General features: G+C 36.1%; 4 protein-coding genes and 1 pseudogene across 5 annotated transcripts; 2 read left to right on the top strand and 3 right to left on the bottom strand.

Annotated features, from left to right (window-relative positions):
• Window positions 1-65472: 65472 nt before the first annotated feature.
• Window positions 65473-69151, bottom strand: LOC113316021 (protein HEADING DATE 3A-like). The gene is made up of 4 exons (XM_026564255.1): window positions 68654-69151; window positions 68351-68412; window positions 67643-67683; window positions 65473-66203 (listed from the first exon to the last, which is right to left on the bottom strand). Exons 1-4 carry the CDS (start codon window positions 68849-68851, stop codon window positions 65980-65982), a joined length of 525 nt encoding a protein of 174 aa, XP_026420040.1. The 5' UTR covers window positions 68852-69151; the 3' UTR covers window positions 65473-65979.
• A 5810-nt stretch (window positions 69152-74961) lies between these two features.
• On the bottom strand, window positions 74962-79924 carry LOC113316014 (2-isopropylmalate synthase A-like). The gene is made up of 12 exons (XM_026564251.1): window positions 79174-79924; window positions 78380-78593; window positions 78203-78283; window positions 77887-77979; window positions 77658-77744; window positions 77429-77529; window positions 77081-77114; window positions 76836-76910; window positions 76204-76287; window positions 75963-76100; window positions 75599-75744; window positions 74962-75385 (listed from the first exon to the last, which is right to left on the bottom strand). The coding sequence occupies exons 1-12, from the start codon at window positions 79872-79874 to the stop codon at window positions 75256-75258; spliced, it is 1884 nt and encodes a 627-aa protein (XP_026420036.1). The 5' UTR covers window positions 79875-79924; the 3' UTR covers window positions 74962-75255.
• Window positions 79925-91691: 11767 nt separating this feature from the next.
• On the top strand, window positions 91692-93095 carry LOC113360280 (bromodomain-containing protein DDB_G0278469-like). The gene is made up of 5 exons (XM_026603805.1): window positions 91692-91748; window positions 91833-91940; window positions 92014-92166; window positions 92239-92785; window positions 92926-93095. The coding sequence occupies exons 1-5, from the start codon at window positions 91692-91694 to the stop codon at window positions 93093-93095; spliced, it is 1035 nt and encodes a 344-aa protein (XP_026459590.1).
• Window positions 93096-120028: 26933 nt separating this feature from the next.
• On the top strand, window positions 120029-124463 carry LOC113337001 (solute carrier family 35 member F1-like). 2 transcript variants are annotated; one of them, XM_026582703.1, is made up of 12 exons: window positions 120029-120044; window positions 120168-120335; window positions 120461-120555; window positions 121395-121452; window positions 122368-122562; window positions 122720-122796; window positions 123057-123139; window positions 123252-123303; window positions 123529-123597; window positions 123690-123776; window positions 123870-123931; window positions 124129-124441. In XM_026582703.1, the coding sequence occupies exons 2-12, from the start codon at window positions 120218-120220 to the stop codon at window positions 124244-124246; spliced, it is 1014 nt and encodes a 337-aa protein (XP_026438488.1). In that variant the 5' UTR covers window positions 120029-120044; window positions 120168-120217; the 3' UTR covers window positions 124247-124441. The 2 variants fall into 2 exon arrangements, with proteins under 2 accessions (XP_026438488.1, XP_026438494.1); XM_026582709.1 differs by lacking the exon at window positions 120029-120044 and having other exon boundaries at window positions 120096-120335; window positions 124129-124463.
• Window positions 124464-125242: 779 nt separating this feature from the next.
• On the bottom strand, window positions 125243-134300 carry LOC113360275 (annotated as a pseudogene).
• Between the last annotated feature and the right edge of the window lie 4202 nt (window positions 134301-138502).

Raw genomic sequence — 138502 nt, 5'->3', positions numbered from 1 at the left:
GTTCTAAACTCTCATTTAATCATTGAAACATTCTTAGAAGACAACAATGGTAATCTTACACATACCACTACCTTCAAGCAATTTTCAAGTGATTAATAGATCAATACGAAACTTCCCAAGTTAACATCAAATGAATATCTCATACAAATCATGTAAGATGTTCAGGGTAATTTTCACATAATCATCTTTGACTTAATATTTAGTTTCCAACAAATAAATTGTTTCCAATTAAACTCGTGAAGTATACGATGAACTTATCTAAAGCTAAAAGATTCCAACACATATTTTGAGAAATAGATAAGCGAGATAAACTCGTCTCGAAATATCAAATGTGTATAATGTGAAATTCTATATAGCTATACGACTTAGTCTCTTTAGAAGATAAAATATAATAGATTTCTGAGTGATAGATAAGTTTTAGTCTCCACATACCTTTTGTTGATGAAGTTCCTCCAAGCTCTTCAGTAGATCTTCTTCTTCAACTGGTGAACGCCGTGAAGTCTAAAGCTCAACTACACAGACATAGCTATAAGTAGACTAGAAATCAAGTATATAGTTTTGATCAACTAAACTTGAGAAACAAGCTTGAGATAGCAACACTTGCGAGTTCGACCGAGCAGTGCTCTAACAATCTCCTCCTTTGTAAATTTTAGTGACAAAACTATCAATACATATGGATTACAAAATAAAAAAAACTTTGTAGCTTCTGATCCATCATGCTTGATTTCCTTGGCTCTTCAACTCCCTTGAATTCTTCGTTACTTCAAGTTCTCCATCGATTCTGAATGTGTTCAACTCAGCATCACCATAACAAGATGAAAATGAAAGTTCTCAAACGTTGTTATATAGTGTCATTGTATTATTATATAGAATCAAAGTCCAATCGCATCACAACTTTGAAATAATACTATGGTGATATGTATCACTCCCCCTTAGTTGATACTTCCATCTTATAATGAAAACCACTCCCCCTTACATGATGATCCGTAAACCATATATATGTATGTAGTGTGAACAATTAAATAATTTTCCCTCTTTTTGTAAATATAATTTGGCAAAGGTACGAAAATTATGGGATCATAATGAAATTCTCAAAAGATAATTCATGATTAAAAGAGAACATATCAACTTTCTTTCGATGATTTCACATAGTCGAAACTTAGTGTATTCATCAAGGAGTTTATTAAGATACAAGTTAACTCGTACAAAAGTCCCCAACCGCTCTCCCCACAAAGATATGGCAATTAAGCACAAGTTCATTTAAGAACTCTCCCCCATTTGATGTCATTACCAAGAGAACAACATGAGCAACCTTACTTTTACGAGAAAAATAGGATTTCTTTGGACGCGATTTGTTAATGTCCAAAATATCATCGATTAAACTAATCACAAGAAAACCTTTATGATTAATTTGACCAGAAATCACCCAACAGAAGAAAACTTACGGAGTCAATACAGTACTTTCACATAAAAGTGGATCATGGAAAGATCACTACTGCGGAATTTCCTGAAAAAGTTCATTCTATCTTTTATCAATATTTGCATAAAGACATAATGGACTTAACTTTTGAGCATATATGAGATAAGCACAGTTGACGAACGTAAACACATATATATCTCATAAGACATTTGCAATATATAAAACCAATAAGATTAAATACTGCAAGATCATCTTCCAAATAACTTAGAATTTAAATAATTAAATCTAAAAACATTGCAAGATGAAAGATGTTGGAAATAGCTATGTGTAATCACAATATTTTCTATACCAAACCCTAGTTATCCTTCTTAAACATAAGAATAAATTCTCGTAAGAAGTTTCCTAGAAATTAAGATTCTTGAAAAAAAAATTATCGTCCTTGAACTCCTTGTCGTCAACAGACGTTGGAACATAAGGTTCGTGAAGAAAGGAGTCAATTCCAACAAACCTTCTTGACTGTTTTCGAATCAGGGCCTTCTGAATTTCAATAGATCTTAGAAAAATAGATTTTATTTGATGCATCTCCATCCTTGTTTCTTTTAACTCTTCAAGAACAACAGAAAACTTTTGAAGATTTGAGGTGTTAGCCCTAGGCTTCTTCATATTCTTCCTTTTTCTCTTCAAAGTTGTAGAGGAATGGGATTTGTCTTGGAATGGGATTTATCTTTTTCCTTCATGACTGGTGGCTTAATAATCATATTAAAATCTTTTCCATCCGAAGGGATAATGCTTGGAGTCTCCATAATGTGAATATGGGTTTGTGAAAAGAATCACAAGAAAAACAGCTCCACAAGAAATCTTTTGATGAAAAGAGTTTTAGAGAAGAAAAAAGGGTATGTAAGGTAACAGAACCTATATACAGGGTATGTAAGGTTCACGTACAATCAGCGCGAAAAACCCTAAAAGGGTTGAAATGTCGATTTTAACCTTTTTATTCAAATAGGGTGAAATCTTTTCAATACCATTATTTGAAAAAAGAAATTCAATTAACAATATTCAAGATACAAACTAGATTAGTTCCTGATCCTGAAACCCGATTGTGCACAATTCTTGTCTCTTTTCTAAATTCGGGCACATGAGACAAGAAGCACTTTCAACAAAATTATATTGTGTTTGGTGAATAATAATTTGCTCACCACAGGATTCCTACACGGAATTATCAACATCCCTTTTCATAAATCGTTTAGACCTAATTATTTTCTGTAGTGTTCTAACCTTTCCCTTAGAAATAAACTTCTTAAGATATGAGTTAAATTTACATATCTCAGGTAGATTTGAATTTAGAACAAGTTTGAGCTTGTTTTCTAATCGACTGGCTCTCCGTTACAGTTTGTTGACATACCTTACTTTATGTTTGTACTTGAAAAAATTTGAGAGCTCGTGACCCTTAATGGTACAATAAGGACATGTCAGTGTGGAGGATGATTTAGGCACCATAGCCGAACATGCTGCTAAAAAAAGTGAAGTATCTAAATCATAAAAGATAGAGTTTTCGTTAGACGGGGAAAAATCCATTTCATCCTCCAAAGCGGTCGATGATGTTTCTCCAGGAAAAATGTCAAGGTTGATATGAGTATTGCTACAATTATCAAAATTGATGTTTTCACCAAGGAGTGCTACACTTGATTTTTCATCTTCAGTTGAATCATAGTGATCAGATGTTTCATCAAGAGTTGCAGCAAGACCTTTGTTCCCAGTGTATTTTCTACGATTTGGGCACTCATTAGCAAAAGGACCAAAGCCTTTACACTTGAAGCACTGTGGCATATCCTCGTCATCACTGTCGATAATATCCCTATTTTTAGGAGGAACACGATCATGAGGATTAACTGATGATCTAGGTTTATCTCTTGTGAACCGTTTACTTCCCTTCAAAAGAAGATCTATAAACTGTCTTGTGATCATGGAAACTGAATTGTCAAGATATTCATCTGATGATTCAGTTTCAATGGGATCATCCACAAAGTTGCAAACTTTTACTTTTATCAAGTAGTTTAGTGTTCTTTTATGCTTTGAACGCAATATCCTTTCCAATTTTGGATAGATGTTCATGATCAAAGATATTTAACTTTCCAAAAAGAGTATTTCTGGAAAGAGTTTCAAGGTTGTTCCTTCAACGATCGTATGCTTCTTAGAATCGTATCTAGCTGGTAAAGACCTGAGATTTTCATCACAATGTCCTTTCCAGGAATAATCTTACCCAATGCAAATGATGCATTAACAATTTCAAACACTTTGTGATTAAACTCATCAAATGACTCTTTATCATCCATATGAAGGTTTTTCCAATCAGAATTTAGGTTTTGAAGCCTATCTTCTTTATCATAGGTATTCCCTTCAAATACGGTTTCTAAGATATCCCAAACATCTTTAGACTTAGTGCAAATAGTCACATGGTGCTGAAGATCTGGGGTAATGGCATGGATGATAACATTTAATCCGTCAGAATTTTGCTTTGCAGTACTAAGCTCGACTTCATTAAATCTACCAATATCCTTTGCAACAGTTACACGGTCTACTATAACCATTAGGGGATCATATCCATTACCAACACGAACCCATGATTGAAAATCACGCACTTGTAGAAAGGCACACATAACAATTTTCCACCATAAGTAATTCAAGCCATCGAAAAATGCCAGTACGTTTATAGAGATAGCACTTCTGTCCATAGACTCAGATTGCTACAAACACTGACTTATGAGGTCTTAGCGTGTTTGCCTGCTATAATACCAATTGAAAACACAGGGGGTATAACACCACACCCAATATTTCGTTCGGAAATCTATATGGACTAAAATCTAATATAATTCCGAGAGCACCAACTTAAAAGTGAGACTCAATCAAGAAAGATATCAAAGAGCTTTATCTCTTTCTCAATAAAATCAGTAAATCAACTAGATAGAAATCTGTGAGACATATTGATATGAGAATAACTCGGATGGTACCAAATACCAATGACTGAGTGCCAATCAAGTTCTATCCAACAATCAAGGTCGGATTTATCAACTGATTGAACTACGCACAACCTGTGATATTTCAATTATATAAGCAAATATAATGAGGAAAAGAAATAACACAGACACCAGAAATTTTGTTAATGAGGAAACCGCAAATGCAGAAAAATCCCGGGACCTAGTCCATATTTTAACACCACACTGTATTAAGCCGCTACAAACTCTATCCTACTACAAGTTAACTTTGGACTGGAATGTAGTTGAGCCCTAACCAAGTATCACACCGATTAAGGTACAGTCGCATTCCTTATGCCTCATGAATCCCAGCAAGACTATGCGCACTAGATTCCCTTAGCTGATCTCACCCACAACTAAGAGTTGCTACGACCCAAAGTCGAAGACTTATAAACAAATTTGTCTCCCAAAAATATGTTTATCCCTTGTTATTTTTGTTCCGTCTTTTGATACAAAGATCAAAGTAAACAGGAACCAACTAATAATCTGGTCTTATACTCCTGAAGAGCATCCTAGAAATATTAGTCACCTCACAATAACCTAACTGATTAACAGAAGAAGCTATTGCGGAATCACAAAAGTCTGAGACGAAAAATTGTTGTGATTACTTTTTATATGTTACCTATCGAAGTTAATTCTCGAGTAAATCTTAGAGAAGATAAAACTCAATAAGATAGAACAAGTAAGATCAGAATACGCAACTACAGAGAAAATAGTTGGATCTGGCTTCACGAATCCCAAATGAAGTCTTCAAGTCATTAACCTAATAATGGTTTTGTAAAAACCTAGGTTAAAGGAGAATCGACTCTAGTTTACAATTAGGACACACGAGCGTGTGGGGATTAGGTTTTCCAGCTGCTAGAGTTCTCCCTTATATTGTCTTTCAAATCAGGGTTGCTTACAATCAAAGCTAAGAAAGCTTAGTAACAAAGAAATTGATATTCACTGTTAGATGAACTCCTGATTTAAGATTCAAGCTAAGTCTCCTTAGGAACTAAGCAATTATTCCACTGTTAGATGGTATTAGCTTGATATACAAAAATGAAATATACCTATATTTAGATATGGATGAACCATACCCAAACATGTATACCTTGTTGGCTCAATAATAGTTAGCCGAAGTTAACCATTTTAACACTTATAACTTACCATATTCATCTAACACTTCTAGATCAAATATGATGATCAATCAATCATGATAGATAATCAATTGAATCTAAATGTGTTTCAATAGAATTGTTCAAATGTTCATCATCTCATAGAAACATATATGAACCATTTGAAAAAAAATCGGTTTGGTTTGTAATTATACAAGGTACTTCTACAAGAACCAATTCATGAACATAATGCCACGGTTTGTAAAACTAGTTCATATACCTTAATCAATAAAGTTCCAGGGACTTTAGTTCGTAAACTGAGTTCGCAAACGAACCCGAGTTAATGAGTATGAAAATCACACTTTACCGATTTTAAAACTTGACCACTGTGTTCGCGAATTGAGTATGCAAACAACTGGTCCGGGCTTTGGATTTTAGCAGCCGTTCGCAAACATGGTATGCCGAATAACAGTTCCGGACCTTTTCATAATAGTTCTGTACCTGAACTTGACTTCCACAGTACACATATAAAGTATACATATTGTGATATATCCAGGCATTAGTAGTCGTTATAAACTCTCATTTAATCATTGAAACATTCTTAGAAGACAACAATGGTAATCTTACAAATACCACTAGCTTCAAGCAATTTTCAAGTGATTAATTGATCAATACGAAACTTTCCAAGTTAACATCAAATGACTGTCTCACACAAATCATGTAGGATATTCAAGGTAATTTTCACATGATCATCTTTGACTTAATATTTAGTTTCTAACAAATAAATTGTTTCCATCTAAACTCGTCAAGTATACGATGAACTCGGCTCGAAATATAAAATGTGTATAATGTAAAAGTTTATATAGATATACGACTTAGTCTCTTTGTAAGATATAATATAATAGACTTCAAACTGATAGATAAGTTTTAGTCTCCACATACCTTTTGTTGATGAAGTTCCTCCAAGCTCTTCAGTAGATCTTATTCTTCAATTGGTGAACGTCGTGAAGTCTAAATCTCAACTACATACTTCTATCCTAATCCGAGACATAGCTATAAGTAGACTAGAAATCAAGTATATAGTTTTGATCAACTAAAATTGACAAACAAGCTTGAGATAGCAACGCTTGCGAGTTCGACCGAGCAGTGCTCTAACAGTTATGTTAAGGGTAATTTTGGGGTTCTTGAAAGCAATCGTTCATCCCTAGTCGTACTGATAGGGGCATAATCTATATTTTTTTAGTGCCAATCTCATACTTGTTTTACGTAGATTTCTTATAGTCTACTTTTGTATTGCTCTTGTTTCCTATTTTGTTTCTTATGTTAGGAAGAATCAACCAAAGGAGCAAAAATGGCTACAAAAATGAAGAAGAATCAAATACTTTATGTATCTTGTTTAAATCCATAAATATCCACCTTTATCTTGAAGATAATTGAATGAAGGATCGCATGGAAAAAAAATCAGGTTATTTCGACATCGAATGAATAAGTTATGGGGAAAACAAGCTTGAAAGACTTGATACATGAAGAATATTTCGGCTGGTAATTGTTCTCTTTGACCTAGAAAAACTTAGTTAGACTCTCAAAATCAAGTTTTTAGAAGATTCCATAGAGATATGTTTGTATGGAAATTGTTTCCTTCGACCTAGCTAAACATAAAGCCAGAAAATCAAGTTTTTAGTAGATCAGTTTTCATGAGAATGTTCGGCTAGGAAATATGTGAATGGTTCTATCTGAACCAAGTTTTGCTTGTCATGTTTGCCATGAAAGGTTTGCAAGGTTCTGGGAGAACCTGTAGACGCTAGATTGGGACAATTTTGGATGCAAAATTGACGTCTAACTCAAGGTAAAATGGTCCCCGAAGGATGATCTAAAGTCAGGTTTTGAGAGCACTATATAAAAATAATTCCTAGATAATCTCCGAGGATACATCTTACCTCTTTTAATATCTCATAACGTCTACAACATATGAATCAAAGAGGTTTGAAGCAGATTAGGGTTTTGCCCCTTTCGGGGGAAACCATGACACCTTGTTTTTGTTATTTCTTTTATTTTGTATATCTTTCATGAGTTTTTAGAAAATCATGAATAGATAATCATTCTATTGGTCGGGGTGTGATATGAAGTCATATACATGAAAACTAATTTTCCTGGTTAGTTCTATATCCTTTATTGCTTATGATCTATTATTATCGTCATGTTTGACTGAAGACTTGCTTGTTAAGTTGCAACCTAAAGGATTTTATTCCCATGTCTAAATATAAATAGACTAAAGTTTGAGATCTATATCGAATTAACGAAGAGCTCTAATCTCAGTTAATACAAAATAATTGTTAACGATGGGATGTTACCGATAGATGCATTTATGTGTCTATTTTGATTTTGATTCTCTATATTGTTTGTGCTCATTTTTGTACTTATTATGGTATTTTCTTGTAGGTGTTTTTGGAGAAATAAACTTTTGCGGAAAAATTGGCTCAAAAAGTAGTGTTTGAACCTCCATAGAAAATTACTAAAAGCACCCCAGAATTGTGTTAAAGGCACCCGAATGAGTTGATAAAGGCATCCCCAACATTACTATTTGCACCCTAGGTCAAGTGCTAAAGGGACCCCTGCAGCGGATAGGGGGTCACTAGCTTTCTTCTCAAATTTGAATTTAGATTTTGGTGGGGAAAATGGCAGCAGCGAAACATATTTTGAGTTCGAGTTTTGGGCGATTTTTAGGGAGATTTAATCAGATATTTTGATTGGACTGGACCTGTTTGTGCTAAACATGCTTGGTATGGTGGTTGATTCGATAGAATTGGGCTGGATAATCGGGTAGATTGAATCACTAAAATTGGTTAATGGTGGAATCCTTTGTCTCAGTTTCTTTACAATCTTGAAACTTAAATCTAAAAATCAAATTTTCATAAGTCTTGAGACGAACTTTATTTTACCACTTTCAAAACATCATCAATTTTTAGCGTCGCCGACGCGAACTTGTTTTTAGGTTTAGGGTTTTAGATTTATTTATTTATTTATTTTGTTTCTTTTTTTTTAGATTTTTATTTCTTTTTTTCTATTTTATGTTTTTGGATAGTTGTCTATTTGTTATCGGATTTGAATCAAAAAGAAATTGGAGATTAAAGGTGTGAGGGATTAAAACTAGAGACAAAGCGAGAAGACAAAGAATTTTATTTTTAGTTAGAATTTAATTTTTAGGGTTTTGTTTGTTTTTCTTGTTTAGAAAACGGTATTAGGGTTTATTATTATTATTGTATATTTTTTTTCTTTTTGGACATTTTGGATTTTCGGACATTTTTTTAAACCATACGAAAGGGTAATTTAATATTAAACTGCACAGGGAAGGACAATAGTTACGATACTTTCTCGGCCCCTCAGGTTCGTATACTGGCATAGGATTCGGTGGCCCGAGTCGACTTCAGCGATTCATCCCCCGTCTGGAGTGGGAAGTAATGATTCTAAACACCCATAAATCCCCTGTCAGCGGGTTCACTGGATGCTTTTGTATGCATATATGTTGAGGCTTTGAATACAGACTTTTAATTTCTAGTAAAGGGCAAGACCTGACCATACAAGATAAGGGTTCGGATTTCATCATCGTTCTCTTCTTCCCCGCCTTAGGAAAATTTCCCTACGCGACCTAAACTTAAAATATTGAGTATAACGAGACCGATAAAGTAACAAGCTTATTGGAAAGTCGTTCAAAAGGACTATATTGAGTATTTTGTTAGCCTAACTCGAAGTTCAGGATGATTATTGTAAGTTGATCACCCCGTCTTATAACCCGAGGAAACATTGCAAAATAGGTGGGGGTATTGAAGCTCATCTGAGCTTCTCCTGCTTCTAATTGACTTACTTTAATTCAGATCGTTCTAGAGAGCTTTGCTAAAACTATACCTAGTTGCCTTTCGAAAGATTATAAGTTGATCTAGAAACAATCTTAGTGGATCCATCATGTTTTTTGTTTGCTAGAAATTAGTAGGTTTGATTAGTTGAGTCTACCTTATTTGTGGTTGCTTGGATTTCCCTTCCAATTTAGGATTTAATCCAAGTGTATGCCAGCACGTAAAAGAGACGCTCTAGGTCTGTTTATTAGAGAAAAACCTAGTAGTTTTATAATAGGAAAAAAGTACCTCAAATAGCTTAATCTAGAGAGCGTTGTTTTTGGAAAATTCAGTTTTGAGAAAAGTATCCCTAGTACTCTGATAGTGCCATATATGGCAACTCTAAGAACTTTGTTGAAATCTACTAGGAATAGTCGTCCATCAGCTATCAGATTAGCTGACACTGAAGGAAACTATGAACTTAAGCGTAGAACCATACATATGATCCTAGTATTTTGCGGGAAGGAAAATGAAAACCCATATTTCCATGTTAGGGATTTTTAGGAAATATGTAGCACGATCAGAATCAAAGACCTAGGTGTCGAAGCATTGAAACATAGGATATTTCCTTTTCCTGGAGAGACAAATCCAAATCTTGGTTATATAGTTTGACTTCTGAGTCAATTTCAATATATGAATAACTTACATCTGCCTTTTTCAATAAGTTTTTCCCTAGGCACAAAACATCATCTATTAGGACGTAAATCTGCACATTTTCTCAACTAGAAGGAGAATTTTTGTATAGGTATGTGGAATTATTTATTGGTACAATATCCTCATGACTTCCTTGAAAAGGTAAGGATAGTTCAGATCCTTTATGAGGGTTTAGATTATCCAACAACAACCATGGTTGAGTCTTTGTGTACTGGTGGGTTTGAAAACAAAACTGTTGATGCGGCGATGACATTTTCGAACGACATCGTCGAAAAAAACCATCAATGGGAAAATAGTAGGGGAACCCAGAAAACAATTCTTCTAGACAGAGGAAACATCAATACTGTAGAAGGATACTTTGAATCTGATGCCAAAATTGCAGCTATAGCAAAAAGGTTAGAATCTTTATAATTGAGTCAAACTAGTGGTAGAGTAGATCCTTTTTGGGAAGGCCATACTATTGAAGAGCAATCTAATTCTCTTTATAATAACACTAGATTCGAAAACTGTTAGAGCACTGCTCGTTCGAACTCGCAAGCGTTACTATCTCAATCTTGTTTGTCAAGTTTAGGTGATCAAAACTATAAGTCTTGATTTCTAGTCTACTTATAGCTATGTCTCGGACTAGGAAAGAATGTGTAGTTGAGCTTTAGACTTCACGGCGTTCATCGACTGAAGACGAAGATCTACTGAGGAGAGCATGGAGGAACTTCATCAACAAAAGGTATGTGGGGACTAAAACTTATCTTTTACTCAGAAGTCTATTCTATCTCCTATTTTGAGACTAAGTCGTATAGCTATATAGACTTTCACATTATACACATTTTAAATTTCGAATGAGTTTAATTCACTTATATCTTTCTCTAAATATGTGTTGGAATCTTTTTTCTTTAGCTACGTTCATCATTATTCTTGATGAGTTTAGTTGGGAAAACAATTTATTTATTGGAAACTAAATAATGAGTCAAAATATGATCATGTGAAAATTTCCTTGAAACATCTTACATGATTTGTGTGAGACAGTCATTTGATGTCGACTCGGAATGTTTCGTATTGATCATTCGATCACTTGAAAATTGCTTATAAGCTAATGGTTTGTGTGAGACAACCATTGTCGTCTTCTAAGAATGTTTCAATGATTGAAATGGGAGTTTAGGACAAAACCCATGTATGGAAAACATCACAGTACGCGTACTTAGTGTACAAACTGTGTTGGTATGATTCAGGTACCGAAACCAAGTTTGCAAACCAGTATGCGAACGGTTTTAACTGTTAAAGTCCGGGAACCAAGTTCGCATACCAGTATGCGAACAGTTCTACCTGAGTTAGGTGTGGGACGACAGTTTGCGTACCCGTTTGCAAACTGAGTTGGTTTAAGTTCTAAAATCGTTTAAGTATGATTTCATACTCATGAAAAAATATATTTATAAATTAGGGAACGCAATCTTCGCAAAACGTGGCTTAATGTTCATGAATTGATTCTCTTGAATCAAATCCGATTTTGTTTCAATTGTGTCTTGTATACTTCTACGAGAATATAAACAATTGAACAGCTCTATGAGTAATACAATTAGATTCGTTTGATAATCATTTGATCTAGAAGTGTTAGATGAATGTGCTTAATACAACAGTGTTCATATGGCTAACTTCGGTTAACTATTGTTGAGCCAACTCAATATACACGTTTAGGTAAGGTTACCCATATCTAAATGAAGGTATATTTCATTTGTGTGTAACAAGATAAGACCATCTAATGGTGGAGAGATATTTCTTTTGTTTTAAGCAAACTTAGCTTGAATCTTAAATTAGGATTTCATTTAACAGTGAATATTGACTGCTTTGTTTCAAATCTATCAAACCCTGACTTGATGACTATATAAGGGAGAACTCTAGCAACTGGAAAACCTAATCCCCACACCTCCTATGTGATACTAGTTGCGTACTAGAGTCGATTCTCCTTTAACCTAGGTTTTTCCTAAAACCATTATAGATTAACGAATTGAAGACTTCATTGGGATTCTGAAGCCAGACCCAACTATTTTCTCTGTAGTTGCATGTTCTTATCTTACTGGTTCTATCGTATTCAGTACTATCTTCTTTAAGATTGGCTTGAGATTTATCTCTGATAGGTAAGATATAAAAAGTAATCACAAATCTCTTCGTCTCATTCTTTGTGATTCCACAATAACTTCTTCTACTATCATATAGTTAAGTTATTGTGAGGTGATTGATATTTCTAGGTTGTTCGTCGGGAATATAAGAACGCATTATCAATTGGTTCCTGTTCACCTTGATTTATCAAAAGACGGAACAAAAACTTCGTAGGTATTTCTGTGGGAGACAGATTTATCTATCAGAATTGACTTTTCTGTGTGAGACATATTTGTTTGTAAAGTCTTCGACTTTGGGTCGTAGCAACTCTTAGTTGTGGGTGAGATCAGCTAAGGGAATCAAGTGCGTAGAGTCCTGCTGGGATTCAGAGGCATAAGGAACACGACTGTACCTTAATCGGTGTCAGACTCAGTTAGGGATCAATTACATTCCAGTCAGAAGTTAACTTGTAGTAGGCTAGTGTCTGTAGAGGCTTAATACAATGTGGTGTTCAAATCTGGACTAGGTCCTGGGGTTTTTCTGCATTTGCGGTTTCCTCGTTAACAAAATTTATGGTGTCTGTGTTATTTCTTTTCCGCATTATATTTTTATATAACGGAAATATCACAGGTTGTGCGTAGGTCAATTAATTGGTAAATCCAACCTTTGGTTGTTGATTAAAATTGATTGACACTTGAACATTGGTTTTTGATACCGTTCAAGTTATTTCTTATATCAATCGGGCTCACAGATTTCTATCTGTTCGATTGCAGATTGTCCTGAGAAATTGAGAAATAACTCTTGGATATATTTCCTTGATAGAGTCTTACTATGTATTTGATTCTCTTGGAATTATATTAGAGTTAGTCCATACAGATTGTCGAACGAAATATTGGGTGTGGTTGTTAGACCCCCGCTTTTTCAATAACTCTCAGAAGTTTGATCCATATTAAAAAACCTATAATCCTTGTTGGAGAAATCATATGAACCTTTCGTGGTCTAAGGGACGGAGTCAAGGTCAGTTTAGTAATTCTAATGCTCCCCCAGGTTTTAGCTATACTAAGAATCCTCCAGGTTAAGTACAGTTTCAGAACCCTTCATATAACAAGATCACCAGTTTATAGGAATCTCTACCCTTGTTAACCCAACAAACTGCAATATTTCAACAATCAATTGCACAATGGTTAGAAGAAAATAAAAAGATGGTCCACGCAAACTCTCAGGATATTTCCGAGTTAAAAATACAGGTTAGTCCGATAAATGAGTCTTTAAGAGAAAAAGGTAAGTTCCTTAGTCAACCAGTACCCAATCCTAGAGGAGTTCATGAAATATCTTTTAAGAAAACATCAAACCATGTGAATTCGATAATGACCCTTAGAAGCGGTAAAACGGTACACAATAAGGTAACCATGCCCGACAGTGAACATATTGTAGTTAACCCTCAGGAACACTAGTATCTTAGGAAACTAATAAAGCCTCTGATGATGTCAATTTGGTTCCTGATAAGCCCGAATTTATGCCTAGAGACTCATTCCCATAGCTACTAGTACCAACAAAGAAGAAATCCAACTTTAATGAAATATTGGAGGTTTTTGAGACAGTTACCATAAACCTTCTGATAGACGCATTTATGTGTCTATTTTGATCTCGGTTTTCTATATTGTTAGTTCCCATTTTTGTACTTATAGATATTGAATGACGTGTTCTGGGAGCTTAAAAGGGTATTAAAATCTAGGTGAAAACAAAACAGAGAAGGGGAGTTTCATGGGTTTTTTGAATTTATTTTGGAAGTTGCTAGGAAATATATCTATGTATATTTGGTAGTATCCTGGTAGAGAGGATGAAATTATCAGGAATACGCGAAAAGAAGACAAAGAAAAGGAAAAAAATCAATCCCAAAGGGTGAAGAGAAGAAAAAAATATTGGAAGATATCTTGATGAATAGGTTAACATGTGATGTATAAATAGCTTGCTTGAGTTCCGGTTTTAATTGAAACAGCCCTTCAGCGACAGAGCTCGATCTTTAGCCCCTGACTCTCTGTAACACTCAATCTGCAACGCTTATAAATGTTGCAATTAAGCTGTTTTATTTTTTTCCACATATTTTCATCATTGTAAACACCTTTTAAGCTATGGAAAAATATTTTGAGCGTGTTTACGACATGAGAAGTTAAACTCGTTGTAGGATCAAAATCTCGCAACGACAATATTTCAGCGAAATTATCAACAACACAATACAACAGCGTCGCAAAACAATTTCTCGAAGAATATAATAAATAACGTCAGCTAAGATCACGAGAAAGATGTGATAGTCCTGCGAAAATTAAAGGGCTTGCGAAATTAATATTTGTAAGGTTGCGAGAATGTCACAAATCATACCCGAAAATAAAAGACAGATTAGTTGTCATCCACTATGTATTTTCCCTATAAATAGTCGTTCAAGTTGTAAAGAAAGAGAGAGATCTTTTTTGAGTAAGAAATAAGTAAATAGGAGAGAGAAAATCTAGAGCAGAGATCATTCTTGATTTCTTTATCTATCCTTGTAAGAATATTCAAAGACTGATCAATAAAATTAAGAGTGTAAACCTAAAATGAGTTGATTAATAATGAAATCATATGAGGGGTGTAGTGTAGGATTTCCTGCAACTACATAATGGAGCTAGAAACAGGGACATTGAAGATTGAAAGTTGAAGATTGTTGTTGAGAATATTCAAATCAAGAAAGTGATTAAATAAATCAGTGAACCAGTTAAAAGAAAGATGAATAGAATTAATGAAGATGACAAAAGATTGGAGTGTAATATAATAACAAAAATGATGGTTAATGAATTCCATGAAAACATCAAAGGAAGAATACATAAACGAAATTTTGAAGGAAGAAAAGTTATGGCGGTAGAAAAGACATCACCCTTGAAAGATTGGGAAAACCAAAAAATTACATTCATGGCGGCAGAAATACCAAAAGAAAATTTGAACCACAGATCTCCATTGGTTATCACAGTGCCTATTACGCGAAAAGAGAAGGAGACAACGACAAAATCCACAGGAGAATGGATATTGAACAGAACTTTAATCGATACAGGAAGTTCAGTAGATATAATATTTTATCACGCATTCCGGGGAGTGGGATTTAAAGATGAAGAAATGTCAAGTTCAACATATTTTGTTCACGGCTTTGGAAAATCCACAACAAAACCTAAAGGAGAGATAGTGGTACGAATTCCACTTGGAGAAATCGAAACACATGTAACGCTGTGCGTAGTGGATATGGAATCGCCATATAATATGTTATTAGGAAGACCATGGATACATGCGATAAAAGTTGTAGTATCAACGTTTCATCAATGTATTAAATTCCCCACACCAAATGGAGTAGGTGAAATCAGAGGAGATGTTGACAATGCGAAATTATGCCATCAAATTGAAGTAAAGCATTATGAAGGACAAGTAAAAAAGAAACAATTTCGCAGAAAGTTGGCAAAGGAATCAAAGAAAGAAGAAGAATTTAGAGTACATATGATAAGGGCAAAAGAAGGCAAAGGAATACCCAGCGAAATTTCGGAAGAAGGAGAAGGACCTATGAAAACAATAAAAGAACCAACACCAATGGGAGAAGCTAAACCGAGTTACACTGCCGCAGAACCAACAAAAGAAATAAACGTTGGAACTATAGAAGAACCTTTAATATTGAGAATTGGAACCAAAATGGATGTGGAAGAAGAAGAACGAACTGTTAACTTGTTGCGAGAATATAAAGATTTTCGCAGGAAGCATGGATGAGATACCGGGAATAGATCCATCAATTGCATGCCACAAGTTGGAGATTAAAAAATGTGAGACCATTTAAACAGAGAATAAGAAAAATTGCAACAACTTACCATTCCCAAATAGAAGAAGAACTACAGAAAATGCTTGATGCGGGAATCATAAGAGAAGCTAAATACCCAGAATGGATAGCGAATATGGTCATTGTCCCAAAGAAAAACAAAGGAATCAGGATTTGCATAGATTTCACTGATTTAAACAAAGCTTGCCCCAAAGATAGTTTTCCGTTACCAGATATTCCTCAAATGGTGGAATCCGCAGCGGGAAATGATAGTATCGTCTTTAGATGGGTACAAAGGGTATAACCAAATCCCTCTCGCTGAAGAAGATCAAGAACATACTGCTTTCTTTCCCCTAGAGGTTTATATTGTTACACGAAAATGCCATTTGGTTTGCGAAATGCGGGAGCGACATACCAAAGAATGGTAGAGAAGGTGTTCGCAAAATGGATACACAAAACATTAGAAGTATACGTGGATGACATGTTAGTAAAGAGTAAAGAAGCTAAAGACCATGTACAAGACCTGAGGGAGATTTTTGAACAAATGCGGCAGTATAACATTAAATTGAATCCTGAGAAGTGTACTATTGGAGTTGCATCGGGAAAATTTTTAGGCTACATTGTATCAAAGGAAGGAATACAGGTTGATCCAGAAAAAGTGCAAGCAGTTCGTGACATGCCAACACCAGCAACAATAAAAGATGTACAGAAGTTGAATGGGCTTCTAGCTTCGCTGGGGAGATTCATTTCGCGATCATCAGACAAATGCAAATATTTTTTCGATATACTCAAGAAGGGTGCGAAATTTAAATGGACTGATGAATGTGAAAAAGCTTTTCAAGGATCAAAGAACATCTTATGAATACAACTATTTTACAAAAAGCAGAATCAGGAGAAGAATTATTGATCTATCTTGCGACGACGTCGCATGCATTAAGTGTTGTGTTATTGCGAGTAGACGCAGGAGTGGAGAAACCCATTTATTACATTAGCAAAACTTTTAATACTGCCGAGAAGAATTACTCAAAGATTGAAGTTAATCTTAGCATTAGTTTATGCATCATTTAAGCTCCGCATATACTTTCAAGCGCACAAGATAAAGGTATTAACAAAAGTACCAATTGAATCAGTGATGAAGAATTCTAAAAGATCAGGAAGAGTGGAGAGATGGAATGCACAAGTAGGCCACTTTGATATTAAATATGAAATTTTGTCTTCACCAAAATCACAAGTTGTTGCAGATTTCTTGGCAGAATTTCCTTTAGAAGAAGATGAAGCAGTAGAAGAAATGATGGATGTAGAAGAAGACATGGAGATCCAAAAGATTTATTAACAAAAATAGATGGGAGATATTGGTAGATGGATCATCAAATGGAGAAGGAAATGGAGTTGGAATTGTTTTAATTTCGCCAGAAGGAATAAAGATGGCTTTTTCATTCAGATTGGAATTTGCATCCACTAATAATGAAACAGAATATGAAGCTGTGATACATGCCTTAAAATTCGCAATAGAAATGAAACTAGAAAATGCCAGGATCACTAGTGATTCGCAGCTAGTTATTCGCCAAATAAAGGGAGAGTATACTACAAATGAACCATCCTTGAAGAAATACAAGAAGCTGGTTGAAGAATTGTCAGCGAAAATCCCAAAAATAAAATGGAGGCACATTTCAAGAAAGGATAACAGACTCGCAGACGCTTTTGCTTTCATCTCAAGCATGATGACAGATCCAACTGCGAGATGCATAAAAATACAAACACTTCTGTCACCATCAATCAATAAAGAAAAGAAGACGTGGACGGATGTGATGATAATAGACAATGAAGAAGAAGAACAAATGAACAATATCGCAGACTGGAGAATGGAACTTCATGCATATTTGGCGAAAGGAGAAACACCAAGAAATAGATTGGAAACACACAAGTTAAAAAGCCGTGCAACGAATTATGAATTAAGAGATGGGTTGCTATACCGAAAATCCTTTAATGGACCATCACTCAGATGTTTGACACGAGAGGAAGGAGAAAAAGTGCTAAAAATGTTACATAGTGGGGATGCTGGCAATCATAGCGGAGGAAGATCTTTGGCACATAGAGCAAAAATGCAAGGTTATTACTGGCCATACATGCACGAAGATGCAAAACAATATCAAGACGTTGCGAAGATTGTCAGCGGCATGGAAAGAAAATACATGCACCTGGAGCACCATTGTCATCTTCAACCAGTGTGTGGCCTTTTGGAAAGTGGGGCTTAGATATTGTGGGGCCATTTTTACCAGGTTCTGGACAAAGAAGATACTTAATAGTCGCAACAGATTATTTCACAAAATGGACAGAAGTGAAGGCAGTACACATATTCGCGACAAAGATATCTTTACATTCATATTCGAAAATATCATTTGCAGATTCGGAATTCCTGCACAGTTGGTATCTGATAATGGGAAACAATTTGAAGGACAGAATATAGAAATGCTACTTAATGCATTCAAGATAAAATGTGGAAAGTCTACTCCTTTGTATCCACAAGCTAATGGGCAGTAGAAGCAACAAACAAAACAATTGCAGATATATTAAAGAAGAAATTGGAAGGACATCACAGAGCATGGTGCGAACAAGTACATAATGCAGTATGGGCTTATAATACAACTAGAAGAGAAGCTACTGGAATGTCACCTTTTTGTTTAACATACGGAGTTGAAGCGGTGTTACCAACAGAAGTTGTTATTCCGACAACAAAAAGAGAAGCTTGGGAGAAAAATCTTAGTGCGGGCTTGATTTAAATAAACTTGATGAATTAGAAGAAAGAAGAGAAAAAGCTTTACAACATATGGAGAATTATCAGCGAAGATTAGCCCGAGAATATAATAAACGTGTCAAATACGCGAATTTCAACCAGGAGATTTAGTTCTGCGAGAAACACCAATATATCAGCGAGAAAATGGTGGAAAATTAGCGAAAAAATGGGATGGACCTTACATCATTAAGGATAGTTGGAACAGGAGCTTATAGATTAATGGATCCAGAAGGAAGAGATGTTGGTCATAGATTAGACAGACCATGGAACAGGTTGTACTTAAAAAGATATTATCCGTAAGAAGCTTTGAGAAGTTATGGATTCTGAAAGAATAATTGCAAGATTACTCATATCAAAACAAGATCATGATGTGCGAAATTTTCGCAGAGATAATCACAGAACAATGACATAAAAGAAAGGGGCGAACCTTTATGGCGTACACCCTAGTTCGCGAATAAAATTTCGCAAGAGGCAAATGTAAGACCTAAAGTACGTCATATTAGGGGGTACCTGTTGCATGGCTCAGGGAAAGGCTACACCGCCACCGGAACCTGAGTCATGGAGATTTGGGGTCAATAAAGCCCATCCGGGAGAGGCACCTTGGATTCTCAGCTTAAGCATATGACTTGGGTTGGGCGACTAAGGTAATAAGGACTCTCCCAAGGAGTGCAGATCTGATCAAGGCGCCGAGGTACACGGTTGAGTCAAGAGTGCCAGGGACGTTTGAAGCGTACCTTGCCATTCTTGACAAGTCTTGGCTTATACTGCACTCGGCCTGAAAAAACCCCACTTAGGGTGCAGTCTCGTAACCATAACCCTATAGGTAAAAGGGATAAGAGGCTGCGAAAAAACTGGTTGTTGTTAAGACTGGATGGGAGGAGCTAACCTTGTATGGTAGAAGTACGCCTCCTTGAAGGGGCAACCAGGGGGAGATAAGGGCGGCACCCTCCATTAGGGAGCTGATAAGTGTCTTAAGACGCAAATGTCATGAGGCTTTTATTCGCAAGATATTAAGGCTTGTCATATTTGTGCAACAATCCTGAAGAGGCAATAATACAAAAGAAAAAGATAAGACGAGATCAATGGGTTTTCGCATGAAAGTGCGAAGACGTCCTGCGATTTCGTCGCAAGACGCAATGTCATGGGGCTTTATTTTCGCAAGAATATTTAGGCCTGTCATATTGTCGCAACATTCCTGAAGAGGCCATAATACAAAAGAAAAAGTTAAGGCAAGATCAATGGGTTTTTGCATGAAAGTGCAAGGACGTCCTGCGATTTTGTCGCAATGACAAGAGGTGGCATAATAAGACCTTTAATTAGGAAGGAAAATAAGACCACATGATAAAACAAATATTTATAAGTATTCGTAACAGATTATTTTTTGCAAGAAAGATAATGAGAGGCAAGTATGGGAATCAATACACAAGAAGCATTATCTTTCTCATCAACAAAATATTAAAAGGAAAAGTTGATTCCAAAGTTGGTTGAAAAATGTAACTCGCAAAAGTGAAAAATAAGACAGTTCAAGAAGACAAAGCTAGATAAGAAGCTCAAGCTTCAGTATTAATTTCAGTAAGGAGATAACAGAAATTCTTCGCCAATATTCTCGCAAGCCTCTCCTTCATTTCGGTTTTGATCTTCGCCTTGACTAGCATCTTGATTATCGCCAGCAATTACTTCTTCAGGAGAAATTTCTTTCTCATTTTGATTAACACCAGCAGATGCTTCTTTAGAAGGAATCTTCTTCATCTTCCAAGAAATTATCCTCTGCACCAGCTTTCGTAATCATAATCACTATCAGCAGGACGAGGAACTTCATCATCATCTACTTCTAAAGGATCAATTGATGTAGGAGGAAGAGTTTGGACAATAAAATTCATTTACAAGGACTTCAGCCCGGAGATGAACTTGACGAAGAAGTGCTCTCTGATGATTCCTATCTTGAATATCCTTAAAATAAGCAAGATAATCAAGTCTTCTTTCTGCTCGGTCGCGAGAACCAGTAAGGGAGAGACGAGCAATGCATTTTCTTTGCGAATTTTGGCATATTTAGCCTCCAAAACAGAAATGGAAGAATGAAGATTCTTCTCAGACTCTGCGAAAGATAGAATACAAAATTTCATTAAAATGAAGAATTCAGAAAGATATGACAAAGAAAAGATAATTAAGGCAGTCAAACTATTATGACTACCTTCCTTTTGCGAAATAAGGTGTTGAATCAAGGACAGACAACTATTCTCCCAACGGTCCATTGCGTCATCAAATTTATCTCCAACTAAACCTTTAAGTCGAGACTGAAGATTTTTCTCTTTAGAAATAAGAAAGGCATTTTTCTTCGCAAGAGAAGAATAAGATTCTTCTAATTTGGAATATTGTTCTTTAAACTGATTCGCCTTTACACTTAAAGATATTCTACCTTGAATGAGTGTATCTCTTTCATTGATAGATGACTCTGTTACTTCTTTAAGTTCATTTCTCAAAGAGCGAAGAGATTGCTCTTGGTCATCACATACTTTTTGAAGAATACTACGTTGTTGCGAAGATATCGCCATCTTGTTTAAATAAGTTCGCTTCTCTTGAGATAAGGTTTTATTCTCATCTGTTAAAGTTTCCATCCCTAAATTAGCTTTACTTAAAGAATAAGAAAGACGAGATACTTCATTACTTAATAAATCTTGTCTTTGAACTAATTGGGTATTTTCATTGGTAAGATTATTTATATGATCAAGAGAATATGAATAGAGGTTATCTAATTGGTTATATTGATCCATCAAGATTTCTTTATCAACACGGGATTCTTCAACAGCAGATTCAAATTGATATCTCTCCATTATTCGTTTCTGGTTTAGAGCTTAACATGCGAAAAAGGAATTTCAAGGATAATTAAATATGGGAAGGATAAAACCATTAAAAAGGCAAATTAAAGACACAGATAAGAAAATCATACCTCTCAATTCATCATTTTTCTTGCGAAGATTTTCACGATCCAGCAAAACATTCTGAAGCTTCTGATTTTCGAGACGAAGAGCATTACATTCTTTTTCCAAAGCTGTCTGCGAAGCAGCTCTATCAGAACCCAAATGCTTGCTCAGAATTTCGCAAATATTAGACTTGATAGGTTCAATAGAATACTTCTTAACATCATCCAGAACTTCAGATAGAACTTTGAAGGCAATATCTATACCTTCCACAGTTTCTTTCGAAAGAGGAAGAGACTTAGGTAGAGAACTGGTAGAGATAGAAGGTTGAGAAACATTCTCAATGGGAAAAGAAGAGGTTTCATTCACAGAAGGATCAACAAGGGGGGTTTCAATCATCGAAAGGCCAGCTGAAGAAATGAAGTCTGAGGCAGCTTTTTCGCGAATTGGAGATAAAGGTTTGTCTTGCGAAGATGTCGCAGGAGATTTAGAAGAGATGAGTAAGTGGAAGGGAACATAAGTTGGAACAGTTTTAAGATGACGAGATTTCTTGAGAGGTTTATTAACATCTTTATCACCCTGCGAATTACAATCCAGATAAGAAACATAAGAAACAATATTGTTATTAGAAAAGGAAAGTGTTTCTTACTATCTTCTCATTCGCAGACTTTCTTTTATGCGCAACAACCTTATGTTGCGATTTGGGAATGTTAGGGTTCTGAAATGTAAATCTAGTGTTGGAGGCGCTTTTGCTGAAATAACAAGAGTAAACAACATCAAATAAGGTAATAAACAAGATCAATTTCAGCAAAACTCATAAAGAAGAAAAAAGAAAACTAACCTTGATGAATCCATGGAAAGCAATAGCAGGGAGATTGTTTTGAAGAAAATTACGAATTATGAAGATCTGCAGAAGAAATAGTATGAAGATGAAGAAGAACTTAAAAAGATTGAAGAAGAAAGAAGAAAAGTTGCAATAATGGAATTTGCAGAAGAACGATGAAGTTGCAGAGAAAATAAAAAAAAAAGAGTGAGAAGGAATATATATAGAGGGAATTTTTCCTCGAGAAAATAAACACGATTAATACGGAAAGATATAAGCGGTTAAAAAGCAACAGTTACAAAAGACGTGTCGAGAAATAGATGGAAGAAAGAATACGTGTGATAAATGCAGAATATGAAGAGGAGAATAGCTGCGGCATTTCTCACATCATTCTCTACTTCGCAGAAAAGATATGAGAAGAGGCAAGATGTAGGATCAGAATCTCGCAACGACAATATTTCAGCGAAATTATCAACAACACAATACAACAGCGTCGCAGAACAATTTCAGGAAGAATATAATAAATGACGTCAGCTAAGATCACGAGAAAGATGTGATAGTCCTGCGAAAATTAAAGGGCTTGCGAAATTAATATTTGTAAGGTTGCGAGAATGTCGCAAATGATCAAATCATACCCGAAAATAAAAGACAGATTAGCTGTCATCCACTATGTATTTTCCCTATAAATAGTCGTTCAAGTTGTAAAGAAAGAGAGAGATCTTTTTTGAGTAAGAAATAAGTAAATAGGAGAGAGAAAATCTAGAGCAGAGATCATTCTTGATTTGTTTATCTTTTCTTGTAAGAATATTCAAAGATTGATCAATAAAATTAAGAGTATAAACCTAAAATGAGTTGATTAATAATTAAATCATATGAGGGGTGTAGTGTAGGATTTCCTGCAACTACACTCGTGGAATAGTAAGTTGAACTCGTGTCGTGTGCCTTATGGAAGTTACCAGCTGGACTTGTATATATTGTTTGTTAATTTTTAGTATTTTATATATTATAAATAAAAAACTCGTGCACACACCAATTGCATCGTCAGACTACCGAGTTTAGTAAAACTCGTGGAATAATATGTTGAACCCGTGTCACGGGCCTTATGGGAGTTACCAGCTGAAATTCCACAAATCTGAGCCTTGTACCTTTGACCAGTCTTTGACTCTAGGTATATTTTGGTGTGGTAAACTGAGCTTACCCATTTAAGTCAACCTTGCATTTTCACGTGCACAATAAAATTTCGAACTGGTATTACAATAGCCAATACAACGAATATCCGACTGAGCAACATAGACATTATTCGTTTTATGATCATAGTGTGAATAGTGGCTAGGTACGCCAACCGTTTGATGGTTATGGATCATACTACGGTGAGCCTAATTATTATCCACACGCTCATTATATTTCTCCTCTACAACAGAACAGCAGGGAGTTAGTTGACTCGACACGTAAGTTACTGGGGATAAATAACTTAGATATGGACGAAAGAACTGCAACCATGAGTAAACCTTCTTTACAAGATACCATCAGAAGGTCAGTTGAGTCGATTCAGAGGCTTTTGTTAGAGACGCAGAAAAGAATTGCTCGAAATAATCTTAATAATGTTTCCAGTATTGCCCTTGAGAATGAAGATAGTTATTCACCTAATCAAGATGACGAGGTTAGAATTGGTAACACTATTTTAGATGAGGTTCAACCATTTTCATATTATTATAATGATGATTATGATGAGGATAATGTTGATGAAGAATCTGAAATATGCAGGCATAGTGATCAGGAATTTGTTACTCCAATTGGGCTTTATAATGATAATGACCCTCAGGAGTTCAAATACAAATAATTTTAATGATTACTCACTTATTCAAAAGGATGAGGATTTGGCTAGAGATACCACTATTTTAGAAGGTGTACTATTTTATTTTGGTTGCGAAGTCAATGATGGTTTAGAGGGACGAGTTTATTATGAGAAGACCGTTTTAGAGTCTAGCGATTTAGAAACAATAGTCTAAGACAAAGAAGATGAACTCGTAGTGATGAGTGAGGATGTACCTGATTATATCTTAGAAGAATCAATTGACCATTTCAGGAATCTGATGACCTAGAAATTAGCGAAGTTGTCACTAGTCTTTCCAGAGACACCGAAAACTCTTAGTTTGGGGGTGATTATCATTCCAGATGTGCTTTAACTCTTATAAACTATCCCTCACTTTGAATTTTACATATGTGCCTCAACCATTTGAAAAGATTATCTTCATACACATTTTCCTGAACCTAATGATGTCCATAAAGAAGTTCAGTTGTTAGAAACCCATCCTCTGGTTGATGTGGTTTATCCAGGATATGATACCAAGTTTGACTATGTTTTCCCACCAAAAGATTTTCTTCCAATTGTGAGAACATATGAGTTTCAAATGTGTCAGTTATTAAGTTTTGAAGCTAAGCCTAATTACTTTAGGATATAATCGACATATTTTCTTATGAATGATCACCACTCCCATTGTGGTCAACTGTATAAGTCAAATATGATTGACTTTGAGGATCCTCAATTATACAGGTTATTATTATGTGCTTCTAAGTTTTACCAACTCTACAACCTAATAATTCAGATCTTACCTATGAGGAATGCAAGCCCAGAGATATTTATTTAGACATTTATAGAACCTAAACCACAACTAGATGTAGTTGTCTTAAATAGGAAACTAGGCAAGGGTGTGCTATGTTTGTTCATTTTATTGGCATGTTGTAGTTTTATTTTATTTGTGATAACATTATTTGATGCATATGACCCACGGTTATTCCAGATATTGCTTTATGATTCTACGAAGTGATTAATCCTTCTAATGTCTGGCTGAAGACTTTAAACTTAACATTTCTTGGGAGGTAAGGGGTGTAAATAATACCCAAAAATACTCGGCCTGCCTATACTCGCCCGAGCTTGCCTGTACCCGTATGATCCCAAAGCCTGGTACATCCCGTCACGGGCCGTCTGGCCTGGCCCGATTAGTTTAAATGAGCGGTACCGAGTGTTCCCTAAAATTTAATAGCCTGGTTTGGTACCTTCCCGAACAGCCCGGTCTAGTACCCGTTTAAAAATTTCAGGGTTTTTGCTATACGTTAGAGCAAATTGTTACGTTTACTGGTTATAATTTATTTCTATTTTACATTTAGAAGATTAATTATTTAAGGTTATTTTAACATATAGTTCATTTAATCTCCAAATCAGTTACACAGAATATTGAAAATACAATGAACCCGAAGCCCGTTTGGCCTGCCTGGCATGACCTGCTTAATAGAATAGGATTTGCGCAGGCTTTGGGCCTCAAAATAAGTGTTTTTACCTGGCCTGGCTCTTTGGGTAGCTGATTATGAGGCATGTCTGGCATGTCCTGGAGTAGTAAATGGGTCGGGCTGGCCGGCCTGGCCCGATTTACACCATAGGTAACCCATGCTCCTGCAACATGATAGTATTCTTCCTTATTTCTTTTTTTTCAAGTGGTAATACTTTCTACTTTTCCATGCTTTTAATTTCATCTTTAGGACATTGAGGACAATGTTATATTACGTTTGGGGGTATGGGAGAATTTTTTAGTTGTATTATTAAACTCAAGAGCCTAAAAATTTGTGCCAATTAAGGACTGCACTAACCAATCTAAGTGGATGGAAGCAACTTGGTTGTAGGAGTGGATGAACCCAAAAATAGAGTTTATTCACAAAACCACGGAGCTCAAGTGTTAGAAATAACATGGTAGTTTCACCCATATCTCGGATTTATCTTATTACTTTCTGTTCTTATTTTTGCAAAATTATAGGTTTCTCTAAGTGATTTGATGGGGGCACCAGCATCGAATTGTTGTCGCCGCTGGGATGAAGTAGAGTGGCTGAGTTATTAAAAAATAAATGATGAATTAAAAAAAAAACAAAAAAAAAATAAGAAGAAAGATACATGAGCATTCAGACCAATCTGAATTAAAAAAATTATTATTATTGTCCAATTAATAAATCGATCGCTGGATCCCTTGTATATACCAGCTGATTTGATCTAGAATTTGGATTATCGACCACTGGTTCCCTTGTATATGCCTGTTGTGTTGATACTAGAGTCCAGACCAGTATCTCAATCCATTAGGATAAGATTCATCCTGGCAGTGACCTTCAGACAGATATGGGAAACACAATTCACCTTAGTCAATATCGCAAACCATTTATCTCTATTTCCATCTTCTTAATCTATTCCAATGATTTGTTTGATTCTGGATATTGATGTCCATAGCGCAACTATCTGAGTAGAGCTCTGTCATTTATATATCAATTGGACTTCCTCCTGTAAAGGAGATTGAGAATATGCTAACTAAGGAGATTGTTTAGTAGCGTTCCAAGGTTCTACATAGGTATCTAGGGTTTGTACTAAAGGTTTTGTGGGTAAACCTCTTGTAAACCATCCCGAGACTACAAATCGGCCACTAGAGCCACCTAGGGTTTAAAGGCTTGTTGCATACGTTAAGTGCAATCGTGATTCCTACAACAGTGAGTTAGGATTTTATTTTGATTAGATTTGCTCGGGACTAGCAAATAATAAGTTTGGGGGTATTTGATAGATGCGTTTATGTGTCTATTTTGGTCTCGATTTTTTATATTTTTCGTACCCATTTTTGTACTTATTTTGGTATTTTATGTGTTTTGTAGGTGTTTTTGGAGAAATAAGTTTTTGCAGAGAAATTGGCTCGAAAAGTGGTGTTTGCACCACGGGAGAAAGTGTTAAAGGCACCCTAAAATGTGTTATTGCACCCGGGAGAGTTTTTAAAGGGACCTGAAAATTATTATTTATGCCCTAGAATTACTATTTCCACCCCAACTGCTATTGGCACTCGCTACTTATATGGACGAAGCTGGAAAACGCGGAAAGAAGAGAAAGAAAAGGAAAGAAATCAATCCCGAAGGATTATTTCCCCTGAAGAGAAGAAGAGAATATTGGAAGATTTCTTGAAGAATAGGTTAACTTGTGATGTATAAATAGCATGCTCGAGTCCTAAGAGGGTTTATCGAGAGTTAGGGGGTGAAGACAGAGGAGTTGGGAAGCGGCAGAGAGCGGAGGTTAAATAAAAGAAAGTACAGAGTCGTTTTCTGAACTTTTAAGGAAGAAAGGAAGAAGAAGAAGAAGAACAATATACGCCTTAAGACAGTTGCAGAGAAATGTTGTTGATTGAACAGTTCCAGTTTTAATTGCAATAGTCCTTCAGCGACAGAGCTCGATCTTTAGCCATTGATTCTCTGTAACGCTCAATCTGCAATGCTTATAAACGTTGCGATTGAGCTGTCATATTCTTTTTCATATATTTTCATCATTTTAAACACCTTTTGAGTTGTGGGGATACTCAAGTTATCAAGATAAAAGATAACTTGACCTGGCTTCACGAATCCCACTAAAGTCTTCGATAGGGTTTCTGGAGAGGACGACTCTAGATACAACTAGGACACACCAAAAAGTAGTGTCAGGATTCAAAGATCCCAGTTGCCAAGAGTTACCCATATATAGACATCAAAGCATAGGTTGTTTTAGGTTTAAGCTAAGATAGCTTTGGAACCTGTAATTGCAGGAAATCCTACACTACACCCCTCACAAGATTTCATCAACATTCAACTCATTTTAGATTAACAATCTTAAGTTTATTGATCAATCTTTGAACAATCTTACAAGAAAAAATAAAGGAATCAAGAATAATCACTGCTCTAGATTTTCTCTCTCCTATTTACTTGTTTCTTACTCAGAAAAAGATCTCTCTCTTTCCTTTACAATTGAGCGGCTATTTATACGGAATTACATAGTGGATGACAGCTAATATTTCCTTTATTTTAGGATATGGCTTGCGACATTCTCGCGACCTTACAAATGTTAATCTCGCAAATTCTCTAATTTTCGCAGGACCGTCACATTTTTCTCATGATTTAGTTGACGTCGTTTATTATGTCATTTCTGAAATTGTTCTGCAACGCTGTTGTGTTGTGTTGCTGATAATTTCGCTAAGGCATTATTGCTGCGAGATTCTGATCCTACATCTTGCCTCTTCTCATATCTTCTCTGCGAAGTAGAGAACGATGTGAGAAATGCCGCAGCTGTCCATCTCTTCATATTCTGCATTTATCACACATATCTTTTCTTCCATCTATTTGTTGACACGTCTTCTGTAACCGCTGATTTTCAACCGCTCATGTTTTTTCGTATTAATGGTGTTTATTTCTTCTCTATATATTCTTCTTACTCTTCTTTCCATTTTCTTTTTACTTTCTCTTCTCTTTTTATTTTCTCATCTCTGCAACTCTATTGTTCTTCCATAAATTCTGTCATTGCAATTTTTTCTTCTTTCTTCTTCTTTTAATCTTTTTAATTTCTTCTTCATCTCCATACTGTTCCCTCTGTAGACCTTCATTGTTCGTAACTTTCTTCCTTTTTAATTTTTATGAATTAATCTTCCTGCTGGTGTTCTCCATGGATTCATCGAGGTTAGTTTTCTTTTTTCTTTCTTATGGGTTTTGCTGAAATATCTCGCCTCTCTTATTCTTTAACTAAAGCTAATCTAGGGATGGAATCTTTATCAGATGAGAATAAAACTTTATCTCAAGAGAAGAAAATTTGTTTAAATAAGATGGCGACATCTTCGCAACAACTTAGCATCCTTCAGAAAGTATGTGATGACCAAGAACAATCTCTTCGTTCTTTGAGAAATGAACTTAAAGAAGTAACAGAGTCATCTATCGCTGAAAGAGATACACTTATTCAAGGTATAATAGATTTAAGTGTAAAGGCGAATCAACTTAAAGAAAAATATTCCAAATTAAAAGAATCTTATTCTTCTCTTGCGAAGAAAAATGCCTTTCTTATTTCTAAATAGAAAAATCTTCAGTCTCGACTTAAAGGTTTAGTTGGAGATAAATTTGATGATGCAATGGACCGTTGGGAGAATAGTTGTCTGACCTTGATTCAACACCTTATTTCGCAAAAGGAAGGTAGTCATAATAGTTTGACTGCCTTAACTATCTTTTCTTTGTCATATCTTTTTGAGTTCTTCATCTTACTGAAATTTTGTATTCTTATTTTCGCAGAGTCTGAGAAAAATCTTCATTCCTCCATTTCTGTTTTGGAGGCTAAATATGCCAAAATTCGCAAAGAAAATGCAATACTCGTCTCTGTCCTTACTGGTTCTCGCGACCGAGCAGAAAGAAGACTTGATTATCTTGCTTACTTTAAGGATATTCAAGATAAGAATCATCAGAGAGCACTTCTTCGTCAAGTTCATCTCCAGGATGAAGTCCTTGTAAATGATATTCTATTGTCCAAATCTCTTCCTCCTGTATCAATCGAACATTTGGAAGTAGATTATGATGAAATTCCTCGTCCTGCTGACAGTGATTATGATTATGAAAGTGGTGGAGAGAATAGTCTTCTGGAAGATGGACAAGAGATCCCTTCTAAGGAAGCAACTCCAGGTGCTAATCAAGATGAAAACGAGAAAGAAATCTCTTCTAAAGAAGTAATTTCTGGCGATAATCAAGGTGGCAGTGAAAAAGAAGTCCCTTTCGAAGGAATTATTGTTGGTGAAGATCAAAATCGAAATGACGAGAGATTGGCGATAATGAGAACATTGGCGAAGAGCGTCCATTATCCTCTTATACTGGAATTAATACTGAAGCATGAGCTTCTTATCTAGTTCAATCTTCTTGAATTGTTTCACCTTTATTATTTCTTGCGAATAATATTCTTCAACCAACTTTGGAATTAATTTTCTCTTTTAGTATTTTGCTGGCGAGAAAGATAATGCCTCTTGTTTACTGATTCCCATACTTTCCTCTCATTATTTTTCTTGCGAGAAATGATCTGTTATGAATACTTATAAATATTTTGTTTTGTCATGTGGTCTTATTTTGCCTTCCTAATTAAAGGTCTTATTATGCCACCTCTTGTCATTGCGACAAAATCGCAGGACGTCCTTGCACTTTCATGAAAAAACCCATTGATCTTGCCTTCACTTTTTCTTTTGTATTATTGCCTCTTCAGGAATGTTGCGACAATATGATAGGCCTAAATTTTCTTGCGAAAATAAATCCCCATTACATTGTCGTCTTGCGACGAAATCGGAGGAAGTCTTCACACTTTCATGCTAAAACCCATTGATCTCGTATTATCTTTTTCTCTAGTATTATTGCCTCTTCAGGATTGTTCCACAAATATGACAAGCCTTAATACCGTTGCGAGTAAAAGCCTCATGACATTTGCGTCTTAAGACACTTATCAGCTCCCTAATGGAGGGTGCCTCCCTTATCTCTCCCCTGGTTTCCCCTTCAAGGAGGCGTACTTCTACCATACAAGGTTAGCTCCTCCCATCCAGTCTTAACAACAACCAGTTTTTTCGCAGCCTCTTATCCCTTTTACCTATAGGGTTTATGGTTACGAGACTGCACCCTAAGTGGGGTTTTCTTCCGGGCCGAGTGCAGTATAAGCCAAGACTTGTCAAGAATGGAAGGTACGCTCCAGACGCCCCTGGCACTCTTGACTCAACCGTGTACCTCGGCGCTTGATCAGATTCTGCACTCCTTGGGAGAGTCCTTATTACCTTAGTCGCCCAACCTAAGTCATATGCTTAAGCTGAGAATCCAAGGTGCCTCTCCCGGATGGGCTTTATTGACCCCAAATCTCCATGACTCAGGTTCCGGTGGCGGTGTAGCCTTTCCCTGAGCCATGCAACAGGTACCCCCTTATATGACGTACTTTAGGTCTTACATTTGCCTCTTGCGAAATTTTATTCGCGAACTAGGGTGTACGCCATAAAGGTTCGCCCCTTTCTTTTATGTCATTGTTCTATGATTATCTCTGCGAAAGTTTCGCACATCATGATCTTGTTTTGATATGAATAATCTCGCAATTATTCTTTCAGAATCCATAACTTCTCAAAGCTTCTTACGGATAATATCTTTTTAAGTACAATCTGTTCCATGGTCTGTCAAGTCTATGACCAACATCTCTACCTTCTGGATCCATTAATTTATAAGCTCCTGTTCCAACTATCTCCTTTGATGTAATTCCACATTTTTTTCTTCCACTCTCGCTGATATATTGGTGTCTCTCGCAGAACTAAATCTCCTGGTTGGAATTCGCGTACTTTGACACGTTTATTATATTCTCGGGCTAATCTTCGCTGATAATTCTCCATATGTTGTAAAGCTCTTTCTCTTTTTTCTTCTAATTCATCAAGTTTTTTAAGATCAAACCCGCACTAAGATTTTTCTCCCAAGCTTCTCTCTTTGTTGTCGGAATAACAACTTCTGTTGGTAACACCTTCAACTCCGTATGTTAAACAAAAAGGTGACATTCCAGTAGCTTCTATTCTAGTTGTATTATAAGCCCATACTGCATTATGTACTTGTTCGCACCATGCTCTATGATGTCCTTCTAATTTCTTCTTTAATATATCTGCAATTTTTTTGTTTGTTGCTTCTACCTCCCATTAGCTTGTGGATGCAAAGGAGTAGACTTTCCACATTTTATCTTAAATGCATTAAGTAACATTTCTATGTTCTGTCCTTCAAACTGTTTCCCATTATCAGATACCAACTGCGCAGGGATTCTGAATCTGCAAATGATATTTTCGAATATGAATGTAAAGATATCTTTGTCGCGGATATGCTGTACTGCCTTCACTTCTATCCATTTTTTGAAATAATCTGTTGCGACTATTAAGTATCTTCTTTTTCCAGATCCTGGTAAAAATGTCCCCACAGTATCTAAGCCCCACTTTCCAAAAGGCCACGCACTGGTTGAAGATGACAAGGGTGCTCCTGGTGCATGTATTTTCTTTCCATGCCACTGACAATCTTCGAAACATTTTGATATTTGTTTTGCATCTTCGTGCATGTATGGCAAGTAATAACCTTGCATTTTTGCTCTATGTGCCAAAGATCTCCCCCCACTATGATTGCCAGCGTCCCCACTGTGTAACATTTTTAGCACATTTTCTCCTTCTTCTCGTGTCAAACATCTGAGTGATGGTCCATTAAAGGATTTTCGGTATAGGAGCCCATCTCTTAATTCATAATTTGTTGCGCGGATTTTTAACTTGTGTGCTTCCAATCTATTTCTTGGTGTTTCTCCTTTCGCCAAATATGCATGAAGTTCTGTTCTCCAATCTGCGATATTGTTCGTTTGTTCTTCTTCTCCACCATCTATTATCATCACGTCCATTTCTACTTCTTCTTTATTGATTGATGGTGACAGTAGTGTCTGTATTTTTATGCATCTCGCAGTTGGATCTGTCATCATGCTTGAGATGAAAGCAAAAGCGTCTACGAGTCTGTTATCCTTCCTTGAAATGTGCCTCCATTTTATTTTTGGGATTTTCGCTGACAATTCTTCAACGAGCTTCTTGTATTTCTTTAAGGATGGTTCGTTTGTAGTGTACTCTCCCTTTATTTGGCGAATAACTAGCTGCGAATCACTAGTGATCCTGGCATTTTCTAGTTTCATTTCTATTGCGAACTTTAAGGCATGTATCACAGCTTCATATTCCGTTTCGTTATTAGTGGATGCGAATTCCAATCTGAATGAAAAATCCATTTTCGCTCCTTCTGGAGAAATTAAAATAATTCCAACTCCATTGCCTTCTCCATTTGATGATCCATATACCAATATCTCCCATCTATTTGGTTCTGTTAATAAATCTTTTGAATCTTCGTGTTCTTCATCTATATCCATCATTTCTTCTACCGCCTCATCTTCTTCTAAAGGAAATTCTGCCAAGAAGTCTGCAACAACTTGTGATTTTGATGAAGACAAAATTTCATATTTAATATCAAAGTGGCCTACTTGTGCATTCCATCTCTCCACGCTTCCTGATCTTTTTGAATTCTTCATCACTGATTCAATTGGTACTTTTGTTAATACCTTTATTTTGTGCGCTTGAAAATATATGCGGAGATTAAATGATGCATAAACTAATGCTAAGATTAGCTTCTCAATCTTTGAGTAATTCTTCTCGGCAGTACTAAAAGTTTTGCTAATGTAATAGATGGGTTTCTCCACTCCTGCGTCTATTCGCAATAACACGGCATTTAATGCATGCAACGTCGTCGCAAGATAGATTAATAACTCTTCTCCTGATTCTGCTTTTTGTAAAATAGATGTATTCATAAGATGTTCTTTGATCCCTTGAAAAGCTTTTTCGCATTCATCAGTCCATTTGAATTTCGCACCCTTCTTGAGTATATCGAAAAAATACTTGCATTTGTCTGATGATTGCGAAATGAATCTCCCTAGTGAAGCTAAAAGTCCATTCAACTTCTGTACATCTTTTATTGTTGCTGGTGTTGGCATGTCACGAATTGCTTGAACTTTTTCTGGATCAACCTGTATTCCTTCCTTTGATACAATGTAGCCTAAAAATTTTCCCGATGCAACTCCAATGGTACACTTCTCAGGATTCAGTTTAATGTCATACTGCCGCATTTATTCAAAAATATCCCTCAGGTCCTGTACATGGTCTTTGGCTTCTTTACTCTTTACTAACATGTCGTCCACATATACTTCTAATGTTTTGTGTATCCATTTCGCGAACACCTTCTCTACCATTCTTTGGTATGTTGCTCCCGCATTTCGCAAACCAAATGGCATTTTCGTGTAACAATATAAACCTCTAGGGGCGAAAAAAGCAGTATGCTCTTGATCTTCTTCAGCGAGAGGGATTTGGTTATATCCTTTGTACCCATCTAAAGATGATACCCTATCATTTCCCGCTGCTGATTCCACCATTTGAGGAATATCTAGTAACGGAAAGATATCTTTGGGGCAGGCTTTGTTTAAATCAGTGAAATCTATGCAAATCATTATTCCTTTGTTTTTCTTTGGAACAATGACCATGTTCGCTATCCACTCTGGGTATTTAGCTTCTCTTATAATTCCTGCATCAAGCATTTTCTGTAATTCTTCTTCTATTTGGGAATGGTAGGCTGTTGCGATTTTTCTTATTCTTTGTTTAAATGGTATCACATTCTTGTTAATCTCCAGCTTGTGACATGAAATTGATGGATCTATTCCAGGTATCTCATCCATGCTCCCTGCGAAAATGTCTTTATATTCTCGCAAAAGGTTAATAGTTCTTTCTTCTTCTTCTACATCCATCTTGGTTCCAATTCTCAATATTAGAGGTTCTTCTATAGTCCCAATGTTTACTTCTTTTGTTGGTTCTACGGCAGTGTAACTGTACTTGGGTTTTCCCATTGGTGTTGGTTCTTTTATTGATTTCACAGGTCCTTCTCCTTCTTCCGAAATTTCGCTGGGTATTCCCCTGCCTTCTTTTCCCCTTATCGTGTACACTCTAAATTCTTCTTCTTTCTTTGCCTCCTTTGCCAATTTTCTGCGAAATTATTTCCTTTTTGCTCGTCCTTCATAATGCTTTACTTCAATTTGATGACATAATTTCGCATTGTCAACATCTCCTCTGATTTCACATATTCTATTTGGTATGGGGAATTTAATACATTGATGCAACGTTGATACTACAGCTTTTATCGCATGTATACATGGTCTTCCTAGCAACATATTATATGGCGATTTCATATCCACCACGCATAGTGTCACGCGTGTTTCGATCTCTCCTAGTGGAATTCGTACCACTATTTCTCCATTAGGTTTTGTTGTGGATTTTCCAAAGCCATGAACAAAATAGGTTGAACTGGAAATTTCTTCATCTTTAAATCCCATTCCCTTGAATGCATGATAAAATATTATATCCACTGAACTTCCTGTATCGACTAAAGTTCTGTTCAATATCCATTCTTCCGTGGATTTTGTTGTTGTCCCCTTCTCTTTTCGCGTAATGGGCATTGTAGTAACCAATGGAGATGTGTGGTTCAAATTTTCTTTTGGTATTTCTGCCGCCATGAATGTGATTTTTTGCTTTTCCCAATCTTTCAAGGGTGATGTCTTTTCTACCGCCATAACCTTCCTTCCTTCAAAATCCCATTTATGTATCCTTCCTTTGATGTTTTCATGGAATCCATTAACCATTGTTTTTGTTATCATATTACACTCCAATCTTTTGTCATCTTCATTGAATCTAATCATTTTTCTTTTAACTGGTTCACTGATTTGTTTAATCACTTTCTTGATTTGAACAATCTCAACAACAATCTTCAATTTTCAATCTTCAGCCTCCCTGTTTCGCTAAGGCATTATTGCTGCGAGATTCTGATCTTACAGAACCAAGCAAACAATATTCGTCGTTAGATGAAAACTTTGAATCCTATTCACATAAACAATATATACACTCTGGTTAGGTAAACCTTAACCGAACTGTGTACAAAAACTATGTCCAACATGGTTAGCCGAAACTAGTCGGTTTGAACTTAAAAGCTTAACACTCATTTTCATGAACACAAAGACGTTGATCTTGAGTCACAATCATGTGATCAAATAAGTCTAGTGTTTTTATATAATTGATGAAATGCAAATTATCTTATAGAAATAATTTAATCGTAATTGATCAATCATAATCGACGTAGTTGGTAAATGCACAAATTACAAATACATGAGTCATTCGTGAATCAGCTGAGTCATAGTAAGCGGACCGGTATGTGAACTTATGAGCAAAACCGAGTTCCGGATTTGACAGAACTTTTTCAGTCCGTGTACCGGTTTGCGAACTTAGGTGCAAAACTGAGTTCCGGAGTTGACAGAACTTTTCAGTTTGCGAACCGATTTGGAAACCTTAAGACTTTACCGGTTCCGGAGTTCGCAGAACCTTTTCAGTTTGCGTACCGGTTTGGGTACTAAAATGGTTCGGGAACATAAAACTGTATTTCTTCGCATACCGGTTTGGATACTTAAACCCGGTTCCCTTACCACAGTTCCAAAATGGTTCGCATACAAATATGCATACCTATCCGGATAACGAAACAAACAGATTTTCCCATGATGTGCATATGAATATGCGTGTCACACAAATCTGTAAGTTGATATATAACTACTCCACTACATTTACGATTACATGTAATACAGTTTCAGACTTATAATAGTTATCTCATTTTCTAAGACTGATAACACTGTCTTGTATTCCGAATATAGTAGTTCTATATTTTTCTCTAGATCAATTCGAAACATTCCCGAATAACATCAATGACACATATCACTGTTCCAAGCTATTTTCGAATGGTAAACTTGAATCATGATTTGGTTCCGAACATTTAGTTTTTCTCCATCGAAATTGATCAAGTATGAACAAATGTTCATTAAGCTTAGTCATTATATTTCGAGAAATTCGTAAACTAAATAATTAGTTCTCGACTTGAAGTTCTTGTGTCTGCAGGCTAGTCTAATTAGTTGCGCGACAAACGTCTCAAGGATAGAAAAGTGAATATAACTTAAGAAATAGGTGGTTCAGTCTTCACTTACCTTTTGTTGATGAAGTTCTCCAAAAGCTTCGGTTGATCTTCGCCTTCAAACGGTAGAACGCAAATGATGACTGGTTCGTCTCTCAACTACCTCTATCCTATACCGAGACTTAACTAATTGTATACTAGAAATCAAGATACAGTTTTGAAAAATAAATTTGACAACAAGCTTGAGATAGCAACACTTGTGAGTTCGACCAAGCAATTCTATAACACAAATAAGACTTTGTGAATTGAAACCTACTAGGATAACACTCCAGTTAGTTGATAGGTCTATGAAAATTTATCGAGGCGTTATAGAGGATGTTCTCATTGAGGTCGACAAGTTTATTTATCCAGTGATTTTTTTGTGCTAGATACCCAACATGTCCCTGGCCGAGAGAATCAGATACATGTGACTCTAGGTCACGCATTTTTATCTACGTCTAATGCGATCATTAACTGTCGAAATGGTATTATGAATCTATCCTTTGGTAATATGACTTTCCTTTGGTAATATGACTATTGAGCTGAATATTTTTGATGTTAGTAATCTAGATGACATGTGCATTGAAGAAGTGAACATGATAGAAACTTTAGTTCAGGAGTCATTACCAAACATCTTAACCGAAGATCCATTAGAGAGTTGTTTATACTATAATAGCCTGGACTTTTAGATGATAGCAACATTGAACAAGTAAATGCTCTATTGGATTCTATCCATGTGTTAGATACTGATATATGGAAGGCTAGCTTTGAACAATTACCAGCTTATGAGTATATATACCTTAATTCCTTCTTTAGAAAAGCATCCTAAGTTGGACCCTAAATATGCGTTTTTTGGCACGTCTGAAACTTTGCATGTGATTATAGCCTCCAATTTGGATAGTGATGAGGAGAGTAGGCTAGTGACTGTGCTTCAAGACAATAAGAAAATTTTAGGGTGGACCATAGCGGATATTAAGGACACAATTCATACAGTTTGTATGCATCAGATTAATTTATAGAATGAGCCACCATATTATAACCTACAAGAAGCAATTGACCTTTTTTAGGAACCTGATGGTCTAGAAATAAAGAATATTGTGACTAGTCTATCTATAGACACCCAAAATCCTAAGTTTGGGGTGGAATTGAAATATATGCCTCTACCCTTTCACAAAAGTATCTTTAGAGAAAAGTTCAGTTTTTAGAAACCCATCTTCTGATTGATGTGGTTTATCCAAGTTACGATAAGATTGACTTTTTTGTCCCACCAAAAACTTTTCTTCCAATTGTGGAAACATATGAGTTTCAAATGTGTTAGTTATTAAGTTTTGAGACTAAGTCTAACTACTTTAGGACGTTAGAATCGACACATTTGCTTAAGAATGATCACCACTTTCATTGTGGTCAACTGGTTGAATCAAATCTGATTGACTTTGAGGATCCCCAATTATTCAGGTTATTATTATGTGCTTCTAAATTCTTAATTGAGTTTTTCCAGACTCTACAACCTAAACTGTCAGGTCCTGCCTATGAGGAAATGCAACCCATGAAAATATTTTATCCATTCCCATTTATAGAGCATGAACCTGAACCAAGGCTAGATGTAGTTTTCTTCAAAACACTAGATAAGGTTGTGCTCGGTTTGTTCGTTCTCTTGGCATGTTGCAGATTCCTTTTATATGTGATAGCTCTATTTGGCTTTGATGGCCCATAGTTATTCCGGATATTACTATATGATTCTATGAGGTGACTAATCATTTCTTAGTCTGGATGAAGACTTTAAAGTTAGCACTTCTTTGGAGGTTTCCCATGCTCATGCGAAACAGTATATCATTAACTCATTTTCTTCAGTGGTAACAGGTTTATCCTTATTTGTGCTTTTAATTTCACCTTTAGAACATTGAGGAAAATGTTAGATTTAAGTTTGAGGGTATAAGAGAAACTTTTTAGTTGTATTATTAAACTCTAGAGCTTAGAAATTTGTGTCAATTCAGGATAACACTAACCAATCTAAGTGGATGGAAACATCTTGGTTGTAGGAGTTGAGGGACCCAAACAAAGAGTCTATTCACAAAAGGAAAGAGTTCAGTTTTAGAAAATAACATGGTAGTTTCACCGTATCTCGGAGTCGTCATATCACTTTCTGTTTTTATTTTTGCAAACTTATTATTTCTCTAAGTAATTTTTTCGGGCACCAGTATCGAATTTTTATAGCCTTTAGGATGAAGTAGAGTAATTGAGTTATTATTATTATTGTTCAATTAATAAATTGACCACTGGGACCCTTATGTATACAAGCTGAGTTGATCTAGAATTAGGATTATCGACCTCTAGGACCCTTGTATATACCAGATATGTTGATATTAGAGTTCAGGACAGTATCTCAATGCATTAGGATTCATAGGATTCATCCTGGCAGTAACCTTCATACAAATATGGGAAACACGGTTCACCTTAGTCAATATCGCAAACCATCTATCCTCATATCTGTTTTCTTAATCTATTCATGTGATTTGTTTGATTCCTCATATTGATGTCCATAGTGCGACAATCTGAGTAGAGCTCTGTCGCTTATATACGAATTTTAGTACGCTTGAGTGCAAACTCGTGTACACCAGTTGGATTCGCATTAGGGTAATTTCTCATGTAGTCAATGAAAGTGTGCCAACTAAAGATATTGTTTAGTGTCGTTCCTAGATTCTTCAAAGGTATCTAGGGTTTGGAGTAAAGGTTTCAGTTAAGCGTGCTCGGGCGGGAGTAGTCTAGGGATGTATGACCTCCTGGGAAGTTGTTGATGCATAACCGCAGAGAGGCCCGTTGAAAACCCCACACTGCCGGATAACCACAGTGGCTAAGTGGGGACAATATCGGTGGAGGGACGGGCCATTACAAATGGTATCAGAAACGACGATAAGTCACCTGTCGAGGGTGGGAAGGTACGCTGGACGGGGGTGGCCCAGGTGATTCTCATGAGGGGTGGGGAACATCGATGATCTGGGCTTGCGAATATATTTTGGAGCCGAGGACAACTCCAATTTAAGGTGGTGGTATTGTAATACCCTGATATTCGGCAGTGGTTGGCCGAATGGAATATAAGTAACGATTTTTCCTTTCCTAACACCGAGGCCTGATGGGTTCACTTGACTGAGTTGTGGGAAAAAACTTCTCAGTTAAGCGTGCTCGACCGGGAGTAGTCACGGGATGGGTGACCTATCGGGAAGTTGTTGTTGGATATCCGCGGTAGTGTCGTTAATTAAAAATCTCATATTGCTGGATAACCGCAGTGGGTAAGTGGGAACAATATCGGTGTTAGTTGGGATACAACTAGGGACGGGTCGCTTGTGCTCGAGTGGGAGAGTATGCTGGGCTGTTGTGTCAGATACTGGTTTCACAAGAGGCAAGGAACATCTACATTATACTGAGGCCTTTTCAGCATATTTGGTTCCAGAGTTGGCTGAAAACTCTGCAGTTGACGTGCTCAGGCGGAAGTAATCCAGGGATGGGTGACCTCATATGAAGTTGCTGTCGGATCACTGCAGCGATGTCCGATTAAAAAAACCTCACACTGCCAGATAACCGCAGTGGATAAGTGGGGGCAGTATCGATGGAAGGAAGGGTCATTACGTTACACCTCCTTAAAACCTCCCAGATTATAACTCGGCCACTAGGGCCACCTAGGGGTTCAAAAGCTTGTTGCACATGCTAAGTGCAATCGTGGCTCCTGCTACAATGAGTTAGAATTTTATTTTCTAAATTAGATTTTCTTGAGGACCAGCAAATAATAAGTTTGTAACAATTTGATAGACGCATTTATGTGTCCATTTTGGAGAAATAAATTTTTGTGGAAAAATTGGCTCAAAAAGTGGTGTTTGAACCTCTAGAGAAAATTATTAAAAGCACCCAAGAATTGTGTTAAAGTCACCCAGAGAAGTAGATATAGGCACCCCCCCCCCCCTAAGGTTTTTGTAGTTGCAGGAAATCCTACACTACACCCCTCATATGATTTCATTAACATTTAACTCATTTTAGATTAACAATCTTAATTTTATTGATGAATCTTTGAACAATCTTACAAGAAAAGATAAAGGAATCACGAATAACCACTGCTCTAGATTTTCTCTCTCTTATTTACTTGCTTCTCACCCAGAAAAAGATCTCTCCCTTTCCTTTACAACTGAACGACTATTTATAGGGAAGTACATAGTGGATGACAGCTAATCTGTCCTTTATTTTCGGATATGGCTTGTGACATTCTCGCAACCTTACAAATGTTAATCTCGCGAACTCTGTTATTTTCGCAGAACCATCAAATTTTTTTGATGATTTTAGCTGACGTCGTTTATTATGTCATTTCTTAAATTGTTCTGCGACGCTGTTGTGTTGTATTGTTGATAATTTCGTTGAGGCATTATTGTTGCGAGATTCTGATCCTACATCTTACCTCTTCTCATATCTTCTCTGCGAAGTAGAGAATGATGTGAGAAACGCCGCACGTCCATCTCTTCATATTCTGCATTTATCACACGTATCCTTTCTTCCATTTATTTCTTGACACGTCTTCTGTAACCGCTGCTTTTCAACCGCTCACGTCTTTTCGCCTTAATGGTGTTTATTTCTTCGAGTAAAAAAAAATCTTCTTTATATACTCTTCTTTCCATTTTCTTTTTACTTTCTCTTTTCTTTTTATTCTCTCATCTCTGCAACTCTATTGTTCTTCCGTAAGTTATACTAATGTAATTCTTCCCTCTTCTATCTTCTTACTTTTTATCCATTCCCATACTCTATATTCAGATATGCCTCCAAGTGGCCACAAACATGAGAAAAACTTAAAAGATGTCCAAAAAGATCTTGCTGAGAAAGGTTTCACACTTTCTACCATTCCTGGTGAAAGTTCCAAGTCAATTCTTTCTATCAAACCTTTCTCTGATTAACATTGTGATGATCAATCAATCATAATTTCACTAGGTCAAATTCTCGCAGGTCTCCCCATTCCTCTTTATGACCCAGATATTCCTCTGTTCTATGAAATTCTCGCTCACTCGGGATTTTCGCGAGCTATCTTCCAATTGAGTGGGGATTGCATCTGTCTGATGCTAGAATTCGCTAACTGTGGTGCTGGTAAAGGATCTCTTTACTCCAAATAACTTAGGGATCCTAAATTCGCGGACTTGGAGATAATTGCTGAAAAATACACAGTAGCGAGTCTCTTTGAAAATTATGAATTGATCTCCATGAAGAAAGAGAATACTCGCTGGGGAATTCGCTTGAAAGGGAAAGATAATATTGATGAAGCTAAAATACTCATGCAAGACATTGATTGGCTTTCTGGTAAGAACACAACTCCTCGCCAATCCAAAGATGATAAATGGTGTGTTTTTCCCTTAATGCTAAAAGGACCTTACATTGCTGGGTCAAATGTTCTTCCTGAGAATCTCGCTACTTATAAACCTTGGGTATTCTCTTGGCCCGAGAAGGAGAAAGAGGTATGTTTCTTCCATTTTTGCTCATTTTACATTTTTTTATTTGTCTTTATTCTTTCGTTCGCTGACTCTTGCGACATTCTACAGATCCACAAACTGAAAGATAGCTATCATAGGACTAGGAAGGCTAGTACCTTGTTAGCTCTTCGCTCATACACAGATGAGGTAAGAAATATTCCCTTATGATTTTAAACAATATATTGTTGCTTCTATTTCTTATTTCTATCTGTGTGTGAAGACTATTGCTTAAATAGAAGAACCTGACAATGTTGGGATGACTGGTGATAAAGGCAAAGGTGCTCTTCGCAAGGAAAAACCAACTGCTCCTCCTTCAAAGAAGAGAAAAACCCGTTCTTCCTCTCCTTCAAATATTCCTTCTCAAGAAAACTACGAGAGTGATGAGGATGATGAGGATAATGATGACCTTGCTACAAATGAAGATTCTCCATCTGAATCTTCTATGGCTAAGCTCTCTGGCCTCTTTTCTGATTCTTGGAAAGGAATGGGAGATAATCAATTCGCTAATACCTGCAAAGCTCTCGCTATAATTTGCGATGTTCCTTTAATGGATGGTGATAATTCTCTTCGCGGAGTTTCTAGATCAGTTACACCCAACTTCCTGCATTCTCTTAATAGTCTGGTATGCTTTCGTCTTTTTATTTCTTCATTACAGTAACTCAAAATCTCTTTCTATTTTAATACTTTTTACATTTTCTCGCAGGCTGGAAAGGCTTCTTTCGCTGTTGCCTCAGATCTGGAGAGGAGACGCGAAATTCTTGAAAAGAAAAATTTTCAATTTCGTGCAAAGAATGAGGAACTGGAAATTGAAGTCAAAGATCTTCGCGAGAAGAACAAACAACTGGAAATTGATTCTTCTTCATACAAGAATAAAATCTCTAGTCTTCAGCAAGCTAATAATCAACTCTATGGTATGTTTATTTTCCTCCTTTCCCTTCATTCATTCATCCTGTTGTTTTATATTATTTGATTAATCCTTTTTGCAGACATTTATGGTCTTTCTGATGAAGCTATTATTCTTCGTTCATTTCCTAATGCCTTGGATAATGATACCCTTCTTGAGAGCCTTAATAAATCTTTAAATAGTTTCTCAAATGATAAAATTTCATCTCTTTCTATGAATGAACTGAGATCCAAATTTCGCCTCTTAGAGATTGACCATATATCTAGTTTAGGCTTAGCCAACCGATTTAGGCGTCTCTTTCTTAATTCTAAAGATAAAATCAATGAGATAAGAATCAAAATTAGCAGTCTCAAAGATGATGAGGATCGCATCTCTGATCAAGGTGCTAAGGCTTTGGCGAAATTCCAAGAGACCCTTCTTGAAGTTCAACTTGAACGAGATGAAGCTAACCGCAAGAATACCGAGCTCTGCGAAAGAGAAAACCAAATTCGTTCTCGTCTCCTTATAAATAATGAGGATGAATTCGCTTGGGCTGAGAAAATCTTAGATGATGCCAGAAAATATTTAGGTGTAAATGTTAGTCTCCAAGTTGAGCATACATCCTTGATTAGAGATATGATTTCTGACAGAGAAGGTTATTAACTGTTCTTCTTCACTAATCTTTTGTTTCTTATGAATTTTCATCAAGTTAATAATTGATTGTCTTTTGCTCGCAGATTCTGAAAGTAGATATCGTGAAAAGATTGAGGAACTCGAAGATGAAAAGGAGGAACTCGCAAAGAATCTTTCTTCTCGCAACGACAAGTATTCAAGATTAAAGAATCAAATCAAGATCAGTGTTGCGAATTTTAAGAATGATGTTATGCATTTTCTCAATCAAACTATCCAAATGGTTTGTGACGATCATAATATCCCACATTCTGATTATCCTTGTCTCTTGGAAGAAATCCCACAGAATACACCCAGTTTGATTATCTCTGATAGCGAAGCTGATGATGAAGAATCTGATGGTGATGAAGGTTCTGATAGTGATGAAAGTTCTGATGCAGACGAAGAAGGGAAAAATTCTGATAAAGATGATGAAGGATCAACTAAGAAGTAGTCTTTGTTTCTTTATTTGATCTTCTGTAATATTTGTACATTTATTCCTTATTTCTGTACATTTGCGAATTCTTTTGATTCCCATATTCCTTAAAATATGAGTTTCTTTCATTTTGACCTGCATTCATTAAAAAAATTCTTCCTTAAAATACAGTTAATCAATATAATCATTAAATTTTGAATTTTTGCGTAAATCCATCATATGGAAACAAATAACATTTTCTAATTTCATTCATTCCCATACTTTCCTCTGTTATTTGTATCCAAATGAGATATTTTGCAGATTTTTCTTATTTTGTGCCTCAACTTCGCAGTTGTTTATGTATAATTTCGCAATCTTGTGTGAATTGAATTTTGATTCTTTTCAAAATCTCATTCCTGTGTGGTCTTATTATGCCACGTCTTGTCATTGCGACAAAATCGCAGAACGTTCTTGCACTTTCATGCAAAAACCCATTGATCTTGCCTTAACTTTTTCTTTTGTATTATGGCCTCTTCATGAATGTTGCGACAATATGACAGGCCTAAATATTCTTGCGAAAATAAATCCCCATGAAATTGTCGTCTTGCGACCAAATAGCAGGATGTCTTCGCACTTTCATGCGAAAACCCATTGATCTCGTCTTATCTTTTTCTTTTGTATTATTTCCTCTTCAGGATTGTCGCACAAATATGACAAGCCTTAATACTCTTGCGAGTAAAAAGCCTCATGACATTTGCGTCTTAAGGCACTTATCAGCTCCCTAATGAACGGTGCCTCCCTTATCTTCCCCCTGGTTGCCCCTTCAAGGAGACGTACCTCTACCATACAAGGTTGGCTCCTCCCATCCGGTCTTAACAACAACCAGTTGTTTTCGCAACCTCTTATCCCTTTTACCTACAGGGTTTATGGTTATGAGACTGCACCCTAAGTGGGGTTTTCTTCGGGCCGAGTGCAGTATAATCCAAGACTTGTCAAGAATGGCAAGGTACGCTTCAAACGCACCTGGAACTCTTGACTCAACCGTGTACCTCGGTGCCTTGATCAGATTCTGCACCCCTTGGGAGAGTCCTTATTACCTTAGTCTCCCAACCTAAGTCATATGCTTAAGATGAGAATCCAAGGTGCCTTTCTCGGATGGGATTTATTGACCCCAAATCTCCATGACTCAGGTTCCGGTGGCGGTGTATCCTTTCCCTGAGACACGCAACAGGTACCCCCTTATATGACGTACTTTAGGTCTTACATTTGCCTCTTGCGAAATTGTATTCGCGAACTAGGGTGTACGCCTTCGCCCCTTTCTCTTTTGTCATTGTTTTCTGATTGTCTTCTGTAAAATTCATTATCTCTGTGAGATTCTCGCACCTCATCATATCATATTTTCATTTTTCAATCTCAATTTTGTCATTCAATAAAATGGATTTTTGAGAATTTTACTTATTACGAGAGTGTCGCAACAAGTTAATCATTCATACATTTCTTACTTTTATTACCTTTGCCATCCTCTGCTTCTTTGTTATCTTCTGCTACTGCTTCCTTGGTAGTGGTATGTTCATCATTTTGTATTCTGAGCTAGCATTAGTTTCGCAACATCTCTTCTTCTTTTCGTTCGATTGCATCCACCATCAATTTCTCACTTCTTTGTGTCTCTTTGATTTTTTGTCGCCAATTTGCCTTCTTGTTTTCTCTTCCTTCGCAAGATTCCACCTCAGTTTCGTAACACCTTTTTCCTTCAAACCAATCTCCCTTTATGATTCCTACACCGCTGGGGTGAGGAAATTTGATGCACTGGTGCAAAGTTGAATCTACACCTAGAATTCCATGTATCCAAGGTCGACCAATCAATGCATTGTAGGGTGATTCTACATCAATGACACATAATAGGATTTCAGAAGATATTCCCTTCAATGGAATTCGCATATTAACCTCCCCTTTAGGCTTGTTGGCAGTACCATTAAAACCATATATCTTATATGTTGATGGTATAAGATCATCATCTCTTCCTCCCATAGTTTTATAAGTGTGATAAAATAAGATGTTCACAGAGCTTCTAGTATCAATTAGAATCCTATTAATTTCCCATGAATCTTCAGCTTCATCATCCTCATCTTCTTTCGGTTTTGGATTAATTTCTAATTTTACTACCAATGGATTATCATGTACCTCTTCACCTTCGGGGATTTCTTCTGCGGTAAAAGAAATAATCTGTTTCTGTCATTCCTCTAGTGGTGAGATTTTCGCAATATTCATAATTTCTCTTCGATCATAATCTCTTGCGAACACTCTAATCAAAACATTGTCATGAAAATCTTCAATTGTCTTGTATGAATGTACGATAGAGTGACGGAATAGAGTCTTTGCTTTTGCACAGACTTCTATGAAGAATGTTTCCTTCTTTTTCATCGTGTTTACTTTGTGATGCTATGGTGGTGGTGGAAATGGTTGAGATTGTGGGTGCCCTACCAAAAAGTGGTTTACTTTTCCTTGATCTATCATTCTCAAAATAATTCTTTTTACATTTCTGCAATCATTTGTTGTATGCCCATGAAAATGATGATAAGAACAAAACTTATGGATTCTATGGTTTGGAGGTGGTTCCGTTCCCATGTTCCATGGTGTTGGTATATTCTCCATCAAAATTATAGCTTCCCATATTTTTTCCACACTTGAATTTAGAGGTGGCATCTTGATTTCTTCCCATACTACCTTGTGACCTCCTTGTCCTCTATTATAGTTTTGTCTTTGACCTCCATAAGTTTCTTGTGGCTGATCGAGTCTTTGAATCTTGTTATTTCCACCACGATTATAAAAATTTCTTTCTCTTTCATACTCCTCTTGATCTCGTCTTCCCATAGCCACCAGTTTCTGTTGATTGTTACCCGTCACCTTCTCTTGTTGTACTTGCGAAGTGTTCGCCACTGTGTTTATTAGTTTGGGTAATAAGCTTGCATTCGCTGTTTGTGAACTGGTGTTCGCAACTGGGTATGATTCCATTCTCTCAATTCAGTCATTGTGATCGTATTCTTGACTCTGAAAATTTGGATATACAATAGGTTGGTTGCAAACATAGCATTGATAAATGATAAGATAAGATATTTCTCATCCACACGGCCATCCATTTTGCTACACATAGTCCTTCATCTTTTAGTTAGGTGCTTCAAACTTTCGCCAATTCTTTGTTTTAATCCAAACACATCTTCAATACCAGGTCGCGAAGAATTATTACTTATATATGCCCCCCGGAATGTAGTCTGCAAATGATTAAAGGATTTTATTGTATTCTTTGGTAGACCTTCGAACCATTTTAACGCCTCCCCTGTTAAGCTGGATGCAAAATACTTGCATAATACAGCATCATGATTTTCCCGTTGGAACATACATCTCACATAGGCTTTAATGTGTTGAATTGCGCAAGTTGTTCCATCAAAAATGCTGGTTAATGCGGGCAAATTTCATTTCGGAGGTATTCCTCCTAGTTGTACTCCCTTGTAAATGGAGTTTTCGCAGCTTCTTCTATAGCCTCATCTAATTGTCTTCTGCCTACCTCTCCTCTATTATTTAGCATTCCTCTCATTTCTTCTAACTCTTTCAAGATTTGTTTATTTACACCTGAATTTTGATCCATTGGTCTTTTTAATTTCGTCTCCCTTCTTCTTCGTTCATGTCGTTCTTCTCTCACGAAATTTTGCATCTCTTCTTCATTATCCTCATCTCGTATTCTTCTGCGATTCTCTTCTTCATCTCTATCTTGAATTCGCATATGATGATGTCTCTCATTTTCCCCTTCATGATTTTGTTCATTTCTTATTAATTACATTCGCAGTCTTTCAGTCATCCTCTGTACTCTATTATACTCTTCATTGATATTAACGTTATTCCGGTTTTGTGTACACCTCCTTTCTCGATTGTCGTGATTGTTCTAGCGAATTGTCTCCTGAAGCTATTGTTCTTCCATTTCCGCTCTCAATCTTTCACGTTCGCAAATTAAACGTGCTTGTTCAGCATAATGTCTTTCAATTTCTTCTTCAATCGTTTGTTGATTTCTTTGATTTTCTCTATCACGTATAATTCTCCTTCCTTCCTCTCGATTCCATTCGCCATCTTGATCATTTCGTCCCTGAAGTTGTCCATTCTCTTGATTTCTACCATTTTGCCTATCATCAAAAGTTTCATTTTGTGGAACGTAACGATCATCAGTCCTTTCTCTATTTTCGCGATGTTCTTCATCAGGATTTGATATTTCTTCTTGAATGTTATTTCTGGCATTAATTTTGGGTGAGTTTCGCCTTATCTCTCTTCTAGTCGATCTTGAATATGATTTTGTAATACTTCTCGATCTTCTACTCTGTAGTCTCATATTTTCCATCTTCAATTCGTGATTTTGCCTTGTTAGATTTGCACGTTCTTCTGCCCCGGCTCTTCTTTCTTCATGTATTCTTCGTCTCAACGTTTCTAACGCTCCAATTTCCTCATCTCCATGAATTATTCCTTCATCTGCTTCTTGATTTCTCTCTACCTGTCTATGGTTTCTGGTTTGCTGCTCTTCTTCTACTTCTTCTGCGGAATTTGATTGCCAAGTGTGTATACTCACCCTATCATAATCTATATTCCTTCCTTGTACTAGTGTTTGTTGAACTCGTGGTTGAATTTGATTTTCTCCATTATTTCTCATTCTAGTAGATTCTCCCATTTCACTTCTTTATCTTCCAGCAATTCTCTTGCTTCTTCTAACAGTAGTTGGTTGTACTGATATATTTCTTCTTCTAGCCATTTCTTCAATGTTAACGAATTGCAAGAAATTATGTAAAATTCTTAATCAATCACTCCAAATCTTCACAAATCTCAATATTAATCTTCAATTTTTTCTAAAATATTCTTCAATGTTCCTTGTTTCTAGCGCCATTATGTAGTTGCAGGAAATCCTACACTACACCCCTCATATGATTTCATTAACATTTAACTCATTTTAGATTAACAATCTTAATTTTATTGATGAATCTTTGAACAATCTTACAAGAAAAGATAAAGGAATCAAGAATAATCACTGCTCTAGATTTTCTCTCTCATATTTACTTGCTTCTCACCCAGAAAAAGATATCTCCCTTTCCTTTACAATTGAACGACTATTTATAGGGAAGTACATAGTGGATGACAGCTAATCTGTCCTTTATTTTCGAATATGGATTGAGACATTCTCGCAACCTTACAAATGTTAATCTCGCAAACTCTCTTATTTTCGCAGAACCATCACATTTTTCTCATGATTTTAGCTGACGTCGTTTATTATGTCATTTCTGAAATTGTTCTGCGACGCTGTTGTGTTGTTGATAATTTCGCTGAGGCATTATTGTTGCGATATTCTGATCCTACAATTTTTACTATTCCCACCCAAAAAAAAATATTATTTGGACCCCGGGGTAAGTGCTAAAGGGACCCCAGCAGCGAATAGGGGCACAACAGCTTTCTTCTCAAATTTGAATTCAGATTTTAGCGAGGAAAATGGCAGCAGCGAATTAGATTTTGAGTTCGAGTTTTTGGGCGATTTCTAGGGAGATTCAATCAGAGATTTTGGTTGGATTGGATATGTTTATGCTAAACAGGATTGGTATGGTGGTTTGATTCGATAGAATTGGCCGGATAATCGGGTAGAAGGAAAACAGAGTGTGGAGTTTTCACAGGTTTCTATGTGAGTTGATTTTTGGTAATTCAGTGAGACTAAAGGCCATCCAAGATTATTTCTTAATATTCCTATCAACCTAATAGAGAGTTTCGATCGATTAGGACAACTCATAAAATGCGTAAACAGATTAGGAAAAAAGATTATTGCCTTGACTTGCACGGAGAGAAAAATTGAGATTAAATCGGCTTTTCTAGGGTTGTTGGGGTGTATAAAAAGATTGCTCGGGTCCAAGAGGAGCCTAGACAAGTTTAAAGAGGGTTTATAGGAGTTTAGAAGTGCATAGAAGGAGAAATCGAGAGTTGCAGCAATTGTTTTATGTTGCTGCCTTACTGAAGAACACGAAGAACAAACACCATCTAAGACAATTATTTATTAATCATCAACTTTACCTTTGAAAATTGGCGTCTGTGATACTTCTTTTATATCGTTTTCTTCTGTAACAGTAAGTTTGCAGCACTTATATCCGTTGAGAACTTCTGTGTTAGCACTTTTTCTCTCTTTTAATACACTTTTGAGTTGTAAACCACTATTTTGAGCAAGTGATTAATATGAGGAGCAAAACCCCATTGCTGAGGCGACGAAGGAAGTCATTTTTCCAATTATTATATGGTAATTTCTATTTAAATTAATTGTTTTAATTTTTTATGATTATTTCAATTAAACTAATTATTTTTTTAATTGATTATATGATTTTGATTAACTAGTTGTATTTTCTCTTGATAGTGCATGCTTAGCCTAGGGTTTTTGATGTTTCATACTTGCGATTAACAACTATCTTTTGAAAATCTACTTGTCTAGGAAATATTTGAATCAAATTGAAAGTCTTGAGTTGCATAATTCTTGGTTAAACTGAAACACTGAAATTGGTTAATGGTGGAACCCTTTGTCTCAGTTTCTCTACAATCTTGAAATCAACTTTAATTTAATTTGTTGTTTTAGGGTTAGAATTTAAATCTAAAAATCTTATCTTCACAAGTTTTGAAAAAAACTTTATTTTACCACTTTCAAAACAACATCCGTTACCATGCGATTATGTGTACTAAAAGCTTAACCTTATAAAAATCTGTGTGGCTCTTGCCCTAGGTTGCTAGAATAACCTGAATCTACAAAGATTAATGCTCTCACTAGTTTAAACTTGATTGGATCTTGGCCAGGTTGTTTAGTGAGAAGGATTTAGTTTTGGCTCTTGCACTAGCTCTTGATAATGTAAAAAGGAATTTTTCCGGAGTGAGCATGCAATGGGATGCTCTAGGGTTAATGGTATGAGAATGATTTGATTCAATGTTGGCTCTAATTAATTGATGAACATGTTTGGTAATAGAAGATGAAACCTCTAACCAGTATTTTCTCTTTCTGGTCACAACCTTTATTTACTTTATCAACTAAAAAAATAAAATAAATATATTTTATCAAGAAAAAGGATTTTTAATAGGGTCACATTACAAGAACAACTAATAATCTTGATGACATACTTTACAAAAATTAAATTAGATGTTTAGGTTCTTTTACACATTTGTGTATTCGAATAATACCATCAATTTGCAGATCATTACTGAATTGTAGTTTACCATTCACAATTAACGCAAAACTAATTTTTGTAGAGTTGTTTCGTCTTCGTACCTATCCAAAAAGTTAATGGATCATCAAATTCTTTTTACCTTGATATTCAGTGTTAAATATTTTTTGGAAGCCTTTGATCCCCACATGCTTGCTGATCGTACAAAAATAACAAAAAATCTGGAATAAGCATCGTCCATGCATGGACAAAGTCATACTTCATGCATCAAACTTGGTCAATATTTTACCTATCCACTTTGATTAAAAAAAAGGGTCACTAAAAAGTAGCATTCAAAATCCTTTATCCATTATTTTTTCATAATGGCTAAATTGCCCTTGATTAGTTAGTGTCAGTTAGTTGCTAAGATTAATTTTATTAATTTTATTGGTTATATAGTTATATATCTTTAGATTATGGACCTAGACCCAAATGTAAAAGAATTCCATAACTTTGAAATTTTCAAAAAAATTGAAGTCGTATAATCGGCAGAAAGGATGATACTTATCTACTGATTATACTGATTTTTGGGTGCAGAAACCTGACTACTATTATGTTAAAATCGGTAATGTTTGGATCTTGGTTTGCTACAGAGTAAAAGTCAATAAGTATGTAAAAACTCAAACCTCCGGTTGTGGTAGTTTTTTTTCCAGGGAACTTGTTTAGTTTGCAGATTATAATCGGTTGTTTATGGTTTTTTAGTTATCTACCGATTATAGTACAATCAGCAGATAGCTACCTATTATATTAGGCTAACGTGTTGTTATTTTATGCAGATCATTACAGCGGTTGATCCAGTTTTACATGTGGGAACTGATACTTCCCTCTACTATATAACGATTCATCATGTTGTCTACGCACTCTTGTCTTGTTAAGAATTTATTTTACTTTCTTAGTATTATTAGTTTTGTCATATGTGCATTTATACATTTAAAACTAAGGTGGGGGCAAAGGAGCGATTTGTCAACAAGACAAAAGAGAAGATGTACGTAATAGTTCTAGACAACCAAGTAAAGCCTCAATGGTTTGAAATGGTTTGCGAGAGAAGTGACAAGCATGAGAGTCACTCAACAAAGGGTTGTAAGTACCTAAAAACGGGATGAACGAAAAGGTTAATTCCAAGAAGTTTGGATGCCCATTCAAGATTATATTCCATATGCACGACGCTAAAGTGTGTAAAATGTTTAGAGTTACTAATGGTCGTCGTAACTATCAGGATTCGAAAATTCTTGTTGGGCACGTAATGGTTGCCAAGTTAAAACCACATGAATAAAGACAATCAAAGTCTATGAAGTTTAAATAAAGTAAGTGTGATCCTAAATAAGATAAAGGTAGACAACCCCTACAACATGTCTTCGTTGTATATAATTAACATGGCATTAACTTCGATCGAAAGGACAGAATGGAAAGGTAGATTGGTTATGCAACAATTGGAGTGGTTATAGCGAGCAACACAACTATACGTTGAGAACCGAAGAAGGCGATGGTAAAGTAATTCGTGTTTTTTTTTGGCACATACGAAGATGATCCAATTGGCTCAATGATTCTATCAAACTTTGATGATAGATTGTACTTAAAACAAGTACAACATGTCGTTGTTGAAAATTGCATTCTGTTAGAGCATTGCTTGGGTCAAACTCACAAGGTATGGCATATCAAGCTTGTTGTCATATTTAGATAATCAAAATTATATCTTGATGGATAGTCTACTAGAGTCAGTCTCGGAATTGGAATAGAGCATGGCAGTTGAGTATCAAAATTCACCAATCGACCTTGAAGATTGAAGACTGAAGAACATCGGCGTCAACGGAAACTTCATCAAAAAGCTATGTGAAGACTAACTATCTTGTTTACTCAATTATCTATCGTCTTATCTACTGAGACATGTCATATGATTCTAGTACTATTGTAGGATCAGAATCTCGCAACGATAATGTCTCAGCGAAATTATCAACTACACAACACAACAGCGTCGCAGAACAATTTCAGAAATGATACGATAAACGACGTCAGCTAGAATCACGAGAAAGATGTGATAGTTCTGCGAAAATTAGAAAGTTTGCGAAATTAAAATTTGTAAGGGTGCGAGAATGTCGCAAACCATACCCGAAAATAAAGGACATATTAGCTGTCATCCACTATGTATTCCCCTATAAATAGTCGTTCAAGTTGTGAAGAAAATGGAGAGATCTTTTTGAGTAAGAAACAAGTAAATAGGAGAGAGAAAGTCTATAGCAGAGGTCATTCTTGATTCCTTTATCTTTTCTTGTAAGAACATCCAAAGATTGTTCAATAAAATTAAGAGTGTAAACCTAAAAATGAGTTGAGTAATAATGAAATCATATGAGGGGTGTAGTGTAGGATTTCCTGCAACTACATAATGGAAACAGGGAGGTATTGAAGATTATTCTAGAAAAAGATGAAAATTAATATTGAGATTTGTGAAGATTTAGAGTGATTGATTAAGAATTTTCCATAATTTCTTGCAATATTGTTAACATTGAAGAAATGGCTAGAAGAAGAAATACATCCGAACAACCGACTACTGTTAGAAGAAGCAAGAGAATTGCTGGGAGAGAAAGAAGTGAAATGGGAGAATCTACTAGAATGAGAAGTAATAGAGAAAATCAAATTCAACCACCAATTCAACAAACACTAGTACAAGGGAGGAATACAGATTATGATAGGGTGAGTATACACACTTGACAATCAAATTCGGCAGAAGAAGTAGAAGAAGAGCAACAAAAGAAACCATAGACAGGTAGAGAGAAATCAAGAAGCATATGAAGGAATAATTCATGGAGATGAGGAAATTGGAGCGTTAAAAACGTTAAGACGAAGAATACATGAAGAAAGAAGAGTTGAGGCAGAAGAACGTGCAAATCTAACAAGGAAAAATCACGAATTAAGGATGGAGAATAGAAGACTACAGAATAGAAGATCGAGAAGTATTACAAAATCATATTCAAGATCAACTAGAAGAGAAATGAGGCGAAACTCACCCACAATCAATGCTGGAAACAATATTCAAGAAGAAATATCAAATCCTAATGAAGAATATTGCGAAAATAGAGAAAGAGCTGATGATCGTTATGTTCCACAAAATGAAACTTTTGATGATGGGAAAAATGGTAGAAATCAAGAGAATGGACAACATCAGGGACGAAATGACCAAGATGGCGAAGGAAATCGAGAGGAAGGAAGAAGAATTTTACATGAAAGAGAAACTCAAAGAAATCAACAAACGATTGAAGAAGAAATTGAAAGACATTATGCTGAACAAGCACGTTTAATCTGCGAACGTGAAAGATTGAGAGCGGAAATGGAAGAACAAGAGCTTCAGGAGACAATTCTCCAGAATAATCACGACAATCGAGAAATAAGGCGTACACAAAACCGGAATAACGGTAATCTCAATGAATAGTATGATAGAGTACAGAGGATGGCTGAAAGACGGCGAATGGAATTGATAAAAATGAACAAAATCATGAAGGGGGAAATGAGAGACATAATTATTTGCTAATTCAAGATAGGGGTGAATAAGAAACTCGCAGAAGAAGACGAGATGAAGATAATGAAGAATAAATGCAAAATTTCGCGAGAGAAGAAAGACATGAACGCAAAAGAAGAGAGGAGAAATTAAAAAGACTAATGGATCAAAATTCAGGTGTAAATGAACAAATCTTGAAAGAATTAGAAGAAATGAGAGGAATGCTAAATAATAGAGGAGAAGTAGGCAGAAGACAATTGGATGAAGCAATAGAAGAAGTTGCGAAAACTCCATTTACAAGGGAAGTACAATTAGGAGGAATACCACCGAAATGCAATTTTCCCGCATTAACCAGCATTTTTGATGGAACAACTTGTGCAATTCAACACATTAAAGCCTATGTGAGGTGCATGTTACAATGGGAAAATCATGATGCCGTATCGTGCAAATATTTCGCATCCATCTTAACAGGAGAGGCGTTAAAATGGTTTGAAGGTCTACTAAATAATACAATAACATCCTTCAATCATTTGCAGACTACATTCACAGGGGCATATATAAGTAATAATTCTTCGCGAACTGGTATAGAAGATGTGTTTGGATTAAAACAGAGGATTGGCGAAAGTTTCAAACACCTGACTAAAATATGGAGAACTATGTGTAGAGAAATGGCTGGCCGTGTAGATGAGAGATATCTTATATTATCATTTATCAATGCTATGTTTGCAACAAACCTATTGTATGTCCAAATTTTCAGAGTCAATAATATGATCACAATGACTGAATTAAGAGAACTTCAAGAAGAATACATTGCTCTAGAGGAAAGACAAAATGAAATGGAATCATATCCAGTTGCGAACACCAACTCATAAACAGCGAATGCAAGCTTATTACCCAAGCTAATAAATACAGTAGTGAATACATCGCAAGTACAACAAGAGAAGGTGACGGGTAACAATCAACAGAAACTAGTGGCTATGGGAAGCCGAGATCAAGAGGAGTATGAAAGAGAAAGAAATTTTTACAATCGTTGTGGAAATAACAAGATTCAAAGACTCGATCAACCACAAGAAACTTATGGAGGTCAAAGACAAAAGTATAATAGAGGACAAGGAGGTCACAAGGTAGTATGGGAAAAAATCAAGATGCCACCTCTAAATGCAAGTGTGGAGAAAATATGGGAAGCTATAATTTTGATGGATAATATACCAACACCATGGAACATGGGAACGGAACCACCTCCAAACCATAGAAGCCATAAGTTTTGTTCTTATCATCATTTTCATGGGCATACAACAAATGATTGCAGAAATGTAAAAAGAATTATTTTGAGAATGATAGATCAAGGAAAACTAAACCACTTTTTGGTAGGGCACCCACAATCTCAACCATTGAAAAGAAGGAAACATTCTTCATAAAAGTTGGTGCAAAAGCAAAAAACCTATTCTGTCACTCTATCGTACATTCATATAAGACAATTGAAGATTTTCATGATAATGTTTTGAGTAGAGTGTTCGCAAGAGATAACGATGGAAGAGAAATTATGAATATTGTGATAATCTCGCCACTAGAGGAATGGCAGAAACAGATTATTTCTTTTATCGCAGAAGAGATTCCCGAAGGTGAAGAGGTGCACGATAATCCGTTGGTAGTAAAATTAGAAATTAATCCAAAGCCGAAAGAATATGAGGATGATGAAGCTGAAGATTCATGGGAAATTAATAGAATTCTAATCGATACCGGAAGCTCTGTGAACATCTTATTTTATCATACTTATAAAACTATGTGAGGAAGAGATGATGATCTTATACCATCAACATCTAGGATATATGGTTTTAATGGTACTGCTAACAAGCCTAAATGGGAGGTTACTATGTGAATTCCATTGAAAGGAATATCTTCCGAAATCTTATTCTGTATCGTTGATGTAGAATCACCCTACAATGCGTTAATTGGTAGACCTTGGCTACATGGGATTCTAGGTGTAGCTTCAACTTTCCACCAGTACATCAAATTCCCTCACCCCAGTGGTGTAGGAATCATAAAGGGATATTGGGTTGAAGGAAAGAGGTGTTACGAAACTGAGATAGAATCTTGCGAAGAAAGAGAAAACAAGAAGGAAAATTGGCGGCACAAAATCAAAGATACACAGAGAAGTGAGAGGTTGATGGTGGATGCAATCGAAAGAAAAGAAGAAGAGGTGTTGCGAAGCTAATGCTAGCTCAGAATAAAAATAATGAACATACCACTACCAAGGAAGCAGTAGTAGAAAGTAATAAAGAAGCAGAGGATGGCAAAGGTAATAAAAACAGGAAATATATGAATGATTAAGTTGTTGCGACACTCTCGCAATAAGTAAAATTCTCAAGCATACATTTTATTGAATGACAAAATTCAGATTGCGAAATGCAAATACAATATGATGATATACGAGACTCTCGCAGAGATAATGAATTTTACAGAAGATAATCAGAGAAAAATGACAAAAGACAAAGAGGCGAACCTTTATGGCGTACACCCTAGTTCGCGAATACAATTTCGCAAGAGGCAAATGTAAGACCTAAAGTACGTCATATAAGGGGGTACCTGTTGCATGGCTCAGGGAAAGGCTACACCGCCACCGGAACCTGAGTCATGGAGATTTGGGGTCAATAAAGCCCATCCGGGAGAGGCACCTTGGATTCTCAGCTTAAGCATATGACTTAGGTTGGGCGACTAAGGTAATAAGGACTCTCCCAAGGAGTGCAGATCTGATCAAGGCGCCGAGGTACACGGTTGAGTCAAGAGTGCCAGGGACGTTTGAAGCGTACTTTGCCATTCTTGACAAGTCTTGGCTTATACTGCACTCGGCCTGAAGAAAACCCCACTTAGGGTGCAGTCTCGTAACCATAAGCCCTATAGGTAAAAGGGATAAGAGGCTGCGAAAACAACTGGTTGTTGTTAAGACTGGATGGGAGGAGCTAACCTTGTATGGTAGAAGTACGCCTCCTTGAAGGGGCAACCAGGGGGAGATAAGGGCGGCACCCTCCATTAGGGAGCTGATAAGTGTCTTAAGACGCAAATGTCATGAGGCTTTTTATTCGCAAGGGTATTAAGGCTTGTCATATTTGTGCAACAATCCTGAAGAGGCAATAATACAAAAAAAAAGATAAGACGAGATCAATGGGTTTTCGCATGAAAGTGCGAAGACGTCCTGCGATTTCGTCGCAAGACGGCAATGTCATGGGGCTTTATTTTCGCAAGAATATTTAGGCCTGTCATATTGTCGCAACATTCCTGAAGAGGCCAATACAAAAGAAAAAGTTAAGGCAAGATCAATGGGTTTTTGCATGAAAGTGCAAGGACGTCCTGCGATTTTGTCGCAATGACAAGAGGTGGCATAATAAGACCTTTAATTAGGAAGGCAAAATAAGACCACACAGGAATGAGATTTTGAAAAGAATCAAAATTCACTTCGCATAAGATAGCGAAATTATACATAATTAACTGCGAAATTGAGGCATAAAATAAGAAAAATTTATAAAATCTCATTTGGATACAAATAACAGAGGCAAGTATGGGAATGAATGAAATTAGAAAATGTTATTTGTCTCCATATGATAGATTTACTGAAAGATTCAAAAATTAATGATTATATTGATTAACTGTATTGCAAGGAAGAATTGTTTTAATAAATGCAGGTCAAAATGAAAGAAACACAAATATACAGAAAGAATGAATGAATAAATGTACAAGTATTACAGAGAATCAAAGAAAGAAATAAAGACTACTTCTTAGTTGATCCTTCATTATCTTCATCAGACTTGTTCCCTTCTTTGTCTGCGTCAGAATCTTCATCACCATCAGAACCTTCATCACCATCAGATTCTTCATCATCAGCTTCACTATCAGAGATAATCAAACTGGGTGTATTCTGTGGGATTTCTTCCAAGAGACAAGGATAATCAAAAGGTGGGATATTATGATCGTCACAAACCATTTGGATAGTTTGATTGTGAAAATGCATAGCATCATTCTTAAAATTCGCAACAGTGATCTTGATTTGATTCTTTAATCTTGAATACTTGTCGTTGCGAGAAGAAAGATTCTTTGCGAGTTCCTCCTTTTCAGCTTCGAGTTCCTCAATCTTTTCACGATATCTACTTTCAGAATCTGCGAGAAAAAGACAATCAATTATTAACTTGATGAAAATTCATAAGAAACAAAAGACTAGTAAAGAAGAGCAGTTAGTAACCTTCTCTGTCAGAAATCATATCTCTAATCAAGGCTGTATGCTCAACTTGGAGACTAACATTTACACCTAAATCTTTTCTGGCATCATCTAAGATTTTCGCAGCCCAAACAAATTCATCCTCATTACTTATAAGAAGACGAGAACGAATTTGTTTTTCCCTTTCGCAGAGTTCAATGTTCTTACGGCTAGCTTCATCTCGTTCAAGTTGAACTTCAAGAAGAGTCTCTTGGAATTTCGCCAAAGCCTTAGCACCTTGATCAGAGATGCGATCCTTGTCATCTATGAGACCGCTAATTTTAGTTCTTAACTCATTGGTTTTCTCTTTAGAATCAAGAAAGAGACGCTTAAACTGGTTGGCTAAACGTAAACTAGATCTATGGTCAATTTCTAAGAGGCGGAATTTAGATCTAAGCTCATTTAGAGAAAGAGATGAAATTCTATCATTTGAGAAACTATTTAAGGAATTGTTAAGACGCTCAAGAAGGGTATCATTATTCAAGGCATTAGGAAATGAACGAAGAAGGGTAGCTTCATCAGAAAGACCATAAATGTCTGCAAAAAGGATCATTTAAATAAGATAAAACAATAGGATGAATGAATGTAGGGAAAAGAGAAAAGTAACATACCGTAAAGCTGATTATTAGCTTGCTGAAGACTAGAGATTTTGTTCTTATACGAAGAAGAATCAATTTCTAGTTTTCTATTTTTCTCGCGAAGATCTTTAACTTCAGCTTCCAATTCTTCATTCTTTGTGCGAAATTGAAGATTCTTATTTTCAAGATTTTCACGTCTCCTCTCTAGATCCGAGGCAACAGCGAAAGAAGTTTTTCCAGCCTGCGAGAAAATATAAAAAAAATATTAATATAGAAAGAAATTTTGAGTTATGACAATGAAGAAATAAAAGGATAAAAATATACCAGACTATTGAGGGAATGCAAGAAGTCGGGAGTCACTGATCTAGAAACTCCACGAAGAGAACTATCACCATCCAGCAAAGGGACATCGCAAAGTGTAGCGAGAGCCTTGCAGGTGTTGGCGAATTGGCTATCTCCCATTCCTTGCAGAGAATCAGAAAAGAGGCCAGAGAGCTTAGCCATAGAAGATTCAGGGGGAAATCTTCACTTGCGGCAATATCATCATTGTCCTCATCATCCTTGTCACTTTCGGAATTTTCATGAGGAGGAATATTTGAAGGAGAAGAAGAACGGACTTTCCTTTTCTTTGAAGGAGGAGCAGTTGATTTTTCTCTGCGAAGAGCACCTTTACCTTTATCACCAGTCTTCGCAACATCAGCAAGCTCTTCTATTTCAGCAATAATCTTCACACACAGATAGAAATAAGAAATGGAAGCAACAGTATACAGTTTAAAATCATAAGGAAAAATTTCTTACCTCATATGTGTATGAACGAAGAGCTAACAGAGTACTAGCTTTCCCAGTCCTGTTATAACTATCTTTCAGTTTTTGGATCTGCAGAATGTCGCAAGATTTAGCGAACAAAATAATAAAGACAAATAAATAAATATAAAGTGAGCTAAACGGGAAGAAACATACCTCTTTCTCCTTCTCGGGCCAAGAGAAAACCCAAGGTTGATAAGCAGCGAGATTCGCAGGAAGAACATTTGACCCGGCAATGTAAGGTCCTTTTAGCATTAAAGGAAAAACACACTATTTATCATATTTGTATTGGCGAGGAGTTGTGTTTTTACCAGAGTGCCAGTCAATATCTTGCATGAGAATTTTAGCTTCATCAATGTTATCTTTCCTTTTTAAGCGAATACCCCAGCGAGTATTCTCTTTCTTCATGGAGATAACTTCATAGTTCTCAAAGAAACTCGCTACTGTGTATTTCTCAACAATTATCTCTAAGTCTGCGAATTTAGGATCCTTAAGTTCTTTGGAGTACAAAGATCCTTTACCAGCACCACGGTTAGCGAACTCTAGCCTCAAACGGATGCATTCCCCACTCAGTTGGAAGTTAGCTCGCGAAAATCCTGGGTGAGCGAGAATTTCATAGAATAAAGGAAGATCTGGGTCATAAAGAGGAATAGGGAGACCTGTGAGAATCTGACCTAGCGAAATTATGATTGATTGATAATCACAGTACTGATTAGATAAAAGTTTGACAGAAAGAATTGATTTGGCATTTTCACCAGGAATGGTAGAGAGTGTGAAACCTTTATCAGCAAGATCTTTTTGGACATCTTTTAAATTCTTCTCATGTCTATGACTACTTGGAGCCATATTTGAATATAGAGTATGGGAATGAATAAAAAGTAAGAAGATTGAAGGGGGAAAAATTACAGTAGCAGAACTTGCAGAAGAATAACAGAGTTGCAGAGATGAGAGAATAAAAAGAGAAGAGAAAGTAAAAAGAAAATGGAAAGAAGAGTATATAAAGGAGATTTTTTTTACTCGAAGAAATAAACATCATTAAGACGAAAAGACGTGAGCGGTTGAAAAGCAGCGGTTACAAAAGACGTGTCAAGAAACAAATGGAAGAAAGAATACGTGTGATAAATGCAGAATATGAAGAGAAGAACAGCTGCGGCATTTCTCACATCATTCTCTACTTTGCAGAGAAGATATGAGAAGAGGCAAGATGTAGGATCAGAATCTCGCAACGATAATGTCTCAACGAAATTATCAACTACACAACACAACAGCATCGCAGAACAATTTCAGAAATGATACGACAAACGACGTCAGCTAGAATCACGAGAAAGATGTGATAGTTCTGCGAAAATTAGAAAGTTTGCGAATTAACATTTGTAAGGTTGCGAGAATGTCGCAAACCATTCCCGAAAATAAAGGACAGATTAGCTGTCATCCACTATGTATTTCCTTATAAATAGTCGTTCAAGTTGTAAAGAAAAGGGAGAGATCTTTTTGAGTAAGAAACAAGTAAATAGGAGAGAGAAAGTCTAGAGCAGAGGTCATTCTTGATTCCTTTATCTTTTCTTGTAAGAACATTCAAAGATTGATCAATAAAATTAAGAGTGTAAACCTAAAAATGAGTTGAGTAATAATGAAATCATATGAGGGGTGTAATGTAGGATTTCCTGCAACTACAACTATAATGAAAAATTGCAAAGAAAAAATTCAAGCAATACAGAATTTTTGCAAAATAGATTGAGAACAATTTATTGTTCGAAATATTGCATTTGCATATTAAGTTCATAATGAGATGTTAAGTTAGTTCGCAAACTGATGTCAAGCTAGTCGACTTTGAGAGTTTTCTGGATGTCTTATATCTCGATGCACGAGCTGATTTATGTAGTTAGCGAACTGGTTGATTTTAAGAGTTTCCTGATAACCTTTTATATTCAAGTAGACAAACTATTTCGGAAATTTCACGAACTTGTGCAATACAAAGAACTGATCATGAGTTACGAGACGACTATTTGTTCACAAACTGTTTTGGATCACTTCTGCTATATACCAAATTCACGACTTGTTTGTTTCGCTCGAGCTTTTGTAGGTTTAGTCATCGTTATATAGAAGAATCGGTGATCATTTGATTTTTAGTATCGGCGATTAATGATGATTATTTCGTTTCGAAAAGTAAACTAGGAAAAAAATCTCCTCAATCGGTAAAGAAGGAGAAGAGTTTTGAGTTTTGATAATGAAAATGAAACGCAATTGAATTATATTTAAGTTCAGTGAAAGGGTAAAATAGATATTTACTCACTATTAGGATATCTCATAGCCATTGATCGAATGGGTATAAATTAGTAGCCCCAATTATTTTGGAGCAATCTTCAAAATGGCCAAGATATTTTAACTTGAGGGGTTTGACAATTCAAATACTTTAGAGTGCCTCAAAAGAAGACCTGTTATGATGTTTGGATTTAAAAAGCAGGAGCGCTTCCGCTTCTTTAGAAACAGAAGTCGATTCCAAAAACCAAAAACAAAAATAATTATTTTTATTTCGAAAATTCATTCTTACAAGAAATAACAATTATTTTTTACTTTTAGAAATCGAAAATGTACATTTTTGTGAGTGTATCAAACACCCTCTAAAAAAAACTTAAAAGAAGATGAAGTAGGAACGTATGGTCATACTATGTTCTTTTAACCTTTGGAAACGCCGGGCCCATGCAGGATACATGTGGCTCGTGGAATCAAGAAAAGAAATTAAAACAAAAAACAGAAGAAACGATAGGTTTTAGGAAGAAGAAAAAGAGTACGGAAGATTATCTAGAAAATTTGATCCTCTAACAATGACCTTTTGACCTGGTGCTGGATATTCTCTTTTAGCGTGAAAGTGAATCAAAAGTAGTGCTCTTATTGATCACATCAAAATGAGTTTCCGAAAATTTTAAAAAAAAAATCGGTTTAGAGTATATTGTTTATCAAATAGCATCCGTTTTTTTTATATATTACGCATGTAATGAAACTATTCTCCTTAAACTACTTTAAAGAATTACTAAAATCTTAGAAGTCTTTCGGCTCACAAACCATACTGTTCCAACTCCACATATCCTTAGACAAGATGCTTATCTATCTTTTATTTGTTGCTTCACTTTCTATTCCTCCTCCTAGAGAGATGCTGATTCCTCCTCTTCCTCTACAAACCTCATAAACAATACCTTTTCTCCTTTTCTGACATCCTAGAAACTATGCTTTTCAAAGGTAAACTTTAAATTTACTTTGGAAGTAAGAAAAAACCTCACCAAAACGAGGAACTACTGCGCTAATCGATAACATTATCGGGATAATGATAGGACACTACTTAGAAAGCAAACATTCTTAATATTCCGGTTCTTTTTACTCTCACATAACGAGTGGGATTTTTTGTCCAAGGAATCCAGTACTAGTGCTGCCTTACTTTTATGAAAGTGAATGTGATCCTTTCTGAATCCAGTATTTCTTCTAGTGCACTAGTTCCATCATGTTTCCCTGTGCTTCGGTATATATATAGGCCAGCCACACAAAGGCTAAGCGAGGACAAGGTTAAACAGTGTGTTGATCCAAAGCTAAAGGGAGAGTACCCTCCTAAAGGAGTCTGGGTTGATTTCATATGCATAGATTTTCTACTTTCGGTTGGAGATTTCAATGTTTAAGATCAATGAATGACGGGGTTAGATTTGAATAGTTAGATTTAAGATCAATCATCCATTAAGCGGCACTTGCGGTTGTCCTGTCTGTGCTTTATCTCATTTGCACCCCAAAGTCAGTTATTGTATTCTAATGGGAAAAAATCGTTTGTTCAATTCAGTCCATGTAATATTGCACTATTCAGTTAGATTTACTGGTTTCTTTCTTGCTCAAGTAGATTATTTTGTTCATTTTGGGATTGGTGTTACAGAATTTATGAGCATTCAGTGTCAGTGTATCCTAAATCGAGAGTCTTGCTTTCAGAACCAGGACTAACGGTACAAGCTAGAAGCAGATCAAAGTTATATAGTTATATGGGGTTAATCTAGAGTCACTGTCCATTGTCCAGCGACTTCATACCAGAGTATGAAGAATGCCCAAGTGGCAATTAATTGGATTCATTTTCATGTACGACCAAATTAAATAGCAGTCGCATAATGGTAATGGAGCACTAGTCACCAACTTTTTCATCCGTTTGCCTGAAAATAAATTTTGATTGGTCATGATAGGTTTCTTTCTGTTAACTAATTCTAATTTTTGTTTGTTAATCCGTGACAGTGCATTTAATTGTTCGGCCACTAAAGCAGGACCCAAAAGACCACGTCACCGGAGGAGAGGCTGTAGCTGCTTGAGGAAGTTATATGGGCACGGGAGATGTCTCCAACAAAATTCTACACAGACAAGAGAATGCAAGAGTTCACGCAAAGGAAAATGGCATCCATAGAATTTCGCAACAATCAGCTATACATGGATACCTTGCCCTGTTCTTGCAGTTACTAAGCTCATAGTAGACAAATCAAAATGTAAGACAAAATCCTCTAAATAATTCTAATTCTTATACTATCATGCATTTAACAGAAGGTAGTCCTACTAAACTACTACAACTCAACAGTCTAGCTTCTTTAGAATATATGGTCCTCTAATTACCAAAAAAGCAAAGAACAGAAGAAAAAGAAAGAAAAGAAGAGAATATGGGGCAAGCTACATTACAAACACAAGCAAAAGACACTTCAATATAGAAACAACACAAAGCCCCCCACATAGAGACATGGAGGGAGGATGTGTAAAATTAAACGATATAGAGCAATCATCACTAGCAAGCAACATTGAAATTGAAAATTAAACAACCACCATCTATGAGAACAAAACTTAGATTGTACATCATCCTTCAAAGGAGCAGATTTCCATGGAGATTTGAAATCACAACCTTGTCATGAGATGAGTTCTAACGAATTGCGCTAAGCACATAGTAGAATTAATAGAGTGCTTTTTTATTGTTATCTATACTATTATATGGATAGATTTATTCATATAAACCACCCCTCATACTATTATATGGATAGATTTATTCATATAAACCATCCCTCACATATATATTTTGATCAATCTATATAGAAATAGTAGTATATAAAGTATTAGTGCCGTTCTTAATCTTCTTGGTAAGATACTAAGATATCTTACTTTGTTTCATGATCCCCTTAGGATATATCTTCTCATCTTCTACGGCCTCCGGAGCCACTCTCCCTCTGGCAGTTGAAGTATACAGCAGCAACAGGCAGTCCGAGATTGTGAATTTCAGCAAAATCTCGTGTGTTGAAATTTTGACGCCACCCTGGAGCATACACAGTTTGACGACCAAGTTGACGGAATAACACGTAAACAAATCGGTGAATCCCCACAGTTGGTCTAGGTGCTTCGTAAGTTACGATTTCCTGTCCTGTAAAAGCATAAAAGCAACACGATCAGATTTAGACGAGTCAATTAAATAAAACGCCATCATCATAAAGCATGAAGTGTCTGTAAAAAGGTTATAAGCCCTTTTTTCACCAATCAGGAGAAATTCAAGTTTTCTCCGATAAGAAGTTTAAGTTACTGTGAAGAGCTATATTTAGCTTGGCCAAGTGTCACAACCAACGGGCAGAATTAGTGTTCATTAAAGCTGGCAAGTGCAGCAAAAATGACTAGGTGACAGAAATGATCCTAATAAGGACTGAATGAAATGAAAAGTATACATCATGATGATAAGTCGGACAATTGTAGTACGGGTACACTTTGGAACAGGCAATCAGTCTCAAACCTTATTGTAGTACCGTTGTTGTTTTTTAGTATTCTGATAAACGCGAAACCTACTCCATTGAAAAGAAAGACTGACGAGAAAATGTTTTCCGTTTTTACATGAAAGGAATCAGTGAGTCAGGTCCTTTTGTCATGTTTAATGGGGTCTCAGCTGGACCTACAGACCTACTAAAATTCAATAGCTTTTGTTGGGGCTTTTTTGATTCTTACCAAGTATCCGATACATAATAAAACAGATATCCTTGTGAAAAGGAGTCAAACTTCTTGATCAAATTTTAGGAGGAGAAGAGCTTGGGACCATATCACCTTTCAAATTTTAGGAGGAAGGAGAGTTTGGGACCATATCACTTTTCTCGTGAAAAAAAAAAAGCATTTTTTCTCTTTTTTAAAAAAAAATATAACTCTGAGATCTGAATTTGACTCGCCTGGAACAAGATGTCAGATCATTATTTTATTGTTCTGTTTTTCTGATGTTTGACTAGAGGTGTTTGAGTAGGATATCATTTTGGCATGACCTAATTAAGTAATAGTACTAATTAAATGTAAATCTGTTTGAATTAAAAGGAAGAAAAAAAAACACCTTTTACTCTGACATGATGGAAAATAGGTTGAAAAAATATTAGTAAAAAGATTGTTGATAAATCCATCATTTAGTTTTTCAAATATGAAGTTTCTAAAAAATCAACACCCGAACCGTCAAAATAATGAAAATGAAAAAAAGAATTATGCAATTTTCATGAAAATGTATATAAAATTATAGTATTTTAGAAGTCAGTTGGCAAACGAAAGACGAGTATAAGGCACAGCCCCTGACCTGAATATAGGCATACAATCTAAGTTGATGCACTGAAAACAACTCCGAGTTAGAATCAGAGGAATTTGTGCTTTTGTCCAACTATTTGTTTTGGAAAAGAGCAAAAGGGAAAAGGAAAAATGAAGCAGAAAAAGTGCAAGTGGTTGTGTGTTTTTGCACTGCCAACCTAGACAAATTTTAAAAAGATACATCTCTTTTTGCTTTTGGAATATTGAAGAAGTTTAGATTGCAATGGATTTCTTTTTTCATGGGTTTACTTTACGTACCATAAGTTGCTCCTGTTGTTCCCGGGATATCAGTAACCAACCTAAAATCCATCAAACAAATCATCATGAGACTCAAATAATAGTGCCATTATTAATGAAAAACATTTTTATTTCAAAATAAAATAAAATGGAAACCAGTGCAAACTCAAAAAGTTAAAAATAAAATGGGGTTGTTGGTACTCAGGCTATTGATATGAGTTGCAAAAAGTATTTTAAATTTGAAATGGGTACTCCAAAAAGTTGAAACAAGTTCTTTGGTCACTCTTATCTTACAGTCCATCATGTACTAATCAAACTGATGCAATAAATAATGGAAGAAAAAAAATGAAATCCATTTAAATTTGGCTAGAAGTTGCAAACTCAAGAAATCAAACCAAAATCACATAAGAGAGAAGAAAAGGAAAACTTGGACAGCGTTTTTGGTGCCATGAGATTGGAACTCAAGTAATTGAAATACTTGAGTTTTACAGCCAAAAGGTGATCACCCTCTCTGGCTGACTCTTATAGATAGTGTACTTGCGAGATTGATGCAACCTCAACTGCTCAAGAGACACACACACCTCAACGATTTGTCAAGTTTTGCTTGCTTTATGACATGACAAAGTACTACTGCTTGCTACTGGACATGCTCTCTTTTCCAAACAATTATTTTCTATTCTAAACTGCTAGCATGACAACGTGCATGATGAGACTACGAGTAGAACGTACCAGTGTAGATATTCTCTTAAACTAGGATCACTTGGGCTAGGTGCATCAGGGTCTACCATAACCTGCAATTAAAGTAACATGTAGTTAGTATCCATTTGATTAAACAACTCGTAAAACTAAAAGACTAATTAAATTAGCAAAAGCAAAAGCAGAAACAGAAAGAGATCATGAGATTCAAACTAAAAAGGTCTATACACTTAATGCTCATGCATCCGTATGTAACCACAAAGTGCTTATTTAGGATTCATGAAGCTCTGATATGAGAGTTCGTTCAGAAAGAGATAAGAAGAGTAACCACTATACCAGAGTGTAAAAGGTCCTCATGTCATCACCACCAATTTCAACTCTAGGTTGACTAACAACAGCAGAAGGTTTGAGTTCACAGCCATTAGTGACATCCTTTGAAGTGTAGGATATCCTAATTGGTATTGATCTATTAAAGGGGTCTAATACATCCCCTACTACCCTCCCTACAACCAATGGATCTCTTGGTCTTGGCATCTCTTTCTTATCAAGCTGCTAGCTAAAGAGAAGAACAAAGAGAGAGATCTAGTAAAATGAAGGTGTTGAACGGAATGCTAGCTAGTGATTTTGCAAGTATATATTTGTTGCAAAATGATATGGATAGATCACTATGTAGCTAAGCTATATATAGGCAAGATACATTTGGAGGGTGGCATCATAATTCTCAAATTTCATCTTACTTTCTTCTACTTTCTTCAGTAATGAAAATGTTTAGAATCTATCTACTTTGCCTTGATGCATGATGTACAAAAAACTCTAGGTTATAAGCTAATAGAAGTTCTATATGTGGTGTGCATCTTCTTCCCTCTCTTAATCTAGTGGTCCTCCGACTAACACAAGGCACAAGCCATATATATTCTGATTCAGCATTATATATTGCTGCTTTCTGATTGGTTTGAGATCAAAAATCCCATGTCTAGAGCATCCATGTGGAACCATAGATTCACATATCCATTTCTCTCCTCTCCTTTTGCCACTTGGCGTCTAGTAACTCGGCAACTAGTATGCTTTCTTCTTTATCCCAACAACAATTGGATTTACTAGGTTGATAACGCATTCTACGTCATTGCCAATATTTCTTGACTGCATCATCCTCTTCCCTGTTATGGTCATCTAATAGTATACAGTTTGGCAATGCAGTAATACAAAATAGTGCAAACAGCAGGGCTCTATAGTGTAACATGAATTATTGCCAAGCAGGTTATGTGTGAGTATAAATTCTCATAGTCAATATGCGTGTAGGAAAGCATATATTAGCCACCCAAAAAAATTGACCACCAGACGGGTGCACGAAAAGAGCAGCCGAGAAGAGCTTTCCCAATTTGTTTTAATTATAGTGAATAATAGAGAGATGTGGACCCAGTAAGTTAAGTTTATGCGTACCCATGAATTAAAAGATGAACTCGTAGAATATAAAAATAAACTTGTGCACTGTTATATGTTAAGTAAGACTGTATATTTCCTACCTTTTTATTCGGTGGTACATGCGTTGGAGGTAGTAGTTTTATAAAAACGTTGAGCCAAATTTGAATTGACTAGGTTTTTTATAAATATATCTCCACTTTCCAACTAATGCACCACTCAATAAAAAAGTGGGTAATCCCAGTATTTGGTGCACAAAGTTGCACTCATAAGTTCTATAGGCAATGGCAGTAACAAACATGCTAACTATTGCTGGCGGTCTCATAACTTCGTAAGCAAAAACATTAGCCCATGTGCTGCAAAATCGCAGAATTCTTCTCCCACTGTATCTTTTCATGCTAATCTAAACGTCATCTCCAGGAATCAAAGAAGAGAAGTAGAACATTTTCCACACTACTAATTAGTCACTTTTCTCTGTGTATAGAGACCAAAACCATATGCTGGCAGACAATTATGCTGTCAAATTGTTCCCTATGCTACTATAAACAGGCCAACATTGATTTAGACACCCAATTGATCTTAGCAACTAAAGAGAATCCTTCTAAGCTCTATATATTGGAATTCACACACCTTTTCATGTTTTCATACTCCAGCAAACCAGCACACTTAAAAAGTTACCATTTAAAAATCTGGAGACCAGAGCCCATATTAGCAAATCAAACAAAGATTTATCCCACAAGTAAAAAGGAGTTGGACTCTAACTACTTGCCAAGTCAGTGAATCCTCGGGCATGGGTTCTTGCCAACACAAAACCTTTATAGCTTGAGAATTTGGGGCAACGCAACCCATGGACACCCGATGAGATGTAAAATTGTTGAGGTCTAAAAGGATCCATAAAGAAAGTTGGACTCATAAAAAGGATCTTTCTGGAAAACAAAAAGGAATAAAAGAGCCTGGCAAAGTAAATCCAATTCTATTAGTCGGATTATATAGAACGAGTGAAAATAAAACAATCTCTCAAAAAAATTCAGATAATTCATGAATCTTCCGGACGAATTAGAATAACGTCTTGGAAAAATTATTCACAAACAGGAAAGAAAGAAAAAAAATAGAGGATCTAGCTGATAGAAAAAGTACGATTTGGCAACTTGGATAAACTTTGGGAAGCCATTCTATCATTGGAATAGGTAATGGGATAAATTGAGACCCAGCTTTCTCTAACGCAAAATGTTGCTCAGGATAAACACTCAGTCAATCTGGCATTAAGAGATAGAGTAAGGGCCAGCCTAGACGCCATACATGCAATCTTTGTGTGGAGCCACAATTTCGAAGCGGACACCAAACCCAAATATGCATTATGCATAGATTTTTATCTCACATTAAGCCATCCAAAAGTCAGTGATGAGCATGGACAGAATTCATGGAATACTCCGTCAAACTAGTAATGATATTTTGACCTGAGAGTTGTGAAAAAAAAATTGCAATTACTTCTTAGAGTGATTTGAAAACAGATCTAAAAGAAAGAACAGTTTTGGATGGTGAAGTAGGACTGTATGGTCATCAGATTATGTTCTATAACCTTTGGGGGGGGACAAACCCACGCAGGATACATGTGGCTCGTGGAATCTAGAAAAGAAATGAAAACAAAAACAGAGGAAATGATAGGTTTTAGGAATAGTTAAAAAGAGTACGAAAGATCATTTAGAAAACGGATCCTTTTAATTGATCCTTTTAGGAACAATGACCTTTTGACCGGTGCTAGATATTCTCTTTCAGCATAAAAATGAATCAAAAGTAGTGCACCTATTGGTACATTCTCTTCATGTATCTTTTTTTCCTTGGGCCATATATTTTTCCCTAAAGCGTTAACAAGTCATCATCTCGTCACAAGATTTTTAATAGGTATTCACATTTGACCCAAAGATATTACTGTAAATCATAACACGTTGTCCAATTGGAAGAAGTGAAAGGCTCAACTGATGACACTCGACCATTTAGGGAAAACTGGCTTGTCAACTCGCATCTACTTCCAACTTTCTATGCGCTGGGGAAGGCAGTCCACTTGTGTGGTTCGCTGGAAAACTTATTCAGACCAAATAAGACTAAAGATAAAATCGAAAAAAGGAAGCTCCTATTCACCTGCGCTACTGACAATGAGGCATATTAACAAGTTATGATCTCGTCACAACATAGTATCTTCATAGTTTATAGTGGGTTCCTACGTAGACACTCTACGGGAGAAAATATACTCCGTTGACACTAGCAAGCAAGTGGTTGTCAAATGGCGTGTTTTTCATCATTTTATTGTTGCCGGAACCATTTTTGTTACTATTACTAGATACCTGACCAATTCAACTGACAGAATTTCTACAGATTTTTTTTCTTCCATATCTAATCATGCTATGCACCTAATGGATTATGTTAATGAAACGATTCTCCTTAAACAACTTTATAGAATTAGCAAAATCACAGAACCCTTTCGGCTCACAAACCATATTCCAACTCCACGTCCATAGGCAAGATGCTTTTCCTATCTTTTGTTTTACTTCGCTTTCTATTCCTCCTATTTCTATCCACAGAGAGATGCTGATTCTTCCTCTTCCTCTACAAACCTCATAAGTACCTTTTCTCCTTTTTTTGATATCCTAGTCCTAGAAACTATACTTTCCAATGGTAACCTTAAAAATTCACATGAATTAGAAGTAATTTTATTTACCATGACAAAATCACCAAAAAGAGGGATAAGTACTGTGCTAATCGATAACATTATCAGGATAATGACATGACACTACTTAGAAAACATTCTTTGCCGGTTCTTGCTCGGCCATTTATTCTCAAATAATTTTAGAGAGATAAAGAGTGGGTTTTTGTCTAAGGAATCTAGTACTACTAGTGCTGTCTAAGATAACTATCAAATAACCTCTGCCTTACATAGTATTTAACAAGTTCAACTTCTCCTCTCAAGTATGATAATATATTTGAGAGTGAGTACGTGAATCCAATTTTTCTTCTAGAAGTGAGACATGCCTTATATTTACTACTAATTGGCACCTATGTGGCTCACTATTGGCCTGAATAAGGGTGATCTGGAAACTTCCATGGGAAGGTGTTGCACATAAAGACTAGAATATCATAAATGACTAACCCACCCAAAGAAAACCCGAGATTTTTCCCATGACCAACTGTTGGCTGTAAAGAAAACTGACATCACCAAATGGTTTAGAAATATAAACAGTAACCAGAAGAAAAATACCTCAGCACGAGTCTTGGTCCCCCACTGAAACAAAGTCATCGGAAACCCACTAAATTTGTGAAGCCCACCATGAACGGCCCACTAAAGAAATCGATATCACCAGAGGTCCATTCCAAGTATTGAAGCTCGCCATGAACCTGGCTCCCAGTAAACAAGCCGTATAAAGCACCTAAAGTCCATTAACAATGGGCCTCCGAGTTAGAAATGCTAGATAATATAATACCACAATCAATCAATAGTGCAAAAAAGATAAATAATGACCTAAAGAAAAAGAGAATGTTCTGTTTTAAAGCTGCAAACTAGGTTGGACTCTGAGACAAAGCTAAAGCCTAGAATCTGAGAGCATAATGCTGTCTTCCACCAGCCAAGAATATGAGCCTAGCACATGATTTCATTTTTCATAAACTTCTAACAGGCTCAAAGTTGAAGAAGTTATGATTTCAAGCCCAGCTACTTATTTATAATATTTATAAGTTTGGGCTAAAGCTGGGCATTCGTGAAGCCGTACCTAAACCCCAAGGTAGTTTCCCAGCAAGGACGAAAGATCTCATCGCCCTAGCCCAAACTGGTCTTTGATACTGAGCCGACTGGTCTCATATCTACTGATCGCATCGTCAAAGAAAGGATGCCCCTGACCAGTGTGTAAAAACCATACGGTATTTGGTCTTCAAACGCAATTCCACCAAAACGAATCAAATGGGAGAAGCTTAAGCTGTCACTGAGTCCAGAGATCTTCCCTTCCGAGAAGGCCTTGTTTACTATTCCAGAGACTTGGCATTGAAATATATTGGAACAAACTCGATGGTTAACGCATGTATGCCATACATATTGGACCAGTGATCTTGTAGTTGCTGGACGTACTACCTTAGAAGGGTTCATCTGTCCTTGAACCAGGCTCACAGAAAACCATCATTTTGTACTTCGCACTTCGAAAATAAGAAACAAAGTAACTGAATAAACTCTAAAACTTGGCCCTCACTGCAAAGAATCTGTGCCCGAATACTTGTGCTAATGAAAACCTGAGAATTTTCCATATTTCAACAGAAATCCCACCCTGTGAACCGCTAGCATATGAGCATCCAAGATATAAACATAAATCAAAGTAGCAGAATCCATTTTGAGAGAAATTTTATAGACTACTATAAGATTCAGAATCAACCAACAACTGTACATTTAGAATCAGAGAAAGAAGTGAGGGAGAGAAGTAGATCTTTAACAGGCTTCTATGGCGAATGTATGGAATTAGTGTAGGTTGAAAATTGATATAGTCGTCGCTATATATTCTTCGGAGGAACTTAGAATAGAGAGACAACAATAGAGGTCCACTCCACTGTCAACCCCATACACTAGTGAGGAGTCATCTGTCCCACCACCTTTATTCTTTTTGATCTTTTAACCAATAGTTGGGCTGTAATCTACTTTCTACAAAATCATTGTACCCACGACTATTTTTTGCTCTATTCGTTTCCTTAAAAAGCTTGTGGTCCTATAGCACATAAAACATTTACACTCATATATACCCAAAAGATACAGACACAGCAACTAGCAGAGAGAGAGAGAAAGAGAAGTTTCACTGACTAGTTTGGAACAAAATATTTTCACCAGATCTAAAATTCGCAGAAGATCAGAATAGTTACCTGTGATTGGGGAGGAGTAGCATCAAGGACTTTTTTCAGGCACCTTCACCATATATCCATCCCGCAACTTGACTTCTTGCTTTTTTGACCGGTCAAATCACCCACTGTCCTTAAATGAACTCTTCTCCCATTGACCTTGTCCGTATCGTTGTTGTTACCACTTGCAGAGATGCTTCCATCTAAAAACCTCAGAAGATGCATTAGAATTTTCTGAGATTTCTTTACGGCTGGATAACAACTAGAAACTCAAAACTAAAATCATAAAAAATCATGTCAGAGCCCACTCACTCAGAGTCTGAGAAAGGTTCAAACATTAAATAATCTTTGAGAGAGAGTGACGCAATATTCTTCACCAACTTGTATACCAAATAGCCAATAAATATTCTAAAACCAAGTTCTAATTTTTACATAATTCAAAATGTTCCACGTCTTGCAGAGGTTAAAAGAGAAATAAACACAACATCAGTGGACACAGAAAGTTGAAACTATCAGAACGGCAATGTTTTATCAACTAATTTACACGCATCAAGATAAATAAGTACTATGGGCTACACCTAAGTTTAGGAAGCCTGTATACAGAAAAGGCACAAATGACATTTTATTAAGGTTTTTAAGAAGACTTCGCCTTCTTATGAACTCTGAGAAGATTCAGGAGAAACCTTCGATGCAGATACACTCTTGAAACCCATCATTTTGTTAAGAGCATTAACATAGGCCCTGACACTGGAGACAACAATATCCATCCCTGCCCCAGTTCCACTGAAAAAAAGTAATAATTCACTGTTACCATTACTGCGTGTTGGATTCTAGAATTCACACAAAACACTCCCTAATACATCTTGATATCTTTCATATATTCTGTAGTCCACACTACATTATTGCTGCTAGGCACATGCTTCCTATTAAATGTAAAACAAAAAGGCCTGAGGAAGGCAATTATACAAAGTAACAATTATTACTAAGGTTGCAAACCTGAAAGTGCGATGGACAGTTTCTCCAGTAATAGCATTGGTGGAAGTGTGGCCGTTTTCTCCACGTATTACAACACGGGTGGAAGCTATTGCATCAATGCCTTCTGTAACTGAGCTCATGGAGTACTCGAGGAGCATTACGGGTACCTGCAGAAAAATGAAAAAAGAAACAGATATTCAGAAGCAGGTGTGTATTAAATACCAGAGTGCAGTTAGCCAAGAAGCACAGTTTTTGAATTTTAAACCAACAATTTGCAGCTGAACTTTGCAAAGATGGGTCCGTTGTGGACCTATTTAAAGTTGATTTCACCTTAGCGCTGATATATCAATGACCTTAATAGGAATAACTAAATTTTAGGGCGAACCTTAACAATGAGATCAATGGCTTTGTAAGCTGCATCAACTGGACCTGTTCCAACAGAACAAGCAACATGCTCCACTCCATCAGCAGCGCCGATTAGCTTAACAGTTGCTGTAGAAAGGCCAAGGGTTCCACATGTGACCTGTGTATTTTGATCCACCAGTAATGAGTTTAATTGTTCTTCACAAAACCAGCGGTAAGCTTTTGGTAGACAATTGAAAATCCATAGTAGGCTACGTATAAACCTGCATATCCCCAACAGACCATACAACTTGCGGCTGGAAAACTTCATCAGAGACCAATGCCTCTATGTCACCATCAGATAAGTTCTACAAAAGCAACAGTTGTATCAATTAAAGAACACAAATAATACGTCGAAATCCAGAAGTCATTTATAGGTTGTCTGGAAAATTTCATCCTCGAGCATATAAACAATTGCTCAGAGAATGACAAAGCAAAAGCAACAACTTGCTCATAAACATTGGAAAAATCTGAAATATGAAGCTTCATACAGAAATATGTTTATTAGTGTACGATTAAAAATCAGGATCCATAATTTGAATTGCGGAGACATACAAAACTAATAAGCAAAAGGGAAAGCCAGAATCCATGGTAGATACATCAGACCATTGAAAATGATATTCTCACATAAGTTTATTCACAAGAAAGAAACTCAGACACAATTCCAAACTCAAGACTGTTGTAACCTAAATGTAATAAACCTAGAAGACAGTTACAAACAAGTAGGAACTACCCTTATGAACTCATGCCAGTTTAAAGATTCTACAACAACAGACTTCAAAGCGCAATGAAGGTGATATTGTTTGATGAGAGAAGATAAGATGTTTTGCAATGAAAGTCATCATGATTATCTTACCTTTTTCTTCTCAGCAACTGCTTTGAAACGCCAAAAGACATCATCAAGTTCCTTACCATCCAACTCATAGCCTAGCTGAAACAGGCAGTAACCCAAAACAGTGTAAAGCATTTTACGTTGATTTGAACTGACAAGTTCTAAAGTTGTGGTTCCCCTCATATATGACATTATTAGACAACTTTATTAAAAAGGGAAAAAATAAATCGCCCAAACCATAAATCCTAAACAGTGAGAAAAAGATATACCTCCAAAAGGCGAGACTTCAAAGCATGCCTTCCACTGTAGTTAAAAGTCAATAAGAAAAAAATTATGAGAAAATAAATGAAAAAGGGAAAAGATAAAAGATAAATTTCAAACGTAAAACCCTCTCCAAGATATATACTAGACAGTTGTGTTTAGATTCTAAGGGTGATATTGTTTATTAAGTTAGTTTATATACATAATACATCCTATTGTACACCACATCCTGAAGAAACTGATCTTCTGAGTCATGTTCTTCAAAAAAAGGAAACTTTTGACTGACTAGATTACTGGACAGAGAAAACTTACAACTACGAGTAGCACTATGGTAAAGAAGAAAAAAAAATACATACCTCAACCTCCCAAGAACTATACCAGATTCATTAGACCGAGATAAACCAACATCCTCAGGAGACATGATCTCATATGTACCTTTAAATTTAAGCATTCCATCCTGGAAAAGTGGAATCATTGAGATTAAATCTTAAATTATCCGGTTCGAACGAGGGGGTCTTGAGAAGGAAATCAAAAATGTCAAACAAACAAATAAGCAGTTACAAGGTACATAAAATAATAAACAACCTGGTGGATACCACTTTCATGAGCAAACGCATTAGCTCCGACAATAGCCTTGTGAGGCTGTACAGACATTCCTGTATATTCTGCCACCTAAATGAGAGATAAGGTGATTAGAAAAGTTTCATTTTAAAAGGATGATATGAAGAATGTTGGCAAATCCTGGAGGGAACAAACTCGAAATATTGGAAAAACAGCATAAATATTAACCATCAATAGATGTATTAGAGATTACCATCTTGCTTGCCATGACAATGTGTCTGGTGTTGATTCCAGTGTACAGTCCTGCTAATTGCTCATCCCCTCGACATTTTATTGACATCACAACCTGCATAGCGTGATGAATTAATGACATGATTGAAAGACTATATTTTGGCAGAGGATACCAGTTTTTACGCTTCTTTAATTTCACTAGTCAATTTAGTTTTTTTTGCTTCACCGAGAGACCAACTAATAACATTACACTTGCACCATAACCTGTTGTTTTATGATAAATTATAAATAACTATTTACATTACAGCAGCTTGGAAACTTTATGAATAAATTCAAACCTCCTCCAAAGAAGCATTTCCGGCTCTTTCCCCGATTCCATTAATAGTTACCTCCACTTGCCTTGCACCTGCATTGGCCCCCTGGATTTAGATAATCGTACAAGTGAGTGCACATTGCTCTAGCCAAATTTTCAAACCAAAAAAGAAGAAGAATCGACAGAAAAGAAAATCACATACCGCCAAAGTGTTAGCAGTAGAAAGACCTAGATCATTCTGGCAATGCGTCGAGATAACCACATTCTCTATTCCAGGAGTATTCGATTTGATATCACTAATCAACTTTCCAAATTCACTTGGCAAAGTATAACCAACAGTATCTGGGATGTTGAGGGTCGTCGCACCAGCTTTAATAACCTCTCCAAGAACTTGATAAAGAAATTCCCTATCAGATCTGATGTAAAAACAAAAGAATCACGTTACAAACTAATACCTATGTCTTTGCTAAGCAATCAGCAGAAATTCAACAGTAAATAGAATAACTGATCAAAAACAATAAAATGTACAGTCAAAGATAGAACCAACACACGAAACTCATTCTACCTATATCCATCTCAACCTAATTTACCACCAGTCTGCAACCTCAACCGAGGTCAAAATTCCCTGCCTTGAGATAACCACATTCTTTATCCCAACATATGCATGTTGTTATAAGAACAAAAAAACGACATTCAGAATGTTACTGGAAAACACTAAACTATTAAAGCATGAAATGTTTTGTTTACTTATACAAATCCTTGAAGATAATCACCCATTTGCCCAACAACCATAGCCTCATACAAATCTAACTACACTGTAGCATCAAATTTTCTCCACTTTCAATTGCAGAAAATTCATAAACACAGATACAAGAAAAAAAATCCGAAAACCACACATTCCACATTGTTCACATGTCTATGACAATAAATAACACTGAAATAAATAATCATTTTCCATCAAATTATCAGTAAAATGAAATGAAAAAATTGACTTACCTTCCGGCATCTTCAGGACTAAATTCGACATCCTCACAGCCCAAACTCCTAGCATAAGCAACCATTTCTGTAGCAATAGCACAAACTTGTTCTCTAGATTTCCTCAATTTATATTTCAAATGAATCTCACTAGTAGCAATAAAAGTATGAATTCTCGGCTTCTTCGCATACTTGACAGCTTCCCAGGCAGTATCAATATCATTCTTATTACATCTAGCTAATCCACAAATCACAGGTACATGACCATCACTATCAACAGCATTCCCAACTTCTTTCGCAATAAGTTTAACAGATTCAGCATCATCTTTAGACGAAGCTGGAAATCCAGCTTCAATTATATCAACACCAAGTTTCGCCAATTGCCTCGCTACATCAAGTTTTTCCTTACTAGTCATTGTTGCTCCTGGCGATTGTTCGCCGTCTCTCAATGTTGTGTCGAAAATCCGTACATAATTTGGATCTGAGATTTTGTTTGGTATGTATTCTGGACGAATATGTTTTGTCGTTGTTGTTGCTGAACCTGAAGATGAAGCCGAAGAAGGTGAGATTGAACATTTGATTGATTTGAAAGAAGACGATTGTTGGGATTTTAGGGATTTAGATGAAGGGGAGAAGAAAGAAGTAGGGATTCTAGGGTTTACGGAAGTGAAGGTTTTGGGGGTGGGAAAGGTGATGTTAGGGTTCATGAAAACGGCAGCCATGGATGAAACAGAGAAGAAGAGAAAGAGTTTGAAAGGGTTTAGTGAGAGTGGGTAGAATTTGACAGATAAAACCAAGAAATGTGGCTGGTGGGGCTAATAAATACCATGGGCCAAAGTTTGGACCATGGATTGTCAGAACCCAGAACCCATAATGTGCACCAGCTACTGCGGGTGCTGCCCAAGTGGTGCTAGCTAGTGACATTTTAGGGCAATGAAATGAATGCCTTGATCACCATTTAGCAGAATTAATTAGGATAAGCTCATATAAAATCTTTGCTATTTATTGCTACTAAATATGACCCAATGAATTAAATTCTGGTGAATCTTTGTTAGCATTTACTGCTAAATATGATATCCATGAATTAAAGTCCAGTGAAAAAATCAAAGATAGCCTTTTTTTTTTTTTTTGGTCAATCAACATATTTCAATTCATTCAAATCAAAATACCGATTACATGATTGCTTACAAGAATATCAAAAACACCAAAATACAAGATAATTGTGTCCCTAATACAATTAAAGATATCAATTACAAGTATATCGCAAAGAGAAAGAGCCATAAACCGTAAATATACCAACTTTTGTTTATGTAGGAGGAAAGAATGATGGTTTTTTCCGGAATCAATTCCGACCGTTTGATCTGATTTTTTTCTTCTTTGATAAGAGATGCTCCTAAAAGAAAGGAGTACTTTGTCCATAATCTTGTATAATCAAACGAACCCGGATGCCCTAAATCTCTTCGATTAAAGAAAGATCCAAAGCAATATCTTGTTGAATGATTGATGTTTTTGAATCGAGAATAGCAAGCCACGATCCAGCCATGAAGATTTGAAAAAATCGCCCGCAAAGCGAAGAGACAATCGCCCAAAATGACGAAGAAAAATCGCCCCAAATGGCGAAAAAATACAAAGATAGCCTTCTGGTGAAAAGGTTGTCTATGTGCAACTGAAATCCGACAAGGCCCGCGATAAATTTTTAGATCAAATCACAAAGCTAGCAAGCAAATGTAATTTGCCCACCTAAACTTGGATTATTTTTTTTTGAAAGAGTTCTTTGGGGCATAGACGCCTAAATTAGATGTGTAACTGATTAAAAGTGTGATTTCAGAATTAAAATTATGTGTTTAAGAAAGAAAATACAAAAATAAATATGTAGAGAATATAAAATTTAGTGGTTTAAACAAGATTTATCTGTTGAAACTCTCATAACATAAAATGTATGTATGTAAAGGTGATTAAACCAAATTTCTGAAAAATCTCCAAGAAGCGAGAGTCAGCCTTCAAAGGGAACGGATGTTGTTCTAGAGAACATAGTTAGTCTGTCAAGGCAATGTTCGTATTTGCACTACAGCCAAGGGGATGTTATTGCACAATCCTAATTTGAATTTTGAGAGCCCCGGTAGAAAAGTCGACGATAATTGGCTGCAAAATTGTTACTATCACTCTTTCACAGAACCTCACTGATACAAGTACGACCAGTTTCAATGGTTAGTTGGTTACCCTCTTAGTACTATATTTTGATGAACGATTTTTTGGGGACCACTCTAAAATGGTGGGGGACTACTAAGTGATAAGAATATCTACTCTATAGTTATAAGGGGTGTCCTAAAATGTGGAAATGACTAACCTAGCTTTAACCTATAATATATATATACAGTAAAAACTCCATATATTAATAACCTCTATATATTAATAAAAAAATTGGTCCCAACTTGTAAAATCTTATATAATATAACCTCGATATATTAATAATTTTGTTAGGTCCCAAGTGTATTAATATATAGAGTTGTTACTGTATTTATATATAACCACCACCACATATATATATATATATATATATAACCACCTCCTCCCATCACCACCACCACCGACCACCTCAAACCACCACCACCGCCACCTCTGTATATATAGCTTAATTTAACTCATTAACAAAACAAACTCAAAACCAAAATTATAATAAACTCATTATTTGTCATTCGTTTTTGGTTGAAAAAATGAGAAGTAATCATCAAAATGAGTTGAAAATGGAAGCTGCGGAGAGAAGTTCGGCTAGCAATTATGTGAAAAACTTTGTCGAACTCAACTTTAATGGAGGTTTTTCTTTTTCAGAAAAGTTCGGTTACGTCGTAAAAAGTTCGGTTACGTCACAAAAAATGTCCCAGCGGAACTTTTAGTTCGGTTACGTCGTAAAAAGTTCGATTACGCCGCAATTTTTTTCTCCTAACCGAACTTTTCTCTGAAAAACCTATATATTAAGTTCGGTTACGTCGTAATTTTCTTCTCCTAACCGAACTTTCTCTGAAAGAAAAAACTCCATTAAAGTTGAGTTCGGCTACCTGTGTATTCAGAAACATTAGCCGAACTACACTTGCAGATGAGTTCCGCTACATGTTCTTCAGATGTCGTAGCCGGACTTTGTTAACCAAACCGAAATCAATTTGTAAATTGTTCATTTTTAGGAATGTTTTGGCCAATTCAAGAACCATTAAATAAATTTGAAGTATCCATGAGTGCCCAAAACATCATACTCTTGTTGTGGCTCTTAAAGAAAAAGATCTAACTTTTTTCCTTCCAAAACCCTCATCTTCATTATCATCTTCATCTTTATCTTCATCTTCTTCTTATCCCTCTCAATAATTTTTCTTTTAAAAAAAATCAACTTATTAATTTAATCTCACTAATCATTAATTAACTCGCTAATTAAGGGAAAATTTAGTATTAAAAGAAAACTTAAATAAGGGGTGATTCAATATTATTTCTAATATCCACCCGAAAAAGTAATAGTAGTCCCCCACCATTTTGGAGTAGTCCCCAAAAAATCGTTCATTTTTATAGTATGACGGTCCAAACTCTTGTGGGCTTGCAACACCAGCCACCAAAGCTAATGTCTTCGAACCAGCAGGGAGGAAACTCCCCCTTCTCGCAGGCAAATGTTTGTCAACTTCTGTCCAAGAGTATCATAACCTGGCTTATGGTTGATAACCATTGGCAATGTGGCACCACTACGGGAAAAATATACATCTACAACTGGAGATTTACAACACTTCACTATACATCGTAGAAAGTCCTATGTTTTACAACTGGTTTCAAAGGAAGAGTTGTCGTATATCATCACTACCAACGCTTAGGAACAAGGGGTTGCGCTAAGAAAACAAACGACAACTCCTTTAGCAAAACTGTTGTGACGACATTTAGGTATAACAACTTTGTTTCATAAGTGTAGTGACTTAGCCTATCACAATTCTCACAAGTGTTGTTGAAGAACACAAAAATATGATAATGAAAAATACGTTAGAGGGGAGATTCGAACATGAACCTAATGCATGGATGTATAGCTCATCAACCATCCTTACAGTTCACAAGTTTGGGTTTTTTTGTTTTTTTTAATAGAAACGTATGACGACACTTATAAGTGTTGTAGAAGTTAAAATATAGAATGTGGGAAAAAATTAGGTTTGGGGGATTCGACCCTGAGCCTCCTATATGGAAGTCTACACCACTAACCATACCTACACTATCACAAGTTCTGTAAAGTTGGTGGTTCTTTAATATACTATTATGACAACCCTTCATAAGCGTTGTAAAACAAAATATAATGCTCAAAGCCGACTGAGCCGCAAAGAGCGCGAAGCATTCTCTGTAACCATATACATTCTTCTCTGTAAATAATCACATACATTCTATAAGACCACCCGCTTTAAGCAAAGCATGCAACTGGGGAATTATGGCAAAAGTATACCATCAAACAAACAAATATTCTGAAAAACATTACCATCTCCAAACCGATATTCACACACAAATGATGATAACAAAAGCAACCATGAATTACCAACAATAGAACATAGAGTTTGATAAGTGATAAATACACAAGCCAATACAGAACTACACACTCAGCTGTAGCAAGAAACTTGAGAATAGCAGGAAACTCATACAGAACTACACACTCAGCTGTAGCAAGAAACTTGAGAATAGCAGTTGAAGTAGATTACTGAGAAGGCAAATAACACCAAATATTGCTAAAGTAAGAATACAATACCGTAAAATAATAAACTACTAATCTAACTTGTGAACTTCTTTTTCTTCTTATTTTTGTTCTTCTTCTTTGTCGGAACCACTATGGTATATTCCCCATCTTCTCTTAAGTAACTCTCGTTCTCGTCATCCATTTGGAAACCAAGAGTTGAAGTATCCACTGGTTGGAAATTTGTGTCATGCTTTTCATTGTATTCCTCTAATTCATGGAAACCCCTGGGCGGTGGTTTCACCATCACATACCAGTTAGATGTATTTGACTCTAGAGAATAGAAAACTTGTCGCGCTTGCTCTGCTAAAATGAATGGATCGTTACAGTATTGGTTCTTATGCTGCTTTAAATTGACTAATGTAAAGCCATCTTCTACCTTCAAACCAAAATTGGTGTGAGCCCAATCACATTTGAATATTGGAATTTGAAACATATGATTGTAGTCCAACAATAGAATTTCTTCTAAAACACCGTAGAACCCACTAGTTTCTGACAATCCTGCAACTAAGGTTGTTGATTCAATTGAAACTCCACTGTTTTGTGTGACTCTCTTAACATCCTTCGTAATAAACCTAGTGTTATTGATAATCAAGCCTTTATATGATATGCAGTTTTCCAACGGCCCATATGACAACCATTCTACCGTGTGTGATATTGGCATCCCTTGTTCAATTTGCATCTTAACTTACAAATGTATAATCTCAGGACATAAGAATATAACTAAATTTGTTATCTAAGCATAAGAAGTTAGATTTATATGATGGTGTGCCGAACATGGATTGTTCCATGTGATAGAATGAAACAAAATCACACGCATTTGTGTTTTTTGTAGTAGTTTTCCACAGCAGAAAAATGTCCAAGTGTTTAAACTATACTAAGATGCATAATCTGACTAAGAGTGGACTAAACATACCTTTTGTTGAAACCAATCTGCAAATGTGTCAGACTGTATGGAATTGAGTTGGTCTTCACTAGTAATTGCCCTCCCAGCAGGAGATTTTAACTCGTCCATATGCATTCTAAGACAAAATTAAAATTAGAAAATGAAGTATTAATTGACAGACCATTTTTAATAAACGTGAACATCATACTTACATCATATATGGGTCAATTTCGGGTGTGTTAAAAAGCACATATCTGTGAGCTATCTTTAACTTCTCACTATCCATACGCACTTGGACACCTTTAGAAAGAGGACGTGATGCCGGTGTGGAACCATTTTGAGTGTTTTCGTTACGCCTTTGCTCTACTCCTGTTTCAGCTGCTTGGGCCTTACGAATATCAAAATACCTAACACACTCCATTCCAAGATAACACTCGGCTATACAAGCTTCAGGTTGTGCATAATTCTTTACATATTCTTTGAATGTCTTCATATACCTAGGAAAGTCGAGTATGCAACAGTTACTAGTTAATTAAATATTAGTATCTCTAAGATACAAAGGGCATAACTTTCTACACGAAACCAAAAAACAGAAGTAATATAAATTAAATTGGCATACCTTTCAAATGGATACATCCAACGATATTGTACAGGTCCACATAATCGCACTTCTCGAGCTAGGTGAATTGTCAAGTGCATCATGACATCAAAAAGTGACGGAGGGAAGTACCTCTCCAACATACACAAAGTCTCAGCAACTTCTACTTCAAGTTCTATTAATCTACGGAGATCAACTGCCCTTTGGCATATTTCGTGAAAATAAGAACATAACCTGAAAATTGCCTCCCTTGGCCCTACAGGTAAAAGTCCTTGCAAAGCAACGGGTAATATTTGTTGCATAAGAACATGGTAATCATGAGCCTTAAGAACACCTAAGCAACCATCTTTTGAGAAATGCTTTCTAAGATCAGAACTAAAACCATATGGAACCTTTAAATTTCTCATCCTATTATACAATATAGCCTTTTCCTTGTCATTTAAACAGTATGGTGCTGGTGGAAGGATCGTTTTTCCATTTATCTCTACTGGATGTAATTCTGGTCTTATTCCCATACTCTTCAGATCATTGCGGGACTTTAGACCGTCTTTTTTTTTTGGACTTTATATTCAATATGGTACCAATAATACTCTCGCAAACATTTTTTTCTGTATGCATAACATCAATATTGTGCCGTAGTAATAAATCCTAGGAAGATGGAAAAACCCAACATTAGTAATTAATTCTATAAAGATATAAAAGATCAGACATTTAATCTATGGAAAAACCCAACATTGATAATGTGAAGTTTAGAGGCTAACATGGTGCAAAGCAGAAGAACCCATAGCCAAATATTAACAAGTAAGTTTGAAGTTATGGAACTAACCTTCCAGTAAGGCAAGTCGAAGAATATTGACCGTTTGTTAAACACCCGAAGTTCAGTTTCATCATCATTTGCACCAGAAATAGCCGCATCAGCAACAACATCCCTTTTCCGCTTCCCACATTTGCACTTGTTGCCGCACTACTCTTGCCCTTATTCTTCTTCTTTTGCTCTTTATTTTTCCTTATCTCCTCCTCGTTCTTCTCCGCTTTCCCAAAATCATTTGTAATACTATTCTGACATTCAAGTGCCGCAGCACCAGACATAACAGGTGGCTTTTCCTTCCTCTCAATCTCTCCATTAAACCAATCTTTTTTTTGCCGAAGAGGATGATTATGACGAAGAAAACTCCTATGATTCAAGTAGACAGTTTTACGACTAAATGCCAACCAGTTTGAAAGTGTATTTTCACCGCAAAGAGGACAGGCTGCCTTCCCTTTATACGTACATCCAGATAAATTACCATATGCAGGGAAATCTTTTATTGTCCACATTAATAACGCCTTCAAGTTAAAATATGTTTTAGTAAACGAATCATATACCTGCACCCCTTTCTCCCACAACTCAAAAAGATCAGCAATCAAGGGCTGCAAGTATACATCAATGTCATTACCCGGTTGTTTTTTTCCTGGAATCAGCATGCTCAGAATTATGTTGTCACCTTGCATACACAACTGAGGGGGCAAATTATTAACCACGAGCATCACTGGCCAACAACTGTGGGCTGCGGAAAGATCACCAAATGGATTAAATCCATCAGCAGCAAGCCCAAGACGCAAATTACGGGGATCTGAAGCAAACTCGGGATACTTTTTGTCTATGTGCTTCCAAGCCAAAGAATCTCTTGGATGACGCATCTTCCCATCCTTACTCTTGTTCGTCGCGTGCCATATCAACTGCTCAGCCAGTGCTGCTGATTGAAACAATCTTCTCAATCTCGGCACAATGGGGAAGTACCTAAGCACCTTCACCGGTATCTTCTTTTGCGGCTTGTCTATCATTTCAGCATCGTCCATGTTAGATGTGTCTGCCTTCCACCTAGAATAATGACATTTAGGACACTCGTCTGCGTCTTTCAAATCTTTTCTAAACAAACAACAATCATTAATACAAGCATGTATTTTCTGGTAAGTCAATTGATAAGATTTCAGCAGCTTTTTCACTTCATATGTTGAGCAAGGAAGACAATGATCTGGCGGCAACAAGGAACCGATTGTCTTGAGAAGTTCGTCAAAAGATTTCCTAGATAAACCATTTACTGTCTTGTGCCTATACAATTCAACAGTGATGGATAACTTTGTGTGTGTTTTATAATTAGGATATAACGGTGTGTCCGCCTCTTCCACATGGTTTTCCAAACCCTCATCTTGCACAGGTTCATGTCCCTGATCGATATGTGCATCAGCTTCAATAGCAGCATTTATATGATATGATCCCCTTGTTGCTCCCTCTTGGTGTACATCAGTAGAAGTGTGTATAGTCTCCCCGTGAAAAACCCACTCAGTGTATGTAGGATCCCAACCTCGTTTCAGTAAGTGAAGATGCACTTCTTGCGGAGGAAGTGGGAAAGTGAGATTCTTACAATCAACACAAGGACAACTGAATTCAGAAGGATTTCCAAGTCTCTGACAAACGGTATCTATGAAATTCTTCAAGGCCTCCTGATATGGAAGATCACCCCTACATGAAAGAACGACGAAATAATTAATCACGGAATAAAACAATAAAAGAGGGAAAACCAATGTAAAGAATGTAATATTCTACAGTGAACAACATATTAACCTTGGCCAATGAACCCAATCTTTATTCATAATTTTGAATGACTTGAATCTGCAAATATGTTCAGTTCTTCAATCCAGTTAAAAAAAACCTTTCAATTTCCCTTCTCAACCAACACCTGGGGTATGATATGGCACCTGGCGCAATCAAAATATGATAACCAGCATAAGTAACCACAACGGATTAACAAATCATAAGATATTTACATATACAAAAAAAAGATTGGAGCAGTAATTCTCTCATATTATCTGGGTGGTAACTTCTTAAATTACATTGACGCAATGATGCATCATTCATTTCATTGATGCACGAATCACTGGCCGTATGAAAATTATATTTAAACTTTTTTCTAATGGGGTGCAACCGGCAGGTCCATATCATACTGCCTACTTCAATGAAAACCACACATTGATATTTATAATATACATGTGCATCAAACATGTAAGCAAAACAATTGATATCTATAATACACAAATGGAGCAATTGAAAACTCCCTAGAATCATGAAACCTCTTTTCTTCATTACTGTCATGCAAATAAGAAAGGAACAAAAACCTAATTCAAATTTTAATGCAAAAAAGTCACTGAAAAAACCTAATTCAAAAATCAAAAAAACAATATACCCTAATTGAGCTTTGGTTACAGATCGATCTTCAACTTCGGGAAATTGGTGGAGGTGGTTAGTCGAGATATGGGTTACAGATCGATCTTTAACATTGTGTGGTGATGATGAAGTTGGTGAAGTAATCTCCTGAGATCGATTAAGTTAAAAACGATGGTAATGAACGGAGCTGTTGGAGTCGTTGACGATGAAGTTGCCAGTGGTTTGAGTGATGGAGGTGCTGCTGTACCGAAGTGGTTTGAGTGATGGTGGTTTGAGTAATGGTGGTTTGAGGTGAAGTTTCTTCATCGAACACACTGGGAAGATGCAGTTGAGGGAAAAAAATAAAAGGATGAGGAAGGAATAGATATGAGAATGATGTTAAACAAACAAAAAAAAAATTAACGACTGTAGATGAAATATAATTAAAAATTAAATGAATGGGTGGTTATGATGTGATGATATACATAGAATATTCCAAAGGAATATTCCCAGTATATGGTTAGATTCATCGTTCTTATGAAGTCTCTGAGTTAGAGTAGTCCACTCACCGCCAGGTTTCGATCTCGGAGCCATGTTATGTCTCGAAGTTGCCAAAACCGGTCATGTTTAAGGGTTGGAGGAATATTATGAAAGCATCTTACCTATGAATCGACAGATTCATCGTTCTTATGAAGTCTCCGAGTTAGAGTAGTCCACTCACCGCCAGGTTTCGATCTCGGAGCCATGTTATGTCTCGAAGTTGCCAAAACCGGTCAGGTTTAAGGGTTGGAGGAATATTATGAAACCATCTTACCTATGAATCGACAGATTCATCGTTCTTATGAAGTCTCCGAGTTAGAGTAGTCCACTCACCGCCAGGTTTCGATCTCGGAGCCATGTTATGTCTCGAAGTTGCCAAAACCGGTAGGTTTAAGGGGAGGAATATTATGAAAGCATCTTACCTATGAATCGACAGATTCATCGTTATGAAGTTTCCGAGTTAGAGTAGTCCACTCACCGCCAGGTTTCGATCTCGGAGCCATGTTATGTCTCGAAGTTGCCAAAACCGGTCAGGTTTAAGGGTTGGAGGAATATTATGAAAGCATCTTACCTATGAATCGACAGATTCATCGTTCTTATGAAGTCTCCGAGTTAGAGTAGTCCACTCACCGCCAGGTTTCGATCTCGGAGCCATGTTATGTCTCGAAGTTGCCAAAACCGGTCAGGTTTAAGGGTTGGAGGAATATTATGAAAGCATCTTACCTATGAATCGACAGATTCATCGTTCTTATGAAGTTTCCGAGTTAGAGTAGTCCACTCACCGCCAGGTTTCGATCTCGGAGCCATGTTATGTCTCGAAGTTGCCAAAACCGGTCAGGTTTAAGGGTTGGAGGAATATTATGAAAGCATCTTACCTATGAATCGACAGATTCATCGTTCTTATGAAGTCTCCGAGTTAGAGTAGTCCACTCACCGCCAGGTTTCGATCTCGGAGCCATGTTATGTCTCGAAGTTGCCAAAACCGGTCAGGTTACGAAGTCTCTGACTTAGAATAGTCCACTTACCAGTTACCGCCAGGTTTCGAGCTCGGAGTCAGGTTATATCTATGTTACTTAGAGCGTCCACAATGGACGACTAAACCCAATATAGTGTCCAGTGGATAGGCGCAGTGGGACGGACCATCGATCAAAATTTGATCAAAGACTAAAATCCAGACCAAATTTGGTCGGCGACCAAGATCAAATCCAAATATAGTCGGGCGTTTATATAGTCCACGCCCCATAACCAGGCGGACGTATGTCCAAGTCCCACCCCAGACGGACGTATAGTCCACGCCCCACACCAGGCGAACGTATAATGCACGCCCGTCTTTTTTTTTCTTTTTTTTTGTGTGGGGCGGGCTTAATACCTCCGCCCCACTCTTTACAAACTTCAAATGCATGGGGCGGGCATAATACCTCCGCCCCATTTTTTCTTTTTTTTTCTTTTTTTTTTCCTACACCGGGCGAACGTATACTCCCCCCCACACCAGGCGTTGGTATATTTTACGCCCCACACCAGGCGTTGGTATAATGTCCGTCTGACCACTGCAGTTGCTCTTAGAGTGTTACCACCAATTTTTTTTTTGTAATTTTGTCTAATCCAACGTACCAAAGTTAGGGAAGCAACTGCTACTAAATCTAACGGTGGGAATCTTGTGTTTGTTTGTCAAAAATTGTGTTTTTTTCCAATCCGTATGCTTTTGCTTAGACCAATCAGAAAATTCCACTTTCCCGCCCCAGATCCCGCCCAAATTTGGTCACGTGTCTGCCCAAGAAATTTTCAGACAATATTTAATGTTTGACCACTGCAACGTGTCCTATCCCATGTTAATTCCCCCCAGTATTTTCACAACGCGCCCAAAATCATTATTCTCTTCACTCTTCACAAAAATAAGAAAACTCTCTCACCAGAAAAAAATCTCTCACCTATCGCCATCGCCATGTCTGCAACTGTGAAGCTCTAACCCTAACAATCTCTTATCGGAAAACCCTAACAATCTCTCATCAAAACCCTAAATCTCTCATCAGGAAACCCTAACAATCTCTCAATCACTCAAACTCTTCAGAAAACCATAACTATCTATTAATCTCAGAGCTCTTCAACTTCGAAGAAAACCCTAACAAATTTTCAAGAAAAGGATTTCACGAAGGGGTAATCTCTCATACTCTCAAATCTTAAGAAAATAAATCTCTTTGTTCCTGTTTTCTATTTTAGTAATTTTGAGTTTTTTTTTCTTCACATAAATGTTCAGATCTTCACATGCAATTTAGGATTTGTTGTTTCCATGATGAAATTGGTATTGGGTCCTATTTAATTTAGGGAATTTTCGATTTTAGGTCTTTTTATGATGATTTTCATTTCAATGATTGTCTCTGCAGCTCATGTTCTAGTTTTTTAGGTCTTTGTTCTGTGTTATAACAAAAAATCCCCCTTTGTTCGATGCATGAAGTATAATTTAGAATTCGTAAGAATTTGTGATTTGATAGGTGTAGCCTTATTCTCTTTAGGTGTATGATTTGATTATATTTGTGCCAAAGCATGAAGTTTAGCCACTGTGATTATATTTTTGCAAGGCATAACTGCAATAATGAAGACTAACAAGGAAACAATAAAGAAAAAGCTGGTCAGGGAGTTGGCCATAAAGGTAAAGGATTCTCATCTCAATTTCAGTGTAAATAAATTTATTCACCATATCATTTTAACTAACCTATATGCATTGTTGTTGCAGATGAAAAACAAACAGTCCAAAACTGATAAAGGTTCTCCATCTGCAGAACCATCCCTTCCACCTGAAAGTAGGCGATCATCACCAAGGACACAAGAGTTTGCGATAAAGGTAATGACTTTTCATCTCAATTTCACAACAAACTACTTACCTTCTCATTTTAACTAAGCTACACTTTTTGCAGATGAAAAATAAGCAGAACACTCAACAGTCCCCAACTGAAAGTGCTTCACTCACTTCAAAGCTGCAAACCCCGACTCAAACCAAGTCCGCAGAACCATCCCTTCCACCTGAAAGTAGGCGATCATCACCAAGGAACAAGAAGTTTGCGATAAAGGTAATGACTTTTCATCTCAATTTCACAACAACTACTTACCTTCTCATTTTAACTAAGCTACACTTTTTGCAGATGAAAAACAAGCAGAACACTCAACAGTCCCCAACTGAAAGTGCTTCACTCACTTCAAAGCTGCAAACCCCGACTCAAACCAAGTCCGCAGAACCATCCCTTCCACCTGAAAGTAGGCGATCATCACCAAGGAACAAGAAGTTAGAACCAAGTGCTGCTGTTTCTTCTCTAACTAGATGTGCAACAACTCCAAAGCGTCGTCGACAACCTGAAAGTGCTAAAATGTCATCACCAACTACAAAGAGACAGGCTACTAGGAAGAAGAATGTGCAATCTGAAAGTGCTCAACATTCACAGACCACAACTACAAAGTCCCAATCAAAAAGCTCTGAAGGAGATACTGAAAAATCTGGAGTGGGGCGAAAGAATGTAAAGCGAAAACTTGACACAAGCAGCACAGGCCCATGTCTGAATGTTCAACTTAGGGATCCACACGACACTCTCGCAGATTTTCAAGATGAAGAAGAAGAGGAAGAGGAGGAGGAAGCTGTGGAAGAGGATAACTCTGATCATGTGGAGCCTGATGTGGAAGAAGAGAATGATAATGGTAATGGTGATGAGCCTGAATTGGAAGAAGAAAATGATGTAGTGGTAATGATGATAATGAGGAAGGTGAAGAAGGAAAAGAAGCAAAGAAAAGAAAATATGTTCCACGTGGTCCAACCCAGATGTATGCACTGAAGTTAGATTCTGCTGATCCGAAAAGAACAATTTCCTTCAACGCTAATGAACAACCGATTGGTGATCCATCTGTGCAACTTGCCAGTGTGCTAGGGGTGCTTGTTCGGAAACTTCCATTAACGTACAAGGATTGGAGACTTGTCCCTTATGAAGCCAAAAAAACATATGGAAGATAGTCTCGGTTCGCAATTGATAACTCTTTAACTCTTTTCATTCGTCAATAATTATTTAAGTCATAGTCAACAATTATTTAATTCATAGCGTATTCTAATTCAATTATTTAAATTTATTTGTAGAACCGATTCATTGTGCCTGAGTATTACAAAGACTATTATTTCAGCAAGATGGGAACTTATCTTAGAGAAGCAAGGTCAAGGAAAGCTGGTTTGGTACTCGACGCTTTGGATCGGCTACAAGGGGAAGAACAAAAGAAACGGCTGGAGAAGTTAATGCCCAGGACCATGACAGTTAGGGAGTGGGAAGAGTTTGTGAAACATGTAGACTCTATTGAATTCAGAGTAAGTAATTTCTATTATATAGAATGCCTATATATTTGTATTAAAAACTTTAAAGTCTGTCAAATGATTTTTTTACTTTTCTATTCAGGTCAGAAGAATAAAAATGCAATCGTTCAAAACACACCACCCCACATACCATAAGTCGAGAAGGTTACGCCCGATTGGAGGTGAAATTGGTATGTTCTACAGTCTTGATATTCACCATGTGAAAGCTATTGCATCGTTAAAAATATAATTGTTTGAAGTTCTCTACAAAGTTTTATCTTAGAAATATTCTGAGATAATACCATGTTGTTATGCTATTCTTGATGACTCATGTATTGATACATTTATTTGGCAGCAAAAAGAGCAAAATACAACCAAAGAGATTGATAGAGCTATAATCTGGAAAGTTGGTCATAAACAGCGCAAAGGAAAGAAACCACATCCTGGTGTTGTAGAAGCTTTGGTAAGAAATCTTCTCATGTTACTTTGTTTTATTTGTGTGTGCTTGAAAAAGTCAAAAATATCTGATGTTTTACACGCTTACACAGGAAAAACTTGAAAAAGCTCGAGAAAAGTATCATGCTGACTGTGGATCATCCGTGACAGATGATATTCTTGCAAAGGCCTTTGGTGAGGACAAGAAAACTAAAGGGAGACTTAAAGGAATTGGTTTTGGAGCGACACGTAAAAAGGTTGTTGCGCAGTCCCACTATAAGATGATGATTAAAGAGTGTCAAGAATCCTATAAAGCATTGAGTGATCGAGTGGTGCAGCTAGAGGTGAGAATTTAACTTGTCTTTTATTAGGTCTCCTTTTCTTGATAAACTCAAACTCGATAATCTCATCTCTACTGTGATTGGTCTTAATATAGGGAACGAAATCAAAATGTGTCTGCAATGGAGTCTTACCCTCTCACATGTTAAGTCCCAGCAACAATCATGAGGCTAGCACTAGCAGAAATGTTATCTGTAATGAAAGAGTCTCAACTGATACCACTCCAAGTCATGTCAGGAAACAAAATGAGGTTCAAGTGCCAAAGAGATTCCAAGTTTGCAAGTTGTTAAGCTGGTACAAGGAGGACGAGGTGGTTGCAGAGGCTGAAATTGCTGAAACAGATCCAAGTAAGCAGATACATGGAAAACCAATCGGTCTTGGAGCCTACACTGTATGTGTGAAGGTTTCTTATGTGAATGATGCTCTTGTCTACCAAGCTACTTCAGAAGTCAGAACTGTTCATGATGTTGTTTCAAATTTTATCACATGGCCCAAAGATAGAATAATCTACCAATAAACTTCTTAATCTTCTGTGATCTTTTTAGAGACTTAACTTTTGGTAACAAACATATCACTGCCACTTTTTTGTATGTTTTGTGTATATCTCATTGGTATGTGAATGCTTTAACTCTGGGTTTGGTTTAATTTGAATGAATCTTTCAGTTTAATCCAATTGTTTATTTACATTTCAGTTTAATCTAGTTGTTTCTTTACATTTCACAAATAGTAGTGACAAAAGTGAAATATATATTCTGAAATATGGGTTTGATTTTATTCACAAGTATTGTAAAATAGTTTATTTACAATCATAGCTATGTGTTGTCCAAGATAGTCCTACTACACATAGTATAGTTGTATCAAGGTACTTCTACAATGCTAACAAGTGTACTGACTGTAATATTCACAATACTAATAAGTGTTGTGTTAACAATTTCTGCTACACATGACAATAATTGTAAAAACAAATGTTCTACAATGCTAACAAGTGTACTGACTGTAATATTCACAATACTAGTAAGTGTTGTGTTAACAATTTCTACTTCATAACACAATCATTGTAAAATGAAATCTTGCAACATCAGCAGGTGTTGTTCAGAATAGTTATACAACTCAAGGAAGTGTAGTGAGAGTAGCATTCACAACACTAATAGACATCGTGAAAAGGTTTTCAACTACATAAAATAGATATTGTGAAACAGTTACTTTACAACATAAGTTTGTGTTGTCCAAGATTGTTCGACAATTCATACAAGTGTTGTGCAAATATTATTGATAATACTGGTAATTGTTGTGGCATGTGTTTCTACGATATGCTACTCATGTTGTCCACGATTGTTCTACAATACAAGCAAGGGTTGTGTTAGGTTATCAAAAAAAATCGAAAGAGAATCACAACATCGACAAACTATTGTCGAACCATGAATCACATCACCCGTTACAACACTTGTCATCCATTATAGAAAAACTTGGACTTTCTACAATACCCTCGTTCCACAATGCATGAAATGGAGTTGTCGTAGGGGTACTGCAACTCTTATCTTGTGTCGTCAATGATGATTTTTCCCGTAGTGCACTGGCATCATCATCATCGCGCCTAATAGTCCAAATACATGAATGGATAATTATTTGACACCAAATTTGAAGAAAATCTCTGATGAATACCGATATACTATAGGTTATTTATTTCACTATGGAAGAAGTCGAATGTTGACTTTATGCCATTTCACAATCAACATTATTGTCACACGATCAATTTTCGATTTTCAACTTGGCATCAAAAACGGCTTATATCATTATCCAGGCTTATGAAGAAGATGAGGCATGATATATGAAAGTCGTTTTCTACATGGAACTGGAACATGATTGGTGTCTAATTTTGTCATGAAATTTAGGGCTGTCAATGGGTACCCATTACCCGGAACCGGAACCGGATCCGGTAGACTTGGTCCGGTTCCGGGTCCTAAAGTTGGACCAATTAGCAACTTAGGACCCGACGGGTAATTAATCGATTGGACCTGAATCTAAACGGGTCCAAACGGGTATACCCGTTGGGTACCCGCGGATATCGGGTACCCGTTTATTCATACTTTTATTCATGTTTTTGCTAGTTTTTGCTTTGATATTTTACTCGTTTTAAATTCTTGTCTTACATTTAATCTTTATTTAGTACATTAATAAGAAATAATAATAAATTTTATAAAAGTTATTTAAATCCAAGCCAAAAAGAGACAAATATTAAGTTTTTGAGGTTTTTTTAATAGTTTTCTTAAGACTCAATGGGTATCCGGGACATGCGGGTACCCGGATATTTAAACGGGTCCGGTTCTGGGTCCACAAATGTAGGAACCGGACCCAGAACCGTTAGGACCCGGATCCGACCTTTATAAGTAGGGTCCGGGTCTAGTGATACCCGGGAGGAGCCGGACCCGTTGACACCCCTAGTCATGATATATTATCTACTTCCTATGAATGTTTATCTTGTGATCTATGAGTACACTATTGGTGTGACTTGTGTGCGCAAGTACTGCAAAGCTACTCTAAGACCATCTCCAATAGAAAGTGTAAATTTTATTTTTTTTCTTGACAAATGGGATTTTAAACCCCCATTTAAACATAGAAGATCCTATAAAATATGAAGGATGTCAAAATAAATACAAAGGTGTTCAAAAAAGTCTAATTTGGACCTCCGGGATGACCTCCATGTCATATTATCCAATTACAATAATTATTTAAAATGAAATTAGATGGTTAAGATTTAACCACATAAGATATTTTACCTGGCGTCATTAGGGGCGACTGAATAAGACAAAATAGGTTGAAAATACTTATATGTCCCTTCATAATCGGTACTTTAGTATTTTTTTTTATCTACCGATTGTGACTATGTTCTTCTCTTCCTTGAGAAATTCAAAATTCTATTGGTTTTCAAAAATTTGAATTTTGGGCTACTACCACAATCGGTAAATAAATAACATCACGATAGATAATAAACATCGCGAAACAACCGATTGTGCAAATAGAGAAATTCAAAATTCCATTGGTTTTTGAAGATTTCGGATTTGAGACTACTAGCATAATCGGTAGATAATGATCAATACAATCGGTAGATAATAAACATCATGAGTCTACCGATTGTGTAAATAGAGAAATTCAAAATTCCATTGGTTTTTGAAGATTTCGAATTTGGGACTACTAGCACAATCAGTAGATAATGAACATCACGAGACTACCGATTGTATAATCGGTAGATAGTAAACATCACGAGTTTACCGATCGTGAAAATAGAGAAACTCAAAATTCCATTGGTTTTTGAAAATTTCGAAGTTGGGACTACTAGCACAATCGGTAGATAATGAACATCACGAGACTACTGATTATACAATCGGTAGATAATAAACATCACGAGTCTACCGTTTGTGAAAATATAGAAACTCAAAATTCCATTGGTTTTTGAGAATTTCGAATTTGGGACTACAATCGGTAGATAATAAACATCACGAGACTACCGATTGTATAATCGGTAGATAACAAACATCACGAGTCTACCGATTGTATAATCGGTAGATAATAAACATCACGAGTCTACCGATTGTGCAAATAAAGAAACTCAAAATTCCATGGTTTTTGAAAATTTTGAATTTGGGGCAACAACCACAATCGGTAGATAAAGAACATCACGAGACTACCATTTTAACTACCGAGTATAATTTGCGTAACACAAACCAACATACATCAAATTAAACTATCGATTGTAGTATTGACTACCGATTATTGAGGGCATTTTAGACATCAAATTAAACATCACGAGACTATCAAGTGAATTTGGAAAGTTGATTAGTGATATCACCCCTAATTAGTCACCCCTAATTCTAGTTTTGGGTGGCTTTATTTTAGTTTTGGGTGACCTTATTTTATCTTATTAGTCACCCCTAATTCTTTCGGGGTCGCCCCTAATGACGCAAGGATATTTTAAGGGTTAAATCATATACTATTGGAGATAGTTTATTAGGTATAGGGTCCTATATTTGCTACATGTGTAAACTCTCCTAAATAAAAGTCTTAATTAGACTTCCACATAGGATTTTTTACACCCACTGTTGGAGATGCTCTAAAGTCTAAACTATGACCAGCTCAAATCCGACATAAAGTTACATTTACAGTGGTACTGGGTTGATCTCCTAAAATCCCATGAAAGAGAACGAGACTGAATCGTCTTGTCAGTAACTTAGGGAAATTTCTATTCAATGTTCAAATGAAAATTTTTGTTGAGCCGGGTGGATGGCCAAACACGTTTTTCCATTATGGGAAGAGAAGTGGGCGGCTGATCATCAAACGCGCGTGTCAACTAAAAACGTTGGCGTTTTAAGAAAAAACGGGCGGTCTACCTAAACACGCTGGCATGTGATGCACAACCGCCAAAGGCTAGTTTTTCAAATTTAAAAAACAATGATTTTTTTTTTCAAATTTAAAAAACAATGATTTTTTTTTCAAATTTACCTCTACAAATTACCACCCTCTTCAAAAAATTCACTCACACCAAAATTCACTTCTCTTGAATTTTCTCTTCTAAATCTATTTTAATTTTTAGTTTTATTATTGGTGAAATGCTGAAAAGGCGATCACACTTTTTTGCTATGCAAACTTGAAGCTGTTGTTTCTAAGATATATGAAAGTTTTAAAAAGATCGAAAATTATAAGAAGGAAGTGCAAGTTTTTGAAGTTGCTCCAAGAAAATGTTCCGTTAAAAGGCAGAAAAGAGCTCCAGTTTTGAAAATAAACAATAAAAAATTCAAAAACAAAGGAGAAACTGTCAAAGAGCGCATCGAATGGAAGATACGTCAAATGAAGATAAACAGGAAGCCAAAGCTTGTACTTGATTTTTATTGAAGTTGTTTAGTACTTTTTATTATTGTGTATGTTTATATCTTGTAAAAGAATTGGCAGCAATATCAATGAATGAAAATATTTATAATAGATTTCCACTTCAGATTAAGCGATAATTATTACATTTTAAACTTTCATATAACATCAAACTACATTTTAATAAACGACAAAAATAATATCAAACTACATCAAATCCAACGACATTATCTCTATAGAGTCCATGGCATTCAAAATGCTTAAACTATCTTCTGGTTTCTTCAGTAAACTTGGTCTGAGCGATGGTTTTCTGTAAAACATATAAACAACAAGTTAAGATATTTATGATGCAATTGATCAGTGAAGACAAAGGTAAGATACTCGCTAGTTTTTCGTTGGATAATCTAGAATTTCTACGGTGAACCATTCACAAAACTTCTGTATAATGTTTGATATCATTAGTGATGAATGAAAATCTTAGTTCTATGCTCTTACTAGTTCTTATGGTTTCGTTCCGCGATACTACAAAATGTTCCAATACTTTTTCCCAGAAATAGTCACTGTTCATTAGTCTCATCATACAATGTAACCAACATCGAACAAGAGTAACATCTTCTTCTATTGTAAATACCGGGAGAGGCATTAGAGTTTAGTAAAGATGTGCTTGAGATGGACCATCTTTAAGAATGTTGAAACATTCTTCATAAAGAAAAGGTTTACCATGAGCTTCCTCCCAAATATTAAGAGCTGTTTGGATCACTTCAGCTTCAGTTACACCGATGAAATTTTCTCGATCAATTTCTCTTACCAAAGAAAGAAATGGATTGACTACAAACCTAATAAATCGAAAACGAGCATACAAGCGAGGGGAATCTCGGTTTCTCCGGTTCCCCGTTAGTGAGACAAACATTGTAAAAATGTTCTCCCAAAAAGAACTGTCTTGATAGCTTATACCAACGATTACCCTATAAAAAAAGAGAGAGGATCCATGGACACTCTTAGATGAACACTATCATACATGATTTGCATTATTTTTGCCACAAAATCCCAACGAAGATGAATTTGAATCTAACATTTTGATGATACATTCCTTTTATAAGACTCTACATTTCTACCAAAATGAGCACAATTCGAAGATGAAACTGTTAGGATATGGGGCCGGCTTTTTTATCGGGTCAGGTTTTGGATCTGTATGTACCCAAAAAGAATCCTACTCCGTAAACAGTCCTAAATATGACCAGCTAAAAATTCTACATACACTAGACACCCACGATTATCTAAGCAGTGTTTTTTAGTAATTGAGTTATGCATCCTTCACTAGGAAAATGTCTTTTTGTTTCTGGTTGTTGTTACGATGAAAAACGAGCTTGATATATATTAATATAAGCAAAAGTATCACTTTTTAAGAAGTAAATTTTGTGGTACTTAACTAAATCGAAAAACTAAATTACTAATTTGATCATTAAGACATTAAGTTTAAAACATACTTTAAGATGATGGTATTTGGATCTTCCAGAAGAAGAAGCCAGTCTCACAAATTGGGAATTAAAAACAAAATGTTTCAAATAAAGTTAAACATTGATTTATAAAATTCATTCTCTAATTATATTTTCACCTTAATGCCAAGCACTATGGTGAGGGATTTTCATTAGCTACATCTTATTTAAAGCTAAAGGAAATGGGTCTAAAGCCAACCTCACTATGGCATAAAGTGAAAAAACAAATGGGTTTCTGTAATGTGAAAAAGCAAATGAATACTTAGTCTCCGTGTGATTTCCCTTAGCTACAAGGCGCATCAGATAGGATCCACTTTAAAGTGTATCTAAGGGATATCGCTACATTTAAGCGATACAAAAGACTTTTGATTTCGCTACAATTAAGCTATAGCGAAGAGAAATCCTTCACCACGTTGCTTGGCCTAACTTCAGTTTTTTTTAAAGTCTGAAAACTATCCAGACACCCGCAAAGTATTTCGAATCTATATATAGAGTTGACTAATTGAAAGGAATTTCAGTACATGCACTTCTTAATAATTAATCATTGTTGTCAGATTTCATATTATTTTTCTAATCAAATACAATCTCCAAAGACATCATTGAAAGCAAAACAAACTCAATTTTCAATTAGAAGCCGATATCTTTGAAAATGACCGCCAAATATATTTTTTAATGTTATTATTTTTGGAACAAAAATTAATTTACGATGTTAACTAGAATTGGTATAAGTGAATACCCCACAAAATTGAACATGTTCGACGCTTTTGTGTTTAGTGGTATTAAAGAATGCCTTTGAGCTTTGGAATGAATTTTGGAAAAGGTTTTTCATGTCTCAACTCAAAATATAATAAATTAAAGCTTGTAAAATTTTATCTATCCCCTTTTTGAGGGGAAAGAGAAAGGCGTACCAAATCAAAAAGAGATCTGCGAGATCCCAAATGTAGGCAATACTCAAATAGAACTAATTTTTATCTCTTATCCAGCAGAGTTGTAAATACAATATTTACACCAAAATAAAAACCACATCTCCTCCATATGTAAAAAATGATCCGAGCTGCTACAAAGCAGAAAACAATAATCAAAGTTTACATAAATATGTAGATGACAAAAATACAACATTTACCAAATACTGACAGTTGTATAGGTCCTACGAGCTAGAGTGCTGAGAGAGAACCTAGGTCGAGGTCGGGAAGATGAATCTTTAGCATTTCAAGATTTAGTGGGCATTATACTCTCATAACCACGACCTGAAGACAAAGACCAAACCACGTGCATGATATGAGTTTGGATCCAACAACGAAGATAGAGACCGAAGACACAGCTAGAAGTCAAGCCCACTGATACATATATATCTTCCTCTCCCTGAGAACTAGTGATCCTCAAGACGGACTGAGCGAAGAATCCTATATTAGGAAGAAATCCTTATTTAGGCAGAATTCCTAGTTAGGAAAGAGTTTTGTTTTAAGCAACACTCTTAGTTTAGGAAATAGATTTCTAGAAGGTTTTGGGAAACCGTTAAACCTATAAATAAAGATGCTTAGCCCATAGATAAGACAATCTAGAGAGTGTGGTTTGACACCTAGAAAAGGAGGTTTAACACACAAACCTAGAGAGAAGTTTGTGAGGCAATTGATTATTGCAAAAGCAAGCTTAGCAAACAGTTTAAGGTTGATCCACTGTTTAGAGAGATTGTGAGCATAACAAAGAGAGAATTGTAATAGTTTTCTTGTTCATAATCTAGAGAAGATATATTTCTTCGAATTACTATCTGGTGTCTTCTGTTTTCTTAGTTTTCGTCTATTATTATTCTGAATTCCGCCTCTATAATAATAGTCACCAAGGTACAGAGATCAATACGTATCAAGTTGGTATCAGAGCAAGGTTTATTTATTTTAGGAAAGATTCATGTGGTCTATGGTCTTCACTATATCTCTCTACAAAAAACTTGGAGAGTTACTCGAAAAACAAGAATACGTTAAAAGGACACAAAAACCAAGGATGACTAAGACAGACGATGAGTCTAAGACTGATGAACCAAAAACTACCGATGAGAAGGTGGTTATGTTAAAAAAGAGATGAAGACTATTCAAACTACCCTGGACGAGTTGGTTGCTTGTATTCGTTCTAATACACAAAATCTAAAACCTTTGAAAAAGACGAAATCTCCATCTTGAGTTCGAAAGAAGAGGATGAGAAGGAAGACGAAGAAAGCGAAGAGGAAGAAGAAAAGATTCCTAAATGCACAAAAGCAACAAAACCTCGTGGTAAGTTTATGAATCATGGTAGGAATCTAAAAATTGATTTTCATGTCGATATTCCGCTTTATGATGGAAGTGTAGATGCAGAGAAATTGGATGATTGGATAGAGCGTCCAGAGACGTACTTTTCTTTCTTTGAATATATTTCGAAGGAGGATATAGCTTTTACGGCATTGAAGCTTTCAAAACATGCTCTAATATGGTGGAAGGCTTATCAAAGACAATACTTAAGTAAAGGAGCATTGTCGTGGAAGGGATTCAAGGAAGTTGTGAGGAAACAATTTTATCTGGTTGGCTACCTTGAAGAGAGATGGTTCAAGTGGTACAACTTGAAGCAGTCATACAACCAAACCGTGCAAGAATATACTTCGGAATTTCAGAATCAAGCTATGGTTCTGGATTTAGACTTGGAAGATTATGCTATCTATATGAAGTATATCTCCGGGTTCCATGAGTATATACGGAAGAAGTTGAAGATGTTTTCGGTGGATACTATCTCCGAAGCAAGCATAAAACCTAATGCTATTGAAGGCAGTCTTAAGAAATCTGATGTTGAGGGAAACACCAAGGGGAAGTCTAGAGGTTTCCTTGCTAAAGGAGATGAAAGGAGCAAAGAGGATAGGAAGTCTAAAGACAAAGAAGGTTTGACTTGCACTCATTGCAAACAAACATGACATGTTGTCGACAAGTGTTGGATGAAGTATCCTAATCTAAAACCAAAAGGGTTGCAGAATAAAGAAGCCAAGAAGGCAACACTAGTCGCACAAGCTCCAATAGAAGTCAAAGGACTAACGGAACCCAACTCAAAGCTCTCTCTTGTGGCAGGAGAAAAAGAAGGACCTTCAAAAGATGACCTTAGGGAACGACTCTTCACAGTTAAGATGCAGGTTAAGACAACACTTATAGATGCTGCTATTGACCCGGGAAGTCAGAAGAATTTACTTTCACATTCTTTGGTACAAAAATTGGGTTTGAAGACTTCCAAACATCTGAAACCTTATCCTTTAGGGTGGCTTCAAAAGGAAGGTGGGCTACAGGATGCAGAGCAGTGTACGTTGAAGTTTGCTTTTGATGAATCATATATTGATGAGGTTACATGCGACGTGGTTCCATTAGATGTTTGTCAGGTTGTACTTGGTAGTCCTTACTTGTGGGACCGAGATGCGGTTTTACATAGGAGAGACCAGAAGTATACCTTTACCAAAGATGGGAAAGCTTTTGTAATACGATCTATAGACTCTCCTCTTGAGGGAGCGAGCTTGATTACAACCACTCAGGCTAAACGATTGGTGAATGCTAGTACAAAGTTCATTCTCCTTGTGACCCTTTCTCTTGACGAGAAGTCGAGTAGAGTTTGTTTGGAGACCCTAACCAAATAACAAGAACACGACATAAGAAGGTTAAAGATGTTTGAACCACCATTACTAGATAATGACGGAGATGACAAGATAATCTTGCCACATGTGGAAGACTTGTGGTTTGATAGAGAAGAATCACTCGAAGAGGATTACATTACGGAGTGAAGAGAGACTAAGTCAAGACAAGAAGATAAAGACGCTTTTTCTAGTTGGAAGTCGAAGTCAAGTTCCCAGCAAGGAGAGATGGTTCAGCATGGAGAAATGAACTCTCGAGTTCCCTAAACTCAAAATCTAACTTTCACAGGAGTTCAAGTTCTTGAGGGAGGGCGCATGATACATATGTATCTTCCTCTCCCCGAGAACTAGTGATCCTCAAGACGGATTGAGGATATAATTGTAATTTATGAGGGATTACTGAATACTTCATAGACAAGGTAATATACCTAGATAATGAAATATACCTAGAAAAGATATTATTCCCAGATAAGGAAATAGATTCCTAGAAGGTTTTGGGAAACCATCAAACCTATAAATAGAGATGCTTAGCACATAGCTAAGACAATCTAGAGAGTATGGTTTGACACATAGAAAAGGAGGTTTACACACAAACCTATAGAGAAGTTTGTGAGGCAATTGATTATTGCAAAAGCAAGCTTAGCAAACAGTTTAAGGTTGATCCACTGTTTAGAGAGATTGTGAGCGTAACAAAGCGAGAATTGTAATAGTTTTCTTGTTCATAATCTAGAAAATATATATTTATTCGAATTACTATCTTGTGTCTTCTGTTTTCTTAGTTTTCGTCTATTATTATTCTGAATTCCGCCTCTATAATAATAGTCACCAAGGTACAGAGATCAATACGTATCACCCACAACCTGGAGTAGGAGTCTCGTGACAAGGTGATATGACGAGGGTACCCAAGTACACCAGAATATTTTCGTTTCAACCTATAAGTCCGATACCAAGTGTGATTGTCTATGGACAAAGTCGAGACAACACAACAACAAGGTATACACTTGATAATAGTTATGGTATTAAACCGATATACTATAGGATCACAATCAAGTGTCTTGGATTAACGTACTAGTGTATTTACTTTTAATTATAATAAAACAATTACAATTGGGGAAAATAAAACCAAATCACACAACAAGATTTTGTTAACGAGGATGCAGAAAAACCCCGGGACCTAGTCCAGTTTTTAGTACTCTCAGAATTAAGCCACTAAATAAATAAGAAAGCCAACTTCGTATAATTGAGACCAAATGATCTACCCCTAGTTACTTAGTTCGCTCAGTATCCATGCGCCTACAACCGTCTGGCCAACACATATGAATCCCAAGACAGAAATCACTATCTTGAGTTGCTTTATCGATGAAAAGTCTTAAGCACTCAATTCCCTTTGATCGTCTTCCAAACAGTAAAGGAACAAAGTTGTTGGTTAAATACTCTAATAACTTTTTAAGAAAAGATTCGTTGAGTTTGTGACAATGGCTCTTCCGTTTAATTAAGTAAACTCCTTCGTCGGGTAAGATCAATCCAAATCCGAAATAATCAGATCTAGATTCAAAATTATCGGATTCGGATACTGAAGAATACCACCAAATGATAGTTGGCGATCTATACGACTATGTGATCAAATCTATCAAAGATAAATCAGATCTTAGTCGGATTTCAGTCGATCAAGATGTGTGCACAAATATCGCGAGAGGTGAAAACCAATAAGAAAAATCTTTTTTCTTCAAATCTTCAATTGTACTTGCACACCACAAACTTGATTCCACTTATGATCGATCACACATAGAATGGAGTCTGTTAACAATGAATGATGACAAGTTGTATTCAGATCTAAAAACAGTTCTGAAGATCTCATCAATAATTTGATATAGTTTGAGTGATCTTATGTCAGAAGAGAAGGCTCTCAAGAATAATCAAACCAGGTGCAATCAAAGTTTCAACAACCGTTAGTCAATCAAATCAATAATTGAAAACTAAAATAACAATGTAATTGTATAGTTTCCCACCATCGGTACTCGTAAAGCTTCTTGATCTCACGGAAGTCTTTAAATGAGTTGACGTAAGAGATTTCGCCTAATTAGGGTGCTTTCCTCTTTGGATAGTTGGCTCCAACATAAATTATACAAATGAAGTTTTCTTGCCTCTTAGGATAGTTCGCAAGAAATGGAAACTCAACTATTTATAGACCAAGTTTGTTTGGACAACAAGGAAATTCTAAAACCGAAAGATTCTCAAGATATACAATAAAGTGCCTAATTTCGGTTGTCATATTTTCAACTAATATCCAACCTGTAATTGCGAAATCTCTGTTTAGAAAATTTCAAATATTATTTTAGCACTTAATTAATGTATCTTTTCAAGAGATATGTTTTGATTGCTGGAAAATCAAAAACATATAATTCGAAAATCTTAATTAAAAGATTCTCAATTTTTGGTTTAGGATCACCTTGAGTATCTGATGTAGTTTTGATTGTGGTAAGAAAAGATTCGTTGCTCGGACTATTTTTAAAGATTTGGTTTAAGATTAACTAAAGAAACACTAATTAAAATTGATTTTTTTTTACCAAGGAGAGATGATTCTAGGGTTTTGGATTCCATTACTTCCAACATTTGTAAACTCAATAACAACTTTTTTGACAAAATACTCCTTCTTTACTCAAAACAATTTTCGAACCCAATCTCATGTTTTGGAAGATATAACATTACAAGCTCTTTTTTTATGACTCTCGTCGCTATTCTAAGGCCTAATTTTCCTTCGCTTATAAAAGATCGGCAGCTTAACTCCCCAAAAAAATTTTTACGAAGCATATAAAGAAGAGAAAAATTTAATAATTTAAAAGCACGATAATGGAGTGGTTATGTCAAAGAAGATAATTACTAAAATTCACTTATTGAAAATAGCTTCTTCCAAAACCCTAGAAAAGAAATTTAGCTACTCATGAATCGAGAATTGGAGAAAACTTGGTTAATCATTGTATTCAAAACATATAAATATGCTTACAACGATTTATAGTCGCTACAGGTATTCAGCAACAAAAACTGCTCAGCTGCTACTGCTGCTAAAGGTCTATCGTTATAGAACCGTATATGATTGTTGATGAACAATACTTTTATGCGACTGTCTTGAGCGTACCTTATTCTTCGTGTTCTTGAGTTGCAGCAGCAGAAAACTTTGCATGCAACTCATAATTTCTCGATTCCTAGCTCTCTATTCTATTCCAGACTCTCGGTATCCTTCTATGACTCAGACACTCTCTATTTATACACAACAGGATCGAAAAATCCCTTAAAATCTTCAATTATTCTTCCTTCCCAAGTCACGGACTTTCTTCACCGGAAGTAACGAGAATTTCTTTACACGGCTTCGTAGTTGTCCAAACTGTTAACAAAATCTCTCCAGATGACTACAGAAGATATTCTCTCGGATTCTTTCCACCGATAACACCAGCACATTAAGCAACAAACCCGCGCATGGAAAAACTTCCCAATAATAGCTTTACTTCCTTGTTTTCTCCCAATCGATGGATACTTCCTTATTTATGGAATCCAAGGCTCCTAACAATCCTGTTTGGGTGTAATAACTGATCCAAGTCAACCTAATGATCGAATCCAACCAAATCTCTTCTCAAAATCGATCCGAAGTTCCCGTGAATATCTAACTCCCTGTTTTGCTCCAAACCAACAATACAACCCAATTTGATCGAGTGTAATGGACCTACCAACCCTTTTTAGTGATAACTGATAGACACATTTTTGTGTCTAAATTGTCCTCAATTTTCTCTATGTTGGTACTCGATTTTGTACTTATTTTGGTGTTTTGTGTGTTTGTAGGTATTTTTGGAAAATAAATGTTTTTGGAAGAATTAGCTCGAAAAACTACTAAAGGCGCCCCCGAAGGACATTTTCTAAGCGGACCTCAGATTTGGCTAAGGGGAACCCGCGGTTATGTGCAGCTCAAATTTGTTCTCAGCACCCAAATTACTATCGGCACCCTAATAGAAGGATAAGAGGCACCCTTCATCTTCAACATTCAAAAATAATATTTGCGGGAAATTTGGTTCCACCGATAAAGGATTTATTATCTTTAAGATAAGAATATCTTCTTGCCTTATAAACAGGAAGAATTTGAAGAAAAAGGAAGTTATCTTGTATTAAACAAGAGAGATATCCTTGGAAGATTTTATCTTGGATTTTATTTTGCGAATTAAAGAAGATATGAGTTTAGTAAAGAAATATGGAGAATAAAGAGAAGAAAAAATTCCTGAAGATATTTTTAATTAAAAAGAAGAAGATTTTGGAGTTATGGAAGAATAGATTTGAGTAATGTGTATTTGTGTGTATAAATAGAGAGCTAGAGAGCACATTTGAGGGGGAGAGTTGGGAAAAGAAAATAAAATCATTGCGTTAATAATTTTCTCCCATTTTCATTATTTGTAAACACTTTGATCAATGAAATTATATTTCGAGCGTGTTTCCAACCTAATGTGCTAAACCCAATATTGGGATGACGGAGGAAGCTGGATTTCATCAATGTGGTAATTTGATTAATTCTTTTATTTACTTTTTGCGCCGATTTTAAATGATTTATGATTTCTATTAATCAATTGTCATCTTGTTAGATAGTGTATGCTTAGTATTAGGTGCTTTAGATACACTATGCTTGTAATTTACAATTGATGTTTTAAGAAATCTACTTTGGCAAAGAATAGAGTTATTGTTTCTTTTGTTTTGAGCGATAAATGTCTAGGATTAATTTATGAACCCATGAACATGAAAAGCAGTGGAATCCCGAGTCTCGGTCTCTCTTCATCCTGTGACAAAATTTGTATATATATTTTCTTATTTGTAGTATTTTTATATTTAAGCCTAGAATCAATCCAACAAAGTCCGAGTGAATGACAACCTTTCTTACCACTATTAATAACATGCCCATACTAACCCATCGGAGAAATTCAATATTGCCAGAAATCTTCGAAATCAAAAGTAGAAAATCTGGTAGTTGATATTTATTTGAACTAAATTTTCCCGCCAACAGATGTTCTTCTTAATCTCGTCGTTCCATCAAATTCTACACAAAACGCTCGACCTTACCATCTCTGTTAGATTAAATCAAGCCTCCCCAATTAATTTCAGCCATTGAATCTCTTCAGAACACCTTGAAATCTTTAACCTAACTCTGCAACCAGTTTTCTCGCCAAAATATAAATTCAAAAGGTTGAAGATGACCTCCAAGGGTACAAGAAGTAATTTTGGGCTGTAAATAGCAGAAACACTTCTGGGTATCTTTAACACATTTCTTCGGAGGTTCAAACACCACTTTTCGAATTCTTCCACCAACAACAACCGTCTCTTATCTCTCAGATCCACTTATTTTCTTCAATTCTTTTCATCACTAAAGCTGCCATGCTTTCAGATGTAACTTGCATCACTAAAGCCGACATGCTTTTCAGATAAAGATGAAGAAATAAAATCGAATAATGAGAAATAATTCGCCTCCAAGGGTAGTTGCAAATGTAATGACACTTTAGCTCTTTTAAGCGACGTTTCTTATTCTTTTGCTCCAAAGTACCTAAAACTCAAAATTAAACATAAGATACATAATTTATAAGAAAACTTCACAAAGAAAGCATAAACAATTGATAAATATCAAGGTGTTTTAGACACCTATCAGTATCAAATAATATCTTTGAACAATTAGAGATAAGAATTATGTACATGTTATGTTGACATCTATAACTTTCCTATTTAGCAAACCCTAATTTCGAACTCACAGGAAATCGTAAAGTAATATGAGAATATTGATAATCGATTTTTTCTCTTGGACGGTTCTACTATGACTCCAAACATAGTTAAGGATCGGTTCTTGTTAGAGCATTGCTAGGTCGAACTCACAAGTGTTGTGATCTCAATATTTTTTGTCAAATTCAGTTTTCAAAACTATATCTTGATTTCTAGTCCACATTTAGTCAGTCTTGGATTAGGATAGAAGTGTGTAGTTCAAATTCGAATATCACAGTGTTCTACCGTTTGAAGGCGAAGATCAACAAGAGCTTTGGAGAACTTCAACATCAAAAGGTACGTGAAGACTGAACCACCTACATCTCAAGTTTCCACCTTTCTATCTTTGAGACATTCTCTCATGAATAAATTAGACAGTACATGCATAACATAAATTTCGAGTCAAGTTTATCTTGAATATCATTCTCGAAATATGAATAAGCTTAAGAATATTTGTTCATACTTGATGAATTTGGTTTAGAACAATTTATTATTTATAACCTAATCATGATTCAAGATTTAATCATTTAAAAATAGCCTAGAACAGTGATATGCATGTCATTGATATTATTCGGGAATGTTTCGAATCGATTATTAGAGAGATACAGAACTAATATAAATTTGGATACACGACAGTGCCAGTTCACATACTGGGAAAACTGTTATAGGTCCGGAGCCACATTACATGTACCCAGTACACGTACTGGCGTAGCTATAATTCGGGAACGAATTTTTGGTACGCATACCCGACATACATACCATAAAAAGTATGTGAACTCGTGAACCAGGAAAGGTACGCATACCTTGTATGCAAACCAGAAAAGATCTGTTGGTTTCAAAACCAAATAAGGTATGCATACCCAGTACGCATGCCATAAAAGATCTGAACTGGTTTTTGTCTTAAGGGTACACATCCCCAGTATACATACTATGACAAGAATATTCACGAACAACTATAATACACGTACCCGGTACACGTACTTACCCTGTAGAATATTTTCAGATGCATCAGAATTATTATATACGATAATTGGCATTTGAATAACTCTCTAAAAACACTATCTAGATATTTTTGATCATTTGTATGATTCAAGAAAAGTCTTAAAGTGTTATATGAAAATGATTAAGCTTATTTTTCAATTGGCTAGTTTTGGCTAACCTTCATGAACATGTCATTATACACGGTTCGGTTACGATTCACCCTAACCAGAGTGTATATTGTGTTATTGTTAATCTCAAGTCAAGTCTTTCATATAACGGTGATTATTGATTGCTTGGTTCCAAATTTATCTTAGCTTAAACCTAAAGCAACCTTGATATTGAAAGTCTATAAAAGTAGAACCTCAAACAACTGGGATCTTTGAATCCCTTACACTATTCTTGTGTGTCCTAGTTATAAACTAGAGTCGTCCTCTCCTTGAAACCTTATAGGATTTAGCGACTAAAAATACTTCACCTAGGGATTCATGAAGCCAGGTCCAACTATTTATATCTTGATAGTTTGAGTATCCTGATATTGTTTTGATTGTTGAGCTTCTCACTCAAAAACGATAGATAAAAATCACAAAGTATCTTCGTCTCAGATTTTGTGATTCCACAAGTTTCGACTTGTGAGGTGAATGATAATCTAGGCTCCTCTTCGGGAGTCATAATACCGGATTTTGAGGTTAGTTAGACTTTGTCTATTGCTATCGATTTCCTACCTCATCTTGATCTTTGATCAGAATGGAAATGACATATAGGCTTATCTGTGGGAGGTAGATTGGTTTAAAGTCTTCAATTAAGTTGAAGCAACTCTTAGGATGTAAATGACGTCAGCTAAGGGAATCAATTGTGCGGAGTCCTGCTGGGATTCAAAAGGCATAAGGAGCGCGACTGTAACTAATTGTTGTGATGGTTTAATTCAGTCTCCACTACATTCCAATACGATGTTCTGATAGTAGGCTAGTATCTGTAGCGGCTTAATATAGTTTGGTGTTCAAGTATGGAATAGGTCCCTGGGTTTTTCTGCATTTGTGGTTTTCTTGTTGACAAAATTTCCGGTGTCTGTGTTACTTCTTTTCCGCATTATATTGTTTATCTTTATAATTGAAATATCACAGGTTGTACGTAAATCAATCAAAGTAGATATATCCATCCTTGTGTTGGATACGACTTGATTGATTCTTGGATATTGATCTTTAAAATCGTCCAAACAGTGTAACACATAATTAGGTTCACGGACTTGGTTCTGTAAACATTCTAATTATGAGAGAAAGAGATATAAACTCTTCATATAATTCCTTGATTGAGATTCATTAAGTTGAACTCTCAGAATTGTATTCGTGTTTAGTCCATATAGGTTTCCTAAGAAAAAGTTGGCGGTTTATTTTGGTACCCCCATGTTTTTCAGTTCTACCAAGTTTGCCAATATAGGTAGGGATCGGTTCTACCATAACTCCTAACAATAGCTAGGATCGGTTTTACCAAGATTCCCAATATAAGTAAGGATCGATTCTACCAAGACTCCCAACAACATCTAGTATCGATTCTACCATGTATCCCAAAGTAGGTAGGGATCGGTTCTACCTTGACTCTCAACATAAATTAAGATCGGATCTGCCAAAATTCCCACTATAGGTTCGAATTGGTCATCCAATAGATCTTCATCGAAAACCAGACCAAAACACCTATTGAATTCTTTTCGATTATGAAACAAGTTTCATATATGTACTTCCTTTGAACATATGTAATAAAACATAGTTTCCTAGGATGAAATCACACCTATATACAATACACAATCAAGTAACAAGTTATATAGATTATGTCGATGTCCGATTTACAAAGTTCAAAAGATAAACGTTATACTTCGTAATTAAATATTCTTACATATGACCAGGTCTAATACTAGAGTATTAAATATAACCTCGCATGTTGTATTTTCAATCTTAAACGACTTGAAAGTAATGATACGAATAGAAACAAGTGAAGTCACTATCACTAACCTCAAGCGGAAGGATGATATCTTCATTGTGGTCGATACATCTCCACGTTATTCAGGTCTTCAAGGTATTACTTGTATGTCTCAACATTCCTAGACTTTCTAGTCTAACCTAAACGAAGTTGACTCTAGTACATTTAATAAAGCGACTCTAATTAAGTTTTGATACTAAAATATGACAACCAACCTTGACATACCAATTCTTGGTGGGTTCAACCGAGCAATGCTCTAACAATCTTCACATTTGTCATTTTTAGTGACAAAACTCTAATACATATGGAGATAAACAAATTACAAATAACTCATTCTTCATACGTTTAATTCCAAGTTTCAACACCACAATATCTTGTACATATTCAAAGAATAAATTCCACTTGACATTTGAATAATACAAGCTTTACTCCCCCTAAAGGAAATCCAGGTTTATATTTTCAATTCGAACATCTTTGTTATTCCCCTTTTGTAGTATGAAAAACTACACATCTTGATGATAAGTTTCTCCCTCTTAGTATACGCTTTACTCTTTTGTTAGATATAAAGTTTAAGCACATATGTCATTTGCTAGTGATCATAAATCACTTGTTTACTCCATATATTTCTCCCCCTTTTTGTCACAAAAATGACAAAGAAACGAATAAATATAAGAGAAATCCGAAAGGATCTTACAAATTCATAAGAACTTGTACAACCTATAAGAGTTAAGCACGAAGATTACACATACTCCCTCCATTTCAAAAAGGCCGTCCGCTTTGACTTTGTCAAAATATTAAGGAGACGGTAGTATTTTACTTGACTACCCTTAGTTATTTACCTATTTTATTTTAATAAAAATGCTAGCAATGAAAACTACTTAAAATTGTTAGGAGGATTATAAATATGAGATTTAAAAGGAAAATTAACAGATATCGAATTTATGGAGTATAAACTTTATAAGGAATTTAATTTTGGGATCAAAATATATATTCTCTTAAAAGGAATGAAGGACATATTTGTTTCCTTAATAATACAAATTTCTTTAATATTTTAGATCGGGCCAGTAAAAATGAATTTATGAATATAAAAAATTTAAGGGTATATCAGAGAGTTCATTGAAAATATATGACTATAAACAGAAGCTGGACACAATTTTGAAACTGACGAAAATGGAATGGACAATCTTTTTGAAACGGAGGGAGTACCAGTTTAGATAACCAATTCTAAAACTGAAACTAAGTAATCTTGTTTTAGCAAGTTATCAAGGAAACAATTTCCGGACCGAAGCAATTTTAAGATAACTTAGTTACAAAACCGAACCGATTATGTATGTATAATCGCTTTATTCTATAAGATTCAAAAGAGATCAGAATTAACTCAATTTCTCTTTTCAGGTTTCAATTATAAAATAATTGCACCTTTTTTTAGACAAGACAAGAACTAGGTTAGTTAACTAGTGTTTCTCATCAATGAATCAACTAGACTTGAATAATCGAATCCTAATTTTGACAAATTTAAACTAAAATCAGAATTAACTGAATTTTACTTATTAGGTGACTAAAACAAATGATCCCTTTTTCGTTAAGCAAAAAACAAAAATCAGAATTGACAGAGTTTTTCTTAACCAAAAACAATTGAACATAACAATCCACATAAAATAATGGAAATATAACAATTGCATCGTATTTCGTTAGGCAAAAGCAAATAATAGGCAATTAAATCATCTTTTCTTAGCAGGAAAATAATTAACTAACTCAAAAATCATACCTTATTATTAGTTTGAACATGTGAAAAATATTATTATTTTATTGTTCAAAGATATTCCTTGATATTCAAGGTAAAATCCCAAACCAAGTTCGAGAATCTTTTTATTAGGATTTTCGAATTTATATGTTTTACTCCCCCAATAAATAAAACATATCTCTAGAAGATATATTAGTAAAGTATACTTGTATCATAGATAATATTGAGTTGTCATCCATGAGAGGTTTGGGTAATTAGTTGGATATTAGCTGGAATTAGACAAAACCAAAAATTGGTATTTATTGCATGTCTTTAGATATTTTCGGTTATGGAAATTCCTTGGTGTCCAATCTACATTGGTCTATAAATAATTAAGTTTTTTCTTCTTACAAACTTATCTTGGCACAGGAACTTCGCTTTGTAGTTACTGTGGTAGTCGACTAATAATATTACTTGTAATACTTATCTTGGAGAGGAGAGTCTAATTAGGTGAAATTTCTTACGTTCGCTAGCTTAAAGACTTATGTAGGATCAGGAGCGTCTAGATAGTACCGTTGGTGAGCAACTAGAATTTGCATTTTTTTTTCCCGTTTATTGATTTGATTGACTAACAATGATTAGATCTTGGTTGCACCTAGTTTTATTATTCTTGAGATCCTTCTCTTCTAACATAAGGTCACTAAAAATGATCTAAGATTGACGATAGTTCATATCTGACGATAGACTTGTGATCATCCATTGTTAACAGACTATGTTCCGTGCGTGATCGATTACAAGGGAATCAAGTTTATTTGTGAAGGTACATTGAAAACATTGGAAATTTGAAGATTTATTATTGGTTTCTGATCATTGTGATTTACTTCGTGCACAAACTTGATCGGCTAGGATCCGACTTAGCTTTGTTTACCTTATGATAAACATCTTATTGCTAGTCGTACAGATCGACAATCTATCATTTGGCGATCTTCTTTAGGATCCGAATATGATAGGTTGTAATCCCAGAACTTGGTTGATCTAATTTAACAAAGGAGTTTATATTATTTGAACAAAAGAACCTTTGTTTAACTCAACACAAATCTCTGATTTACTTCTTGAGATTGATAGAGCGCTTACCGAATATAAATTAGTCCATTAATTTTTATTTCGGAATACGATCCAGAGAATTTGAGTGCAAGAAATCTTCACAGCAGGTGAAACAACTTCTGATAGTAGACTTGATTTTATGATTCAAGTGTGTTGGCCAGATTGGTTGTAGGCTCAGGATATTAAAGGAACTAGGTAAGTAGGGTTAGTTTACTTGGTCTCAACTACACGAAGTTGGTAGTAATCTTTGTATAACGGCTTAATTATGAGAGTACTTAAAACTGGACTAGGTCCCGAATGTTTATGCATTCGCAGTTTCCTCGTTAACAAAGTCTTTTTTGTGTGCTTTTACTTTAATTTCCGCATTATAATTATTTTTTTTAGTTATAACAAAGTAATTGCACCTGTATTTTAATTAAATACTTGGGTTTGATCCCTATAGTTACGTTCAGTTTTGGTACCCATTTTATATACCAAGTGTTTACCTTGTGGTTGCTATATTTTTGACAGTCTCTGTCTATATTAGATCACCCAAGGTATCTGTCATATATGTTGATATCGAAACAATTGTAGTGTACGTGGAACCCTCGTCATTTCACTTGGCCTATACAGACTAGGATTTGTTTGGTCTTTGGACTTGCAATACGAGTTGTTTTTGGTTACTAGTCCCAACTTGGATGAAGCATAGTTTTTTGTTGATCGCTTCATGGTACAAATTGGGTTAGTAAGCAGCCGCAACACATCATATTTGTGGTCTAACATCTTATATGTAATGACTCGAAATTCCATCGATACTATCCTCACTTAAACACTGTGATTACCCAGCAGTGTGATTTTTTTTAGGTACCGATGCGGTCATTCACCAGCCTCTTCTTAAGAGGTCACCCATCCCTCGACTTCTCTAGGACAAGCATGCGTAACTACTGAGATTTTTGCCATCTATTGAGCCAACTGTGATGAATAGGCCTCGGTGTTAGGAGAGGACAAACCATTCCCGATCTTCCAATCGGTGAACCCTACCTGTCGAGTCGGGGTATGATGATACTACAATCTTAAATTGGGAACGTCCTCGGTTCTGAAATATATATACAAGTCTAGATATCCGATGTTTTCTGCAACTCATGAGACTAGTACCCGACTTAACCCTCCCAACATACTCTCTCACCCTTGACTGGTGACCCGCCACCGACTATAATACTGTAATAACCCGACGGTCCACCAATATTGTCCCAACTTAGCCACCGCGCTTATCTGGCAGTGTGGGATTTTTTTCGGGCACCGCTACGGTCAGTTAGCAGCAGGTTCCTAGGAGGTCACCCATCGTTGGATGTACCGTCTATCAAGCTTAACTGCAAAGACTTTTTCCAATGCAGGAGATGATTATGATAGAAAGGCCTCGGCATTTGGAAATTACAAGCCATTACCCATATTCTAGTCGACAAACCCTACCTTTCGAACTAGGTATTACATTGTTGCTCATATCATCTAACTGGGATATGATGCAACATGATGCTAACTTCATACCATCTGTGTTGGCAATGCTAGGTAAGAGATAATTGTTATCAGAAGGAACCAGGAATTAAGATTGAGATGGGCTAATTTTTTTTTTATATAAACATGTTGATTTAAGTGAACTAATTCCAAAATACTAGGCGGGCTAAATTCATAGTATAAGATAAATACAAAGGTGTTTGAGTGGTTTTCATGATTTTAGGGTGTGGGGTCTAGAGCCAGGGTTAGTCAACCCTTGGCTTCGCCCCTGGTTATCACATTTGATGAGGTAGTTATATTCTATTCACTGGATGCTCATACATCTTATCAATCTACACCAAGTTGGCATGTATCAATTTGGAATTGGGCATGACAAGAAAAAAAGCTAACCAGATTGCAATTTTTATCATAGGCTAATAGCATCACAGAGACATGCAAGAAAATAATTCCATAATCCTGGATGATGCACCCTTGGCATGATCAAGATCAGTGCACACATTCATCTCAATGTCGAAGCGGAGTAAGGAAGTTGAAAATAATCTTGTAATGAGCATATATTCAAGTTCAAGGCATGACTAATGCCTGAACAATATCCCAAATTGTGTGATGCATGCCATATGCATCACATACTTCTAAGTTGGAACAATGTGGAGCTACATATGGACACCACGTTAAAAGTATCATGCTTACAAATCATGTCTGGAAACGTAAGACGACGTGCATTCTCCTGGTAAGCCTTGAAGCTTTACGAACCCGTCATTATATCAGAGAGACGCATGGGGGAGTTTTGGCTTGTGCAACACAATAATGGAGGCAAAACTTTCTCTCTATCACATTGATATTCAAAGGAACTCGAGGAAACCTAGCTCCCGGATGGATCAATTGCACGAAAATAGGTCAGTAATGACTTATATACTAGACCAAGGAAGGAATGAAGCTTGAACAGTTGTGCAAGTCTATGACGTACGACAAATGCGTCATCATCATCAGTTATTCAACTAAGTAACACGTCTGGTGTATGGGTAGAAGTTTTCCAAAAATTGGAAAAACATAGTGGAGTGATTCACTCTACGATCAGCGTTTCAAAAAAGTGAGTATCATAGCCCTGACGAGTACGACACATGTTGGTGCAAGTATGGCTCCATATCGACAATTATGAGTCAGTTAAGACTTTGACACTTTGAAGATAAAAGAGGCGAGTTAGAACTGTATGAAGTAACGTTCACGAAATCCTGCTTATAAAGCATGTAGGAAAAAGCAAATCCATGAATATTTTCTTGGTAAGAACAAATTTTCCGATTTTGAAAACCCGGTTACCCAAGTGAGTGGCATACTAGGAAGTCGAACTTTTCCAAATAGGAGTTGGGAACAGAAAATTCTGGCGCGTCACAAATTATGAGAATCTGAAACAATTTGACATAAATCCTGATTGAACATTGCTTAATGAAAAATATTTTAGATCAATTTCTGTTTTTGTCTACTGCATTACTTGAAATTCCTTGATTTCTATTCATCTGTTTATTTTTCTTTTATTCGGAAAAGATTATGGTAAGCTAGTTGGTATATGGTGTATCCGTGTGTTTGATACATATTGGTATCAACAAAACTATCGTATGATATATTACGTATACATGTGTTTGAAATACCTTGGTATCAATAAAAATATTATTACCGACCTTATTCAAACATTAATTCTCGTAATAAGAAATGTATGATTGTAAATCACAATGAAGACCTCCATGCAGTAAAAAAAATCTTTTTGTCAATAAGCAAGACAGACATGCTACAAAATATCGTTGATCTAATGATTGAATACCATTCCGGAAGTTGTTTTTTGATTTCTAGAAGTAAAAAAGGCAAAAGTTAGCTTGGGTACACGACTTTAGAATAAATCTAGAAACATAAAGGTAATTTTTTGTGAAATAAAAACATTATGTTTCCGACTTTTGTTTCTGGAGTACTTTTACTTCGGATATCCAAACAAATTATAAGAAGGTGTTTATGGTAACTTCTACCTTCCGAAAGCTACTTATGCTCTAGAAGTTGCCAACATACCTACTGCGGGTGGATTTCCTATCCATACATGAACAACCATGTAGAAGTAAGAAGTTGACTAATCCAAAAGAATTTTAATATATGTGCTTCTCTTAATAATTAACCATTGTCCAATGTGTCTCATTTCATGGCATTTTCGAATCAAAATACAATCTTGGAAGATATATAATTGAAAGCAAGCGCGGACCAACTTTCAAATAGAAGATGGGTATCTTTGACTTTGACAAATGCACCGCATTTTATTTTATTTTATTTTAGCATTATTGTTTTGGGAACAAAAATGCACCATTACTTAATGGTGTTACTTTAACCACAATTGGCAAGTAAAATGCACCTCCAAAAATAAAAAGTGTTCGACACTTGGTCCGAATTTGGAACCAAATTTTGAAAAAGGTTCTTCATGTCTCAAACCATAATAATTTAAAGCCTGAAAAAGTTCTGTCATCCATCTTTTATAATGCAAATTTCCCTTTGATATGATGATGATGTTGATGATCTCCATTGATGGGAACAAAAACAAGTCTTCCCCCTCTAGATTCTCTGTCACTAGCTCTAAGATACTATTCAAGCTGTCTATTAGTCAGCCTACAACAGTGTAACACTAAACGACATTCTTTTTCCAACATTACAACTCCAATCTCTCACAGCCGTCCGTTTTTAAGAGATCGTAGGACCCACACTCTGTCGCGGGAAAACTATATGGACACCCATATTTTATTACTAGGTAGTAACCTCGTTGTTTTTTCAGTTTTGAGGTCTCTTTCTCTAGCTCTCCCAATCTGTCTCTGTTTCCTTTTTTTTTTTTTTGGCATTGTGGAGTGTAATCAAAGAATTCAAAACCTGGGTTCTGATTATTTTTTGGTTTTGATTGAATCTAGGGGTGGGTTCTGATTGTTTTGGACTGTGAAGGTCTGAAACAGAGAAGAAGATGGTGGATATAAAGAAATTTCTGACGAAGAAGACTGTGATTAGTTTAGCATTAGGTCAATTTGTATCTTTGTTAATTACTTCCACCGGGTTTTCTTCATCAGAACTTGCCAGAAAAGGTAATAAAACCTGATTGATTCTGAATTTTGATTTTTCGAGTGAGATTTTGATGCATGTGTGTGTGTGTTTATTTGGGTTTTGTTTGATTTGATTCTATTGATTAATGTTTGATTTTGGGTTTTAGGGATTAATGCACCGACTTCACAGTCTTTTGCGAATTATGTGTTGTTGGCAATTGTCTATGGAGGTATAAGAATCTACCAAAAGAAAAAGCTTCAGGTGAGTAATTATTCCTTACTTTTCTACTTTTTGATTGAAGAATTTTATATGGAGATTGTGTTAAAAGATTGTATTTTGTAGACTACTTGATAATTGAAGAATTTTATATGGAGACTGTGTTAAAACTTAAAAGATTGTATTTTATAGAGTACTTGATAATTAGTAAGTTCGAAAAACAGCATACTTTTTCTTTTGTTAATTGGAGAATCTGGTTGTAGCTGGATTGGAAATTTGAGGATTAGTACAGGAAGAATGTATGAATGTTCTTGAATTTGGCGAAGGATTACAGTCTGTGGTCTATCCCCCCGCCTTGCAAATACAGTCTTTCTTAGAGGAAGGTTTCATTGATTTTGTGTTGCAAGGAGACTGATTGGCATAATCCCTCGGTGACTACTGCCCGAGGAATAATGTTTTAGATGATCAATTTTGGGTGTTGGTCTGCTGCACTACTTGAAACTCCTTGATTCATGTTCATTTCTTTCCATTTGACTAAAATAATGATAAGCCAGTTGGTATATTGTGTATTTGATTTTTCCGTTGACCATACTCTAAGAAGGGGCTGAGAAATTGGCACTACAAAATGAAAGCTATGAGTAGCGGTCTTTTTGTTTTTCCTTTAATCAGTGTTACAGTGGGGATTGTTACTCTTGGGAATCGGGATCATTCAGAAGTCTAAAATAGTGAAAATGTGGAAGATAGTAGTCTACGAGATAGTATAAGCTTATTTACTGCTTCAATTGGTAGGATAATATGTCTCAAAGAATCATTTTACAGAACGGTTAATGTAGATGATTCTTTTTTTGGGATGGAATACTCATTAGTTTTTCAATTTTATGCAGACGAAATGGTACTACTATTTGCTGTTTGCTTTGTTTGATGTGGAGGGCAACTTCCTTGGTGAGTATGGCATGGGGAAAGAGTCTTGCGCATTTTTGTTTTGGAATAGGTAGCGTCGTTCAAGGGTTTTATTGTTAAGTTTGCGTTTGCATTTGGTGACATTCATGACCTCTAATTTCGATTTCTACGAAGCCTTCATGTCACTTTTTTTTTTTGTCTGTTCTTGTTGCATGTCCCACGTAGCTCAGTTGGTATCTTGCCTGTGCTAAGCTTCTGAAATTCTTAGAAATTATGTCAAGAAAATCTTCTCCTCTTTTTACTTTCTTGATAAAACCGATCAATTGCACCTCAAGTGCCATTTTTTAATCCTAATATTTGCTGTAAGATGTTGCTTGTGGCTTTTTATAGCCAATCTAGTACTATGCTGGATCTGGTTGTTGACAAGGTAAACCACTTTAGCTTTCTTCTGTCTATAAGTAGTGGGCAGCTACAATATAGTAACAGACTGCTCCTATCTACAAAAAAAAAAAAATTGTCTGGGGATTATGAAAATTTCAGAAAATCTTCTACGAAGAATTTGAATGGTATGCATTGAGGATGTCAATTCTCAGAATAGGTGTGGATCATCTTCAAGATTTTCTACTTCAGAATTCAATTATATCCTGTATGTCAGTCTAGAGCATGTATATGTGCCATGAACAGTAGAAACTGAAACCTTTTGTTTTATGATTGACAGCATTACATTTAAATATATAAATTCTGTTTATGTCTTGATCTGTGATAAGGTCAAACCATCTGGATAAAGGTGTTGTATTTACTTGTATTATTGTGTTAATTATTGGCAAATGACAAGAATACTAATGCCATGATCCAACTCATTTTTTTATTAGTAGTATTGGTGTTTTGCATATTATTAGAAGCGAAATCTGAGGTTCAGAGCTGTGCTAAATTAACCGTATTCCCTTTTTTGTTTAGTGGTGAAGGCCTATCAATACACATCTTTGACAAGTGTTATGCTGCTGGATTGCTGGACGATCCCCTGTGTCATATTATTTACATGGTTATTCTTGAAGACCAAATACAGGATCCGAAAGTTTATTGGTGTGGCGGTCTGTGTAGCTGGTCTTGTTTTGGTTGTTTTCTCTGATGTGCATGCAGCTGATCGAGCAGGTAGTGTGCTGTTCGATGATTTTTCTCTGCTCTTCGTTCCATGAAACTTAACAAAATAAGCATTCAAAATCCCTTCTTCTTAGAAAACGTTTCCACTTCCTGTTTATTACCATTTGTTTGTTTGAGACATCAAATACCATTTTTTAATGGTTTGTAGGAGGAAGTCATCCTATTAAAGGAGATCTTCTTGTGATTGCCGGGGCAACACTCTATGGTGTTACAAATACCAGTGAGGTATGTATCCATGTTTCTTTTTTCATTGCACCAGAACCGACAATTATTGCGCATTTTATGTTTTTGAAATCAAATCTTCGTCTGGGATACGAGCTTTTTTTCAGCATTACTTTTTCTTTTCCATGCATGAGCAAGTGTTAGATTATAATTGTTTTGTCAGCAACACTTACGCCATCAGTGAATTTTGTCGCGAGTCCTTCTTTATGATACCAATGTTTCTTTTTTACTAAAACTGCTTCACTTGATTCTGTCTCTATCAGGAATTTTTGGTGAAAAATGTTGACAGAGTTGAAGTCATGGCAATGTTGGGTTTATTTGGAGCTATCATCAGTGCAATCCAAATGTATCCATTATCTCATTAATATTTTGTGTTGTCGTTTCTCATAAGCACAAGTGCCTAGTGTTTGTGTCTGACAATCAATGTTAAATGGTTTAATCCTTAATGACTTTTGCAGAGCCATACTTGAGCGCAATGAGCTCAAAGCTATTCACTGGTCAGCTGGTGCAGTAAGTTCTTTTCCCCATTTACTTGTCTCATGTGTCATAAATATGCTTCGTAGAGTATAAGAGTAAAGTTTCAAAAAACAGCTTGGCATTTCCAAGCTTACACTTCATTTGAGTTTCAGAAAATTACAGAACTTGTATTTTCTGTTGAAGAGTATGCTTTGCGTTTAACATAGACCGAAAATCTTTATTTTGAACCATCCCTCTTTTGCTTCCAATTTTACACAGTTGCTCCCCTACAGTGGATTTGCAGCAGCGATGTTTCTGTTTTATTCTACAGTCCCAATCTTGTTACAGGTATGTCCTGCAGCTCATGTTGGTATTATAATATCCGCTGCCTTAACAATTAATACCTGCTGTCTTTTAACGATTTTTTTTTGTTTGTAAAGATTAGTGGATCTACCATGTTAAATCTCTCTCTGTTAACTTCAGACATGTGGGCTGTCTTGATTCGTATATTTGCATATCATGAGAAGGTATGGCCTCTTAGTCATGTTATCTTATCTCGTCCTCTTTAAGTCATATTTTGAGATTTGCTCCAGAAAGTTGATGTATCTCTTCTTCTGCAGGTGGATTGGATGTACTTCATAGCCTTTGCTGGCGTCGTAGTTGGTCTCATTATTTATTCTGGGTATGGATTTCTAACACCTTCCCTATCAGTGTGTTACTTTACTCTCGCCCAGAAATATTTACTCTTCCAACTTGATGCTAGTAACATTTATAAAGAGCCTTCACCAAATTGAAAAGGCTAGAACACGAGTGAATTCAATATTTTCATTTATCAGATACTTGCATGATTAACATCTCTTCGAATTACGTATTCTTCAGGGGTTCCAAAGAAGAAGAAAACAAGACTCAGGTTGCTGCCTCAGGGCAAAGCACGGTCATAGACGAGGAGGCTGGTGTCAGAGATCAAAATCAAGGATCATCAACACTCAAAGTGTAATTATAAATTAGAAATTTAGGAAGCAAAAAGTGTCGTGCTTTCGTTTAGACACCAAAAAAGTAAAGTTTATTTTCTTCCGTAGTAGGTGATTAAATTTAGAAGGATATTATTGGGGCGTCACACTCTAATAGAGGGGCTTCACTTGGATTCTTAATGTCCAAAAAAGTGGTTATGGGATATCCTAACACATATACAAAACGTCTAGATTATCCTTTAACTAGAAGTGATTTTACGTCCAGGTTTGGATTAATTCCAACCGTAGAATTTTTTTTGCATGTAATTTTACGTCCAGGTTTGGATTAATTCCAACCGTAGAAGCTCATTTTACGTCCAGGTTTCTTTTAATTCCAACCGTAGAATCCGATTTTACGTCCAGTTTTCTTTTAATTCCAACCGTAGAAGTGATTTTACGTCCAGGTTTGGATTAATTCCAACTGTAGAATTTTATTTGCATGTAGTTTTACGTCCAGGTTTGAATTAGTTCCAACCATAAAAGCTCATTTTACGTCCAGGTTCCTTTTAATTCCAACCGTAGAAGTGATTTTACGTCCAGGTTTGGAATATTTCCAACCGTAAAAGTAATTTTTCGTCTAGATTTGGATTATTTCCAATCTTAGAGGTTTATTTTACGGCCAGTTTTTCTTCCCAGAAAAACTTTGTCCCAGAATTCACCAAGTATACAACAAAATTCATTAATTTAATTTTTATCTAATTAAATTAAATTAAAATTAATTAAATAATGGTTGTTTAGTCTTTACAAAATTATTTGAGATAAGGAGTTTTTGATATTATTTATGGGTGACCCGTTTTTGTCCTATTAGGTGACGCCCCTCTAATGAAATGTGACGTCCCAATAATAGCCTTCTAAATTTATCCGTGTAAATTTTTTTTTATTGTCAATGATGAGATATGGAAGTTGCAGGTGGTAGGATGGTCTTTTGTGCTCATGTTTTTGACGTTCTTTCATTTACCATACATATTCAGAGAATTAAGCCATTGTTTTTTTGCAGAATATGTTTTCGTTTTTTCAATGAATTTAGAACTTGAAACACTTGGCAATTGGTGGAATTACAACAATCTAGGATCACTTAAAAGTAAACAAGACACATGAAACAATACAAGGCGAGCTTTCTCCCTGGATCAATCAATCCATAACCAAGTGGTCATTTGCTGGTGAAAGTCGAGCCACATTGCAATTTACATAAACTCCGAGTATTTCCACAAAACCGCCAGACACTCGTGTTCTGCGGCTGCCTCTGAGTGGAAGCTTATCATTTTTTTAGCACAGTCTTTAAGTTGAGATTCAGAGTAACCTGTATTGAGCTTAAGCGTTTCGCTCCACAGAGGGGAAATCATCTGTGTGCACCGTGCTGCATAGACAGCAGATGCTGCCAACATGGACGGGCAGTACTTTAGCATTGCATATTGCAGGAGACCCAATTCCGCCAAGAAAAACACCATGTTCCCCATCTTCTCATTTGCTTCAGCAGCCTTGAGAAAGTGAACAAGGAAATGGTATGCAGTAGGGAAGGGTAATGTCCATTTGAACCTCTGATAGGCACATTTTTGTGTCTTATATAATCTCAATTGTATATATTATTAGTACTCGATTTTATATTTATTATGGCTTTTTATGTCCATGTAGGTATTTTTGGAGAAATAAGCTTTTGCGGCGAAATTGGCTAAAAAAATGGTTTTTTGCGCTCGTGGGAGAAAATTACTATACGGACTCTCACTTTGGATAAGGGGTAACCTAATTACTAAGGGGTGACCCATTTCCAGGCATCTGCTAAAGGGAGACCGGGACTGGATAAAGGGGAGGTCACCTTCTTCACTTTCAAATTAGAAATTTTGGCGGGAAACTATGTGCAGCGCCTGGCAAATTTTGGACTCGATTATTGGAGCTATTTTATGGAGATTTAATTGCTAAGCTAGAGTGGGCTGGACTTATCATGGTTATACAGGGTTAGTACATGTTTTTGGATCGATCAAATTGGGATAGAATGGTCGGGAATTGGAATCAAAGTCAAATAAGGAAACACGGTTTCATGGGTTCAAAATCTGTTATTTAAGGAGATTAAATGCAAGTAAACTCTTTCCAAAGATACATATATATGTAAGGAAGAGTTTGAGATAAGTGGGAAAGCTCAGAAACACGTAAAAAAAATTTGGGAAGCGATTATTGCCGTGACTGCCAACAAAGGAAAAAGGGAATTTTGTTGCGATTTGGGAAAGATTCAATGACCCTTTTGTGTATAAATAGGATTCTTAGGTCCCCTGGAAGAGGAACGGAGAGTTTGGGGTCGATAGGAGAGCTCAGGAGGCGAGAATCAGAGATTACAGGAAGCCTGTCTCTGCTGCTGCTGCTGCTGAAGAACAAGCATTGCAACTAAGAACAACGTCTCAATTTCGCAACACTGCTACAGTATTCTCTTTGTAACAGCTGAACAGCCACACCTCCTGTAACAGTGAACTCTGTAACGCCATTACGTCGTTGCATATTCACTGAATCATATCATCTCTTCAATAAAAACAACTTTTGAGCCTGTTTTTGATATGAGAAGCTAAACCCTAACACTGGGATGACGGAGGAAGCCCTATTTCACGCATGTGGTTATTCTAATAATTCCTTTATGACTATTTGCATTGATTTTTAATCGATTTATGATTTTTATTGAATGGGTGTGATTTCGTTTGATGGTGTATGCTTGGTCTATGTATTTTTGATAGATCATGCTTTTGACTTACAATCATTACTTTTCAAAAATCTACTTTTTGGCAAAGAATAAGAGTCCATATTTTTATTATTTGAACTATAATTGATTGGAATTATTATTTGAGTCGCATGAATGGAATTTGGTGGAATCCCGAGTCTCAGTCTCTCTCGACATTGTGACAAACCTTTTGTATATATATTTTCTATTTTTATTTTAAGTTTAGAACCCAATCTTATCAAGTCCGAGTTGAACGAACTTTACTACCACTTAAAAATTACATCAATTTTTGGCGCCGCCAACGCGGACTTGTATTTAGATTTATTTTAGGTCTCTTTTTCTTTTTATTATTTTTTGTTCTTTTTCACGTGTTTTGGTATTTTTCGATTCTTTTCAGATTTGGAGCGAAACTACAAGGGAAGAAAAAGTGTTATAAAAGGAATGCATAGCCAAAGAAGGAAAGAAAAGAGGAATCCGAAAGGAGTGAAGAAGAAGATTCTGTATATAGTTATTTTGTTTTATTTTTAGAAACTGTAAATAAGGTATTATTTTTGTAATTTTTCTTTTCCTTTTTGGGACATTTTTATTTTTGGACTTTTTGGACATTCTTGGACATTATTTTTAAACCCTAAGGAAGGGTCAAAATTAAATATCAACTGTTTGCAGGGAAGGACGACAGTTACGATACTGTCTCGGCCCCTCGGGTTCGTACACTGACATCGGAGTCGGTGGCCTGAGTCGACTTCAACGGTTCATCGCCCGTCTGGTACGGGAGGTAAAACTCTATCCACCCACGAATCCCCTATCAGTGGGTTTTATTTTGTGATAACTCACACCCCTTCAAAAGAATGTCGAACTGGTATCATAATAGCCAATACAACGAATATCCGACTGAGTTTCAAAATGGCCGTTACAATTTTAACCATAGTGTGAATAGTGATTTGGAACATTGATTAATGATTTAATGGGGGTTGTAGTAGTAGTGGTAAGGATGGTTCGAACTCTAAGACTTGTGAAGGTGAAGGATTTTTAGATTTATAGAAATTATATACAAAAATATTGACAAATTGGTAGAGAGGTACTGGGACTAATGATTCGGCCAATCTTCATAACATAGGGCTCAATGGTTTATTCTCAAAAATAATCTCTCAAAACATATATGGACTCTTATTTTGCCAAAGTAGATTCTCAAAACATTGATTGCAAATGTTAAGCATGGAACATCAAATCACCTAAGCTAAGCATGACCCATCTAATCAAATAACACCCAATTTAATCAAATCATATTTCAATTAATTTTTAATGCAAAAGTCTTAAAAAGAATTAATAAAATTACCCATGTATGAAGCTCGGCCTCCTCCGTCGTCCCAGTGTTGGGGTTTAACTCATCATAGTAAAAATTCTCTCAAAATAATTTATTATGGCTCAAAAATGGTTTACAAATGATGAGAATATGAGAAATACAATAAAACCAGAGAACTACGACCCTCAGTGACAAAATAAGACTGCTGCCGATGTGTCGCAAACGCTGTGGAAAATAAGACTGCCTGATGTACGACCCACAGGTGTGAGTCGTTATTACTGTAGAAAAACGACTGCTGTAGCAGGTCCGTTCTTCGTGTTCTTGGTGTTCTTCATCATCATCAGCAGCAGCAACAGAGTTCCATCAACTCTTGATTTCTGCTTCTCTGGACCTCCTCTCGACCCCCAACTCTCGACACCTTCCCAAACTGTTTTGCCTTGTATTTATAGTGAATTGGAGCCAAAAATCCGACCATTGATTGCATATATTCTCCATTTAATCCAAATATTCTCGGCTGCCAATAATAACGAAAATTTCCATTTTTAATCCCATGCACGCGTTAACTTTGATCCTGCACGCTCCCATTCGACTTATTCACGCCTCAAAACTCTTCCAACGCCAGCAGAACTCCCCCATGCACACAAGAACTTCAATTTTGCTTGTGTTACAGTACACGTGCTCTGTTTTGGGTGTGTGAATCATACCGAAAATTCCAGACAAATTTGATCGATCATGTCACCCATACTATGTTCCTTAACCTATATCACATCTCTATACCAAATTTCAGCCATTGAATCGACCCATAACCCCTTCATTTTGACGATCGAAATTCTGCCAGAACTGTTTAGAAATTTCCCGCCTTTTTCCAAAATTTGAATTATGAGAAGAAAAGTGTCCTCCCCCTAATCCTGTACGGGTGTCCCTTTAGCAATTGGGGTGGAAATATTAATTTTGGGGTGGAAATAGTAATTTTGGGGTGGAAATAGTAATTTTTCTGGGTTCCTCCGGTACATTTCTGGGACGCTTCCGGTGCATTTTCTGAGGTGCCTCCGGTACATTATCCTGGGGTGTAAAACACTACTTTTCGAGCTCATTTCGCCGCAAAGGCTTATTTCTCTAAAAACATCTACAAAAACACAAAATAACACAATAAGTACTTAATCGAGTCTAACAATACAGAATATTGAGAACAAAATAGACACATAAATGCGTCTATCAAACATCAACCTTTTCAAGGTTACGACTCATACCATGGTGAGCCCAATTACTATACACACACACCGGTCATACGAGCAAGAAAATAAGGATTATTATAGTACTAGTTCCTCGTCTTTGGACAATAAAATGAAAATGTTGAAAACTAGTCCCTATTATGATCCTTCTGAACCTGTTCTTACTCTAGAAGAGTCTCTCAAACAATTAACTGAGAATACAAATAGGTTTGTGTTAGAAATGAATAAACAAAATGCACCCATGAGTGAACCTTCTATACACGATACCATAAGGAAGTCATGTGAGTCCATTCAAAAGCTTTTATTAGAGGCCCAGAACAGAACTGCTCAAGATAGTCTTAATTTCCAATATAGTGTTTCCAATAGTACCCTTGAAAATGAGGATAGTTATTTGCATAATCAAGATGCCGAGGTTAGAATTGGTAACACTACCTTTTTAGATGAGGTTCAACCATTTTCATGTTATTATGATGATTATCACGAGGATAGTGTTGATGAAGAATTTGAAATATGTAGGCATAGTGATCAGGAATTTGTAACTCCAAATGAACTTTATGATGATAGTGTTATTTCTGGTTCAGATCCCGATAATTTTAATGATTATTCACCTATTCAAAAGGGCGGGGATTTGATTAGAGATAACACTTCTTTAGATGATGTAGTATTTTCTTTTGATTACGAAGTCGATAATGGTTTAGAGGAACGAGTTTATTCTGAGAATATCGTTTTAGAGTCTAGCGATTTAGAAACAATGGTCTTAGACGAAGAGAATGAACTCGTACAACTATTAAATATGGGTGAGGATGTGTCACTTGAGTATAACTTAGAAGAAGCAATTGACTATTTTCAGGATTCCAACGATCTAGAAATTAAGGAAATTGTAGCTAGTCTATCTAGAGATACCTAAAACTCTAAGTTTGGGGGTGATTATCATTCTCCATGTGCCTCAACCATTTTAGCAGATTATCTTCACACACTTTTTTCTGAACCTAGTGATGTCCATAAGGAAGTTCAGTTGTTAGAAACCTATCCTCTGGTTGATGAGGTTAGACCAGGCTATGATACCAAGATCGACTTTGTTTTCCCACCAAATATTTTTCAACCAATTGTGGGAACGTATAAATTTCATATGTGTAAATTATTTAGTTTTGAGACTAAACCTAATTACTTTAAGAGATTAGGGTCGATACATTTGCTTAAGATTGACCACCAGTTTCATCGTGGTCGATTGTGTGAGTCAAAACTGATTGACTTTAAGGATCTTCAATTATTCAGGTTATTATTATGTGCTTTTAAATTTTTACTTGAGTTTCTTCAGACTCTAATACCTGAACCGGATCTTAGCTTTGAGGAATTCCAACCCATGAAAATATTTTATTTGGACCCAGTTATAGAACCTGAACCTGAACCACATCTAGATGTAGTTGTCTTAAACAGGAAACTAGACAAGGGTGTGCTTTATTTGTTTATTTTCTTGACAGGTTGCAGATTCCTTTTATTTGTGATAGCTCTATTTGGTTTTGATGACCCACAGAAATTTCGGCTATTACTTTATGATTCTATGAGGTGACTAATCCTTTCTTAGTCTGGTTGAAGACTTTAAACTTAGCACTTCTTGGGAGGTAACCCAACATTCATGCGACACAGTAATATCTTTCCTTATCTCTTTTGCTTCAAATAGTAACAGTTTCTCCTTGTTCATGCTTTTAATTTCATCTTTAGAACATTGAGGACAATGTTAGATTTAAGTTTGGGGGTATGGGAGAAACTTTTTAGTTGCAGTATGAATAAATAAACTCCAGAACCTAGAAATTTATGCCTATTGAGGATTGCACTAACTAATCTAAGTGGATGGAAGCATTTTGATCGTAGGAGTTGAGGAACCAATCTGATTAGATGGAAACATCTAGAAGAGTCTATTCATAAAAGCACAGAGCTCGGGTGTTAGAATTAACATGATAGTTTCGCCATATCTCGTTGAGTCCTTTTCACTTCTATTTTTATTTTGTTTTTAAACTATGTTTCTCTAAGTGATTAGGTGGGGCTCACAATTCAAGTTGTTACCAATGCTAGGGTGAATTAGATTGATTGAGATACAAAAAAAATAAAAAAAAAATTGAGACCATACCATTTGACCAAAAGGAATAAATTCAATAAAGTCGACCACTGGTACCCTTGTATATGCCAGTTGTGTTGACCTAGAGTTAGGTTATCGACCACTGGTTCCCTTGTATATGCCAGTGTGTTGATATTAGTTAGACTAATATCTCAATCCATTAGGATAGGTTCATTTTGGCGGAGGCCTTCAGACAGATATGGGAAACGCCGTTCACTTAGTAAACATCAAAACCATCTATGTTTTTCTATATCCATCTTCTTGATCTATCCATGTGATTAGTTTTGACTCCGGATATTGATGTTCATAGTGCGACTATCTGAGTAGAGCTCTGTCACTTTATATGAATTTTAGTATGCTTGAGTGCAAACTCGTGTACAACAATTGGAATTTCGCATCAGGGTACTTCCTCCTGTAGTCAATAAGTATGCCAACCAAGGAGATTCTTTAGTGCCTTCCAAGGTTCTGCGTAGATAGCTAAGGTATGGAGTAAAGGTTTTGTGGGTATATCTCTAGTAAGCCCTCCCGAGACTATAACTCGGCCACTAGGGACACCTAGGGGTTTAAAGGCTTATTGCATACGCTAAGTGCAATCGACGATGCCTGCGACAGTGAGTTAGGATTTTATTTTCTATTTGATTTGCTCGAGGACTAGAAAATAATAAGTTTGGGGGTATTTGATAGGCACATTTTTGTGTCTTATATAATCTCAATTGTATATATTATTAGTGCTCGATTTTATATTTATTATGGCATTTTATGTCCCTGTAGGTATTTTTGGAGAAATAAGCTTTTGCGGCGAAATTGGCTAAAAAAGTGGTTTTTTGCGCTCGTGGGAGAAAATTACTATACGGACTCTCACTTTGGATAAGGGGTAACCTAATTACTAAGGGGTGACCCATTTCCAGGCATCTGCTAAAGGGAGACCGGGACTGGATAAAGGGGAGGTCACCTTCTTCACTTTCAAATTAGAAATTTTGGCGGGAAACTATGTGCAGCGCCTGGCAAATTTTGGACTCGATTATTGGAGATATTTTATGGAGATTTAATTGCTAAGCTAGAGTGGGCTGGACTTCTTATGGTTAGACAGGGTTAATACATGTGTTTGGATCGATCAAATTGGGCTAGAATGGCCGGGAATTGGAATCAAAGTCAAATAAGGAAACACGGCTTCATGGGTTCAAAATCTGTTATTCAAGGAGATTAAATGCAAGTAAACTCTTTCCAAAGATACATATATATGTAAGGAAGAGTTTGAGATAAGTGGGAAAGCTCAGAAACCCGTAAAACAAATTTGGGAAGCGATTATTGCCGTGACTGCCAACAAAGGAAAAAGGGAATTTTGATGCGATTTGGAAAAGATTCAATGACCCTTTTGTGTATAAATAAGATTCTTAGGTCCCCTAGAAGAGGAACGGAGAGTTTGGGGTCGATAGGAGAGCTCAGGAGGCGAGAATTAGAGATTACAGGAAGCCTGTCTCTGCTGCTGCTGCTGCTGCTGCTAAAGAACAAGCATTGCAACTAAGAACAGCGTCTCAAATTCGCAACACTGCTACAATATTCTCTTTGTAACAGCTGAACATCCACACCTCCTGTAACAGTGAACTCTGTAACGCCATTACGTCGTTGCATATTCACTGAATCATATCATCTCTTCAATAAAAACAACTTTTGAGCCATGATTTATTCTTTTGAGCCTGTTTTTGATATGAGAAGCTAAACCCTAACACTGGGATGACGGAGGAAGCCTTATTTCACGCATGTGGTAATTCTAATAATTCCTTTATGACTATTTGCATTGATTTTTAATCGATTTATGATTTTTATTGAATGGGTGTGATTTCGTTTGATGGTGTATGCTTGGTCTATGTATTTTTGATACATCATGCTTTTGATTTACAATCATTACTTTTCAAAAATCTACTTTTTGGCAAAGAATAAGAGTCCATATTTTTATTATATTAATTATAATTGATTGGAATTATTATTTGAGTCGCATGAATGGAATTTGGTGGAATTTTGAGTCTCAGTCTCTTTCGACATTGTGACAAACCTTTTGTATATATATTTTCTATTTTTATTTTAAATTTAGAACCCAATCTTATCAAGTCCGAGTTGCACGAACTTTACTACCACTTAAAAACTACATCAACCTCACCATAATTGATTTCTCCATCTCCAATATCGGCTCCGTGCTGCATGCATTTTCTGTGATATCAGCAAATCTATCTGTATTTGGTGGTGAAACTTCTTCGTATTTGCTTGCTATAAACATAGCAGTAACCCCTATTAACTGCATCTCCCCCTTTGTCGCAACTAAATCCATCGCAAGGTATCTATCAAAAATCTGGACAGCAAGATATAATACTTCTGGTGAAAGCTGAAATTCCCTATGAACATCAATCAACCAATCCACAACAATCATCCTCTCACGCTCAGTTATATCGTATTGCAAGTCCATATATCCATAAACTTGATGAATTGAAGTTGAACTAATCTCTGTGACTTTGTAGAATTTGTACATATCTTCCACATAATCCACCACAGCCAAGGGATTCCCCGCATTTGCTCCATCGGTATTGACAATATTGGATTCCTTCAGTACATCGCTCACAGCTTTGCTCCCAGCACTAGTACCAAGAACTAAAGTTTGCTTATCTGGGCTTATAAGAATTGCTCTAGAACCCATCTCTTCTACTCTTCTCTTCAGAGCTCAATCAAAGTCGCCATTTCTCTAATCTTTTAAGGTATTGTGTCCCTTCTCTATACAATTGTATATTTATAGGCACGGGAAGTTTCCTCCATTGGTGTTCTTGGATATAGAAGTTGTTCCCAAAATCCTATATAGAAATTGTTTCCAAAAATCAGACGTTGTCTAAGGGTCTAAACTGGGCCGGGCCAGTCAAGCCCACCCATTAATTAAACCTTCATATAGGGGCCTACGATGTCCCATGATCCTAAATTTCTAATGTCTGGTTAGGGGGCATCCTAAAGGCAATTTAAAAGTCTAAAAAAGCCCATCTGGGATTATTTTATTTTTTACAAAAATACTTTGTAATCAATTTGTAACGATTTTTATAGGAAATTATTGTTTGGCAAATATTTTTCAAAATGCTTTTCTTTAAACTTATGTTTAAGGTCAAACTTTTAAAGTTATAAAGGAATAGCTTTTTAAAACAGAAAAATAGCCTGGCTAAATTGGGGCCTATGACACTTAATTGAGGCCTATAGATTACTTCATCCCGAATACACAATGATAAGGGGTGTCTAAAGATTGTAAAAATACTAAATTAACCCTTAAAGAAACTTTAATTATTCTAACACAAATACAAATACAAATACTAAATCATAACTTAATTAACAAATACAAAAATCATTAATCAAAACTCAATTTATTTTTCAATTTCCATAAAAATTAAAGCTAAATCCTAATCAATCACAAACAACAATTAAAATCTAATTTCCTTTTGTTAAACAAAAAGAAAACCCAAAAACAGACAATTCAAGTGATTGAGTTAAATCTCTTTAAACCATTCCATCTAAGAGATACTCTACAATGATTTACCTCTAAATCTTTAAAATTCACTCATCAAGTTTTCTGAAAATCCACCCAGAATCGGTTTATATGTTCACCATAGTAATCCGATTGTACTCTTAATCGGGTTTTAATGTGAACCTACATAACCCTATTCTGGGTTGATGTGATGAACATCAACTACAATCGGGTTACATTAGTGCACACATCAACCGATTCTGGATTATTATCGGATCATTTTGGACCATGTGTACTCCGATTGTGTAGTTGAAAATCTCTATACCATTAATCGGACTACGTTATCGTCCATATAAATCGATTCTGAAAAAGCTGCAGCAAACTACCTTCAGAATCAGACTTTATAAATGTATTAGAAGTCCGATTCTATTACAAATTTCATGAGTCCAAAGTACCCAAAAAAGAAAACCACTTTCATTCATTAAGCTTGGTTCAAGTTTGCAAAATACGATATAAGAAAGCGACAAAATATAAGCATCCGATAAATCAAGTTTTTAACATAAGGAAAATACTCATTCCAACAAATGGAGACCATCGAATTGATCCGGCCCGATCAATTCCTCCCATCGTCTCATGTTGGGATCGTATTTTTCTAGCCACTTCTTGGTGACCTCCGAGACCTCATGAAACCTATCTGCCAGTGGTAACAGACAATCATCACGTACTCTAAGACCGGTATAATGTATGTTGTTATGGTTGAATAAAACAATTCTCCGATCCTTAAGTGATTCATCCCAAATGGTGTATTTTGGTGCGTATGTATAACATGATCCCTTACCAAATAGATGAATAACGCAAGTCCACGTTTCCGCCAAGAGATGACCGCATAGAGGCATACACATCCAATGATATCGGGTAATTGGTCCATTCCCTCTTGGCCCTTGTACTCTAGCAACCAATTTTTCAAAAATCCCTTCTTTGTCTTGTCTTGTTTTTCCTTCCTTCATCATCGATATGTAAAATTCCTTGTCGCGCAAGGCCATCATCTTTATAAAGTATTGACATTGGGTTAGGTTCTCATCGTCCGCCAAACTTATATGGCCTATTTGTTCTGGCGCAACGTGATAACCACAATTCCCATCCGCAACGACGTGGATAACACATAGGGCTTAATGATTTCAGGAAGTTTCGAGTAATACTCATCGATTATGGTGTAACATGTTCGATGGGGTCTACCTCGTTCATCCCTAGGCGTGCTTCCATCACCAAGAGCGGACCTTAGAGTCACCGTAGAACCCTTTTGTCTTGCTTTTCCCTTTCATGCACGTAACCTTGATACTCGTGTTGTACTCGCTTGACTCTCTTGAGAAGGAAAGATTAGATTGTTTGGCGCTTGACTCTCTTGAGAAGAATCGATTGGATCCACATGTTGCGAAGGAGCGATTGGATCCTCATGTTGCGAATGAGCGCTTGTCCCTCTTTCCCTCTTCTTTGGTCGACCCCTTTTCCTTTTAGCCGGTGCCTCTTCATTTCCAATTTTTGAAGGGATGCTTGAAACATTTGTCTTCTCTTGTGCGCTACTTTCCCTGATTTCTCCCTTCTTTGGTCGACCCCTTTTCCTCTTAGCCGGTGCCTCTTCATTCTCAATGTGTGAAAGAACGTTTAAAAAATTTGTCTTGGATTGTGCGCTACTTGTCCCGCTTTCCCCCATCTTGGGTCGACCCCTTTTCTTTGGAACTTTCACCTCTTCATATTTAGCGTCTTCATTGTCATGTCGACAAAGTATTCTTTTATGACTCAATAACGGGTTTTTTCCGGTACTCATTGAAACCTTAAACTCGTTCCTTTATTGCTTCCATTCCATGTTGGAAGGTGGTCTACCCGTCGGCGGTAGCACCGTTGGTTCTCCGACCAGTACCATATGGGGGTTCGCGGATAGTTTTAAGTCGTACATCAAAACTTTTCTTCCCAAGCCATCCTTTTTTGCGAATTTCTCGATGAGTTCTCTTCCAATATCCGTGTCCACAAAGGATTCGAGTGGTTCTTCGGTTGGGGGTGGTTTGAAAGTAAGTTGCTTCCAAAACAGATCAATGATTTCAAAAGGAATTCCTCGTTGGTACCTCGCGATCATGTGACGACAAGGAAATCCGAAGGCCGTCATCGTCATACATGAACATTCAATTCTTCTTCTCCCCATCTCCTTTTCCACATAATATTTGTAATCCTTCATCATATAAATGATTTCCCAGTGAGACACCCTATAATTTAAATTTTTAATCAACCGATGGTGTTCCTTGTAGCTTGTGATGATTTTCATCCTACTCTCTTCCATTTGAGCGGTTATCTTGATGATATCGGGATTGGTGTATTCATGGATGGCTTCTTGTAATGTAACCTCGGTGTTTTGGCTCCCTCGGACCAAGCTTTTCAAATGTCCATAAGATCCTTCCGCGATACTTGTCGCCTCATTATTATAATGCATGTGTTGGTAGGTGTAAGCATACACAATTTTTTCCTTGTACGGATCCAACAATTACTTCAAGCAATAAACCACACATTTCCCGTAATCTTTCTTCCATACCCCAATAAAACTCTCCAAGTAGGATTCGAACTCGGCCACGGACATTGAGTGTACCATTAAATCCCAATGGTGTTGAAAAGCCTTCCATAGTAACCCATTCGCTTCATACTCCGATTTCCTTTTCTTCTTGTCCGCCTCTCTTTGTTCCGGAGTTAGTTTTTGAAGACGCTCATCTTCGGCCTTTTCACGAGCGGTACTTTTTTGTGGTTTTGGATTTTGGATATGACCCCTACAATTACTTATAATATTGCATTGTATGTGCCATTTGCAAAGAAAATTCTTAGCATCCAGAAAAACTACTCCAATGGCATTCATTAGTGCTTGGTCCTTATCCGTTACTATGATCCTCGGAGTTTGATCGCCACGGTATATCTCCTTCAAGGTCTCTAGTATCCAAGTAAAACTCACATCATTCTCCCAGTCCATAAACCCCCATGATACCGTGAAAGTTTGCTTGTTGGAAGTATGGCAAGCAATGTTTAACAACGACATATTGTACTTGTTGGTCTTGTATGTACAATCTATATATTAACAAAACTTGATAGAAGCATTGTGCCAACTTGATCATCTCTGGATGCGCCAAGAAAATACGAGTCACTTTGCCTTCCAATACTTGCTTTCTCATTGTGTATCCGTGTTGATCGGCTAACCATTGAGATTGTTCCATAACCGCTCTACCATCCCATTCCCTCCTCCTAAAGGCTGCTCTTGCCGTGTAAATTTTCCTCAAAGTGGACAAGTTATCCTTATCATCCTCCTTAATCTTCCTAAGGATGTCACTTAGTTTACACGCTTTCATCGACCTCACCGTTTCCAA

This window comes from Papaver somniferum, chromosome 1 (genome assembly GCF_003573695.1).
Source record: "Papaver somniferum cultivar HN1 chromosome 1, ASM357369v1, whole genome shotgun sequence".
In the NCBI taxonomy this organism is placed as follows: domain Eukaryota; kingdom Viridiplantae; phylum Streptophyta; class Magnoliopsida; order Ranunculales; family Papaveraceae; genus Papaver; species Papaver somniferum.
The sequence above is the reverse complement of the archived record's forward strand: the minus strand, read 5'-3'. Positions and strand labels throughout refer to the sequence as shown.

Excerpts from the sequence above, each read along its gene's own strand:
- LOC113360280 (XM_026603805.1), top strand. The coding sequence starts at position 91,692 with ATGAAGACTAACAAGGAAACAATAAAGAAAAAGCTGGTCAGGGAGTTG. Across the intron at positions 91,749-91,832 it reads TCAGGGAGTTGGCCATAAAG|ATGAAAAACAAACAGTCCAA; the intron begins GTAAAGGATTCT and ends TTGTTGTTGCAG. Across the intron at positions 92,167-92,238 it reads ACAAGAAGTTTGCGATAAAG|ATGAAAAACAAGCAGAACAC; the intron begins GTAATGACTTTT and ends CACTTTTTGCAG.
- LOC113316021 (XM_026564255.1), bottom strand. The coding sequence starts at position 68,851 with ATGCCAAGACCAAGAGATCCATTGGTTGTAGGGAGGGTAGTAGGGGAT. Across the intron at positions 68,413-68,653 it reads TGAGGACCTTTTACACTCTG|GTTATGGTAGACCCTGATGC; the intron begins GTATAGTGGTTA and ends CTTTAATTGCAG. Across the intron at positions 67,684-68,350 it reads TTAAGAGAATATCTACACTG|GTTGGTTACTGATATCCCGG; the intron begins GTACGTTCTACT and ends GATGGATTTTAG.
- LOC113316014 (XM_026564251.1), bottom strand. The coding sequence starts at position 79,874 with ATGGCTGCCGTTTTCATGAACCCTAACATCACCTTTCCCACCCCCAAA. Across the intron at positions 78,594-79,173 it reads AGTCCTGAAGATGCCGGAAG|ATCTGATAGGGAATTTCTTT; the intron begins GTAAGTCAATTT and ends TTTTTACATCAG. Across the intron at positions 76,911-77,080 it reads TGAAGTCTCGCCTTTTGGAG|CTAGGCTATGAGTTGGATGG; the intron begins GTATATCTTTTT and ends TGCCTGTTTCAG.
- LOC113337001 (XM_026582709.1), top strand. The coding sequence starts at position 120,218 with ATGGTGGATATAAAGAAATTTCTGACGAAGAAGACTGTGATTAGTTTA. Across the intron at positions 120,336-120,460 it reads ATCAGAACTTGCCAGAAAAG|GGATTAATGCACCGACTTCA; the intron begins GTAATAAAACCT and ends TTTGGGTTTTAG. Across the intron at positions 123,598-123,689 it reads CAGTCCCAATCTTGTTACAG|ATTAGTGGATCTACCATGTT; the intron begins GTATGTCCTGCA and ends TTGTTTGTAAAG.